At 43.1% G+C, this 144,179-nt stretch overlaps 1 protein-coding gene across 6 annotated transcripts; it reads right to left on the reverse strand.

Annotated features, from left to right (window-relative positions):
* Nucleotides 1-10,053: 10,053 nt before the first annotated feature.
* LOC133933093 (RNA-binding Raly-like protein) lies at nt 10,054-84,379 on the reverse strand. 6 transcript variants are annotated; one of them, XR_009912019.1, is made up of 10 exons: nt 83,171-84,377; nt 51,349-51,622; nt 21,355-21,430; nt 20,357-20,404; nt 19,048-19,229; nt 15,179-15,295; nt 13,804-13,973; nt 12,338-12,421; nt 12,201-12,239; nt 10,054-10,972 (listed from the first exon to the last, which is right to left on the reverse strand). XR_009912019.1 is itself a non-coding variant. In XM_062380052.1 (9 exons), exons 2-8 carry the CDS (start codon nt 51,602-51,604, stop codon nt 12,207-12,209), a joined length of 879 nt encoding a protein of 292 aa, XP_062236036.1. In that variant the 5' UTR covers nt 51,605-51,622; nt 83,171-84,379; the 3' UTR covers nt 10,054-10,972; nt 12,201-12,206. The 6 variants fall into 6 exon arrangements, 5 of the variants coding, with proteins under 5 accessions (XP_062236036.1, XP_062236037.1, XP_062236035.1 ...); XM_062380052.1 differs by lacking the exon at nt 12,338-12,421 and having other exon boundaries at nt 15,179-15,292; nt 83,171-84,379; XM_062380053.1 differs by lacking the exon at nt 12,338-12,421 and having other exon boundaries at nt 13,842-13,973.
* Between the last annotated feature and the right edge of the window lie 59,800 nt (nt 84,380-144,179).

Raw genomic sequence — 144,179 nt, forward strand, 5'->3', positions numbered from 1 at the left:
GATAGATGGAGGGATGGATGCATGTCTCAAATCTTTTATTTTATTCATGATTCCAAAAATGTTGTGAGGATGGAAAGATCCTCCATGTAAAACCGGCCTCCACAGATTATTCAGAACTCTTTCAACAAGGCTCATTTAGCTGATGTACTTTTCAGTTGAAGTGATTTTTGAGGCTCCTTGACGAATGCGAGTCAAATCTCCCTTTTGTTTGCTGTTTCTCTCCAGTTAATTACTGAGGGGAACGTTTGGCTCTTCAGCTGCTAAACGCTCCATTGTGTTCATCTCCTGTTTGTGTGTCTGTTCTCTCTGGCGTAAGTCATGTGCCCATTTTTGCAGGGTTTTTTTCCGAAGACGACGGCTTCCTGCTGCGTGTGAGAACAAAGACGATGAAGAACATCGAGGGTGAATCAGAAACTTGTCATACAGCTTTTTCTTCACAACGACACGGACACAGGTTGGTGCTTAGAAACAGGCGTTTGTTGCTTGGGGACGTCTTTCCTCTGTGATTCCTCCTCGTCTCGGAGACGCCACGATCACGTTGTTATTCTCCACGAACACAACAGACACTAGTGACTTGGATAAACGTGGATGATTGACTGACGTGATTCCTCAGAAGTACGATTTTCAGCACGAGGAGCAAAACGTAATGAAACAGTGTAGAAAACTGTTAATTATGGTAAAACAGGCGAAAAAAATCTGACGCGTCAATTAAGAGTCAAAGCTCCAAAGATATAGATCCTGTGTGTTACACTGTAATAAGTACTGGCAACTTTTACTGCCATACTTTTTATCCGGACACATTCCCATCAAATTACAACCAAAACACACTCGTAGTTAGTCTACCCTGAGAAGAAAATGAAAACTAAACATATTTTCACTTTAATACATTATGCTCTGAACAACAATAGAATGTTCAGGTTTTAAGGTCTGTGGAGCATGAAACATGTGCCTCAGCCTCTAACACTCACAATTATAATGTCCAGAACCACAGTACCTCTCCTCCAGTGGAGATGATTCATTATTTAATAATTCTTCTGCGAATGTGCAACACTAAGAGGAAAAACACCCACTGATAAAAGCACAACAGGCTCTTTGCTGCCCTGAGATCCATCTGCAGTCGCCAGAGCCGCAGCATTTGTTTTTATCCATGACTCACACACAGACACACACACACACACTGTATTTCCACACAATGCTGTTCTTCACCAGGCCCTCTAATGAACTGTGTGAAAACCCATCTGTGTTCCATCTCCATTCTTTGCGATGCCATTAACGACCTCGCGGACACGTCTGTGATTTGCAACACGGCATTTTAACAGCACACGACACGTTGATAGGTAGAATCACAACACTGGATTAGGTACGAAGCTGAATCTCCTGTGATACCTTCATGAACGGGACATTTATGAGGCAATTCCCTCATTACGAAACATTTTGAAAAATCTTATCATTAGTCCTTAAATCAGAAATGTAGTAAAGATGGTTTTATTCATTAGCAGAAAGAAAAACTGCCTCAAGGGTTGTTATATCATCAGAATATGCAGGAGCGAGTGTGTGATGATATATTTTGTGTCTTAAAGCATTAACAGGGAGGTATTTGCAGTTTTTTAAACTCTATCTGGATTGTGTGGCTTGTGCAGCAACTTAGAGAAACAGAATTCCAAAGAAAACTAGAATCAGTGGAGCACATACCGCCGCCAAGGGACCATAAGTCAAATAAACTCTGAATCCCCACCTTCCTCCTCAGGAAACCAAACTCTGCTGAAAACACAAATTTGTTATTTCCAGCTGGATCAGGTGAAGTGATACAGTTTAGCCTTATCTTTAATAAAAAAGACAATGTATTGCAACACTGCAAAAAACAAGAGATTTGAATTCTCCTGCTCAGAGCAGCAGAAGTGTGGTTCAAATTAACTTTAAACATTTGTTGGATAAAGGATGATTGATTCAAGTTTAAAACTATTCAATGAAGCGTGTGCACACTGTATTTTAGGAGTAATAACAGTATTTCAAATTCATAAAAAACCTTAAAACGCACCAGTGGAAAGAGGAAAAACAGAAAAAGCCTCACGTGTCTCCTTCAAAACAAACCAGTGTTCCAGTCGGTCTCATGTCGTCCGCCTCCTCCTCAGCAGCTCGCTCCTCATCCCGTCCTCCACATTACCCTGAGCAGCTGTTTGGCGAAATCTAATTATGCGTGGGGATAAAATCTAGATTCAGCTGCCGCCCTCGGTGTAAGTTATGATTTATTGGTACTGCGGAACATTAATACTGTCGTCGAGATTAAACCTCGTCCGACTCAATTTGAGCTTGGCTCCGGTCCTGACTTCTTTATTATCCTTCTATCGGTTCCCAGGGGAGCATCACCTTGTGTCGGGGCCACGCCCTCTGTCAGTCTTTGGGGTTTGTACATTAGGGCCTCCCTTGTTATGTGTAACCTTTCGAAAGGTTGCACCATTTCGTTTGACATTTCAGAAACAGCCCATTTGCTTCGGCAGGCGACGTCTTTGTTCGACCTGCTGCAGAACACGGAGCAAGAGAAACACAGAGTTCTTCAGAGCTCCACCATTCGTTGAAACCACTTTGATTTGGAACCTGCGAGGGGTCACGCACATGTTGGTTAACCCCGGCACCTTTTGGGATTTATTTTTAATGGCGTTGTGTTGCGTTAATCCATGAAAAGAAAATCACGTTTAAAGAGGGAGATGAGATTTGAAGTTATTATCGTTTATTAAATACACACATGAGCCCATTCCATTTCATGCGTCTGTATCTGGATGATTAATAAAATACCAACCACGTTTCTGGATGAGATTAGATTTCTGCTCATTAGCATTAATAAGGATTTCATATTTGTGAATTGTAATGCTGGAGGAGTCCTGTCACACCGTCTAACATTAAAACACAAAGAAATATGAGTGAAATCTTTCTGGAAAGTCTGTGATTCGAACCAGCGACGGCCACGAGGCACAGCTGAAAACTCTTTAAGAGGAAAAAAGCAATCAACCCGCCTGTTGTTCTCCCAGTAGGTCACAGTGGGGAGCTTCCCTTTCTTCTGCCCCCTCACACAATACCACAGCCTCAGTCCTTGCTCTGCCTCCGCCGCCGCTTCATCATCCCACTCTGCCAGTATTGATTGCATCAAGTCCCTCCAAATGGGTGAATAGAATAACCTTCCTCCCTGTATCCATTTCCTCTCCCGCTGATGGGCAGGAACACAGGGAGTGTGGGTATGAGGGCGAGCCTGAGACGCTGGATTCCTGCTCCACTGATCATGTGCATCGTCCGACAGCAACCTCAGACAATCATCCTCATCCCCTCTCCCATCAGCCTTGGTTTAGCCCGACTGGCCACAGCGCGCACAGAATCAATCAGTGGTGAGATGTGGTCGGGCGTCACGCCGGTGACCGATTCTGGCATGCAAGGCTCTCCCTTAATAGACAAAGGGACGAGGATCAATAGTCAATTTGGCCTCGGAATGAGGCTGGAATGGATCAAGGAAAATTCATTTTCATTTTCCCTTTTCTTAGCACAAAAAGTCGGGAAAATTGTGATGAGCATTCACGACCGGTTCACCACAGCCATGAATCCATCACCGGCCTGTGTACGGCTTCTGCTGGCAGCGGAGACCAGACTGTACAATCACTGGGTCTGTGAGTTCTGCACTTTTGAAAATGCGCAGAGTGAAATATGTGATGAGAAAAATGGCATCGGGTTCAAACAGAACGCAGATCTATTCGTTTTCTCTTCTCTGAACAGTCAATAAGAACATTCACTGAAAAACTGAACCTTAGTTCCCTTTCAAGGTTTTAGTTCTTTACCTGAGTTTGTTCGATACCTTCACCGACAACAAATTCTTCTTGAACAGAATTTTGAATTCAGTATTTTAACCTCAACAACTTCACATCCCTTTTAGTCTGTGTACAAATACCCAGTATTCTGAAGCCTGGAGTCATCCCTCCCTCTACTAGCACCATGTTCCCTCTCACGTTGTTCTAATGTCACGGTGTAAATGATAATTACGACAGCCAGGGACTCAAATGACAATAATGTGCATCTGTGCATGAATGGACCGCGGCCTCTCCAGAGTGTAATTGGCGGTGAAGAGGATTCAGTCACCAAACCTGAAGGATTGGTTTTCTACACATTTACCGCTCGTTATGATTATGTGACAGTTCTCGGCACTGTGCTCTCATTTCCCCATTCAGATGCATAACAACGTATTTCCATTAGGAGCGCCATCGCCTTCGTTGGGAGCTATCAGGCTGGTGATACAGTGTGTCGGGGGGGGTCGTGCAGCAGAACCCTTGCTGCTTCGAATGGGATCATTCAAAAACTCCCCCCCCCCCCTTTATCTCCCCCTGTCTGTCTCCCCCCTCACTGACTCCCTGACGCGTGGAAACCTCAGAAACACGGAGTCACGACGAAGCCTGAATGTGATGGAGAACTTCTCCTGTGGGTTTATTGATTCAGAGCAGTTAGTGCAGAACTGAAGGGATAAGTCTGCACTCACAGATTCCTCCTGTTTCCTTCAGTCACATCCTCCTCCTCTGTACAGGCTGATACCTTCAGTCCTGTTTCTGCTTCAGGTTGCTTTACATCCTAATAATTCCACTAAGTGATTGACTGCTGTAACAGAATCTATACTTGGATTCTGTTTTGTTAAAGCCGCAGTAATCTGTGTTGTGTGATGTTATCACGATTAGACACAATGGGGATCTCTACGTAAAATCTTTTGTTTTATAATCACTATTTAAACGACACACTTGCCAGATAACACACAAGAGTTAGTACTCAAAGTAGCTAGAACAACATCGGGATTATAAAAGTTGTTTTTCTCCATGCTGCAAATTAGATTCAATCGAGAAAACCAAGCACTTTATTTTGTTTGATAACAGCCAACAGTTTTCATTCAGTGTGGCTCAGTGTTGCCAGATGGGAAATGTTGAGGTATCGAACCAGAAGCTTAAAGTTATGGAACAGGACCAGATTAGGGATGGGACGCTCGATACTGACATTTCAAAGCTCTGTCGAGTTTCTGAAGTGATTTAGTTACAGAAACAATCCTTTTCAAGGCAGGGCTCTTATTTTGAAGCATGAGACAGATTGAACAACATACAGAGGGAAAAACTCATATAACAAGAACTCTTAGTAAACTACATAAACCAGATTTTAAATAATCCATATATCTACAAACCTAAATAAACCTAATATTCTATGTCCTTTTTTAAACCTCTGCTCTCTTCCAGTTTCTGCATAAGCAACAACAAACTTTCAGCTTTTTTTCTGTGATTTCCAGTTGTGACATTTCCTCTTTGCTGAGGCTGCAAATCCAAACGTCTCACACACACACACACACACACACACACACACACACACACACACACACACACACACACACACACGCACACACACACACACACACACCTGGCGGTCGTCCTCGTCTGACGGAGATCTAACGGGCTCAACCTTTGTGATTCAACCCACTCTCCGGCCCAACTCCCAAATACATCAGCGCCACGCGTTTTCAGCCTTAAATTACCCAGTGATGGATGTGATGACACCATTCGGGACGTTCGAATCCTCTCTCTATCCTTTCTCCACCGTTACGAGCTAAAGTCTGATGTTGGCCCCATCGCACCTGATGACACCGAGGCTCCTCATCCTTCACCGCCCCCGTAAACTCTGCTTTATTTCATTAGGGCGCCTGCAGGGAGGAGAATCAGGATGCTGGGATTATTGGCAACATGTGCAAATTTGAATTTGTGTTTCTTTTTTTCAAATCAAACCTCTAAAATATGCTCCTCATGCACCCCTGAGCTAATATAATATAAATGTTAATTAAGGTCTGTGCGGCGAGCGCTGGGAATGAATATGTGTGATAAAGCACAGGATCTTCCTCTCATTCAGCAACTTGAAGAGGAAAACAAAATGATATTTTTCTTTATATACATTTTGTATTTATGGAAATAACTGAGAAAATATACACAGTCAATATTTTAGTTATTCTCTTTGCCACTGGCGCATGAGGTGGCCGCTGCTGAGATGATTTAAAGATGCAAATCTCTGCACAAACAAACAGTGACATTGAAACTGAGCTGATCATTTAGTCCCCGACTGGAGGAGTTAGAATCAGTGAATTCAAACTGTCAGCCGAGTTGATGTGAGCCAAACAGGGTGAGGATAAATATGTTTAAATTAAAGATATATGCACATTCCCAGCGTTTCCAAATCAATGCAGCGTCCGGCAGCAGCAGCACAGCGCTGATAATTTAATCTGTTTTCATAGCCACAGCTGTGAAAGTCAAATAGTTCCATATTGCAGAAGCTCGACGGCTCCGGAGGAATTAAAAACACATGCGGTCACTCTGATTCCGCGGCCGAGCGTCATCGCCCATTTTTATTTCCCTGTAGAAGTTTCAGTGGTTTCTGTGGAAGTGAGAAAACTCCGGTGCATTAAGCAGCGGTGAGAAAGTTTCCTTGTACGTAGGTTAAACGGGAACAGCTGTGCACCGTCGTGCCCGCCGCCGGTGGTAGGGGGGTGGGGGTGGGGACTTGATACAGCGGGTTAATTGGGTGTAGCGGTGACGCTGGCCCTCATTAACCTCACTGCGTTACCTTGCACCGTGGATAAATGGCGGGCTTCGAATGTGCCATCTGTTGCTGCCCACCTTCCTTTGCCGAGTCGCTAACTGAGAGTGACACGACGAAGCCTTTCAAGGACGTTAATGTTGTCGTCTAACAAGGAAGTAATAAAACACGAGACCGCCCTGAAGAGCTCGGGCTGCCTGAAGCGAAGCCAAATACCCTTTTATTAGCATTGATTAGCTTTAATGTCAGGAGCTGATGCTTTAAGCTTCCCCGGCGTTGGATATTAAGCTGACACGCATTGAGCTTCGGACAATTTCATGAACTGATCCAGAGGGATGGAACACAAATGTCCAAGTTGCTCCACAGAGCTTTTCCTGTCAGGCCCCTGGTAAAGAGTCAGAGTGAGGCCGAGTGTCTGGAGAACCCAACGTGAGCGAGTGGGCGTGGGAACGTCATGTTGTTCCACCCCTCGCCTGAATGTCCCGGACAATTTTTCTTTTGTTGTTAACGAGTCTGACCCGGGGAATCTCCTGTTTCTTCTTCATATGTGAAAAACAAACTCCAGAATACATCCGTAACTAATTCATATGTCTGAAATCGTCTTTATTTGCTTTTATTCCTCTTCATTCTCACTTTTTTAACGAGTTGGCTGTCAGGAAAAGATCGGGAGAACGTCTGGAGCAACTGGTTCGGACGTTTGTGTTCTCTCATGCAGACCCTCCGGATAACTCCAGGAACATGTCCGGAGTTCAGTGCAGGTCTGGTGCCTCCTTTTTATCATAAAGTTAGAATAATCTAATAAACTTGATGGTCGTTAGGCATTTGTAAAAAAAAAAAAGAGGCTTCCAGCGATATTCACTTGCCGTCACTGTGACTGGAGCCACGAGTGAAAAACAAGGTGACGAGCGGATGTTGTGGTTTCCAGTTTTCTGCTGACTGACGTTAATTTGACGTGTTTTCAAACACCGCTCGGCACAACTTGTTGAAGTGTCAGTGTGGTGACAAGCACGGCATAGTCAACTTTATATCTCAGGATTAAGTGAGCCGCCTGCATCGAGGGGAGATGGGAATGAAAGGAGAGAATGGATTTTTTAAGTGGCACGTCCTTAATGATGACAAACCATCTGAAAGTAATTATCAAGTCTTATTTACAATAAAGTCTGAGCGGGTTCCTTCGTCCTCCAATTCATGTTTATTTGTAAAATAAAGTGTTGAAACATATTATATGACACAAACATCTCAGTGACTCATAAGAACACAAATAAGTTTCTACGACGTTGACTTTTTCTAGCCTCACAACAGTTTGGGAATATACCGTTATTTTATCTTTTTTTATACATGAACTGAAAATACAAAGTTACGGTAAACATGCCTCTTGATAAAAATATCTTTACAAAAAAAATGTACATTTCTATACAACAGTTGTCAGTTACATGTCAAGTCCCACGAATTCGCTTCAAACCCACAAGAATTCCAACAAACTGTCAGTATATCATTTCAGCTCTGTTTTTAAAACCTCTCTTTTTAGTGTATCGGTGTTTGGAATCAACACGAGGATTATTTACACACGGAGAACTAAACGTGAGCCAGAGAAAAATTACAACAATTAAAAGCAATGGTGTTTTTTTTAATACATATTTTTGCAAAAATGTTTGACACATCACTGCACAGTTCATCAAATAACTACCAGCAAATAAACATAAACATGAAGCAGAGCCATTTCCCTTAGTCGTGTTTCCTGGTGAAAAAAAAGTGCTGAATAGGGATCATCATTCACCAGACACTTATTGTGAAAGAGGAGTTATATCAATTTTGTGGTATGGAGGGGGGGGGGGGGGGGGGGGGGGGGGGGCAGCGCAGCTGTGTGTTGACTTTGTGAGTTTATGAAATTGTGCAACGTCACTTTTCCTTCAGAATGTAAGGATTTGAAACATTTTCTTATCAACCCTCCCCGGTGATATGGTTTCTATTTTCACCGCTTTCGTGCAAATAATACAACTCACAATGGATTGAATGAGGTTTTGTTTCAGGTGTTAAAAAGACATTACCACAAAACCACCATAACAGTTTTCAGGGGAGCCATTTTCTACGACTCAAGGTTAAATACTAAATGTCCACAGAGGAAATGTGCAGATTGTCCAGATGAACCGTCTCGATGAGAAGCCGTTAAACATGTCAAATGCCAGTTTTCAAACACAACACGTGAGATTTATTTAACTTGGCTGCAGCGTCGTGGTCATAAGTCTCAGGGGCAGACGCTTAAAACCCTGTGGAGGTAAATCCACAGCGCTCTGCTCGACTAGAGGGCACTCGGTGTGTCGGGAGGGAAAGGTTTTCGTTCTGCTATCGACAGTCAGAGTGAAATTACTCCACTTTCCTTCAGGAGCTCGCTGAGGAGGAGGAGGAGGAGGAGGAGGAGGAGGAGAAGGAGGAGGGGGGGGGGGGTGCGGCTCGTTTACAGGTGTCTTACTGCTCCATAGAATCTATGAGGCTACTAAACAGATTCCCATGAACTAACTCATCGGGAGGATGTGGTGGGTGAGGACAGAACCAGTAAGAGATGGGACGGGAGGAAAGTTATCGCCACTAGCTGTTTATCCTCCAATAACAGTGGTAAATAGAAACGTACACAAATATACAGTTTCTTCAGCTGAATTTCTTAAAGGAAACAAGGAAGTTTGTATCTGGAGCAATACACAATATTTGTTTTTATCATTTATAGCCTGTTCCCAAAAGATTCCTCTAAGTCACATCAGCAACGATATTATTAATTGGGAATTTGCATGTGTAAGCTCGTCTAAATGCCCAGAAAATACACAACAAATAAAACATGAAATCTTAAGTTATTTAAGTGTTTTAAAAAATGCAAATGTTGTAGTCCAATTAAGAAAGAGACACAAGGTTGAAACTGCACCTGAGAGAACAACTGAGCAACAGCCAACAACTTTTGTTCATTTAAATCCTCTAGAACTCAAGTGCAACGTGTTTAACAGCGTCCGGAAAGCTTTTACATTAATGAGGTTTTTAACATGAAGTTGGCTCAAGTACAGTAAAACATCATCCGACTGCTAACGGCCACATCTTAGTGTGGGGGGGAAAGGGGGGGGGGGGATGGAGCAAACATGATGTGAATAATTAACAGTAGAAAACGCTGGCGCCCAATCACCAGTGACATAATTCAATTTGCAGCTATTTACTTATAATCATGTTAATTGTAATTGCTCAGCTGCAGCTCAAGCCGCTCATGAAATCTTTATATGTTAGCAGCTGCACGTGGCAGCGAGCGCTTCTGCCAAATATGAGCTGGCAGATATCGAACCATTGATGTTGGTAAACAGTAAATCCTCCGGCGCCAGTGGCCAGTTCAGCTACATCTGCTCACGGTTTGCACTCGACCATAATATTGACTTTTACGGACATCTTGTGTTTTGTATCGTCTCATTTCAACGCACATTACAGCTTTTTGAAACAGTGGGAATCATGAACGCATATTTTCAGTAAACAAGGTCAAAGCGTCACGTGGTCCAGCATTATCTAAAACCTTACCTCGCTCCCTCACCTACATGAGACAGAATCAATACCGGAGAAGGAGGGATGAGGAGTATGAGGAGGATGAGGAGGATGAGGAGTATGAGGAGTATGAGGAGGAAGATCCATGTTGGGATGCACAGGCTGAGCAGCGCGATGCTCCGTGGCAGGAGGCCTGTGCCAGGGCTGGCGTTCTACCACAGGAGGCCCTGTCTGCTTTTGAAAACTTGGCAGGAGTCGGAGTATATGATGGAGCGGCCCCGCAGGGCATTTGTGTGATAAATGGATAAAGCAGGAAAAGTCATGCTCACAACTATTGAGATAAAATCCGAACTAAAGCTTTTAGTTTGTCTGAACATCACATCGCTGCCTCACGTTGTTCTCTTTGTTATTTATTCATCCGATTTCTGAGCTAGAACAGAAAATCCTTGGTAACAAAGTAAAATTACATCGCAAACACATTTAAGAAAAGCAACAACGTCAACGTCTCCCTCTTGCAACACAAGTCAATAAGTAAGTCCCTTTTATTTCCTTCAGTTGTTTTATTTTTTTTCAGGAACATGATTATCGCATCATATTTGCAGCCTCTTGCAATGAAATGGGAGTTGCACAGAATATCCAGGAGGGTCGACTTCGGGGCCGACGCATTAAAATGGATCTTGAATACATTTTCTACAGAGAGCAGATCACACTCGGTTTGTGCTGCACAGTCGTGGCATCTTAAATGTGATCCGAACTTCTCTCGAACACACAACTCACAGTCCAGAATGGGTGTCTTGATTCCTTCAGAGATCCTTTTCCAGTCTCTTAGAAGGTGGTGATGAAATTCTAATATCGCGTCCGCGTCCTCACCCTGGAGTGACAAAAACAGAAAGCGGACTTAGACACACATCAGGCTCGTGTCTCCTCCTCAAACATGGTGTCTGTTTATCAAGCTGGAAATCTGATGCGGAGTAAGTTGAGTTTTAAGAGCTTGTCCGTTCTGAATAGGCCCCGGAAACATCCAGGGAAGGTCAGATATTCGATGGAAGAGGGAGCCGCCTGCCTCTCTAATCCTTCTGGACATGAGGTTCAGCTCAATGTGAGTTTCTGCCCTAGGTTCGGCCTCCGGGCAAAACATTGATGTATTCAACACAACCCCCGAGGGAGATTTTCACATTTTTAAATCTATGTGCCGCAGAGGTTTAGCGAATCTGCTGAGAGCTTTGCAAGAGGCAGACGTGTGGGGATGGGAAATAGATGTGCAGCCTGTAGAGGAGAGTAAACCACCTGACGCCTGGATGGATGGACAGGTGATGGACAACCTTTGGTATTTACTGTGAACAATTGAACTAGAATTCCAACTATAAGAAACTTTACAGCAGTTTTATCAACAGATGTCAAAGGAAAATAATACAAATTATATTTCTGGATGATAGAAAATTTGTCAGATGGGAAATGTTGATGTATCGTACCAGAAGCTTAACATTATCATATTTTTATTATCGTATTGGATTACTTTATATTACATTTCTGCCAATAGATCCCTTTCACCTAAATCTCGCCCCCTCGACCTTTAAATTATTAACTTTAATTAAATTAAACGAACAGCTCCCTGAAAAGATGATGAAAGCTAAAATGTAAAAAAAAAACATCTAAATAACTCGATTAATGGTCTGAACCGAGTTTCTCTTTGCTCATCCAGCTGCAGCAGAAATCCACCGTCTCCAACTCATAACCACAGTCAAGCCCCCCCGCTATGTAAAGCCAGCCAGCGGTGAGCTAACTGATGATGTGGCTGCATCATTACCCTGAGAGGCAGGGAACTTTCTACCTCGGGCCTTCACACCCCCCCCTGTCTACACAATTCAATTAGATGAAGGTTGTTTATGGGCAGCTCTGGCCCATTGAAACACCATTAATGTTTCCTCTGTCGAATCCGGCATTAGCTGCCCTTCACTGGAGCTGGTCTTCCAAATGTCATGGAGCTCGTGACTGAGCAGATGATTAAGGGATGTTTAGAGAAGAGAGAGCCTCCAGGACCTTGTGCTGCAGGACAACCTCTCAGATTACCTAACAGACGCTTGAATCAAAGCTCTTACCTGATCTCAGTTGTCAATATCCGATACGTGGTTTTCTATCTGAAAGAGAACAGAAGAGAGGATTTGACATGACCTCGCAGGTTCTCGTTCATCTTCTCTAAAAGGTCACACGCTTCGGCAACAGCAGCCGCACTAACCTGTGGAACAGGGTTGGTTGTACATTATCACGGTCGATGATCAATGTGACCTTCAGGAAACAATTAAGTCCATCCACCCTGTCTCTGAAAAATAATCTCTGCTGTGAGCGAGGACACAGAGCTTTCATCCAGGACAGCTAACCCATCCATACTGGGTAACGACCAATAAATATAACATGACAGAAGGAGGCCTGGTCAGAAACATGGCCACAGCTGGAACACAGGTTGAGAGTTGGAAAATAAAGCAACTTGACTCCCTGTATAAGTTGGTGTTGAGGATTTCTAAAACTCAAGATCCATATAACAGTTATTAGTGTGAAAAATACTTAAATTTGAACATTTATATGTATATGATAATCCTCATCTACATCTTATTGTTTTATAATATAAAAGCACAAAACAGAAAATGCTGCCAAAATGGTCCCAGTCCTTTTTTAAATCCAATCACATTTTCTCGCCCATTTCACAGCTGAAAACTACAATAATACACCATTTTGTGTCTGATGTCTCAAAGTAACACAAAGCACTGAGTCTCATTTTATCATTCAGCGTCTATTTTGTATGAATAACAAAATGCTTTCAAGCCCGTCTGAGCAGCCATCAGTGTGTTAGTCTGACGCTGCAGAAATAAATGTAAATATAGAAAGATGAACACAATATCTGTGAACTACTGACATTCTTTACTTTCTGAGATATGCACATTCTCTACAGTTTACTAAATGTGATGACGTCCCAATGACGTCTTTGCTTTCTGCTGCAGAAAGAATGAGTGCTTGTAGTTTTTATATAGATGGATGGAGACAATCTCATGCAAACAACAATCTTCCACAGCCAGTATCTATCTTGAATCAGCAAATCTGTGTGTTGTCCAAAAATATTAATTCTAAAAATCGAGTTTGTTGGCTGACGGAACATTTTCTCTTTTAAATAATTATAAAGTTAAAACCTGTGACACTTCATGTCATTTTAAGAATCTTAGACAGTTTGTCAAGCAAAATAAACAAATTACTTATTATTTGAGAAAGAGAAATAAAAATAAAAACCTCCTCTTCCCCGTTCTACAGGCACCATTTCACGGTCAGCTCCACAGCTGTCCATGCAGCTCTCGTCTAAAACCCCTGTACTATGTGTCTTAAGCCCTTGGCTTTAATTCCAGCCCGTGAGTGTGTACGTGTGCGAGCCCTGTGACTGTGTGTGTGTACGTGTGCGAGCCCCGTGACTGTGTGTGGGCTCGTGAAGAGCCATGTTTCCGCCGTCTGAGCCGGGGTCGTCAGGGAGAAACTGTCAGTCCGGGCGCCCTCGCCATTCACTTATGTGAAGCCCTGCTCTCTCAGATCTGTGGCCATGAATAATTCTGGAAAATTAACTTTCAGAGAGCAAAGCCTCTCTGCCCACTGGAGAGCTCCCCAAAGTGCCTCTCTCTCTCTCTCCCTCCCTGTCAGCGCCCCGTCAGCCCTTTCTCTTACCAGATGGTGGCTGCCCTCCTCGTCGTAGTCGTCCTCACCTCCATCGGTCATCTCTCCCGCCTCCACGTCCAGCTCCCCGTCCCCGGCCTCCTCCCCGGAGTTCTCCGCCGCCTCCGACACCGACTCCTCGTGCAGGGAGTCGCAGTTGTCCTCGTACTTTCTCTGAGACTCTTTGAGGGAGACACAGAGAGTGAAGTCAGCGTGACACAGAGATCAGTATCGGTTTTTCTTCCTATAGAAGCTGCAGAGTTGAATCGGCTGCTGTTTTCAGACACATAAAGGATTCTCCTGCTGCTGCTTACACTCAACTGGACACCATCAGTTTGACCTCAACAACAGAAAATCGACTTTCTAGATATTTCCTGATACAGTTTTCAGCCGTCGTTCTTACAAACACGCAGATTCTGATATTTCACTGAAGCTTTAGGAGCGTGAACACAACCAGGAGCCTCTCTTTATCACGTTCCCTTCAACCTGATTAGCTACATGATTAAATGAAGCCGGCGTAGACACTGGCTGAAGCACGTTTTAATATTTCTGGACTTCCACCCAGTGTTAAATCGAGTGGATCAAACATCACTAAGAGGAAACTACTCAGGTGTGATCACACAGATAAAGTGAAGCACGTGTTCATCCCGTGCAACTCAGACTGATGTGACCAGTGGAGCGAAACAGCAAATGGACCAGCTGAACATTAGCTGTGTATATATTCAATATTACAGTAGGGGATTTGAAGGGGGGGGGGGGGGGGGGGGGGTTGGCGAAGGGTGTGTACCTTTTATTGAATACATCTATAGTTGTGTGAATATATGATCAATCATGGTGTCTGCCGCCTTTCTTTGAATGAATCTTCTTCTTTATTGAACCATTTGAAAGAAAATATATTTTCTCAAGCCTTCACATGTCAACTGGAGTTTTCACCTTCTCTTTTATCTGCTCTTGAATTTATTCTCACTTCTAACAAACCCCACAGAAGTTTGCACGAAGACTGTGATTTTTCTGTTTTTGTTATTTTTGTTGCTTTTGGAGTCACAGAAGAAAATGTTTTTAATAAACAGTGCAAACATGCATTTGGATAATTTACAACACACACTCTTTTTTTTACACAATTTCCTCGTGACCTTCACAGTGAGCTGCAGTCGGAGCCCGTCCTGTGGTGCAGGGCGTCTATAAAGACCTCTGCTATAAACTGAGTCAGCATGGTGTTGACGCCTGCTCCCTGATATGATGGAGAGCTCTGCTGCTCTTATCTCTCACAATGTCACAAAGACTTATAGCCGGCGTTGAGATCTTAATTTCCCTCCCTCAGTGGTCGCCGTGCTTTCCCCCCTTTATTTCTCTTTCCTCCCCCTCCTGCCGTGATCCTGCTCCTCACCACACTCGGCTCTCTGCTGCTTCTCAATCTTCTCCAGACGTCCGAGTAAGGAGTCGATCTTCATCTTAATCTGAGTCAGCTCCCGCTTGATGGTCTGAAGCTGGTCCGTCTTCACTGCTGAGGCCCGAGAAAAAAGAAACAGAAACACAACGTCTTCATTCATAGCTTGGTTAGTTTTTCATTTAGCTCTAATGATGCCGCCTCACGCGGTTGATTACCGACTGCACGCTGTCTTCTGTTAATACGCTTGGTTTTTAATTTTGGATATCAAATCATCTCTCTTTCCTCTGGGAACAACATCTCAGTCCGGCCAACTGCAAAGTCACCGAGCTGAAACTGTGGACCCGCTGTTTTCAATTTGAGGATTAGTACCAGGCTTACGCCCACCACCCGGCACCGCGCAGCTCATGTTCTGCACAATGGTGCCAATATCCTTCAGTTGGCACGAGAAGCCAAAACTGAGAGAGAGAAAGTAATATGATATTATTACATAGACACTTAGCTCTTACTGTTCCCCGTAGGAGGGAACTGCAGCAGAAACTGGGGCAGTGCTCGAGTCTCACACAGCGTAGATTCATCCAGTGATAGTAAGTTCCTCTGTATCTTATCAGTGAATAACAGGAAATACAGGAATATAAAATGTGCTTTCCAGATTTAAATCAACATTACTTAGGTTTAATATCTTTCCAAACAGTTTTGTATGGATAGTTTAGACTTTCGGACCAATAGGAGGAAGACACAACGGGTAGGTTATGACAAAAGGACGTACAAATGTCTGTAGAAGCTGAACAGACTGAAGAGCAGATCAATAGCAGCTCATGCACTTTTTTGAACCTCAGCTTTGTTTTGTGTTTTCTCTGAAATCTAAATAACCTGCAGCAGGAATTCTCGATTTCATTTTAAACTGTTTTCTTATTATTAAAAGCGGTTTAGTTTCAGGCTAATTTTGATGAATTTAAATGAACTCACTCCACTGTGTTGCTTTCACACTTTATTTTGTGGCTGATCATTGCCTCACTAACAGAACCACATGAGGAACACGGGGCACAACTTGCCCTCCCACAGCTTCTGTTTACCGCCTCATGAATTATTGCTTTTCCCTCTTCCCGCTTCGCTTTGGTCTCCGTGTTCACTCCACAATGCACGTCTGAGTTTTTTTGGGGGGGAAAATGAAGAAAAACCAAATCATGTCAGAGTTTCCCTTTGATCCTCGATATGTCCCATGCAAAGAACATCTGCTGGAAATTTCAAAAAGGAAGCCGCCGTTAATTCAATCAGGCCGAATCTCACGGTTTGCTGAGAGGATGCTTTTCCTCAGCAGCTTGAGCCGAGCAGATTAAAGAATCCGGACCCTGAAGTAATAAAATAATCTTATTCCTTAACCCTCGGAAGCTGAGATGTGTCTTTTTAAAGCAGAGGGGTGGAAAAAGAGACAGCAAGAGTTGAGACGGGAACATAAAATTCTCTTTGACACCTATCAGGCTCCGTCAGGGCCGGCGAGCAGGTGGATGAGCGCTCGGTAAACAAACCCACGACTTCATGTAAAGTTGCAGCCAGAAGAACCAGCTGCAGGAGACACACACGGAAATCAAAACGTCATATCAGCATGCAGCTCTTTAACTAAAGTGTCTCTGTGTACATCTACACCCACACAACATCACAATGCGGAGCCCCCCCCCCCCCCCCCCCCACACACACACGCCCACATGTCTGTGCACTGCTATGTTCGAGCTAAAGTGATGCATAAAACATAAACATCTCCACTCTGAGCAGATGTCAGTGCATGAGAGGAACGTGTGACGTATTAGTCTGCACTTAACTGGATTTCCCAACAGGACGTTTTTTAATCTTTCAGTAGAATTCAGGCTGACAAAGAACCCGAGTGCTGCTTAGGTAGGATTCAAGGTGGTGCAGTTACTTCTTTGAAAAGCAGCAGGATTTTAGAGAGAGGGCCACACGGAGGGCGATACCCATGCAGAGCGTGCGTGTGGAAAATCCAAAGTACTCGTCTCATGTTTTTCTCGTGAAGCAGCCGTCAAGCCCTGAAGCTCCAGAGACGCACAAAATGCACCTTTGTGCTGCGGCAACAAGGAGAAAACAGAGGATAAACACCGGTATCTCCACCTGTCTCCATCTCCTCCTCGGGATCACCTGCGTCCGTGCGCACGGGGAACTTCCACACACGCTCGTGTACACACTTGATTCCTTATTCCAACGCTATCTCAGCTCGCGGTGGGCAGCTTACTAGTTGCCGTTTGAAGATAAGAAAGTGTGGAACAGTTTTTTAATTTATTGGCGCCTCCAGGCCTTTTCCCCCCTTTGTGCTATCAGTCTCGTAAGCTCAGAGAGAAAAGAGAACACGTCCTAATCCGAACGGCATGTCATCAACACGGCATCGAGGGACGACTCGGGTTAAAGGAAACGGGCAAGAAGGAAAAAAACGACATTGTTATTTAATCAGCATTAGGGAAGATTTAGGGAATGAGAAACGGATCTAATTTAAGGGAACTGGTGATGAACTGCAGAAATGTTTATCTGGGGGATACTGAGGGTGGATCTCCTGAATCACTGGTCTATGAAGATTAAACTGGACAAAGAGTTAGTGAGGCTGATGTAACTCAGACCCGAAATAGATGATGACGAGCTCCCAGCTCGGAGGTATTAACAGTATGTTCGGGAGAAATCTTATCACGGAATGAATGGAAACTGGATTATTTTACCATTTTAATGTTTATCTTATATTTGTGTTTGATATCACGTCATATGAATCTAAGATTTAGTGTATGGGACTTATGTTAAGACTAAATCTGTTTAAATCCAAGCTTAATATAAATAAACTGTAAATTGCTTGACTTTGAATTCCTATATAAACCATGTTAAGATAGACGTTGTGGTCCCGGAAATGAGTGTCAATCATTGTAAATTCCTCTGAGATTGTGTGTGTATGTATGTGTGTGTGTTTGGATTCTCAGTGCAGCCGTTGAGTTTATTAAAAACTATTAAGTGAAATTTATCTTTCTTCAACAGAAACAATAGCTCAAAGTCAACCTCATCCTCATGATCCATCCGTCTGACAGCAGATTCTTTATTTCCCCTCGAGTGAGATGTGACTCATACACGAGTCCTCCACCCTGCCCACACTGACCCACCCTGTTGGACAAGCTAACCGTATTCTCCCTTCCAATCTATCTGGGACTGCCGGCGGTGATTTTTCATGGTCCTGGCAGAAGCAAATGAGTCTCCCGACGTACGGCAGCGTGGCTCAGACACACGACAGAGGATTCGGTGACTCTGTCCAAAAAAGAGGAACGAGATGGACTGATTTCCCCCTTCGCTAAAATCCTAAATGCGAGCGGGTTCTCCTGACAGACCTTACCAAGCTGCTGGCGCTGATAACACCGGCCGAGACGGGCAGCAATGAACAAACACTGTCACCAATTACACGGGCGGCTACGAGGGGAGAGGCTGACCAGGGCTCCACATAGATGCCCCCAATCCCACGTTAATTACATTTAGGACGTTATAAAACATCTCCAGCTAATCAGACGACCGAATGAGATCCAGACGGATCCCCGAGCTGTTTGCTGAGGGAGCGCTGCTGTGAACGCTCAGATTGTATTTGTGTTTGTTGTTTTTTCTCTCCCTCTACATCTCAGCACGGTTTGTTCAGAGCGGCTGGATTGAATAAAAAAGCTTTTCTCTAAGGCGTAAGTAGCACAGCTGAATCCCGTCGCCGCCTCCTCCTCCTCTCCGAGCCTCTCCGCCCTCACTCTTTTGAAAGGGACTGAATGCATATTGGTGAAATTGGACTGCGTCACAAAATAAGTGAATAACCAAAAAATCATAGAAGGATCTTATATTGTACGTACGTTTGAGCCCGGAGGAGGAGGAGGATGTGGGAGGTCTGGAGGATGAAGAGGAGGAGGTGGAGGATGTTTTGAGGGGGAAGGAGGTCTTCCCGCGGCGGGACGATTGAGCGAGCACCCTGGAGCGTTTGAGGGGGATCACGGCTCTGGGTGGGGGCGCCACTCTGCCATGGTAGTCGAAAAGCCTGGAGAAATAAAAACACCGATGATATTACACTACTCACACAGTTTTTATAAGTTACTGTATCCAATAACACGGCATATAGCATTTGGAAAACCAAAGTTTATCTATTTATTTCACCTCATGCGCTGCATTGCAACGTTCATATCTATATGGATTTCTTTTGGATTCTTTGTCTCAGCCCATATAAAACAATAGGTAGACGTTCACCTGCACAATAATCCCCTCACACATCCTCTCAAAGTGAAGAGGATAAAGAGAAGAAGGCGCTGAATGTCAGATGAAGGCGTCAGCATCGACTGTGACAGTGGACGTCAGTCACGGCTCTCAACAAGTCTGACAATTAGAAAAATGCCTCTGCAGATAATCACTCTTATCGCCCGAAGATAAACGAGGGAGACAACAGACAGCGTTCTCTGTATCGGCGTGTTGTCTCGTGCGTTCAGCCATTTTGACAATCGGACTATTTAAAGGTGCCTCTGAGGTAAATTGAATCTGACAAGGGGGACTTTTAATGAGGAAGAGTCACAATCTGAAGAGAAACTGACCATTAAGTAAAGCCCTCCATCCAAATAGGTGCTGTCCAGTTTCAGCTTAGAATCATAACAAGGCATAGGAGCCATATCAGGCTTTGGATTTCTAAACATCGAAAGAGTTTAACCTTTAAAACCCTAACAACTCTGCAACAGAAGTATAAGGAATTGATCAAACCCTATATTTATCTGTTTGTCCAACTGGTACCACAATATTAAACAATCTTCCTGAGTGGATTAGTACTAAGGACATCACAGGCTTTTCTGTATGTAAAGGTGGACAATATGGCGGCTCCCCAAAAGTGGAGGCATATCATCTTGATCACCCCCTGGTGGCTGGCTGCAGTATAAACCCTGTCTCCTTCATGTTAGTGGATGGGACATGGACCACATCAAGTCAAATTTATTTTCCAAATATGTAATTTTAGCTATATTCTGCATGTATTGCTCTCCACACACACTGTTTACCTGCAGGCAACCAAAGCCTGCTCACACGTGATTGGTCAAACTAGAAATAGAAACCACAGGAACCTTCTGGCCCCAAAATAGTTCCCTTGTTCGGTCCCAGACTTGTTGCCATGATGTGAATGGTACGTACCTGTTGTAGAAATCATCCCTGTAGTACTCGTAGTCAAACTCATAGCCACTGTAAGAGAGAGAGAGATAGAGAGAGAGGAAGGTGAGGCAGAGATAAGAAAGGTTGTATAAAGAGGAGCCATTTTGGATCTTTCAGGGGATCAAGCTCAAGCTGCTCTAGATCAATTGGACACCCTGTGGTTTTAGCCTAAAGCTCACGGCAGGTGCAGCAGCGAGCCTGAGTCAGGCAAAGACCACAGATCAACAAAGAAGGAGTAAAGTTTCAGAGGTGGAAAACTACAGTCGGGGGGGAAACGAACTCCGACCCCGGAGAGGAAAATCAATGTTCGGCACACGCTCAGGATGGTAGGTCATTTAGAATTCAGAGGGAGGAATAAAACTGTCGAGAAGAGGAGGAGAGAGAAGAAGGAGCTGTTTTGAAATGTTGCTACTCTCACAGGAATTTGAATTAGTATTAATGCATCAGTTTTGCCAATTTGGAGAAGTGTGGTGTTGGTTTTTTGCTTCTGCTCTTCCTGCTTCATAATTACCATATTACATCCTGGCTGTTTTCAGCTGCAGCTATAACATGCAAATTAGGCTTTATGATAACATACTGCACAAAAAAATTAATTAGTAGAAAAACCTTGACTCAGAGGGAAACAACAATAATTAACAGTAAATAGTAAATTGGTGAGCATATAAACTTTTCCAGTGGACAAACTATTAGTGAAGAGGAAAGTGTCACATTGGGCTTTGATGCTTTCATCTGTGGGCGATCAGGAGATGTGCCCGGGCCGAAGGAATCAGGGTGAAGCTTAATGACGCTTGTAACAAGGACCTCTCCACTGAGCTCCACAGGCCTGTGACCCACGATCTCCAGTCAAGGCTGTGGAAGATGTGGAGCGCAGTAAAAATCTCTAAATATTACTCCACGTGTACGTCAGCGGCTGCCGCAGGAGGACAGAGGGCGGAGGACGGGAGCTGTGAGGAGGAAGTGGTGAGTGGGACGGGTCTCACCTGTACACGGCTGAGAGCGGCCGCTTATTGCCGGGCTTGGGCCGGTAGGGCTTGGGCTCGCCTGCCATGTTTATGTCTGCAAGAGAACAAACACACACACACACACACACACACACACACACACACACAAACACACACACAGTCAGATAAATCACTCCTGAGTCATTCTTTAACACCCCCCCCCCACATTAAGCGTTTATGAGCAGTATATAAACCATTAATTAATGAGATAAAACCTAATATATAATTGTGCGATCATATAGTTATACTGCTGATGACTGATTTATCTGCCAGTTAGTAAACATTGGCCGATGAGAGTGATATATTGGTATCTGTGTTTTCCTACGTGATATTATTATCCAGTTGTGATAAATTTGAAAGATATTCATTAGCTATTTAGTTGCTTAATGTATTATTACACATACTTAATCAAATTTCTATATTCTAAAAGAATGAACCTCCAAGTCATTGTGATGTCTGAACATTCATCAACAGTTAATGAATCTTTCACAACCGACTTTATGGGTATTTTCATCTACTACACTGTAGTAGAAGAAAATATCTATAAAGTCTGAACCTGTAGTAACTACAGGTTCAGTTATACAATAGTTTACAGTAGTTACAGATCCGCTCATATGTTCCAAAGTGTTCTGATTAATTATTCAGAGAAACACTGCTAATTAATGCTAAATAGGGAGTTCAATTAAAGCACAATAATTTGTTTCCCGTTCATAAACATTCTCTACTGAACAGGCCGTATTCCAGACTGAGGCTTTCCACACTGCAGTGCAACCTGCAATAATTCAAAACCCAGGAACTGTGTCAATGGAAGCCAACCACCTTGAGAAACCCTCACGCAGAGCTAGTACTAGTGATGCTACTCCACACAGCTCAGAGCGACGCTTGAACAGAAGGCGGCATAAAAGTACCACTTCATAATAAACGGGCGTAAAACAGCTCCTGAAGCGCTGAGCTATTTCCACCTTTTCATTGCGACACTTAAATATGCAGCACACAAAGCTGCAGCACTGGAGGACATGCTCGCTAATGTCGAGGTGCAACGCGAGAGCCAATTTTCGGAGGCACAACTGGAGACCTCGCTACGCCGTGCACTGGGAAGATTACAAAATTGAATTCTCGTCGCGTAGCAGGAGAGAATCCTTGAGCACGTAAGAGCAAATAAAGGAAAACTCAGACAAAAGCCGGGCTTCAGGAAGGCTTTGATTTATAGGCAGCAGCTCGTTCTTTGTGTTTAAAACTAGATGAAATCTGGCGCACAGTTGTGTGATTGAGCAATGCAGAATCTTTCCGTTCGCTATCTCTGCACTGCCAAGGGTGCTGCAAGGTCCTTGTGGTTCACGGTCTGAGTGCCGACTGGGAGACGAGCCAGTGGGTCAGAAGAAGCTCCAGAAACTTGATGATGCACACGTGAGGCTACGTTGACTTCAAGGAAAGGAAAGCGCCAGAGAACTTCATCTGAGGGTCGGAGCTAAAAGTAGCATCCCTACTATACCCTCCGCCGAACCTCCACTCCTCCAAAACGACTGTATGGATTACTAATAAACTGGGTGGAAAGATATGGTGTGATTCAGGGAAGAACCCATTACACTTTATTGCAGATCCACAAAAGTCAGTGAATTGAAATATATTGACTAAATGTATGTGCTGTCCCTTTTTATTAAAAAATAAAACATTAGTTGACCCTGAGGGAAAAGATTTTCTTTTCAAAATCAGCTGAAGTAGTAGACAATATTTTCCAAAAATATGTATAAATTAATTTGAAAGAACTGCGTATTGGGACCAATCATTTTCTTCAAAAAAAATTATTTTCTTTTATACCAAACAACCTTTTGAAAGCATCTTCACATTGTTTAGAAGTGAAGGCCCCGGAAAAGGTCATTTCATAACCAACCGGAGAGAGTGTGAGAACAAATACATCCATCAACACGATGCCCTTGAAAGAATAAACCCAAACCTCCGCAGTGTTGTGGACTCACTCTGAATAAGAGCCTCAGAGGTACATAGATCACCTTAAAGGGACTTTCTCTTTTGCATGGAGCCATATTTTAACTATCATTTCATCCCTTCCAGCGATACACATATGCTTAACTAATTCATGCATCCTCCCGGCACCTCCAGCACCAAACAAGCGAAGCGCCCCAATCCCCCGGAGTGGAATCGCACCAGGGTGAAAATAAGCTGCTGGCAAACTCCTGTCTCCTTCTCCCTGAGGCTGCTCTTATGAGAAATAGGATTAAACCCTGGTCTGTTTGTACACCAGCTACTTAGACATGCTAAAACACAGACTTTTTATGCACAGCTGCATGACCAAGCGATCAGTGTCTGCACACATGACGGAGCATGTTGGGATTTAACGTGACGCTCATTAACCCGAAGGTTAACAGAGAGGCAGGAGGGTCGTGCCTTTAATTAGCCGACAGAAACCAAGAAAACATATAACTGATAACAAAAAGCTCAAGACTGTTTAAAAACTTCAGATGAATCTTGATGAGCCGCAGAGTTATTTAAGAAATCTTTCCAAGTTCACCTCTTTGTTGGTGTAAAACCCTTTTTTCTAGAGAATGTCATGAGCAGCTGACTCAAATAATTGCATTTTCTCTGTAAAATTTCAAGAAAATGTCCAGATTTTGGAAGATATCTGAAATGAAATCCTCTGAAATGTAGAGGCTCTATTAAGCCATGTCTTTATTGGCATTTAGGACTGATTGAGGCTGCAGACATGAGTACGGTTCAGGAGTTGAGCAATTCTGTAGCAGAAATGATTAATCAACAATCTTATCTACAGAGAATTAATCTATCAATGGCCTTGGTATGCAGACATGTCATCCATGGCAGAGCAATGAGGCTGGAAAGCAATTGTCTGTCCAGTGTTCGTTGGCTGCAGAGGCCTCATCGCAACATCCACCATCTAGGAGGAGCGAGGAATCGACGGACGAACCCTGCACCGGACCATCAAAGAAACATCACACAATGCACAACACTGCAGCCACTGGATCTGGATCGGGAGGAAAAGACCCCAAACTGGTGAAGTGAAGGACACACACCCAGGTCCGGGCAGCCTGCGGTGGGTCTGCATTGCGGCAGGTAGTCTTAAAAGGATGAAACACTTCATGATACTGAAGTTTACAACTGATGAAACCTCCCTAACAGCCGCTGATAGATCCACAAAGTGCGTGAAGGCCTCGGAGCGAGCTACACAGCTAACTGCCTTATCAAGTATTTGCCTTTGAGAAAATTGCGACCATCTGCTGCCGGTTTATTGGAGGTTCCCAGCATCAGGGGAAGCAGCGTTTACACACCAGCGTGTTTTACTAACCTCACATTTGTTTAGAGGCAACTAGAGCTTTACAACTGTTTAGCTTAAATCTCTCATTTAGGTTTTGGCAGAACACTTTGTGTCTCCTCAGCAGTAAAACCACGCGTACTGGGTCTGCAGTGTTTTATTCACATGTGACTCAGTTGTTCTTGTGTTTTTTTCTAAAAGCTTTGCTTCGTGCCATCGTTTGTTTTTCAGCTTGTTCGGTCTGAAGCTGGGTCAGACAGGAACGGAGGTGGAGCTCTCCGTGGTGCTGAACTTACTAATGGTTGCTGTGCACAGCAAATACAATAAAAAAAGGTTTCCATGTTGCTGCTGCATGAACGTTCACGTGACGCAATATCAAATTTACAGCCATGAAAGTTATTTTTAGACGTTTATGAGCTCCTTTTCTCTTTTCTCACAGAGATAGAGGGCGTCTTGTCTTTCTGTCAGAAACAAGGACCGACCAGGAGTGGATAAATATTTGAGGTGCCTTTGTTATTGGCTGAGGAGAAACACGTCGTGCGAGAGGTAAATTGGAGTGAAAGCACAGAGGCATAGAGTGTAGGCAATCACCGAAGACAAACCTGAGCTCTTCTGTCAAAAGACATTGGTCTGTGACTCCCTGGAGGCGCCTGCCCATGTGTTTTATTGGTCTCATCTGTTACCTTCCATCTGCGTCTCCCTCTGACTTCTCCTCCTCGTGCTTCCTGTTCTCCCCTTAGCCTCACCCTATCCCTCAACGTCTCTTTCTCCATTCCCCTTCACTCTCCCTCCCTCCGCGCCCGCACAAGACGATATCTAATCCCACATCACCATCCCTCACTCTCCCTCACATCCCATTTTTATTCCCGTGTCCCTGTGCTCGCTGGGGAAGCTCATTACGAGACATTTCAGTGCTGAGCGTCACCTGTGGGGCCTTTTCTATGTGACACCTGTGCCGCCAGTGAATGCTCCGTAAGACGTATTCCTCCCCTCTTTTCATTAGCGAGGGATGAATAACAGCACCAGAGACGGAAGGCTCTGGTGCTTGAGGCTGTGGATTGAGGCTGTGGATAACTCAGGGCTGTACACTGAGCCATATGGCTTCATATTGCAGGGGAATCACTGGGATGAGAAAACACGCCGGTGGAGAGACTCAGGAATGTAAAGGGAGTGTTGTGAGAACGCAGAGACGATCCTGGAAGGAATGTGAATGAGCTTCTGTGGGGAGCACGAAAAACTGCTGAAGCCACAACAAATCAGACTCTAATCCGTCGAGCCACTTTTACTGAATTCTTATAGGGGCGTTAAGAAGAAAAGGAATTTTCACAAAGCTGAAATATAGCCCCTCATTGTGAAAATATTTTTTTAGAAAGATGGAGATGTACTGTGTAACCACGTTATGTATATAAAGATGGACGACATGCCAGGTGATAAACCCTGCCTCCTCCATGTTAGCACATGGGGCATGGACCAAACTAAAAATGAAAGAACACATCAAATAAATGATGGTTTCTGTACGTTCTGATATTTCTGATCACAAGGATACCACACAATTTTGTGGAATGATGATGGAAATGTGAGGAGAAAGTCTATAAATAATAAAAATTTGGTGCGGATCCGAACAAAGAGTGATCCAGGATATATTTTGTTATGTCTTTCTTTAACATTGTGTGTTTAAATTTGTACTGAATTCCTAGAGAATAATTCATGGATCTCGATGAAAAAAGGACTGATACCTATGATTAAGTGCTAATTGGTGTATCTTGATTTGAATAAAGGGGACTGTTGGTCCTTGTAGGGGGTTGGTGCTCTACTGAGTCGGTTCTAGTTCGTTATTTGTTGCTATAAAAGTCAAACAGATCGGGCGAGTGCATCATCGTGGTGTTAACATCTGTGGCTTCACTCACTTCTGCACAGACTCTGGATCTTATTGACGTCAAAGGCACAAAATGGCGGCACCCGTAATAAGGATATTTTGGCTTGTCCATCTTTATTTACTCTCCCTTTCACACAGACGTCGATCAGGCTATATGACCATCTCCACCCCCCCATGCAACACTTGAACATGTTGCGTCAATGCTTCTTCTTTACCTCCACTCTACCTCTCTCTCAGACGGAGGAGTGAAAACCATCTAATAGCCCGAGGCTCCACAGGATAACAATCAGGCATGGCTAGCACAGGTCACCACTAGGTCAGGGAGAGGGAGAGAGGGATAGATTGTGTCTTGGTGAGCCAAAGAGCCTCTTTGTATTAGTGTGGGCAGAGAGTTGGAAGATGGACAGACGGGCAGATTCTTTCAAATCTATTTCTCCTGCAAGACGCTGTTCTTATCAGACATAACTCTGCTGAAATAATAATCCGATCCCTCAGCTTTCGCCGGCTCATATGCGGACGGGCTTTTCTTTAAAAATGTGGTGAGGAAGATTATTGACTGGATATGAGGCGAGTCACGTCCATCGCTGTAGTCAATCATAAGAACAAACGATTCCACCGCTTTACTAACTGAAAAACAGGCTGAACACCATTTACATCTCCAGCAGAAACCAGGAGCCACCAGTGACTCATGCCCTCATTCTGAGTTGCACCAGCTGCACGGCTGAGAACACAGCGAAAGCCGTAATCTGCATGTCAGACGAACTTGCTAGTACCATGTCAAATTTCACCCGGCAACAGAAAAACACAGCTCAGCTGGTTCAGTAGGTTTTCACTGCTGCAGATTCATCACCCGCTGTGTTGAAGCAAACACGCAGTAATAGACAAAAAAACAATCTCCATCATCGTTCAGTTCCCTCCACATGCAGAGAGTCAGGTTTTGGTTTGAGATCACATGGGATTTAAAATATAGATCCAGTCCCTCTATAGCCAACGTTTGATACCTTCTGTATATGAAAATGGATAAAGTCTTATTAAAACAAATGAGGAACAACTGGAAATATCCCGGTACCTTCAACTGACGGCCTTGACATTGACTGTGAGTATCATTATTTTATCTCGAGGGCCCACGTGTTTCTTTGCTGACAACATGAAAAATAGAGAATCTTTGTGATTCAGCAATGTCAAAGGAATAAAATCTGTGATATTTCATTTATAGGGCGGTCTCTCTAACCGCGAACATCCCGCCTCCATCAAAGAACAAAAAGTCCTTTCTCCTCCTCATTACATAAAAAGCTGCGGCGCCTCCTTCTGAGTTATATCTCAGATGAGCAGCCCGGCGACGAGGTGATTGACTGCAATAAACCTCCTTTCAGACGTATCAGCAAAGACCTTCAAAGAATGAGAAATGTGTTCCTTTCTTTTCCAATAAACAAGAGGAAAATTCAGCCCGGACCAGAGCTGATGGCTCTGCAACACATTAGTTACTTTTTCTCTGTCATTTCATTCTCCTCTCCTCGCAAACGCCAACAGTCTATTTGACGAGATAAACATTAAAGGCAAAGACGGGAGAGAAAGGGAGAGAATGAGGGAAGCTAGACGCCGAGGGAGCTGCCGATCATCTCCTCGCGGAACGAGAAACTCTGCCGCCAATCTCCCCAACGTCTTAATTAATTGAGCAAAGTAACTAATCATGCAAATTGTTCCTCAGCAGGAGCGATGCGAGCAACGAGGCGAGGGAAGCGTGGAGGAGCTGAAGCAGGCAGGTGATGGACGTGCAGGAGGGACCGGTACCGATGTGGGGGAATTCGTCTTCCCTCTCCGGCTCCAGCGCGGTTGCTTTTGATGTGAGCTCCTCGATGAATTGTGAATCCGGTCCAGTCTTCGAGGACGGCAGAAGGTCTGAGCGGAAGGAATTTGCCACATCTAATTCCAGACGCCGTAGATCATGTCCTGCAGACGAGGCCCCGGCTGGCACGGGGATCATGAAACGCCAGGTACACGTTTCATCTCTGGCCGATAAGGGACGTATCTCAGGTGTCGACTGACAACTTAATTGACAGGTTTCCATGAAACCTCAGTGTGAATTAGAATCAAATGTGTCATCCCAGCAGATCCTGACAGGTTTTCATTTTCACTGAGTCCTTCCGGCTTCGTGCAGAATCAGACGTCAACTTTCTCTGCCAGACATGAGCTTTGTTCATAACTTTTCTGTGCATGAGAAGCTTTAAATCAAAGATCACACGACGCAGCAAGCAGCTTGTTTATGAACAGCTCTCGACAACAGGAGTCACAGGAGGCCGCCGCAGTGGCCCGCTGTCGTCTAATTACACAGAAGAAAAGAGTGGCGTGGAGACGTGGGGCGACAATCTGCATATCAAAGCTTTGGTTCCAGGAAACTGTGAAGACCGAACATCACACGGGGAGATTCAGGAGAACCACGAATCAAAGTTCAAGGTGAGGTGGGGCTCTACATTTTCCGTTTGGTTATAAGATTTAAGCTGACACGTAAAAGTATCTATGAGGAATTTATGCTTTTGTTTTTTTCGCATATGATCATGAAATAAATGTATTTTAGTTTTGAACTGCTGGAATAACAATCTGAAGAAGTTTTCTTGGGCTCTGGGCAAGTAAACAATATTCAATTCAATAAATATCTTCATATAAAACGTGAAACTTCACAACTTCCAAAGTAACACACGCCTCACACTTCTGCACAACTGGAACCACAACTGTTCACAGCCAACATTTGCAAAGCAGTCGCCATTTGTCTGTTTTCTTCGTTGTAGAGTTTCCAGAGTTTCTTCTTCCTCGACTGCTCAGTGATGACCAAAGCCTCTAAACTCACATCCTCCTTCGATCCTTCTCCTCTCTAATCCCAGTCCAGATTCTTACGTGACTACAACAGATCATTACAGAACTGGAGCGTCCCTCTCTCTGCAAACACTCGAGCGTGACTCTCAGTCTGCTGCACGGCCTCAGCCCCTCTCTCTGCGGCTCCACCGTTCAAACTCCGAAAGGGGATCAGCTCATAATCCCCGGCCCCTTCAGGCACCGGCACAACAGATAAAGGCGCCGCATCGGTTTGAGATCCCATTTCTCTGTGTGACCTGTGAGAGCCAGTGAGCCGTCTCCCCCACGAGTCAACAATGACACACTTCAAAAAGCAGACGATTTGGACGGCCGGTCGGATGAACATGAAGCGGCGAGGGGGCTTAGCGGCGAGGGAGCCAGGCAGGACATCAAACACCCGTATTTAGAGAAAAAAGTCTCCTGTGAGAAACATTGATGATCGACAATAATCAGGACATCGCCTTCCACTCTCCTCAATTCAACTTTCCACAAACAGGCCCTTTGTTGTCTCTCTGACTTGCTCCATCATCCATCTGCTTTAAATGTCCCGCTTGGACATTTATATTTCATTTAAAAAATGGAACAAAGAGAATCGCTGATTGAGAGACGTCTGACAGGCACGTCGGCTGCCGGCCTACATGCCCACGTCACTCATCCCTGCATGAGAGAGCGAAGCTGGAGAGTTCTTCAATTATTCCACCAAGCTTGAATTGACAATTGACAGATGCAAATTTTCTCCGTTCCTCGGGATGGTGCAGTCTTATCTGTCGGCTGGGCACATTAGATCCAATATTAATACGCAGCATTCACCAAAGCCGGTTGCTCTAAATATTCTGCTTCGTCGAGATAAGAACAATAAAATCTGCTGCTCGGCTATAACCCCCCCCCCCCCAATCACACACACACACTCACACACTTCCACGATAAGCTTATCACACACACAGGACTGTGGATAATAAGGTGTCATCTACTTGTGAGTTTTTTGTCCGTGCGTCAGCGATCGTACGTGTGCTGATGTCACTGTGTGTGTGCGTTTGTTTGTTTCAGTGTGTGTGTGTGTGTGTGTGTGTGTGTGTATGTGTGCGCACATCACTGAATGCTTGTCTCTATGTCACACTGATTGGCCGGAGTCCAGGCAGCCTCCGCTTCACTGAATCCGAGCTGAGCTGCCGGTTAGAGACGAGGAGACCGGGGGGGGGGGGGGGGGACATCTCTTGACAACTCTGTCTCATAATTTCATCATGGATATAGAGGACTCTCATTAGGTCCCTTCTGATAGATGAAATTCCGGGACAGAGGGGACTGTGATGCGGTCGCTTGTCCAGGCCACAAAAAGAAGAAATGTGTCAAAGGCAGAGCTGGTGAATTTTCTTTTTTTTTTATTGTAGCGACGAAACTAAAGAACCTGAATTATCTTCTGGAATCGCTTATGGTTTATTCAAGAGAGGCAGAGCAGTTCCGCCAAGGAGTGTGCTGCACGTGATTTGTTTTCCTCCTCATCAACATGCAAACTGAGATTTTTGGGGCAAAATGGAGCCAAACACACACACACACACACACCTACACAAATGTAAAAACACGTACACACACACACAATTCCTCAGACTCTCACATACGCCCTTGACACATGGCTTCAGATTCACGGAGGACATCTGACAGACGATATAACAGCCTGCCTCTCGTGCTCCCCCACCTCCTTCCCCATTCCCTCACCAGCCCATCATCATCATCAACACACACACGCACACACACACACACACACACACACTACATCTGCAGCACAGCGAGACACATTTCCCTGATTTTTCACAGCAGTAATTTGCTACAGTACTGGAGGTGACCAAGACGAGACTCGGTGGATTAATAAAAAAAAGCTGCACAGACGACTCTGGACTGAGTTTTTTGGTTTGATCAATTTTCATTAGCAGCCTTACAAAGTGAAAACCACTCAGCCGGCCCCTCCGCAGGGACGAACACACACGACACAAACATGCACACAGAGCACATCCCCGTGGTGCAGAGGGCTGGAACCAACATTTGATCTCCACAGATTCCTGAGCTGCAAGATCTTAAATATTCATGGACCTGAACCCAAATACTCTGCTGGTGCTCGCAGACGCTCAAGAATTAAGGCTGAGAGCTTTCCTTCTCCTAATGAAATTAATTGCAGTCGCTCACGGACACAGGGTTCACCTTGATAAAGAACAAAGTGAAAAGATAAATCTGCCAGTGGGTCTAACTGCACAGCGTCGTGTTTATGAAGAACCTGTTTTACAACGAGAAGAGGGATTTCTCCTTTCTAGGTAAAACACAATCACAAATAATGAAAGCTTTTACTTTTTGTATCGCATCAATGCAGCAACCAGTGCAACTTTCAAAATAAGAGATTCTTGTGCCAAGAAATAAATAATGAATCACTGTAGACCTACTCATCCCAGGAGTTGCACCCATACACACCTCTTCACGGTCAATCACACACACAACATTGCTGAATCCGCACAAAAAGTGGAACAGGAACTGAAGGGAGTAAAAGACCAAAAGCGACCAAATGCTGGATTCATCCTCCAACAGCCTTTCTGGAAGCCGCCAGCGTTTGACGAAGCCGGGCCCGACACCAAACAAGATTCTAGCTCTGCAGAAAGGTTTGACGAATCCAGATCAGCTGCTTTGAAGACACTTAACTGAGCTTTCCTCTTCAAAAAAGTGTCAGGGCTGTCATTTCTTTTTGGAAATTAAAAAAATGAATTCAATAGCTTGGGGGAAAACTTCATATTCAAACGATAATGATCTGCTTCGAATTCAAAACAGTCGCAAGACCGTCTGTTGTTCTCCCCATAATCCAGCAGAGGGCAACTCATTATCTGAGTGGACAATCACAACACCGAAGCATCTGAGAAGCGCCGTCTGAAAGTGTTTTGGATTCTTCGAAGGCAACCTGATTAACAAAGATAAAGATGTTTGTCGTCTTTGTACCAGGCAGCTGCCTTTTTGTACAAAAAGAGATACGTCCATCTGAAGCCATGCATCTTTTACTTTGGCATCGTTGGCAACAATACAGCCACTAGAGGGCAGCGCAAACATGTCGAAGATGGAGGAGGTTTTGATCGTCGAGTAAAGTCTATAGAAAGAGGCAAAAGCAGAGGTTCGGTATCTCTCCTCGAAAAAGTTCTGCCATTGTTGAAATTTCTTCCTCGTACCCTGTTGTCATTTAGCTTGAACAGAAGGCTACACTGCCCCCTCAGGATTTCCGGTAGTACAGCTCCGTTATGTCTGTTTTGTAATCTTTCAGAAGACGTTAACAAATAAGGACAAAAAGACCGGAATCAAAGATGACCTGTGGCTTTAATTTAGATTTCCTGTTCTCTATAAAGACCCAGTTTGTAATGAGACATCTCAGCACCATCCCCTCTCAGTCTCAGTCTCTATGGGTCTACAGCTGCCAGACAGACAACAGAACAATCTCTTTAACAAGCTCCACATCTTCAGCCTATGCACACATTCACTGTCTCCCTCGCTCTTTGCCGAAGGACTTCCTGGATGCCTCCTCCTGCTCTGTCTCTTGACACTGCCTCCTCCTGTGCTGAGCCCCCTGCTGTGCACAAGCTGCGTATCCACACAGTTAAGATGCAGCTCGCAGGCGTACAGTGCAGACGACAGGAAGGAGAAAAACGCTGTGGGCGGAGCCTGGGAGCACCTGCGGAATATTGAGCAGGTCAGCCTAATTAGCCACCCACTGATTTTACATATCTGTTAAGATATATCTTATATTTCAGATTTCTTAATCAGCTCTTCTTTTTATTCACGTTCACTGCACCATGCATTTCTTACCAGTTGGTATTAGATTGGGCTGCTATTCACCATCCACATCAACTGTTATAAGGTTGCAAGTAATGATTTATGTATATTTATATGACCAGATTCATCTGCTGATCCCTTTTCTGGATTAAAATCATTATTTGGGGTCAGAGAACATCTGACATTAGTCAAACAATCGTAATTATTTACAGTAACTCAGAGCAAAAAAGACTGTAAAACAACATGTTTTATCTGACCCACATTCCCCAAGTCAAATCTTCCATTCCCTGGAAATTCATCATGATCAACAAGCTTGAAGTAGGTGATTCTTGCAGAAACAAATAAATAAAGAATTATTTAAATATGAAAACCGTCGCCTCATTGATTAATCAATCAGCTGATCGATGCATCCTCTCAAATTCATGCATGAGTTTAAATTCCCCATAGCCCATCAGCACAAGAGAAAACTACAGAAATCTATGTTAATCCATGTGAGTGCGTGAGGAGCAGCAGCAGAACCAGTCTCATAGGAAACAGTGTCTTGCAGAACATCTAGAGTTGAATCTACATTTCTAAGGTCATGAATTATAACTGCGATACTTTGAAAACAGAGAGAAGACAGTTTCCATTGTTAACAGCGGAACTTCTGCAGAATGAACACAGGTTATAAAACAAGAGAAAACCGAGCGAGGAGGAATCTTGTGAAACAACAGATTAGGATCCAGCAGGTGACCTGACTTCATATGAGTCAGCGGAGTTTAGCGTTGAAAGATAAAGAATAAAGACTAAACAAGTGATGCTGCAGGTTTAACTTCGCATATTAGATTTTTTTGTGTGCAGATTTATTCAATCGAGCACGAATCAAATCTCAAATATTTGCAACTTGCATTTCCTGCGGAGCGACGGGAGCCCGGAGAACAATGTCCCCGTTGACTCCTACAGGCAGCGATAATAAAAAGAACTTACAGCGACGGTTGCGACGCTTCCCCTTGTACATGGTCATCATGTACGGGTCCAGCTTTGCGCTCGGTCAGATCCTGGATGAGAAGCCGGAGGGAGAGAGAGAGTCGGAGTCGGACTGAGATCCTGAGAGATGCGAGACTTTGGGACTGGAAACAAGAATCAGCTCCTCAGACTGATTCTGCTGCTGGAGAGGATCGTACCATGATCTCACACCGGAGGGGGGTGGGGGGGCAGAGCATCTCATTCTCACAGGGATCAGCGCACTGACAGTCACAGACTCAAACATATATTTAAGGAAAAGATAAATGTGGGTCTACGAGACAATGACGAGTCTGTGATGATTGATTCTCTTCATCTGCTCTTAATTTAGATCCAGATATTTTTATTATAACCAGTTGATACATTTTTGGGGCCGATTTTACGTTTATAAATCGAAAAAAGCAAGAAGCCAAATTGATCTGAGCTGATTAACTGCAGCAAATAAGATGATATGATTTCCATTATGGCTCAATGTTTGTTTTACATAAGCTTTAAATGTACAAATTATACCGTTTGTTCTTATCTGTTTAAATAAGTATATACATTTCATATTATCCCTCAGATCCTATCTCACTATAGTACAATGAAGACATATCACATTTGTCAATAGGTCAGATATTTTAAGCAACACATGTCAAACTCATGGTGGCGCTAGAGGACAAAGTTATGGGATCTCCCACATCACTGGGACTCATCCTCTGACCACAGCGTAAAACAAGTTGTCACTTTGTCCTCAAAGTGTTTACAGCTAATTACTATTCTTCAAATGTATCCCGCCGGTCCACCGGGGGACGAGTTCATTCCCGGTACACAGCATGCACCTTAGATTTCCTGTCAATTCAACCTTTAGAAAAAAAGGTCAAATCCCTGAAATCCAGCTCCATCTCTGACCTCCAGCACGACACTGGTCCTGTTAATGGTTACACACGTGTGCAGCAGCTTCTGGCTGTGTGAAGAACCAGCAGGTGCTCCCTCTGCACTGTAACATAGATTATTATCTTACTCTACTTTGGCACATGAACAATATTCTCCTCCATCCACAACCTCTGGGAGCTCTTCAGTGAAGGTTCTTCTCATCTCGCTGGCAGAAGGGGATTGTGTTGCTAAGGAGACCGGGATGGGGAAGCACCACGGATGCTGGTTCTGTGCAATTCATCCCACTACATTACGTTATTATTGTGTGGGGGGAATGATAGTTATTATCTTTTGGGGGAAACAAACAACTCTGAAAGCCGACTGGATGGAGAGGAGCCGGATTTCAATCAATATTTCCGTCCTCTGAAACCACCGGTGCTCTCTCACGCTCCACGATGACAAATGTTCTTCTACAGGTTTTTCACTTTCAAACTCAGAGACGATGGAATTTCCTCAGAGAGGATTTGGACTGAAAACAATTAAAGTAAATCGATGCAGCGGATTCGGTCAAACAATGGGCTGTAGGTCAAAGTCATTCATTGTAAAAAGGATGAAAATATTTCCCTCACATATTTAAATTTGTATTTTTATGGACGAGGAAAAGATCTAAACAATGATTATCCACCAGCCAAGAGGAAACTCTGTAGAACAGCATAGCAGAGACATCTACTGACCAGGATGCATTAATACAACAACAGGGTCTAGAATGGAATATTGTCAAAATGGCATAAAATGGGATTTGATCATAATAAAAAAACGTTTTCTAACGTCCAAATAAGAAATTAAAGACACATTTACTAAAAATACAATTTCCATCAGTTTTCTATTGAATATCTAAAAACCAGAGCTCTCTGAACCAGAACTTGAATTATGATGGTTTTCTCTTATCATTCAAGTTGTGGCAAACTCTAAAAACTCACAGTTGAACAGATGAACCTATTGGATGTAGTAGAAACATCTGTCAGCTACAGAGCCAGATGTTTCCCTCATTTGTGTGAATAAACTGTTTATGAATATGTTGCCATGAGAATATAATGTCAGTATTGTAATCACAGCTTGTTTCTGTTGTATTGGTACTAATCTTGGTTCCAAGTTTAGTTTAGTTTATTTCACATATAAAACATACAACACCATGTCAACAGGTTAAGAGAACACTTGTATCAGTATCACAGTAGAGAAGACACAGATAGAAGCATGTGTGCCATGTTTACAGTGAGGAGAAGGAGCATAAGGAGGGAGATTGATGTGAAACAACTTGCATGTTAACATTTAAAGAAAGAGCAGATTACACAGTGGGTTTCTAGAAAAGTCTCTCAAACATTAAGCTCATCATTAGCAGCTTCAGAGAGGACACACATGCATCAGCATCATCCACAGAGCTCCACACTCTCTCACTCTCTCCGCCCGCTAACAAACGATCCTCATTTAGAGCTGCGATGGAGAGATGGGGACGCAGCCGACGCCTGGGGGGGGATTTTCTACATGATGGATATAAATCGGCTCCAGCTATCAGATCTCATTGGCCTGTGACTCACAGCCTCTCGGAGCTCATTAGACAGCCACTGCTTCTGGCACAGAGTGATTGAGAACGTATCCTGTGTGTCAACTGCTGCAGCTGCTTAGCAGCCTGTGACAGAAAACTGTGTGTCTTTGCTAATATTATGCTCACAAAGACCAAAACACCCATTTTCTGGATTCGGTCTAATTTAAGAAGAAGGTGTCGAGCATAAATGTAAAAAAACATTTTTTTAGTAAATTCTACACATTTTCACCTCAGTACCCGGTCAACAGTGTGTTTATAAGCATTCCGAGATGTATTCCAGGCCTGCACATGTAAATTAGACAAGAATACTGAAAGAAGCTCTGTGCACAAAACGACTTTGTACCGGGAAGAAAAAACTGCTTGGAATTTCAAGAAAACTGACATCATGAGTTTCAACACACTTTCTGTCCCATGCATGTTTTTTAACTTCACACTAGTGTTGATCAAATGGTTAAAACCTGCAGGAACCAACAGTTTGGCCAACAGGAGCTGAAAGTGCTGGTGACTGCAAACCAGAAAACCTGGGAAGACAAATGGCACCCTCTAGTGGAGAGCAAGCAGCACGACAGCTTCTTTCAACAGAGATTTAAAGAAACAAATGTTTCCGGTTCACTGGTTTGGTTTGTGGATTTTCTTTATGAGCTGAACATTGAAGATACATACAGTAAAGATATAATACAGACAGTTTATATAGCTGCTACAAAGATGGAAAATATGAAACTTGCTCTAATTTTGATTTACAATTTAGGTTCAAAGTATTTCCACATCTGCCTTTAAACATCTTGTCAGATGCAAAGACATAAGACCATTGCTTTAATGTTCTAACTGGTTGCAGATTAACTCGATGCAGGGTAAACATGCAAACTCAATTATCAGAGGCAACCAGCAGAAAACTCAATAATTTCTTGCTTTGATAAATAGATTCAATAAATCCAGATATTTATATATATATATATAAACTGTGTGTGATGATTTCAACGCCTCGCTGGTTCCCTTTGAGGCAGAAGGAATCAAATGTTTAGAAAGAAATTAAATTGTTGGAGTAAAACAGAAAATAAATTCTGCTTTTGAACTCAACAAATACACAAATGAGAAAAACATGATCTATTTTACGTTGATGGATTATTTTCTAAAGCTCAGACTCGTCCTTTAATTTGCCCTCATGTAATCAGAAAGATGAATCTGTTCATCCACCGCACGACTTCCATCCACCCTCTCAAGTAAAACCTCATTTGTTTCTCTTATTTAGTTTCAATCCTCACGATCATCCCTCCTCTCCCTCCTCCCCCTCCGCTCCTGTTTTCCTCATTCCTCCCTCGTTTTTCTGTCTCTTCTTCTCTTCCCCGCTCCCTCTCTCCATCTGTCAGGGTCAGCCGAGTGCAAAGAATCACATTAAGAAGTATTCAAATGTTGAGCTACTGGCAATTGCTATTCATACAGGCATTAAAAGCTGCCAAGTCTGATTCAGCTCAGACGACATCAGTGCCACGCTCGTTCACCCAGTCGCCAGAGATAATGTGAGCCACACTAAAACAATAACGACTCCTGGATGTAATGGAGCCACAATGACAGAGGCATTGGACGATGAATGGGTTGTACCAAAGGGGGTAAAACAAAGAAGAATAAATAAGTTATAAGTCAACTCATGTCTGATTATAACCACTGTAACAATGTTAACATTATAAATCTGTTTCCGATGTTTTATGGTTTTCTAACAACAGGGAGGAAATTCGCCTTTTTTTTCCACCACATATTTTGACTCATATACATGTCGACAAATGTTTTTATATTTATAAACCTAGGCACATTATGTTTGTTTATATTTATGGATTAGATAAAGAGCAGAACAAAAGGCTTCTCCCTGATGTGTGAAGAAAAAAACACAGGGTCACAACATTTAAGAGCAAAAATCCACCAAGGCCAAACAGTCCCATTCAAAATTAAAGAAGCTGCACCACTCATCAACCAAGTTCTGTGGAAATCTGTTCAGTAGTTTTAGGTTTAATCTTGTTTAAGCAAGACAGGGGCAAAAACATAACTTGGCCTCTTGGCTGAGTTAATAATGACAACTGCAGTGATCCTAAGGTATTTACATTAACTTCCATTCATTGTTTACAGCCAAATCAATCTTATCCCTGAACTTAACCACATTAACTTCTCTAACCTTAACCAGGTCCTCAGAAGTGACCGTTTGCATCGTTAGGGCTGCTGGTCCTGATAAAGTCACTGTTTATACTGGAAAAAGTTCCCTTAAGATGGTATACAAATTAGTATTCACACACACACACACACACACACACACACACACACACACACACACACACACACACACACTACAAGTAATACTCCTCTCCTACAATCTGCTGTAGAAATACTGCAATTATTGATATTGCACAAAATAAAAAAGTAAAGTAATGAAGATATTTCTAAAGCTTTAATTGGATTTCCTTTGGCTCTGTGAAACTGCCGATGTCATCACAGGAGTGGACGTGCATTAGTAAATGAAGCTGTGAGTCTAAATCTCTTGAACAGATCAGAATGAACATGTTGGCAGCTTCGCCTCTAGCACCTCAACATGATTTGTGTCAAGTCCAATAGCTTTTACACCAGGACTCCTCTGCGGCTTTCAGAGAGTGACACATGATCCTATTAAGACAGTGCAGAGCCGCCATGTTCCTCCGAGCAGCTGACGAGAAGAAAGTAAGAAATTAATCACTCGGTGAGTTGGTTCTTTATGAAGAAAAGCTGAGAGCCTTCACAGTGTTTGGAGTGTGCATAAATACATGTGACATGATAGGCTCTGAATGCACTGAGCTTCAGCGGAGGTAATGACTGCTGCCTGCCACAGTGTGGTGCTCAGTGACCACGGTGTCAGGAGCTGCCTCTGTGATTCAGAGACACATGATTCTGTGAACTCACTCACACACGAGGCCGACACACGTCTCCAGACCCATCCTCTCCAAACCGAATCAACGCTCCATGAACCCCCCCCCCCCCCCCCAACCCCTTTTGTTATAACAAGTGCTCGTCTCGGGCTGCGGCTCACATTTCACTTGACAGGACGGCTCCTGGCGGCTCGGGGTAATGAAGGAGGCCCATCTCGGCCTGTTAGATGAGCTGCATAAATACAGACACAGCTCATTAATAATTCTGTCACACAGGTAGGCTGCGGAGGAAACTGACACACTTAACCACTCCAGTCTCAGAACTCAGCAGATACACAGGCACCGGGGTATGGTCACGTTCTGCAGCCGGGAAACTGAACAGCTTAGAACCAGGTAGTGATCAGAGTCCTGCTGTGATGTAGTATCTCTGAATAATTGGTCAGAACCTTCCCAGTGTAACGATTTAGAATCTTCCCAGTATAACAATTTAGAATCATCCCAGTATAACGAGGTAGAATCTCCCCAGTATAACCAGTTAGAATCTTCCCAGTATAACAAGTTAGAATCTTCCCAGTATAACAAGCTAGAATCTTCCCAGTATAACGAGTTAGAACCTTCCCAGTGTAACAACTTAGAATCTTCCCAGTATAACAAGTTAGAATCTTCCCAGTACAACGAGCTAGAATCTTCCCAGTATAACGAGTTCGAACCTTCCCAGTATAACAAGCTAGAATCTTCCCAGTATAACGAGCTAGAATCTTCCCAGTATAATGAGTTAGAACCTTCCCAGTATAATGAGCTAGAATATTCCCAGTATAATGAGTTAAATTCCCATTATAATGAGTGAGAATCTTCCCAGTATAACGAGTTGGAATCTCATTATTTTGACTACATTTATTTTTCTTTCAATAGCAGAAATGTGCTTCCTTAATTCATCCATCAATTATGTAGTTAATTCAAATTCTTGTCATCCTGTGTGTGTGTGTTTGTGTTTGTGTTTGTGTGTTTGTGTGTGTGTGTGTGTGTGTGTGTTTTGTGCTAAATCTTCTGGCAGGACTTGCCAACTGCTCCTGTTTTCATGTAATGAAACGTCTGCAGCTCCAGTTTACATCTTCATCCTGCAGCACCGAGGCCACAGGCCAATAAGAAAGTGTGAACCAGCCAGGAGGAGGAGTCAAGGTCAGGAACGCACCTCCCACCACCTGCTGTCTATTGACGACAACCCTCTGCCTGCGTGTATAAAGCTAATGTTTGTGTCTTTGTGTTCCTGCGAGGCACGGAGCAGACAGCTGTGCGTTACGACTCCTCTCCCTCAACAGCTGCAGTCGCCGCCCGCCCCCCCCCCGCTGTCCTTTTATCGTCTTGGCTCTAAAAAGACGAATACTTATCCAAAGTGAGTTTCACCGAGCGAGCAGGCAGTTCAGCGTCTCACCCCAATCTACACTGAATATGCAAAATATCCAGGACACTTTTCTTTTCTTTTTTTGTATGAAGAGGTCTGTTCAGGTAGAGGTCATTATCACTTTATGATTCCCCTTAATTAAATCTATAGCCGACACAAAGGGGGAGAAACTGATAAAGGAGATGAAGCTGAGTTTGAGAAAAGACTTTTAAAGCTTTGAGATAAGTGAGAATGAACCAAAAAAAAAAAGGCTGTAAAAATATGAGACCAATGCACCAGACGCTTTGCCACCGCGGCTGCAGGATAATCCCTCCAGCTGCCCCCCCCCCTCCTCAGAATAGCTCAGGTTTGAGGTCTGAGAGGCCAAGTGGCCAGTTCTGTCATGCACCACCGCTCTGAGCAGCGCCACGAGTACCTGGAGGTGGTTATGGCCTCGCTGTAAACTGCGTCTGGATGGTGTCAGAGAGGTTTCTCCTATAATGCAGAGTGTTGGCTGCAATAAACTTGAGGTAGTTAACCGCCATCATGCTTGGCGCGACCTTTACCGGACAGTGGGCCCCGAGGCAGGGCGCCGTCGTCCCCGTTTCAGACACTGACGACTTGATGCGATGATTCACGGGCCCACAGCTCTGCAAGCGTAATTGGGCGAGGAGGCCTCGTGAGCAGGAGGACGAGGGAACGAGGAGGCGACCTGGCGTGAGGGCAGAGCGAGGAGACGGAGGGAGAGCAAATGCAAAGTCAAATACGGAAATGTGAGAGGAAGAGCGAGCGCATGAGAGAGCGAGACATGGCTGCAGGCGAGGTTAGGGGCTGTTTTTTAACGTTATCTTGTTTATACTGTCCATCTCCATTCAGGGGGTGAACTCCCCAGCCAGTCTGCCACTGTGATTTTTAATTTGAGCACTAAGCGGGGGGGAGTCAGAGGGGGTAACGCTGCTGAGCCCTGTGAGCACCGGTCTGCAGGAACCCTCCGGGGTCGCAGTAATTATCACCTCATGTGTAATCGCGAGTCACGAGCCATTACTCGCACAATACGTCACCTTTTATCGCCTGGATTTCTCCTGTTGTCGCTCCGCCCGAGGTGCACAATGCACATCGACAATTATAACGTGAATTAAGAGGCAGACATGACTGACTGGATCAATTATTGTGTCAAAGGGTAGATTTTCCTTTCCAGGGGTGTGTGTGTGTGTGGAGTCTGTCATGGAGGTTTGTGTTTGAGCTGATGCTCGGTGTTCAAAGGTCACATCACGGTGACCTATTGTCATGTGCGCCTGCCACAAACACACAGTTGTCATGTTGGAGTATTATCTCCCAGCATGCACAGGTGGAGCATCTGAAAGACGACTAATCCGACACAAAAGGCTCATGACACCTCATACACATCACTGAGACACATGTGATGTATGGGCAGGAGCGTTGCAGCAGAGAGGGCAAAGCAGGCAGGTGTCAGGGGCCCTGAGATGAGATGGGGGGGGGGGGCCCTCCAAGAATGCACATTTCTGATTGAGAAACCTTTGCACCAGCGTGTGCTAATGATGAACCTGGACTCGTAAACATGTGTCTGTGATTATGCGCAGAGAGAAATGATCTGTTCTCCTTCACTGGTCCGAAGCCACTTCCCCTCGCCGCCCGCGTCTCTGGTCCCTGGCGGGGGGGGGGGGGGGGGGGGGGGTGTAATGTTAATGAACGCATCTTGGCCAGGATGCTTGTTAGGCTTCCAGCTAATCCTGTTTCCTCACTGTCCCCAGTGCTCGACTCGGACTGTGCTCCATCCGTTTATTCACTGGCTGCTGTGGACCAGTAGGAAAGGACAGACGCTTCAGGGAGCCTCAGTCGGCGAGAAATAAATAAATGTGGCTGTAGACACTGGCTCAAAAGGAAGTTTTTGCCACAAGATGGCAGCATTCGGACTTTGGATATTATGGCTTCACTTTTGCACAACAGGAGGATGTGCAGACGCTGCGTCCATAGTGGTTAAAACATCAAGTTTGAAGCAATAGAAAAATCTCAATAACATGTTTACATTTGTGGAAAAGGGAATATGTGGTGATTATGAAGCGGATATTGGAGTTTTCATTTCGGGGGGGCGTGTTGCTTGTTGCTGAGGAAGCAGCTTTCTTCATTTTGCTGAAGGGCACTTTGACACACTGGCTGTTGCACGAGGATCAAAAATACAGCCTGTCATATACAGCGAGCACGACGCCCTGAATCATGCATGAGTGTGATATTTTACCACAGAATATATTATGTATTTTATTTACCGGCCTGTCGCTCTGTGGAAAATTAAACTAAAGTGTCTTATTTTTTCCACTTGACACACATATCATTTTACCTGCAGTAAACTATATAGAACCATAATCTTACAACACATACACCATCTGACTTTGACGTATGAACATATGCATCCCCCCCACACACACACACACACAGAGCTTTCCGGAGTGCTGAGCTCTGACTCTGATTCCCTGCCTTCTGAACCCAGGTTGCTAATCAGAGAATTAGCTGCAGGTCCCTCTGCCAAAATCCACACAGTAATCCATCTCACTTTGTCCACACTGTGGCTCATGCCCCGCTGAAGCATTTGTCAGTATGTATGAGAGGATGAGGGAGACAGAGGAGGGGACAGACGGGGGAGAGATCCTGGCAGCCTTCCTGGTGTCCCTGTGGCTTTATTAAAGCCTATTAAGTGCACAATGACAATCTTAACATTTCTTCAGTGTTGTTTCAACAAAAGAAACATGTTCTTATATCCTGAATACATTACAGCTCAGATAAATCCTTGACTTGGCCACGTCTCTTGTTATTGTGAGGCCGAGAGTCTGCGTGCTGCCCTGCACATCGGGTTGTCGAGCGCCGGGTCGGGCCAACTGTGCATTCAGCGTCCGGCCCAGTCTCTCAGAGTGTGACTAATGAGGGAGGAGACGGACAACCAGGCTGCACTTTAATCACCCACAAGGACGAGAAGAAGAGATACGGGAGGGAAGAAAGAGGCTAACACACAAAATAAGATCATATAGTGTGTGAATTGCAATATGTGTGAGGTGGCTCGGCTCGTTTTAAAATCCTTTGGTAAATGAAACTCAAATCTAAATATTTTAAGGTTTCCTGTCTGCACAGAAAACCCACATACATGCACATACCCAGGATGCGCTGAAAGACAGGGGGGGGGGGGGCCTTATGGGGTTTTCTTTGACAAGGTTCAAACCAGGGTACGAGGGGGGGGCGGGGATGGGAGTGAATCTGCCCCATCTAGCTGCAAAACACATAAGACCTCTCACTTGTGACGGCTCGTGCCTCTGAACCTTTCTCTCTCGCTCTCTCTCGCTCCCTCTCTCTCTCTCTCTCTCTCTCTCTCTCTCTCTTTCTCTCTCCCTCTCTCTCTCTCTCTCTCTCGTTCCTGAGCTGTGCAGTTATTGTAGACATTGTTGGAATTATCTATGCAAACTTCAAAGTGAGAGCGCGCCTGTGAATACTAATGGCGAGCGATGGAGAGAATTAGAGCGGCCCAGGTGGAGAAGATGCAGGAGGATTTGGATTGGATTGACATGAAAGAAAGAAAGAAAAAAGAACCCCCCCTCTGGTGTTCATTTGTAATGTTAAGCCTGTGATAGTCAGTGTATTCAAGGAGTTACCTGTGCTCTGTGATGGGGCTGCGGCAACTGACTTGTTGCATTTTCTTTGACAAGCTCATCTTTGTATGGTGGTGACATATTCTCTTTTTTACCGGGTTGCCTTATAACATCTCTACACTCAGTTCGCCATATGTTGGTTGATGGTGCAAAATGGCGACTAGAGAAAATAGAGAAATACCTTTTGATTCTAATTTCAGCCACTTTCTTTTTATTTCTTGAACATAGGGGGAATGTCGAAACATAGATGTTCTGGTTTCTCTGAAGGTTTGCCTACAGGGTGGCTTGGCTTAGAGAAAGAGGGAGAGGGGTTCGGACATCTGGAGGGAGCTCGGAGGGGATCCACTGCTGGTGGATGTTATTAGGAAGCCTTCTGGAGGGCTTCCATTGAAGGATTTCCAGGCGAGCCCAAGTGACAGGAGTCCCAGAACCCTCTGGAGGGACTGTATTACCTATCTGGCCTGGGAACACTAGGAACTAGGAAGTGTTGATATGGAGGGAGATGACAGGAATACCCTGAGTAGTCTGTTGCCAAGAAAATGAATGGCTCCTCATAGAAATAAGTGCTGCCCATAGATGCACTGTATGAATGTGTGTGTGGATGTAATGTAATGTCAAGCTTTGAGTGGTCATCATTTTACATCAAATGCATCAAGGAATAAAGCCTTTATTTATCCAGCAGGTGCATCAAGAGCAACACAATACACTGTTATCCCTGCACTCTCTCTTTCCACCTGCTCAGTCTTCTCCCTCGTCCCGGCTTCTCTGTCCTGTGCTGCTTGCTATGCATCATGTTGGCCCCAAAATGACGATTGATTGCTGTGCCACTGCCTTTGTAATCCGCTTAGGATGGATTTAGCATCTAAATCACTTTATTATTTATGTGCCTAACTCTTGCCAATGCCATTTGGAGGCGGTATGATTGGTGATCCATCACACATTATCCTTCAGTGTGGTCATTAATATTGTAATGGGATGGACTTTCACCATGAAACTTCCAGGTGGATGGGAATGCAGATCTCTTCAGGGAGATTCATGTTTCTCAAAGCAGGAGTCAACAGAAGGAGGATTATCAGGTGTTGTTGTTTCGAGGCTGACTCTCCAGAGATGCTGTTATTTTCCTCTCTCTGCCATTAACCTCCCTCCGCCGTCCTCGTTCTCCCCTCGCCGCTCCCAGGTAGCACAGAACCTTCCATCTTCATACACGGCCTCTCATAGAAAAATACTGGCTGCTGTGCTTTCATTGTCCTTTTTCCATCAGGGCTTCAATCACCACCTGCCAATCACATGCATCTGCTGCCTCCGGGCAGACACACACAAGCACACAGCGACACATCAGGATATAGAAACAAGCACCTTTTACAGATGAGAAAAATAAGAGATGATTTCTAATCTCATCGCATAAAGGGCCCGAGTGATGTGCACCGCAAAGTATCTGGTGCAGAGATGTGAACGGAGTCTTCTACAATCATAGCTCTTCCTTTAATAAACTCTGAAAACTTTCAAAACATCAGTGTTATATACAGTCACTGCACTGCACAGATTTGGAGACTCAGCACTAACGTGAACCGGAGGCCCGGGGCCCGCTGGGACAGCTCAGGGCAAAAAGAATCTGTCACTCTTTGTCTCCATGGCAGCCCGCAGAAGAGAGGGGGCCACAGAGATACAGCAGATAGATCTCAGCGGGCGAGGAAGGAAACCGCTCGGATGCATTTTAGTTTCATGGATGCCAGCAATCATCGTGTCACTGTGTCATGAGGAATTCCCCTCAGTACGCTCATAGCCAGAGGGGAGGGAAGAAATGGCAACACATGTGAGACGCAGACATTTTAGGAACTTAACAAGAACTATTCCGCTCCAGTGCAGCTGACTTCAGACGGCACCGACATTTGCAATGTTATTGTGATTGTAGCAATATTAAAAGTTTTTATGTCCTAATTACAATGAGCAATGCATGGTTATTTTAAGCAAAGTATGTACAATAAGTGTTTTAGCACGATGGACATGCAGAGAGAACCAAGGAAAGATTCATCATGTGCACTAAACAAGACTTAATATTAAACATCCATGCTCATGTGAGGTGTGAAAATGTCTACAATCTTGAATGTGTTCTCCTGAACTCCTATTCATGTTTAATGGGGAATGGAGCTTCCATTTTTCTCCGAGCGGCTAGGGGAGGAAGGTGCTGCCAGCTGTGTTATTATAGAATTTTTGCAGTCGTTCATCAGCCGTGTTTCATCCACACACAAACCCACACACCCACACACATACACAACACAGTCTCATCTTCTGTGGTGGCGGCAGGCTATGACCTCCGACCCCTGCGTGTCATTGAGTGCACAGATTAGTCATCACCAGTGCGTCTGAGCTGCTGAATTGGATCTGTGCAGTCGCTGAGTGATGTGATTATTCCACTGACCTCTTTCCAAGTGACCACTGGCAGCAGTAAAGCAAACCTCGGCCTCCACGACATGTTGTGCTTCTCTTTGTGTGGGCAGAGGATGATCTCAGCAAACAGACACATGGATTGGTGGAACATACATGAATGCAATCCCCTGCAGCACCGCAGCAATGCTAGCTTACAAATGTGATGTGGAAATGAAATTCAGGTGCAATCAGCCTGCAGGTAATAGCACTTTAATGAAACGTTTTGGAAAACAGAAACACAGATCAACACAGAGAGGTCATTCCTCAATTCCAAATCATTATGAGGCTGATTCATTTCTCTGCCGTGTTAATATAAAAAGCATCAGCTACTGAGAATGAGATTGAGGGTGTCCATAATTGTCAATTAAAGATGTATTGAAATGAGAACGGGGAGTAATGAAAATACTTTCAATTATATTTGCTTTCTCTGCCAAAATCCAGCTCCCACACGTGAAGAGAGTGAAACAATCTGTGTGGAGAAGTAACAGATAAATCACCAAGTCTCTTATTGTGGATATGACAGAGTGCTCAGTGGTAATTTCAGCTCTGACTGATGATGGACCAGGTTGAGACTATGTTAATAAATGATGATGTTTTTCTGCAGATTCGCTGATTAGCATATTCATAATGCCAAATATCAGACTAATAAAATTCCTGAAGCACAGAAAGCCATTAGCCAGCGTTAATCAGGCAGACTCGATCGATACTTTTCTTCTTTTTATGAAGAAATGGTAAAATAAGGATTGGCCCCTGAAACACCTTCAGTGTTTTGTGATATAACATATATTGGAAGCTAGTCTGACACGCCCCCTAACAAAGCCAGAGCCGAGGCTGACTTTACCAACATTACCTAGCGCTGGAATTGGTTGATCAATCTAGGACTAGCTGGCCAAAAGCTGATAAGAGGGGCTGCATCAATGGACAATAGGAGAAAGGTGAGCATGTAAACCTTTTACAGTAATGTCGCAAATAAAATATGAACCACAATCTGAACATGATCTGTCTCCTTTAAGATTCTGCATTGTTTCAATTATCAAATTCGAGGAAGACAATCAGTTTCCCTTGATGTTTTCCTTCCACTGCTTCACGCATTCACAACATGACACAAAGGTGGATTTGATCCACTCATCGGAGTCTTGTTTATGTAACTAAACTTGCAGCCAGCATTCATCTATTATAAATAAAGCTGTGGCTAAGCTGCTGCTTAGTAAGCAATGATCTGCAGGAAACATGTTTCCAGAACATCATTGCTTACTAAGTAGCATTGTGATAGTAGGGAAAATGGCATCAGAACTAAGTGAAAGTGACAGAAGTCACATTGCTATTCTAAGCACAGAGGAGCTCTCTCAGCATCAAATCATGACTAGACTTAAGGTTCCTACAGGGGCAGCGCATGGAACTCTAAAACGCTTTGCAGAAACTGGATCAGTTGCATCCGAAGCACGATCAGGCAGAACAAAAACAACCACACCTTCAGAAGATCAACAGTGGAGCTCAGGTCCCTGAGAGATAGAAGAGCTACTTCATCAGTGAAACACGATTCCCTTGATATTTGCTAAATACAGAATGCAAAACTCCAAAATGTGCAAATGTACAATCAAAAGAAGGTTGTGTTGTGAAGGTCTCAGAGAACGAGGAGCAGTCTCTGCAGTGCAGGAGCGGTGTTTGAGATTTATGGCAGGAACAGAAGAGTGCATGGAAGGAGGCGAACAGGAGAGAGAAGGAGACCGCAGTGTATTAAACTGACAGTGAGACATGACGCTGGGAATATTCATGTCTTCTGGTGTTTTGCTTCTGTAGAGTCGGACACCTGCACCAAATTATCTAGAACCTGATGAGAGGAGAAGTACCACTCGATTCTTTAGAGACAAGCTGTTACTTTAAATCCAAATCCGCAGATGAGTCGTTACTGTCGATTGAATCATGTAAGAGTGAAAACATATTCTAATATTTTATTTATAGACTAAGATAATACTACAAGCTTAGGTGTGCTATCAATGCTAACAACAGACTGGGGTTGTGTTTTCTCTGGCTTCTCTCTATCTGTTGTTTAAAAATGAAAGCCCTCTGCAGCTTTGTGTTGTTTTGATTCATGACATAACGTTGGCAGTAATTGTTTTGCAGTGGCGACCTGCTGTATATCGGAGATCACTCCCCAATGTGTGATGCTTTCAGAGCTATGAATTAAAGTCACAGGCCAAACTGGCGATTATTCACTTGTCTGCTTTAACTGTGTAACGTCACCCGGTGATATTTGCACACTTCACTCCCCGGCTGACGTTCTGGGATGAAACACTAAACCAATTTTCTTCCTTCACCCCAGTGTCCATCTACAGTTTATGTTCCACATGGAGTTTATGTTCCATGTTATTACAATCACTACGATCCCTCCTGTGCTGAGTTGATTTATCCATGTGGATAGTCGAGAGGTCAGAGCCTCGATGCCAAATATCAGCTTCGTAAACATTCTACATTTACATAATAAATTCTATGGTGCAGCGTTTGGCCCACGTTCCCTTATTGAAACACTTGACCTCCTACAGCATCCCCCCTGAGTTCCCATCGACAGGAAACTGATGTCAGTTCCAATTCCTGCAGGGAAAACTTGGTGTATCCTTGAGGGGAGTGACAGGGTCAAAGCTTAGATGCAAAATTAAATACAGGTCAATAATAATTGACTTCCATGTTCCCTGGTTGGAACACCAAACATCTCCTGCAGCGTCCCTCCAGTGTCCACCTCTGCGCTCTGATTATGTTCCGTCTGGGTCGAGTTATCATCACTGCCCATGTTCTGCTCTGCTGAGCTTGATTTATCCTTGAGAGTGATGAGGTCAGAGCTTCGATGCCAAATATCAACCCAGTAAATAATTCCACGTTCACACAATAATCCAAACAGCATATGTTACCTTCAGGCTCCCCTTATGCTCAATGTAAATTACATACACGGGAAAAGGACAGAGCCTTTTTGCCGTAGTCTGTGTTAATTTTTACATCCTCTGAAAACTGACCACTACGGATACAACTGACAGGGGATTGGACAGTAGTCAAATCTGAGTCGGAGGCCAACTAGAGGACTGTGCGAGATCGCTCTGCACTGCCCTCTACTGGATATTGCTTCAGAACCATGCCAACATGAAGAGCACATGTATGTGGGCAGAAATAACTTTATCTTTGTACATAGAGGCAGCTTTAATTGAGCCTCTAAGGGAAATGTTATCGTCTTTATTCAAAAATCAATATGCTGCAGAAACGCTCACATATGATCTCTGGATGAAACTCCACAGCAATTGCAGTCCACTTCCCACCTATAGGCCCATTAAGCACAGTGTCTGTATGTTTGCATAGGGAGGGAGCTATAATGGCCACTCATTAATCCCAGCTCTGCAGAGCTTGCCGTATCCAAATATAAACTCTGCACACACTTTCAATTTACATAATGAATCCATTCCAGTTTCTCACTGCACTTCCTTCAAACACTGCCCTCTGTGATGGACTCATAATCATATTTAAACGTCGCTATCGTCCTGACACTGTGATATTTGTGGTCTTAACATTAAGTCATGATCATTTGAAAATAAGCAGTACAGGAGCATACTCTGAAATCCAACCCTGGGATTTAGAAATATGGTTTATTAAGCCCAGGACAATGGCCTTCACAGAAAGAGCTCATTCATTCAGACTCGAAAAGATGCTTTTGATTTTTATAAATTTCCTCATATTGTGTAGAAAGGCGCCTTATGAATAAAATCTTTCATCCTCACAAATATCTTGCCTCCCGGCCATGAGCACAACAAAAAGGCTTATAGGCTAAAAGACATTTCACAGTCAACATCCACAAAAACAACCTATTACAAAGTGCATGCACACAGCTAGGATCAATGCTTGCAGTGTAATTGGTAGCTGCAACAAGTGCAACCTGACATATTCTGCTGTGCTTTGAGTTATGTCTCACAAGGACTTTGACACACTTTCTGCAAGTTGCTGCCTGGTAAGTGGTGACATCAAACTGTGCTTACATTCAGCGGTGGATCAGTTTACAGATTCAACTGGGATCCCCCCCCCCCCCCCCCTCCCCAACCAAACAGCACGACAACAAACACAGACACTTCAGCATTTAGGAACCAAGGGATGTTCAAAAACTAAAAAGTCTGAGAGATGCCCAAGGCCTTTCTGAGTTCCCAGGAGAGACAATCCAGCCCTCTAGCAAAGAGCAGGCTTAAATGAAACTGTCTGTATTTCAAGGGGAAGGTTTTGTGAAGTGCAATGTACAGTATCAAGCTCTGTATGAGTTCCTTATGGCATTTGCATTGAGAAACAACACACAACTTTTCCCACAAAAACACGAGAAAAAGATGAGACTCACCAAGAGGCTGCCCAGCGATGACGCGGGTGTTTTCTCCGGCCACCGCCGCCCGAGCGTTCCTCTCGTTCACGTACTGCACAAAGGCGTAACCCTTGTGCACGGAGCAACCCACTATCTTGCCGTACTTGGCGAAGATGACCTCTATGTCGGTCTTCTTGACAATGGCTGTGTTGAGGTTGCCAATAAAGACTCTGGCGTTGAGGGAGCGCGGGTCATTCTTGTTGGTCACGTTGCTCGTCTGGATTTTACCAGTCATTCTCCTCCAGTTGCCCTCCTGGGACACACACATGGGGGGGGAGAGGGCTTTAGAGGTTATGGACAGGCCAACTCCAGAAAAAGCTGCTCCTGAAGAAAAACACTGCAGAACCTCAAAGTGTTAATCAAATCTGTACATGAGATCATGAAATAACAGGAAATGGTATTTTATCAGTGGCTTTAGATGATACATGCTCCTAGCCTCCTAGCAGGCTAACCAACCACCACATTTCAAGTCGTAATATCCGACTTCCGAGATGCCTGGAACGTAGCATTAGGGTTTTAGATGTGTTGTGTGTCTCTGATGAACATATTTAAAATCACAAGTCTGCCGAAACAGCTTTGAATCAACCATTTAATTGCCATCTAACAAAATCTCTTTAACTGAGCTAGTTAGCTCGTTAGCTAGCCAATTAGCTAGTGTGTACAGGAAGTAACAATTGTTACGATAAGACTTTTAGCTCAGTAGTTTGTGTGAGCTTGAGTGGCAATAATGGCAAAGTGATTTTGGAATAACTTATTGCTTTATGTCATTACAATGCAAAGACAACTACCCGTAATTCATCAGCAGGGTTTCATAAACTACCAACTTGGGTTTCCTAATTCAGAGTTAGTGCAGCAGTGTTGTGATTTCAGAGGCTGTGTGACCCTCTTCAGGTTTATAGCAGCTAGAAGTTAGTTAGCCTGCTTTCAGTTGATAAAGACAAATGGTCACAGTTAGTTAAAATGTGATATTAAAATTAATTGTCACCAACACATTTCAGAAGGGCATTTTGATGATTAAAATGAATTCAGACGTTACTCTTGAATTGATAAAATATAATTTCATATCAATGCTTTCATTGGTTCATTAGACTTGATTATCATGAGCCTAACCCTCAATTTCCTGGAACACAATATTACAATAAATGTTGCTTTATCTGAGTATTTTCACAGGACCACATGATTGAGTTGCTCCCACTGTTTAAGTGCGCGGGGGAATTAGAAGGTGCAACAATATGTGAACAGTTTTCTCTGCCTTGTCAAAAACCCAATTCAGTGAAAGCTTCACCACCTCAATGCCCATATTGTTGCGTCCCAGCTGCTTTGTGTGTCACAGCATGTGCAGGTAATTACTGACAGTTTTATTCAGACTCCTTGTTCTGTCAGTGCGTATTAGAGAGTTTGAGATTTTCCAGGGAATCTGTGCTGTTATTTCTCAGTAACTTGTGCGTTCGTTTTCTTGACAGCTGATTGGCTGCACTCAGGGAATTAATCTACCCCAGGAAAGGATGCACTGTTAAACAACTCAAACTCCATATGTAATTACAGTTCTCTCAAATCAGATGGATGGATTGATACCACACGTTTCTCATTGCTTCTCCCATTGATTTTCTTGTTAATGAAAGCGCATGATTTCATTTTTTATACCTGTAGAAAGTTTTCATTAGCGTTTGGACTCTAGAATGGATTATTCTTACTGAATTAAATACTCTGATACATTGTGAAGGAAACACTGAATATTCAATATTTGCCTCCTCTGAGTCCCTGTCCCTGACACAAGGTGATAACAACTGCTTTGAGACGTGGAACCTGAATAATGAATCCAATCCTCAGTAAATAGGATTAGTAACCAAGGTAACACAGATGTTGTTGGATTAGTGCATACACACACACACATGCACACACACACACATTTTCTCACTGGAAGTCTTATTTTTTCTCTCGCTTCCACGACTTCATTTCTCATCGCGAAGAGGCAGGTGTCACCGTGTGGCCTCGGTATCGTCATAATTACATGATGCAGTTCTACTGTGGAGTGGTTTACGATAGTGGGCTTGTTCGGCTAATTAAATCGAGGTATGAGATTACGTCTAAAACGCAGCGAGGAGGTGTAACTCACAAACCGAGCGACGGCTACATTTCCTCGTCGTGAGGTCACTCGTTCTGTATCTACAGGAGATGAAGGAGGACGCTGACCAGTCATCCAGAAACTCAACAGCAGACGTTTGATTTACGGGGCAGAGCTTCCCTGTCAGGTGACCATCGTACCTGAGACTGGGATCATGGGAGACATTCGGCTGCTCACTCATGGATAAACACGAATTATTCCGCTCGACAGCATCTGTTTTTAGCATTACATCACCTGAAGTCTGATGCTATTCACTTTGCTGTTATTATTCAACACCCACTGGAGGTGGTGGGTGATTCAGGACTCTTGTGGGCCCTTTGTTTACAGTGCCCGGTGCATCAGCATGTGTTTTTACTGCATGTGGGTGTGGGTGTGTGGGAATGACCTGCTGATCTCAATCTCTCAAGTGACCTTGACATTTATCAGCACCAGACAGTGAACATTAATGTGGCACAGGCACACACACACACACACACACATACAAACATATTCTAACTGAAATGAGCTCCACAATTACCACCTAATAGCGATTTAAACCCACAATCTGACACCCCCCCATATCGATGTGCACGGACAGGTCAACGAGAACATGACAAATCAGCGGAGGAGTGTTGGATCACCTCTCTTGTCAGATAAATCGGGGACGTGTAATGGCCACGGGGTCTTTAACGCACTTTACTGATATATTTCATCTTGTCTTCAGGGTTATTTTCTTTAGAGCAGGGCTCTAATTTATTCAATCAGTGGCATTCCTGCTGACCTTGCCTTTTAGTTTATTTACAACCTCCATTAAGCCTCACATCCCATGAGGCGATAGCGTCGTGAGGAGAAACATGGGAGAACACCGCTGCAGCTGATAGGAGCCAGTGGGGCAATTTGCAAAATAATTGTTGGGGGGACTTGACATTTGTTATCAAAAGCAAAGAGAAAGCGCTTCATCCCAGAGATGCAGGGACGATCACAACGTCTACATTACTCTGTCAGGTTTCTTTATGTGAGTTATGTGAGTGAAGAACAGTAGAAGTCTTCATTTTCCCTTTCATGCCAGTGTGGTGGTATCAGAAGAAGTGTCTCCATTTTTTAAATGGAACACTTTCCATTACATGAAATCCTGGCATGTCTTTTCCTCCTAATGCGGCACGAGAAAGCATTCGGACCTCAAGCGATATTAAAGAAATGTGGATGAGTTCAGCAGAACAAGCACCAAGGTCATGTTGTTATCAGTGCTGCTGTGTCGGGAGTGTGGCAAAGTGAGAAAAGGAGGAGGTTCACTCTGGATATTACCGAGTTCTCCCCTCGCTCTGTAAAGCACTGTGCCTTCTGCAGACAGCCTCTTAAAAGGTTGTTGTTTGGGTCTGGCCATCTGCCTGATTTATAGACATCTCTCGCGAAGGGAGGGAACTCATTGAATTGATTCCTTTCGTAATTTCCCACCACTGTACATTTCTCTCCGCCGTGCCTCAGCCACTCGGCTCTGATTGTTGCAGAGGCAGCTTGACAGGCTGAGGAAAGGCTGGAGGTGCTGCTCACTCAGACAGAACAGAAAGAGGGAGCCCGATACACCTTTTCCTCCGGTGTTGCTGCCATGTACTGCAGAGGTGGAATAATTGCTTCTTGGATTCCCTCCATTTATATCGTGTCTGAAGATGTGTCTCTCTGCCTGTGAAAGCGACGGCAACAACTGAGGACACGAACACACACACACACAAAAAATTCCCCTCTGTTGGTAAATCAATGTTTCTATTTGCATTGTCGGCTGCGGAGAATTACTGTGGAGCAGCCGGCCGTGAATTTGTGCATGACCAGAGACTGAAGCTCTTCTGTCCCTGAGGGACAAACTGCCGTCACAGAGAAATGTATCTGCTTTACAAATTAAACTGTTGCATGGATTTATATGAATATCAAAAGCAGACTGACATATAATTAGGTAAAGATGTGCACAGACCACTTATACCTTCCTCTTGCCAAGGCTACAATACATAAAGTAATTTCAGTGGATTATTAAAAGGAATTATTTCTGCTAAACAACATTTGCATTGAACCAATGCAGTGCCTTTTATTGTAATGTGTGAAAAGATGTTTAATTACACTTTAATTGCTCTGAACTCTTACCTTCACAGCAAGATTAACTGAATCTGATCAAAATGTGTGTTTGCAGCATGACTCAGTTATTTATCTTTAGTTACAACGCTGGTGTGACGGGTCTGTGATGTCGAGTATGTGACGTGGTCTTGTTTCATCCTCTGACTGTCTTCAGGAAGTGTCTCAGAGATGGGCAATTGTGTCTGCCTGGTATTTATTGACCTGCCATTTTGGTAATTGTTCTCAGATGTGCTACTCCCACAGGTCCATGGTAAATGCACTGTGATCCTCTGGTGCCACCGGTTATGACTCTCTTGTTGTGATGTGATATAAAAGATGCAAGAATCTGTACATGATGTTATATTAAAAAACTAATTTGACCAAATGATCAGACTTCCTGTCTGGCTCAAGCTACTCTGTGCCATTTGACACAGCTTCTGTCGAAAACACACTTAGAGTTCACCTTGGGTAGAACAGGTTTGTGATGCAGCAGCCCACTCAGTACCAGTGAGGCATGTTGTTGAGGCCCTGCGGTCATGCACATTTAGAAGTTTGCATCATTTATATACAAAAAGAAAAATACAAACCCTTACAATCAAATTTAATGGCATTTTACTCTTGTAACCTATAATAATTCTGTACATTTTAATATTTGCAAAGCTAATCATATTCCAGAGCTTAATTCCAAGCTTAATTTATTGCCTTTTCCCCATGTTAGAAAAGCCTCAAGGAACTCTGGGATATTCACAGAAGCTCAATTTCGAGAGGAGGCCACTAGAGGAACGTCAAATAAATCTGTGCCAATGGAGTGTTTGCATTGATTGAAAGAGAACTGCACGTCTCCTTAAACTGTCTTCACCTACACATCTCGTGATACTTTATTCCTTCAGCAGCTACATTCAAAAACACATACTGCCTAAACCTCTGTGTATTTTTTATTGTAGAGAATGCTTTTCTACTTGGGTGGCTACCACGTTTATGCTCCTGGGACAAAGTCTATACCCTGTGTACCTCATACATCTTCCCTGACTTCGGCCTCTCTCTGCAGGACCGTTTCCTCTTACCTGCAGAAAACCTCATTCCACTCCAAATAGTGGCTCTTTGCTCTGCAGCAGCTCCAACCATTTTATTCCTGCCCGACTCTGTCCTCAGAAAATGCATTGACTATTTAAAAGCCTGAAGCAATTAGCTAAAATGCAAATCAGGCCATTTCTCTATTGGCCCTTCATTCACCTGCAGTGAGGAAACTGGTAATGTGCAGTCGCTGGGAGAATATCCGACATGCAATGATATACGAGTAGAATTTGTTATTGCCCGAGAGTGAGAGGGGGGAGGGGGGGGGGGTATTTCTGATGGACAGGTGAACACTTGGACTGTAATGACAAGATTACATTTCTTTATAGGCTAGAATGCAGCTTCACAAAGTTTAAACTGATCTGGTCAAACACGGCGAGCTGTCGAGTGCAGAATGGATCAATCCCTGTCTGCTCTTAATCCAATTAGATTTTTTGCACCGCGGTGTTTTATGATGTTAAACCCACTCTGCACGATTGTTTTGAAAAGCTTCCTCTCCGGCGCAGATCACGGCTCCGCAGGACGTTTAAAAGCTTTCTCTCCACGGCGCTGGGAGACGTTCCCGTCCTCTCCAAACGTGGAGGCGGACAAATTGCATCTGTTTCTGAATTACCGAACGCAATCAGGGTGTTTATGAGCACATCAGGCAAATCTCCTTTTCAGGAAAAAATCGACACAAGGCAGAGGTGGAGACATGATGAAATATAAAATATGTTTTATGTACTAAGCAGATGTTTTAGAAGCAAAGTATTTTTCCTGAGACGTAATGAAGAGTAAGTCAAGGCTCACAAATCACTCCACTGGGAATTAACTAAATTGACATTAAACTGGTCATCACTGCACATTTCAATGATACATATATTAACTCACTAGTTAAACTTTTATGCTGATTGGATTTAATTTAACATTTAGTTTCAAACTCAAAGGAAGATATTGGGCGTTCTGCTGTACTCACACGATGAGCTGCAGGTTGGACTAGTCCCTGTGACTGATACAACATTAAGTTCATCAACCCACTTATGTGATACACAGATTTTAGATGCAGTTGTTTAGGTTCAGTCTTACCTGTCAATCATGAGGTTTGATCCCATTTTTAAAAACATCAAATAACATAAACAACTATCTTAATTTAAAGAATACATACTTGGGGGAGAAATAACACTGTAACCATTGACCTTTAGGTTTGGTCCATGTTACACCTGCTTTACATGGAGGACACAGGGTTTAAGTCCTATACAACAGCCAGCCACTAGGGGGCGATCCAGATGATTTGATTTCAGTTTTCAGGACCTATATACATGTCAGATGTCTAATAATGAATCTCTTTAAAGTCTATGTTGGTTGCTAAATGCTCCACAATATTTTCAAGCTTGTCACTAACTTTCTCTGTTTTCTGTTTCGTGCCAAGCAGGTAACATACAAAGCGTTAAATAAGGTTTTTGCCGGAGACAATGATCAGGAATACTTTCTGTACGTTCAATCACACAATCTCCCAAAATTCATAAAGAGAAACTAGGTCAAAAGGAGACGAAATGTCTTAACTGACACCAAAATGTTTATATATGCTAAGGAAATTTAAAGGTATGCTGGGATATGGTGGGTCTTATGAATTTGGCCGTTGACCGTTCTGCTCTCCCCATTAAATCTGGATGTGTCATCATTAGTGAGCTGAAGCTGGGACAAAATTTTAATGGGGCCAAATTAGCATTGGTTAACATTTACTCTGCAGGAGAAGTAAAACAAAGCTCCAACTCTTTATAAGGAGCATTACTGGCACTGTAAAAAGGTGGATGACTGTAATGGAAACACAATCTGCAGCCTGAACGTAGCCAAACAGCACAGTGTTTTGTCAGAGGAGTGGACATTTCATTTAATCTTGCTCCGGCTCCGCGCAATTAATAGTTTGCAGAGGGGTATGTCTTATTTATGGGCGCCGCCGTGAGCCACACTGTGCTCAGTAGCCTGCATTGTAAACGGATGACAGGCAATTTTTGGGCTTCAAAGGCTTGGCAACAGCTCAGTGGAATATAAACGACCTTAAAATTCCCAGGTTTTCGTTTATGGAATTACTATGCAGAAAATTAAGAGTATTATCCGTACAATGTGATCAAAATAAGCTATTTTCTCCAATTGTATGCACTTTGCTCTTGTTGTGGGATATGCATGTGAATGCTGCTCGTGAGTTTCAGTTTCAGGAGGGTGGAGGAGCGACCTCTGGCTCGGCACAGAGGGGCAGGTCGGCCATCTGTAGCCTTGAAATGACCTGTGTGTCAGCAGAGGCCTCGTCCGGCAGCAGTTGCCTTTGCCTGTAGCAGCGTCTGGCACTGAGTCTGTTCTATGGAAACACACTTGTCCGTCAGCCTCTTCGGTTTTGTGTACACGGGTCCCTGCAGGTGGTGCAGCCGGACGCTGTGACTTGGAAGCACGCGGAGGCAAAGTCCTGCTCTCCGTCTGCTGCGCGGTGCAGCCACCTGACACCATACGTTCACACTGCGAGCAACACAATCAGCGGAAATGCATTGATTTCATATTGAGGTAAGCAGCCAGGGAAACTCAGCCTACACACACGCAGGAGCTGGCCAAGAAAATGTTGGCCATTGCTCAGCTGTTTGCGGCCATCAGGCTTCAATGGCCCGGATTTCCTGCTTCGCTGTTTCCAATGTCAGTTTCATTTTTATACATAATCATTTCGCCTGCCAAGTGCAAAATGGATGAGATGTTTATTCTGGTGATTCATCGCCGCCCACGTGACCGGAATAACCATTTCCGAACAACTGGAATTTCACTCACTTCGCACGGCTCACAAAACCACTTATTGGTCGAAAAGGTCGAACATAAAGCAACACTAGGTAGTTTTTATGCCTTAAAATCATTTTGATGGTTCACAAACTTAAAATAGGGAGAAGGAACGGTCTGTCAAGGCACCATGTAACTCTGGTTTACCGAGCTGGGAGATTAGAACTTGCTTCACGCCATATGTCTCACACCAACAACCAGAGCTAGCAGCTAGCTATAAGAGACCACTATAGCAATCTATATCTGGATTTGTCCACTCGCAAGTTTATCATTGGACTCCAGGTAAACCCATTACGATCGAGGCTAAGCTAACAATGTGATATGATTTGGTTTTCATCATCCTGCGTCATCGCTAACTGCCTGAGGTAGTTGCTTGCTGTGTTCGCTTGTTTGCTTGTGTACTAGTGAATTGATTTCAGGTAATGTGCAGACAGTTACTTCCAGACCGCGTCAGTTGAAATGTCTCTTTGACTTTTGAGGTGTCTCCTTTCTTCTCCTCCTTGTGTACAGCTGTGTGCACGGCAAGAAAAAGACTAATATGTAAATGTGACTTAATAAAAAACAGAAAAGCATCATCGTCGTAATCATTCCTGAAGAAAGAGATGATTATCAGTGAAAACAGCGTTGACAGGTGTGTGTTTGCAGGGACCTGTAGGACGTGTACATCAGTTTGAAACAAACCTCAGACGGACTTTGATGTTACCAATCTCCATCATGTTGTGTTTATGCCTGTGACATGCTCCCTCCTCTCAGTGCCTGGCTAAATGTTCAAAGGTAGCTACCGTAACTTTGTCTAATGCATCGACAAGGTAAAAAATAAAAAAACTGCTCCACAAACTTCAAAGAGCCCGCAACAATTCTAAAGCTTCTTTGTGGTTCGGTGACTAATCTTCAAAGACATGCTGAGGATTGAACTGATAGCGTCGCGGTGAACACCGGGCACAAACATCCTTGTCAGCGCCATTGAGGTGTGAGGTGTAGAGACGGGGAGAGGAGATAAAACGAAAAGCTAATTGAGACAAGGCCGTCCCTCAGCTGTGTGAAATAGAAACTCTGGCTGGAGACTCTCGGTAATTACATCTGAACCAATCAGATCACATGAATACTGATGGTGAAACCGGACGTTAAGGTAAATTAAGATAAAGATCAGAGGTGTGGATCCAGGATGTTCATCCCTGTCCTCTCTGCTCCTTCACTTACACTCATCTGGGAATTATCTGGAGACTTGAATGTTCCCCGTTAAGAAATATACAGTTATTTACCTGATGACTTTCTAAAGTTTCTCTTTTTACATTGTTCCCCAATAGCTGACATTGGATATAAGTTGATATAAAGTTGGACGACATGACAGCCCCCCCCCCCCAAAAAAAAACAACAATGACACCACAACATCTGTATCGCCCCTAATAAGTCCAAGTACAAATTTTTCAAAGACGGTTTCTAGAATTGTGGCTTATTCATCATCAGATTGATTTTGTTCAAGTGTTCATTCTTTCATTAAGTTTGGGTTTTATTAGCTATTTGATGGATATAAAAATGGAGTGATAGATCATGATCGTCAGCTCACACTCACTTGTGATTGGTCGAGTGCATGTGTTGGGAGCTCGATAACAAGGCGCCATCCCCAAACAGCTACTGCTCATACAAGTAAAAGAACTAAAATAGTAACTTAGCTGATAAGTGAGGAACCGTCTTAAGAGGAATCTTCAGCCCTTGTGTTCAGGCAGCAAGAGACAGTAAATCACGGCTTCTTCCCTTTGCTTGTCCGCACCAGTGAGGATTGTGTCAAACAGCAGAACACAGGTAGACAGAGATGATAAACATGACCCACTTTGCAGAAACACACAAGCAGCAAATGTTCAGGAGTTTTAGCGCAGCATTCATGTGCATCTTTGTACAGTTACGGAAAGATTTTCATATCTGAGACGGACCAATGCACGATCCTCACTTCCTACCTTTACTTTTATGGATCTATGAAACATACTGGTATGTGTAAGAGCAAATATAGAGATTGAATCTTCAGCAGCTTTGTGTAATTCTCTGGCTGCATGTTTTGTCTCCATTAAAAAACTGTCTACCACCCTCTCCCGACTGTAAATAGACACCTCATCCCGCCCCCTCATTTCATTTCCTTTAATTGCACAGCGTCTCTAGTACAACAGTAAAGCACAATTAAAGCAGTCTCAATATTTGCTGACAGCCGTGTGCTTTAAGGAGTTCAGGATGAAGAGGAGGAGCGGAGGCAATAAGATGAGCTCGATGAAGGGCTGATGCCTCTTTTACGCTTTTTTTATTATCTCTTACAATTGGGGCCATACAATTGCAGCAGGTAGTAATTGCTGCTAATTATAACCAAATCTCTCTCTCTCTCTCTCTCTCTCTTTCTCTCTCTCTCTCCAGCCAGTAATTGCATGGTACCGCTCCAGATTTTAAAAGCTAGTCGAAGCCCGAGCAAAACCTCAAGGGCCTCCCTGGGCAATGGAGCCCTCGGCGTACTTCATGAAGTGTAGCACTTCATTCTTTCTTCTTCTTCTTCCTCCTCTTCTTGCCGTGGCATATTTCCATTTATCAGGTCTACACTGTGAGAGCTGCAGACTTCAGTAGAATAGATCAGAGTTTGTCAAAGGGGTTTGTCAAATAGCAGCAGGCGAATTTGCACGCTCAAATGTGGACGCACTCATAAAATACACAAACAGGAGGACATGTTCAGCGGCGGACGTGCACACACATACACACACACACACAGATGGATGAACACAAGCAGAAAACACACACACACGCTTGTGCACAGACACAAAGGCAATGGAGAACCTCACTTGGCGGACCCGTCACAACCCTTCAAGTATAAGTTTTGACAGTTTGACAGCGCACGCTTTTTTGGTGTAGCAGTAGAGGATTATGGAGTGTGTCTGCTGCCGTCCACTCTTCTTCTCCTCTCAGAGACACGAAGCGCACGCACTGTACAGCTTGATGCAAACGACTGCGCGAGCGGGAGGAACTACTCTTGCATGAGACAAAACAAACAACGTACAAAAATAGACACACGAAAAAATACCGTCTCCGTGGCAGAGTTTCCATCCAGCGTCGTTATATGCTTTTAAAAAAACAAGACTGCAGTCACAAAAATAAGGCTCAGAAGTTACTGAAAAATAGTTTTAAATATCATACCTGGGAATCTGTTTGTGTCTAAGCAAAAGCTTGTCTGGTTTACAGAGACATGGAGCTCATACCTCCACTAAGGACCAGCAGCCTCTTTGAATTCTGCACCAAATCCATCAAGTTTGTTTGGACGTAGCTCTAAACTCACGAGCAGACATGTAAACTGGGGATTCTGTCCTAAATCCACAATATCTCTGCTACACACTGGTGGCAGTTCCAGGTTGGTAAAGGCCTAGTTAATGCTGTAATGCCAATGCATGTTGGGTTCGGGTCAGGTCGCCACTGTTCAGCAGCTGAAAAAATCCTGTCCTCCAATTTAAACCAGAATTTAAATCCACAATATAGAGATGTTTATTCGAATCTGCACCAAATGCACACAGACGTAAATATCAGTCCAACAAATCTGACTTTTTCTTATCAACCTCCAGGAATCATTCCCTGGGAGATCAATGTAAATGTCAGAGAAACTATGTGTCTGTGAAAGAAAGTGGAAACAAAATCCTGGATCCTGAAAATTCTTTCTCGACCCATGTCCTATCCGCGGACAGCTGTGGCACAAAGGGTAGAGAGGAGTGTCCTTCAACCAGGGAGTTGGTGGTTCAATCCCTGGGTTCCTCCAGACTGCATTTTAAAGTGTCCTCCAAGATACTGAACCCAGATTGCCCCTGATGGTGAAAGCAAAGTGCTGCAAATAGAAGCACTTTATGAATGTGTGTGGGAATGCTCCTATAATAGTCGATCAAATTGGAAATGAATACGAAACATTGTCCACATCTTTCCATCATTTTTTGTGGAAATCTAGTCGGTAGTTTTTTCTGCTCCGCTGCTGAAAAACAAACCAACAAACGGACGAAGAGAAAACACAACTCCTCCCGGCAGATAATAACTAAATATAAAAAAAGGATTCCAGGCACTTGTACTGACAGAAACCCTTCATTTCCTCTTAGCGCCACACTGTGTGACATGTTCGCCTCAGAGTGCTGTGCAGACGGCTGACCACATAATGACATACTTGCTGTGGATGAATGCTCACATCCTCCAAAGAGCAGAACACGAAAAATCAGTTCTTCTGAGGGGAGCGTCGCTTTGAGGGGTGGAACGCCATCTGTGTGACGACTGCTCCTCATTCCCCCCCCCCCCCCCCCCGATTGAAATGCACTGTCATGTCTCACATTCTAAATAAAGAAGACTTGAAATGAGAATAGGGGGAAGTGAACGACAAAAATTGTTTTTGCTCGCCGGTGGGGAAACGGCGACACGTGAAATCTGAAATCCTCGTGGATTAGAGGCTCTGTATCTGTCAAGCACTAAAATAACTGGAGGTGAAGTGAACCGCTAAACCTTCTGATCCTCCTCCCGCCTTCTTCATCTCCCTCTCGAGCCCTTATCGCATCATCCATTTCCTCACTTGTTTGTGGCTGTGAGTGACACCTCGCACTCAGCCTCATACAATATCAGTCAGATTGCATTATTAAAGCAGATCGAGCGCCGGAGGAACGGTCACGTGAGCAAAGCGCCACCGCGGCGGAGGCAGAGTGCGGGAGAGGTCACGAGATGATCAGAGAGCGGCAAGGACACAGATGACAGACGGGGACGCTTCACCACACCAACCACCGGGGAGCTTAAAATACATTGATAAACAGCTTCTTCACGGACGAGTGAATCCTGTTAATTTGTGGCGCTGCTGGAGTAATAACAAGTAGAACACAATAATAAGCTCCGCTCGTGGATCCTCTCCCTGGTGTCGAACAATCTTGTAATCGCCGCAAAATAAATCACCTAAAAATCTAATTCCCGCTCATCACGTTATTAGCCTGCTCGCGAGGGTTATGGATTGGCTTTAATGAAAGTATCAGTGCTGTCACAGGAGAACTCCCTGCTTTGCCTTGCAGAGTTGAAGAGGATTAAGGCCGGGTTGCCTTCATAGCTATAACCCGATAATGTGTATGACAGAGCTGCAGGCGGCTCAGTGTTTACTGCCTCACATCTCAGATCTGAGGAGCTCGGAGCAGCGGCGCAGACGGGCCCGAGGTTTTTCTCTCAATCACCTCTGCTCCCTCTCACACTCAATCATCACTGATAGCCTCTATATTAAACAGTGACTCAACGTACAGCAGCTCGGCTAACTCGCTAACGCACGGCTATTAAAAGAGCTTGTTTACTGATGAGAGTGTTACCAATGTTAGATGACGTGTAAATAGTAAAACCTGGTTGTTCAATTATTTACATTTTACGATGTTGGATGAATGTATTATATTTTTATCTAGATCTGGGATTTAAAGCAACATTAAGCAACTTTCACTAAGAAACAGCGCCCTCTACAGCCCAGTCTTCATGTCTCAGTGATTGACGGGTTTTCATGTCAAGAAAAAACACTTGGATCCCTTGGACAACGGATATTACCCATGATCCTCGGCTTCATGAACCCGGAGAGTTGCTGTTGTAACAAATCCACCAAACTCTGATTAGAATTCTTCATATTTTAAAAGTTTCCTGCTGAATATTGGAGATAAACTCTGTTTTTAAATAACTTCTAAGTCTTTTTTAAACTGATCTACGGTTCAGCTTCACTCTTCAACTCACTCGACCTGATTCTGAGACTCTCAGAGGAGATCCAACCCACTCACCAAAGTTACATAGAAAGAGAAAACATTCTCCTTATTCACTCAGACTAATATCCAAGCTGCTATTTTAAGGTCAAAATTAGATTTAACATCTTGCTCAAAAAGCAAGATGTTATTATCTTTTGAAGCAGCCAATTTGAACTTGTTGGCAAATGGTTACCTACATTAGAAATCATTTTAGAGTCATTCTGTCATCCAAGAAATTTAAGTAGAATATTTATCCCTTATGATATTTTCACGAAAAGATGAGCTACATAAAGTTGAGGCTCATAAAATCGAAACAAGGCGGTCAAGGGCTGAAGTGTCGCTGAAGGGAAAAGTCACATGTGTCAAATGATAATATTGTTTGTTTTACATAAGTTCTTTTGAGCAGAAGTTTTATGACAGAAGAATTGATGCAGCAATCATTTCATTGCTGATTTGGGGTCTGTGGTTATTTAAAAAGTCAGAGACAGAATCAGAAACTGCAGCAGAGAGACGTTTTCCATCTCTTTTCCTTCCTGTGACAACTGAGTGACGCTCAATAATGGATGTTAAAAAGAAGCAGGGACGCGGAGCTGCACTTTGTTGAATCCCGATTCGTGCCAGATGGATACACCGTGCAACAACTGTGACTTTGTCAGCGCTGACTGTAAGTAAATCTGATTCCAGCTTACCTCAGACACCGGCAGCGCTCTTTGTCAAGACAACAGGAGAAACGGAAAAGAACATGACTGGTACTTTGGGAAAAACGCTTTAGTGTGGTCAAAACCTTGAAGGTGAATAGCGACTGTCTCAAAAACAGTGTGTATATATATGTTATATATGAAGCTTTTTGACATTGTTGCCAGGTCTGCTTGCATCTTAATATATGAGAATAAATTCTAAATAAAACTGTGGATTTTCAGTCGTCTTCAGTTTTAAGTTATAAAAAGATTTAAGTATTTCAGCTGAATCCAGTCGGCACAGGTGCGTCTGGGCAATGAAGATCTTAACGAAAGAGATGACTTGCTCAGCTCCATTATTCACTATGCAGATGACATGTAATGACTTTCTCCTCCCGCTAACGACACGCCCGGGAGCCTATTGATGAAAGTGTATTTGGGCGTAATAGACAGGAGGTGAAGGGGGATATGATGGAAAATTATTCGAATGAACTTGAATCTCACTTTCTGCAGCGCATGAATAAGAAGAACAAGGCAAACCTGCCAGGATGCTTCACCTCATGCACAACTCTCACACTATTCACACTTCGGAGGCAAAGCTTTAGTATATAAATATATTTGAGCCTCTGCACCAGTTTAGCAGGAAGCAGGGTGTCGTTTTCACTGGGTCTGTGTGTGTGTGTGTTTGTACAAAATAACTCGATAACGCCTGGAAGGATTTTCACCAAACTTGCTGTGAATATCACTTGGGAGTGTATCTCCACATGATTCCTTTTCGGAAGTTGATCGGTCAAAGGTTTCTTGACCTAAAGAATCCAAAACTTCAACATTTTCTTCAGGCCTTGTTTGTGTCTGATGCTGAACCATGACCCTGTAAGAAAGTTGCATGTGAAGCTCCCCCCTCCTTCTCTTCCCTCTCTTCCCTCGTGTCTCCTTCTCTTTCTCATTCTCTCAACACAGAAATCATCTTGGAGGCTCACTGATATGTTGTTGTTCAATCTTTTTTGTACATTTAATTGCTTTTCCCAGTGGATGGAGTAAAGCACGCAAGAAAGAAACAAGCCAGAGGGTTCTTTAATTTAGACGATCAAGTCAATGATCCTGTTATTTATCTCACACTCCTCTGTATCTATCTCAGAGGAGGTCGTGACCTCCGACCTGGTGCATGACGATGCGTTGGAGGGCCCGCTCGCTTTCAGCACCTCCTCCACGTGATGTCACTTCTCCGGGGCACGTCGGGCACTCTACAGGCCGCCAGGCGAGCTCGAAACATGCCAACGTATTGATTTTGTGGCAGTTGTTAGAGTTGTAAGCTGCAGATTATTGTTGCAGCAACACATTCAGCCTCGAGGAGGACACGCAGTGCACCGTGGGGCAGCGTCAGGTCGTTGTGTTGTTTCTCCTGCACTAGTGTTATCGTGTTCACTCTCTTGTCGTTTTAAATGAGTCCGGATTGATTTGCAAACTGTCAAACCTCAGCTTGAGTTAAGTTGCCGTATGCAGTTTGTTGTTGTGCATGTTGTATTGTTTCCTGGTTTATTTGGAAACTCTCAACAACTCATTAACTAACTCCTAAGTCACTATATAGAGACCTCTGTATGGAGAACTTTATAGTGAGTTCATCAGAAAAGGAAAAAGAATGCTTTCTACACTCATTTGAATTATGTGAGACAACTATAAGGTCGGCAGGTGGAAAATCCCACAGTCAAGATCAAAAGATTATTTTACACTTAGTGTTAATATTTCAAAACATGTTAAATGATCACATTTAAATGTAGAATTAAACTAGTTTTTCTCAGTTTGTGCTGAGATTTCTTTTAGACTGATAGTTGAGTACTGAACTTTGAATAGCTTCACATTGAGCCTGTCCCTGGGTCCTGTACTTTTGACAATTGTAATACATACATACCAGACTCCTCTTTTATTCTGGTAATCAGAAAAATTCAACCAATTAGGGGCATTAATTAGGGAGGAGTGATTTCAGCCTTCTGATAATTTATAATTTTGTATTCTCCTGACTTTGGATCCTATCCTTTCTCTTTTCTCCTTTTGTTGAATCTGCATGTGTCTTTGTTTTAAGCTCTTTCTTTAGTCTCATTACGTAAGGTTTAAATTGTGCTGTAATCCAATCGTGAGCTGCTGGATTCTGCATGTGTGGGTTATCCGAGGACGTGGAGGTTCCCTGTGAGCAGATTTTAGCCGACACGTGTTCATCTTTAAATCAATAAATCACTACGGGCAGATGAAGAGGTTCATCTACATTCCTGGAGAACATGCTGCCCTGTGTATGACTAGAAAGAGGCCGAATGGACTGGGTCACTGGTGGACTCATGAACATGCTTAATATTCATGCCATTCTCACACATGTAGGAGCTCATGGATGTGTGAGTTAGGCTGTGTGTAAGTGACCTGATATTTGTAATGCATCTTAAAGAGCGAAAACACAATTTACCGTGAATACCTCAACAGAGAGCTGATCTCACTTTTTCATAGGAACCAAACATTTTAGAATAATCCATGTTTTAAAAAAAGATATAATTTGAGATATTGTGTTATTACATAGAATTTTTTTACGTGTTATTATAAATATATGCATAGATGTAATCAGTAACGTGAAAATCATGGTTCAAATGTGACTTATTTGCAGCAAAACCATAATGGACACCATCCAGAAAGTAATTTTAAATTTTAATCTCCAGTAAATACTGAAAATCAACCTGTGTTTTAATTTCCACATTCAAACCACAAACCACAACATTGACTCGAATTTATGAAGATAATCGACTAAGTCATTGAGACTATTTAAGATAACACTGATTACACATGAAGCATATGGATGTCTTTGCCCTGAAGAGTCATCACCATACTACACCCCCCCCCCCCACCCCCCCATCCCACATGTCTCTGCTAATTTGGCTCTAAACCGTGTTTTCTTAACAAGTGCTATTTTGGAGCTTCTGTGTTTTGACGGCTTTTTAATGGTTTGCATTAAAATCCCTTCTTCACGGGGGGAAGGGGGGGGGGGCTGTGAAGAAATATCTCCATAGAACTGTACAATGCATCAGAGGAGGGAGAGAATCTTAATATTCATCTGAAGTTACCCGCTAATGTCCTGCGGTGGGGTATGTTCATCAAATCCCAACTGTTTCTGCAGATGCTACACACTCTGTATCCCTCTGCCCGTAATCAATATGAGTGCTGGAGTGCGCTGCTTGGTGCTGCTGGGTCATGTTTACTATGCAGTGGATATAGCAGGCGCAGATCTTTACTTGCTGGCGTAGAGAATTCTCTTTGAACAACACAGAGGAAGCAGAAACTGATGCTGCTGCTGCTGCTGCAGCCGTTCTGCAGCTCGGCACTGTCCCGTGTTCACATCCGATATGTATGGAGATGTTTTGGGAAGATGTGATAATGCCGTGGAAGCACAGATGCAGGGTACGATAGAAATGATGCTGCATCCCTTTCCAATGGGTTTTAACGGTTGCAATATAGATTAAAGAACAATTTTGATATTTTTTATAAAATACTCGTTTCATCTAATGCAATGGTTTGAGATCAAAATGGTGCTTTCAGTTCCTTCTAATTTATTCTTTAATGTGACATCTCCTTTCACTTTCCTTCTCCTGCTTCAGACGTTCACTGGAGTTCTGTGGAAGCCTCTGAAATCACTGTAGTTACTGTGCACTTATATGGTGGAGAATCACTGTAATTGTGTTCCTTATATTTCCTGGATGCTATAGGAAGCTGAGATCTCTGAGCTCAGCGTGATGGTAGAGATATAACTGTGGCATTTTTTTATGGCGTTTTGGTCAGAGGAAGAGTTTACACAGAACGATGTGATGATGTGGCATGGAATAAAATAAATAAAGTGACAATAACATTCAAATGACTTCTACAAATATGGATTTTATTTGGTTATAACAGGCGGCAATTACAAATTATTAAACGCGTGCTTGAAAAAAAGTTAGTTTATAAACCAGTGCAACCGTATCGAGCTTTAAGAGAAAACTAACTTTTCTCCGTGTAACAAAGACAGAAACACCTGCAGGAAGTTAACAACACGGTGGCAACTCAGGGCAAAAGGCCACACACCAGAAGAAGTCATTAATATTGTGTGGAACCCGTGGCAGCCTCACCTCTCGCTTATTTCGTGGTCATTTTCCGCCTCAGCACAGTTAAAGTCTCCCAGTCTCTCTAAAGCCATGTTCGGAGCTCATGAAATATTTATGCAGCAAACAACAGTGTAATTATCCTCAAACAAAACGAGTACACAATGGCTGCAATCAAGCCACTTCTGTCTCTGCGTCAGTCAACCGGGGAAAGGTTAAGTTCTCCTCCCACTCCACTCAGTGCCGCTGACCTTTGCGGGGGTGATGTCTCAAACCCAGAAAAGAAAAAGTTTCCAAAGGCTCCAAATTTCCTGGGCACTTATTAAATCACTCAAACTAAAATCAGCCGCGGGGGCGTCTAAAAATAAACAGTCTCCTTTATAATGTGTGTGTGTGTGTCTGTGTGTGTGTGTGTGTGTGTGTGTGTGTGTGAATCCGGCACAAAGAGGCAGCCCTCAGCGGCTCCGTCTGAAAAAAAGCGCTGCCTGGATGAGACGATGACACATCCCAACACATTACTGTGACACTGGCGAAGATCCAAGCAGGAGACGCGACTTGAAAGCAAAACACGGCCACGCAGAGCCGTCCTCAGAACTTACACGGGAGTTTTGCTGTTGCTTCTAATGTGCTGATTTGCCTCATGAGACTCGGCACAGCTGGAGAAGGTTTTTGAATTTCCACCTCACGTCAGGACTCGGTTCGCTGGAGAAACAAGGTGTCGGTCTCTCCTGAGGTCTGTGAGATGAGCGGAGGACGAGCAGAGGAGCTGGTTCACAGGTTGAGTTACAGAGAAGAAGCGATCATGTTTGGTTTTTTAGACATTTATTTTTCCCTCCACGGTCGAGTTCAAAGTCAAGACTATAAGAGATAAAACTTTATAATCAGTGTAACATGAATCGAGTTGTATATTCTGAAACGTCCTGCACCTTGTGCCCCTGAACCAGCCTTATGTCTGTTTACTGTTCCCCCCGGAGATTATTATATCTTCATGAGTGTGAGTGGGTGTGTGTGTGTGTGTGTGTGTGAGTGTGTGCGTGGGGGGGGGGGGGTCTGCTGGTACGTCCTCGGTTGCTATGGCAACTGCTATCGGGGGAGCGGGCCAGCTGGACCCTGTCGATGTCTCCGCAGCTATCTGCCGTTTGTTAAGGCCTAATTGTACGTCTTTAAAAGCCTGAAGCTAATTAAAGACTAAAGATGGATAATTACTTCACATTTGCTCCTAAACTATTTTCTGCAAAGAATTAGAAATGTAAACTTCTCTGAGTGGGACGTCTTTTTAATAATGTTCTTACTGACATGCAGTATGGTTGGTAGATCCCGGTGGACGGTGACATCAGGAAATTGGGATCATGAGAAGATTGAGAAGTACCAATGGCAGCTGGAACAGATGTGGGAGGTGAAATGCAATGTGATCCCCATGGTAGTGGGAGCATTGGGAGGCTCCATCAGATCTCAGGGACTACATCTGAGGCCTCTGCCCAGTACTATGGGAACAACCCTCCGACACTGGGGCCGCTGGTGGAGGAGCCCGGCCTGAGAAAGACTCACCTCCCCATGTCTCATGTGTGGGGGAGGAGTGTCAGGGGGAAATTTACATTATATAATCTTTCTTTCTTATTTTGTTTTTGAAGTATGCGTGGGGCGTTTCCTTCTCCACACTGTTGTGCCCACACTGCGTCTCATTATCACAACAGCAGTAAATAACAAGACCGGTTAATGCACCGGCTGAAGCACCGCAGCTGTTCGGTGGTTACTGCTCGGACGCGTGGATGTTTAACGCACATCCCTGTGCTCGAATGTGCGTAGATGAGTCAAGACAGACTGTAGAGGCACGACAGACTCCCACCGATCCGGGCAATTTGTGAAACGCAGCGGCGTCACCTTCACAGTTCATCCCCTGCTGCTGAGGCCTGTCGCTGTGCCGAGCTTTAATGGCGTCTCCGGCCACTTCCAACCTCTCCCAACACCTCCTGCAGCACCTCCCCTTGCCTCTTTGTGCCACTGGATCTGTGTGTCAGAATCAAAGCGAGGCCACAAAAGAAAGAGGGAGTCAGCCCGGATGAGACGGCTGAGCCCAGGGAGCGAGAGGGAGAGACGCGCTGTGTGCAGTTAGTTGTGTAGTTGTGTAGAAAGGAGTTTAACTGGTTGCTGCTTTGCCCGTCTGCAGACACAGCTGGTGACGCTGTGATACAACAGACAAAAGGAAAAAAACTAAAGTAAAGTGAGGAGTAAAGCCTGGAGGCAACAATACAACATTTCTCCGAGAGCTAACTTAGTTTTTTCTGCTGTAAACATTTGTATTGAAACAACTTGATTAATTACTTCAGCTCAGCACAAGCAGCTCCCATATGTTCCTGTTTAGCTTCCTCTGATGGATTCATCGTATCCACGGCAGTGAAACACTCTGGATTTAATCTGTCATCGGCGATAAAGTGATTATTTAGTCCTCCTTGAATAGAAGATAGAATAAGCTCAGCTCTGGGTTTTTATTGCTCAGGGTATAGAGGGGGTCCTACCACCGAGGAAATATATAAAGACAAAAAGACAGAAAAGACGAGGCGGCGGAATGTAATTAATGAAGCAAAGGACCAAACGTCTCTGAAGGCTTCTGCTGGGATCTGTGAGGACGGAGCGATGGGGGGGACCAAACACCATGTTGCTTACTTTAGCGTTACATACTATATACTATAACATGTATGTATATATGCTTAGTCCCCCATATTTAGCACTATTAAGTAGTATATAAACATTTAAAGTTGTATGTAAGTAGTAACAATAATGTACATGTGTTTATTCATATATATGTTAAGGCTTTTGAAAACCCTGAACCTCCACGAAGGCCATTTTATGATGTATCTCCATATTGCATGTGTTGAATATCATGATTCCATCTGGATCCGAGCTAAATGTCATCTTTGCATAGATATTACTACTTTACATATGCCTAATTGTTTCCCCCAGAAAGATTAGTACATTATCTCCTGGTATGAACATGCTGAAAAACAGGATCCGCTCTAAACTGTTAAGGTTTCTTCTTTCTGTTAAGCCCAAACCCTCCAGGAATCTTCAGGGAAATCAGTATTTTTGAGTAATTTTGCAGACAGTCGATGATAAGTTGTGTTGTGATGACATATTTGTTGCCTTTAAGCTGCTCAGAATTGCATTATTTGGCTCTTTAGCATTAAAAGCTGAAGTATTTTCATTTCAATTTCAATTTTCAAAGTCTAAAATCCTATAACCAGCTCCGACAATCTGATTTTTTTCATCCAGAATAAACTTCAGTAATCTTTTTTCTGTCTATCCTTTTCTCATGTCAATCCTGTTTATTGTCTCGCTTCAGAATTTGCTCAAACTTTCATCACAATGAATAAAATAAAGTAAAATAAAGGTTATGTGTTCTCAGGCTTCTGCTCCTGTGTGTTTGGTAGGAGGCAAAGTGACTGACCCTGTGCAACTCTGCAGCCCGGAGTTCTGTTCTTGAGATTCCTGGAAAATATTTACGCACTGCAGCTCAACACACAGGCCCACACACACACACACACACACCCCTACACACAAAACACACACACACACTCATAAAGTGTGATGCATACTGGCAGCTGAAGGTTCAGTTTTACGATGAATTCTCCCCCGTCCTGCTCCTCGTGGTTTGGGGACCTTTGTTGCATCTTCACACATTTTTCTCCTCCTGTTAGTTTCCTTCTCTCAATGAAACTTTAATTGGAAACTGAAATTGCTTTTCCGATTGTTTGAACTTGCAGCGACTGACCTAATTAGTTGAATGATTACGCTCGGAGATCCCTGCCTAACTGATGTGACTAATTTGAATGAATATTTCAAACCCATGTCTGCAATTAATGCCGTTTACATATGTAATGCGTTTGCCTGATCCTTTAATTATGTTTATGTTCCCCGATGCTGCCCCTGACAGGTGTCTTTAAGAGGACAGCAGGAAGTCAGGCAGATGTCCTGGTGCGTCCACGTCATGTGAACGATGCAGGGACTCGAGCTGCAGGACAGAGCCTCACGTGGCTCCAGCATCTACGTCTGACAGAAACATTCACTGACATCCGCCGACTCGTCAGAATCTGACAGAAATGGATTTTCTATGCGGTTACTTCCCCTGTCGCAAAGAAAATAAAAACAAATCTTCTATTTATCTGCCCATAACTGTTTAGGACTGTTGTTATCAAAGATAAGACAAATACCTAAAAAGCTCATGTGACGTTTATTTTGGCTTTTTGACTCATCTCAAATTCCAACATGAAACCAGCTGCTCCACTTGATGTTTTTCTGTACAGTTCACTTGGTTCATAGGATTTTCACTGGAAAACCTCTGAGCTGAACTGAAGTGCTGAGTTGGATCTGGAGCGAGCGGAACAAAGCAGAACAGGAAGTGTTTCGTTTTCGACTCGGAGCAATGTCGATAACGTGCTTATGAGAAAAAGAAGGTGAGACCTGAATGATCTCCGGTTCAGATTTGCTCTTCAACTTGCTGGACCTGATTGTGACAGTTGAAGGTGTGACTCTGAGTGGAAGGGAATGAAAGAGGAAACATTCTCCATATTCACTGAAGTCACTGAGCCATCAAACTCAAGATGCTGTTTAAAGGTAAAGAAGTTGCATAGCGTTGCTTTAACCTCAAGGGGAATAAATAATTAAATCAACAGTCTTGATGTTTACAGGAGCTTCATTAGAACCTAAAGCTTTTTTGTTTGATTCTTCAATAAAAAAGTCAGAATCCAGATTCGTGTCTGTGCTCGGTGACGACGCTCATGATGTGTATTGGAGGAGATGGATGGAAACAGAAATAAAGGCTTTGACAGCCGCCGTTATCCACGAGAACAAACGACAACGAGCTCTTTGATTTCCTCTGATGTCAAAACCTGAAGGGAAAAGGAAAAATCAATATGAGGAACGAAGCCTTATTTACACGCTGCCACCTGATAGACCGTGGCTCTGTGCAAGATGTCAACAAGCTATTAATGTTTCAGGAGGCGACTGCTTTTTGAGGCTAAGTGGGGAATTAAATGATGGAGCTTCTATTTTTACCCACGAGCACGCTGGTGAGTACCAGCACCTTTTAGCGAGACAGATGTTTTTGTCTTCTTTTTTTCCCAAACTCACATTTCGCTCAGAGGGTCTGTGTAGCCTGAGTGTAACCAGTCGGACTTTTAATCTCAATCCGGCACGAATGCAATCCTGCACACGCACACAACCGGGATTATTTCATCTCGGCTGCTCTCGCTTTCCATCACACGAGCCGAGCGATGCTGTAGAGCGTAGTAGAAGAAGTTCCGTGTGTTACTTTAACCTGGTGGAGTCTCACAGAATGAAACAACCGCATTTCGAAAAATAAAAAAAGAGCCTCAAGTCCGTCCATATGCTGCAGTCAGTTAAGGATTCCCTGTCAGGCTCAATCAGGGTTCGAGTGTGCAGTGGAAAACATTCTCTCCATAAACCTACAGCCCCCCCCCCCCCCCCCCCCCGCTCCCCGAGTGAAGCGTTTGTTGAGGAGAAACATAAAAGGTTTGCTCGGCGAATTGTTCTCGCCCTCGGGGGTACACAGACTCAATCGCTAGCCGGCTAGCTAGCCCTCTCTACTCGAGTGCACCTGTGCTTTCCTTCGTGACAGACACGGAAAATTGAGGTCGTGATCCTCGTGAGTGTGTGAGTCAAGATGCCTCCGCGTTGAAATATCTCACTTTTCTCTCAGCGTCGGGTCACATCTCTTGAAATATCCATTCAGGCTGCAATATATATATAAACACACATGCACACACACACACACACACACACACACACACACACACACACACACCTTGTCTTCTTTACTGAGTACACACATTCACACTGTATTCTCTTCCTGTGAATCTGCAGCCCCCCCCCCTTTTTTTTAAACTTTTAAAAAAGTGGATGCAACTGAGCTCAAATTGAAGTTCCAGGGCATGCTTATTGATAAGAGATTTGATTTCTTGTATTTTAGTATTAGCGGTTTTTAATATCAGTTTTTCGTTGCGTTTTATAAAAAAATTAATCAGCAAAAACATCTTCTATCCGTTTTAAATTAAATTAATACCAGGATAAGGGGGGAAAAGGGATTTGAATTCTTTCCAGAGCCACTTTAATTTCCCTTTATTAAATCTAAGCAGCAGCAAGTCTTTAATGTAAGTACACCGGGTTCATCAGAATAAAGCACTTTAAAAACATCCTAATGCAATTTGGAGCCGACCGAATCCTGTAAGTGAACGAGGTTTGTTGTCGGGTGGAATCCTGCAAACAAAGAGAAGCTGGAACTTCACTTGTGTCCTGAAGAGCAGCTGCAGGAAGTGCACGTCCAATGTGAACATTATGTGCTGGGCCCCTCAAGTGCACATAGAAGCAAGTGGCCTCGAATGACAGAGACTCAATGTACAAATGATACAGTCGGTAAATACATCTATGTCCTTGTCATGTTATATCTCTCAAATCATTGTGCGTCTCCACTGTAGTCTCTGCTTCTTCCACTCGTCAGTTTCTGTCTCTTTGCATCTGTCTGTCTTCTTCCTCTTCGTCTATCGCAACTGATGTCAAGGTGCATTACCTCCATCCACTGTGTGTTCCACTGTCCTACTTCCTCCTCTTCATCCCTATTCAGCACTGAACCTCTTACTACCCTTGATGTTCGATAGCTTCTCCTTCGTCTTCGTTTCTGTGTAGTGGCGGATGGCAACCCACTGTGTTTGTTGTGTCCTTTCTATCGAACAAAATTCAGCCTCTGTATCTCTCTCCTGTCTCTGTATTGTCATTTTGCATCTTTCTATATGCACATGTTTCTCTCCCTGCTCTCTCTCCTCTGCTCGGACCAGTGGGTGGCAACCAACACAAAGGGGCATCCTCCTCTTCCTCCTCTTCTTCAAACCTCCTCGTCTTATTTTTGTCTCTATATCTCTTTAACAAACATTTACACACACTTAAAACTGCGTCTTCCAGGAGGCCAGAACAATATCTAGGTTATCGATTCTCCTGTAAATGTGTCTGTCCCCATACAGTAGAGTTTCTCTGTCTGTGGAGACGGTGGATGTGTCGGTGTCCCAGCATCCACACTGGTCCCGAGCAGGTGATAGACAGCAGGACGACAGTGAGAACAGCTGATCCCTGCAGATCCCGCCAGGAGCTGACCCAGATGAGGACGCTCCACTGTAATCGGCGTCCCTGAGGTAATGTAGGCGGGACATTATCCGCCTCGCTGCTTCTCTGCAGCATCTGGAGGCGTCGGCCACCTGCTCTGGAAAACCTCACGCTGCTCCTTGGCCTCTGTTCTCTGGGTTTGTTCCTGGACCCTGTGACCTTCACACAGCCTCTCAGAACAGGGTCACACATCTTCCTGAGAATCACAGACTCAAGTCTCTGTTTGTCTGTTGGTAAGTTAAAGGTTTGTCCATGAGGAGACACAGACCCAGTCACACTCAGAGGGCCCTGCACTAACCGCCCGTCCGGAATTATCAAGCAGCAAATGAAATGATCTCCCCAATTAGATGTTTCCCATGCCCGCTGTTCACACACCTATTATCGTCATACCCTGGTCACTTCTAAATTTCCAGTCGTGCTCACTTTGCATTTTAATGTTGAATTAAATTCGTCCCGTAGGTCACTTTCTGGCAATAATCTCCATTCAAGAACAATCAGAATCTTAAACTCGACAAACTGACCTGTGAGACCTGCTCTGTTATTTTCATGTTTTCTCTTCGGTATCAATTATGTTTTAACGATCCGTTTAGTATTTTATAGTCTTTGTTTGTTGATGCTCTGCTTCGTGCTTTACTGCTTGGTTTTGTTTGTTTATGTCTCAGAGAGAGGAGGATGACTTTTTCACCCTGATGTACGTGAGGGAAGGAAATTATGTTCTTTTCTGAATCCTTGATCATCTGCCTTTTAAAATGGTTTCACTCAGATTTCTGCTACGTTATTTCTGTCTGTACGTTCATTTTGTTCATTACACCTTCGCCCTATTTAAGCTGACTCTGCAGGTGTCGGTATCACTTCCGTTCCACTGATCCCCTCCACTACCCAGCATGCACCTGTAGCCTCCAACAGACATTAATAATCCCCATACTCTTATAAGAGCATTGACGCCAAACTTCTGCTGCTGTAGTAAACATGTCCGACAGGAGTTGTGAGACTGAAATGAGCCTCGGTTCTGAACGATTAGCACAATGAGGACGACAGAAGTTAACTTTAAATTCTGCTTCACAAATGATTCTGTTGCTGCCGAGGATCAGGCGACTGTGGTGATGTTTTATTCTCACAAGTCAGGAAGGAAAGACAAACTTCACAAATCGCTCTGCCAAGGTCAAAAACTCTGAAATTGTGATTTGTCTCTTTCATCCTCCGGCTGCCGCTCTCTGTCATTGTTATGAATCATTGTGTGAGCTTGTATAACGTTCATAATGTTTCAGCCACATTGTTGCTTCCTGCCAAAACATATCACCCACATTTCCATAACTCTACATTTAAATATAAATGTATACGCAGAGACATTCCATTATTTTCTAAGGGGACACAGGAAAACCAGCAGTCGTCTTGAATGCTTCCATTTTCCTGCCTGAGGGTAACAACTTTGACGATGACTCTCTGCAGACGGATGAGAAACACTATTAATGTGCCCAAAAGTTTGATGAAACAAGCTTCTCACACTGAGACTCATTATTTTTCTACAAATTACAGTTTGATAAGAGGACGTCGGGTGCAGGGAGGTGAGGCCGCTGCAGAGAACTCCACAGAAAACAACAGATCTATTCACCGGGAGCCACTGAGATGAATCTGTGTGTCATCATAACAACAGATTCTGAATTATTTGATCTCATGACGAATCTGTGCAGCGTCCCTGATGTAAACACATTTGTCTAATTGTAGAGATGAAGTTGCACTTTTTAGAGACTACGCTATTTTAAACAGCACACTTATGATGCAGCTACATGCAAAACTGAAAAAGCTTCAGCTGGCAGATATTAATGATGCATTCAGAATTCTGCTCAGGCTTCCAAGATGGACAAGTGTGATTCACGTGTGTGACAAATGTCTCGACCTTTCATGCTCCGCTGAGGAATCTTATGCACAATTTAATGTTTCCATAACCTCCTGAGACCCAGAGCTTTCGTTTATTATGCATTTTTTTATTTCCTCTAGCTGTTTGGGATGAGTACCTGTTGAGAATGAAAAATAAGCATCGTCTGAGAACAGGAAGTAGTTTATGAAGAAGAAATTATGTCTGTTTGATGAACTGGGGCTGAAACCGGTTTTCTGGATCAATACTTGCATAAATTAGACTTTCCTCCTTTGAGAAACAGTTCTATTTAATCAGTGTAAAAGTCACATGTGGGAACATCTCTGATGTATCTTCCTCAGCAGGTTTACATTCCTCCTTATCAGCGTTAACCTTATTTCCTCGAGAAGAGGAAACAGTAATTCCTCTGTGAGTTTGTTTGCTCCTGAAGGAGAAACTGAAGCAATTTCCTGCCCTAATTGATCCTTTGTTTAGGCTCCACTGATAAAGCACTGAGTTTCTCCTTTACACAAACACAAGCAAACACACCAACTCTCAATCTCTGACTTGTGTTCTATATTTACTCAAAGGTCAAATAGACGGAAATTAGTTTCCTCTACCAGAAAGTCACAGATTTAGAACTTCTCTCTGCCGTCATTAGCTTTTTGTCCCGTCAAAAAAGAATGATGCAGTCAAGACCAAATGTTAATGAAACGTAACCGAAGCCAGAGTTGGTGTGAAAGTCTAATAATACGCCGAGGTCTCAGCGTGTCAGTGCAGAAGGCTGATGCACTATAACTCAAACACTCCCATAATAGACAGAAAGTCATTTAGCCCGACTCTACACTTCAGATACGGGTTTAATTGCCCAGAATATGACGTGTTAGATCCACTAACTTGTCAAATGAGCAGCTCAGAAAGGGAAAGTAAAGTACTTAACACTTTTCAGGAGAATGAGACAAGGTAGAAGCTGTTTTATCTGTTACAGGGAGTTGTGGGGGGGGAGGGGGGGCTACTTATTTATAATTGGCTTTAAATGTGTTTTACATGTTTACAAATGAACCCAGAGGTACTGCTTCTTTAATAAATTAGAATGTGTATTTTCATGAATAAATACTTCAACAACACTCTGTAATCCAACAAATTGTACACACACACACACACACACACATACACACACATATTGTGCAAGATTAAATTACTCCAAAGCAAGAATTCAACATTTCACTGTTATTTTGCACGATTATTTGTTCTTATCTTGTTTTATATGCACTATTCTTATGTCACTATTGTATATTTATTTTGAATTTCCAACATTTTGACTGAGGTGTGAAGCTGCACAGGGACATTACACATCACCTTGAAGTTGGGGTTTGGTCTATTCATGCTTCCTCTTAATATTTCCCATTCTGACCTAACATGTTTGACTAAAGCTGGACTGAGAGAAAACCTTTCTAACACAAGCCTCAGTGCGTCATTGCACGTATCTGTGGGTTAACACATGTCCTTGATATGTGATGAACACAACATCCCAGAGTGAAGACACATCACGTGTATGAAAGATGCAAAACACAGCATATTAATTATGTTTCCATTTCTCCAGCTCAGTCAGGCTGAAGCTGTTGTTGCTGAGGAGCGGATGAACCGAATGTAAACACAGTTGCACACACATTCAGAAGTGCACACATGCAGATGCACACACCCGATTATTTAGCACATGCATTAGCGTGTACAACTTGTTCTGGTGTGATGTTTTATTCATGGTGGCGGAGGTAAAGCCACACGTGAGCTATTGTGTGTCTCCTGTGCGGGTCTGGCTCGGCCCAGATAACAGGGAACCTGCCTGGAGGGGAGACACAACACCGCAGGACGTAATAGAAGCTATCATGATGCTCAGCAGGAGACGTGTCCACGAGCTGGAGCTGTGGCAGAGACACCTCTTAACCCGGGGGTGTGAAGACACGTCGCTGTGTTGTGATGGAGCGACTCGAGGATCGAAAAGCAAGATGTGGAATGTTTGATTAAAATGTGTGATTACGATTTACACGGATTCAAAAAAAAGGAGCTATTGTAAAAGGCTCAGTTTGATTGAAGGAGGCAGATGTTTGTGATTCGTTCTGCAGAAGTGAAACAAAAAAGAGGAAGTAGATGGAATCACTCCGAGGCCTTTAGCATGAAAGTCATGTCCATGTTAGCAGATTGGACCAAACTAAACATTTTCTTAAATATGTTTTCTGACATTCTAGGTGTAGTTCTTATCACAGTTCTGCTAAATTTGGTTATAATCTATTATAATCTATATAATTTTATGCTATGACACATAATGATTGACAGCTGATTCTGACATGTGATTTGTCAAGCACAGATATCTGTGGGACCTCAGTGCTTCGGCTCCGTCCCTCAAGATGTCAGAGTTTGTAATTCAGAATATTTCAGGTTCATCAGTCGATATGAAAGAAGTGGACACGTGATGTTTATATACATTCTATGAGTTTTATTTTGAAAAGCCAAACTGATCTAAATCATTTGGGGCAATAACAATATAATTTCCCTCAATAGCAATATGAGAAAAGTTCAACCAATTTCAACCCTAATTGGTTTAAATGTTCTATCATCCTTCACTCAGGAGAGAAAACAAGTCTCTAATCTTCAGAGATAATACCCTGTCATTTATCAATTTAATTATCGATATTGATATTGGTATTTTGGGGAATTATCGCTCAGCCATAAAATCTAATCAGGCACAAAAAGTGAGAAAACCCTGAGTATTTGCTTGACAACCAAACTCTCAGGTCCCATCCCTCTTCAGACTCACACCAGTGCTTTGCTTCGTCTCCATGCGACCGCAGATAAACCCCCGACTCTAAAGAGGCACTTTCCACGCATTGTTTCTAAATTGTCTTCCAACTTAAGAAACCATTCAAACCTCCAGTGTGGCTCCTCGTCTATACGTCTGCTTTACGGCCTGCGTGCATCTCACAGGAGACGGGAGAATCGATGCCTGGCAACAGCTTCTCGAGACATGATAAGGACTCATCACCTCAATTGTGCTAATTAGTTTCCCTTCAGTTAAAAAGGTACGTTTGTAGTTCTATTCCATCTCGGTGCATAAAAAACTGCTCTGATTCTGATCTTCCACAGCAGCTTGTTTAATGACACCGGGACTTTACAGCCTGTGCTGAGACCTAATGGTCCGGTCTCCAATACTTTATAGGCCGGAAGTATTACACTGACAAAAAGCTGTGTTCTGTTAAACAGGATACATATGGATCAGAATGAGGGGAATAAAGCCAATATTAATCTTGATGAAGCTCAAGAATGATATAGAAACATATGGATTTCTGAATGGTTTGACTATGGACTCAGCAGCGTGGCAGTGATTCGTAAACAGAAACGACACACAGCACCTTTAGAGCCTATAAGACACAGAACAGGAAAACTACTGTGAAGGGTTTCAAGCTTTGACTGCATGATCTCTATTTCACCATGTTTGCATATCCTGCACCAATAATCTGAAGTTAAACCTGCTTCGCGGAGGATTAATACCCTCCTAAGACCTCTTCGAGTCCCGTCAGTAGCTCGATAATCATGTCCTGCAGCATCCGATTGAACTGATCTGTGAGTATTTATGGAAGCAATGAGGAGGGCACTTAAGTTTAGGGGGAAACTTTGCACACGCGTGACACAAACTGTGGTTATCATCCTGATTGTTTCCACCCACCGTGCTACTGCAGCTTAGAGAAACACTTCACTGCAGCAGCAATATAAATAGTTATTCCTGCCTGTGCACGTCGATATATGGATGGAGCCCTGGATACTTTATCTGTAGGAGTCATTAAAGTCGTTAGAGTGCATCCTTCCGAGGGAACCTGAATGCAGCTGCTTACATTCATTCCTCAGCTGCTCAGATTGTTGAACTCAACACACAAAGGGAACATTGTGAGCAAACGACCTGTGTGGGATTTTCCAACCCTTGTTCTTGATCGATAATTAGATTTAGGGATTGTTTTTTTCCGCACAGATCGATCACATGATCAGGTGATAAAGGAATCCTACATTCAGGCAGCCTCACAAAATAACACGTCAGCCACAGGTGCATATTTCTGTCACCTTAGTCTTTATTGTCAAATACAGAAACGTGTCACTTTATCACTCAAGCCTACCTGCAAAAGGGAAAATGTCTGTTCATCCTCGTGGACACATAAAAACAAAAACCTATGAACTCCCACAAGAATCAAAACTCCCCTCGTCCACCCAGCATCATAGTCATAAAAAAAACGACCACATCCAAAAATACTTGACACTGCCACCAGCAAAAGTATAAGGAGGAAAAAAATAAAGAGAAGCACAAAAACAAACCTGTGAGCTTGGCTGCAAGAAAAGTATCAGGTTAAAACGTTTTTTAAAAAGGACCGGATTCTCCCACAGAGAAAAGTAAAATGAAGGGTTTGACCGGGGAGATGCACCGACACATCAAAATCTCACAAAATCACAAAACTGGAAGGCAACGAACAACACTGCAAAATGCAAACCAAAGCATAGCAACAGCAGAAGTCGACAGAAACAAAAAAATAGATATATATAAAGAAAAAAATCAAAGAGAAAAAATAAAAATGTTTCAAAACCCACCAATAAATGTTGAAAAATCTCAATACTGACAAAACCTGCTTGGTTTCGACCCTCGAAACAAAACTGCAAGCGAGTAAAAGCCTCGTGAAGACCGATCAAGCCCCCGTGCACCCTCCTGGCACCGGATCAGAATAACATGCTAAAAACTTGAGAATCAAAAACCGCTGAAAACCACCATGTCACTGCTCAAATTCAAACACCAGCAAAAGGAGGAAAAACAAAAAAAAACGGGGAGGGCAATTAAAAAGACAAAAAAATGCTTACAAAAAAAAAGCCATTGGAAAGGTACTCACCGAGCGGGGAGTAAAATGTGGCGATAAAAATGTGATATGGCTCAAAAGAGAGAATGGCGGAGCGAGGCTCAGACGCTGTGGCTGTTTCTCTAGGTCTCTGGCTCCGGTTGTGTCATGTGACTGATTGAGCCGCGGCTTCCAGCAATAAGAGGCCGGTGAGCAGCAGCTGATGCGCGGGTGAGTTCTCTCCTCACGGCTCGGCTCGCTCCACAAGTCAATAAGAGGTAGTTCCTGCTCGTCCCGCGGTTCTGACTGAGCTGCCTCGTTCTGTTCGGGGGCTTCTGTCCTGTTTTCTTTTTTTTTCTGTTTTAAAGATGCAGAGCTCAGTCGGTGTCAGCGTCACAAGAGCGTCCACACATCCTGCTTCCCCGTTCCACTCCGTTCACTGGAGGAATGAGGAGGTCCGATGCACACGCGCGTGTCTGTGCTTAGAGGAGGAACCAGGGGATGGAAGAGGAGGAGAGATAAGGAGGAACCAGGGGATGGAAGAGGAGGAGAGAGCAGGAGTAACCAGGGGAATGGAAGAGGAGGAGAGAGCAGGAGGAACCAGGGGAATGGAAGAGGAGGAGAGAGCAGGAGGAACCAGGGGATGGAAGAGGAGGAGAGAACAGGAGGAACCAGGAGATGGAAGAGGAGGAGAGAGCAGGAGGAACCAGGGGATGGAAGAGGAGGAGAGAACAGGATGAACCAGGGGATGGGAGAGGAGGAGAGAGCAGGATGAACCAGGGAATGGAAGAGGAGGAGAAAACAGGAGGAACCAGGGGATGGAAGAGGAGAAGAGAACAGGAGGAGCTGGTCAATATCTGCTCTGTGAGAAAAAAAACAAAAATAAAACATCATCCTCCAGAGGAACAGGAGGAACTGTCCATCCTTAAAGATGAAGGGAGCTCTGTCCATGGTGCTGAAAACAATAACATTACCACTGTTATATACTGTATGATAAGGATCTGTCCATGGTGCTGAAAACAATAACATTACCACTATTATATACTGTATGATAAGGATCTGTCCATGTTGCTGAAAACAATAACATTATTACTATCATATATGATGAGGAACTGTCCATGGTGCTGAAAAAAAAATCATTAGTGCTTAAAAAGAATAAGGTTCTGCCCATGGTGCTGAAAATAATAACGTTTGTAAATAAAGGGATAGTTCACTGAAACACTGTAGATGAACTAATAATCTACTAACCAATATGCAGATGGGGGGGGGGGGGGGGGGGGGGGGGGGGGGTGTAGCAAGTGTCAGCCCAGACAATCAAACTCGACGCGAAACGATGTAATTTACACCATATTTTAGCTTAAATGTTGGCTACCGGAACTAGCGATGCTACCACGCACAGTGTGCACACTGTGGTTGCTGTCATGTCGTCCATCTTAATTTACAGTCTTTGGCGTCAGTGCTTGTTCATGGACCTCAAACTGCAAGAATCCACAAAACGATTTACAACAAACAACCAAATAACAGGGTGAATGTGGCTGTCAGTGTGCTCACGTTTCCTTTAACACACTTCCTGATGACTCCTGTATTTAAACCTGATTCTTTTTATTTATTTGTGCTAATTTAATGTCTCAGGTCCAGAATCTGAAGAGTTTTCTTTACGTTCCTGTAAAAAAAACATCTCTAGATCTCTGTCTCTCATTCGTTAAATTAACACACCTGAGAAATGTGGGTTATTGCTGATTGTGCCAGACAGGAAAGTAATAATGTGTTATTGATGCATTAACGTCTGACTGCAGTTGTCAGACACAATTCAGAGCAAGTTCAAGTAGCACACAGCGCTGGAGACAACTGTCACCATTCATTCATCATAACTGTGGTTGGTGCACTGTTTCCACCTTAAGCACTGTTTAATTTAATTTACTTTCCAGATCACATCCAAGCCTCTGGGAGGCGCAACGTAAAACGCTTTACAGTCTCTGAAGAATACACTGGGTGTCCAATAACAGTGATCAAACTTTGCCTGGAGCTAAATCGAGCAGCTTTATCACTGATTGTGTTTACCTCTTCGTTCACTTAGCCATCAGCGCCTGTTAAGCTGCTCTGGCAACAAATTGCAACGCACTGTTTTCTTTTCTCCTCTTTTTCTTTTTGTTATTTACCTCATTCGGTGTGATATATGTCAACAGTGTCGTCACACATTGCTCTCTGTGCCCGTAAACCTAACCTGACAGTCAGCGTGTTGTCTTGCCGGACATGTCAGAGCCTAATTATCGATGCCTGGGGGTGTTCGTGACCTAACTCTCTGTCAATGAGCTGATTCCGGTTGCTGCAGAGCCCTGACTTCAGAATCGAATTGTAAACAGATACAGAGATTCCAACACGTGGGCAGAGCAAAACATGGCAAAGAAAATGACGCAATTAAACCATAGCGGGCGTTAATCCACGTAATCCAACCCCACACTCTTTAATAAACAATAACACGCATGATAACAAAGTAATTCGCCTTCAAAATCGTCTTTTAACTTTCAACGCACGCTGCAACAGGTGAATAAATAATTTATGTCTCACTCCACATGTGGCTGTAAACAAGGGAGATGATTCAAGCTTCACATGCTCCTTGGAAGGTCGAGAGTGCTGAGTCGTCAGATTCTACTCTAAAATTACCTCAATGTATTTTCTGTTGCTAGTTTCACAAATTAAATAAAATATGAAGTCAAGCCCCATTGCCTGGTATGATATCCCCATCGGCTCGGCATAGCGGAGGGACCACAAATCGCCTTTGGCCGTAAAGAGCCAATCAGAGGCAGAGCTCAAAACATGTCGGCTCTGGGGCCTTTCTACACATCCACACGTTTCCTCTTGAGATGCATTGATCGATATTTTGCTGGTACATTATTTATCAGCTGTGTGCAACAAAAATACTGATTCTTATTGTGATTGATATGAGAAAGACGGCTTCATCTTGTGATCGCAGATGGACGAGCATGACCTCTATCAGGGAGACGTGTCAAGACCTCCTCTGTGGAGGGATGTGATCGTTTCAAAAAGAATGTTCCACAAAATATATCTTCATCTTTCTGCTTTTTGTGCGATATCTTGTGGTCATCACCCCACACAGCTGAGACCCACTTCATTTTTTGCAGCAGTAAAGGACAGGACCCTCTGGCAACACACACACACACACACACACACAAACACACACACACAGACACACACACACCTTTATAAGTATGGAATGAATTACTTTCAGTTATTATAGCAATGGCAGGATTTGTATTCTTTAATTAATATTTGTCAAGGAGTCTGCAGAAGTCATGCAGGATATTTTAATCAAAAATAAATGGAGTGTGCTCACGTAAGGGGATTTAATGCTCATTACAATAAATGGGTTACATTTACAAAATCTAGAGCTTGAGGTGCAAGGATTATATCTAATAAGTCAAAATACAAATTATACTCGAGAAGCCTTTTTTTTCCAATTGCCTGTGTTTGCTAATATCACCAGTGGGGTGTGGGTTTAGTAAAGTCATTGCAGGAAAGGCTTTTTTCAGCTTTATGCATAATTTAAATATTGGAAATGTGCGTGTGTGTGTGTGTCTGGCTGTGTGTGTGACTTTGTGAGATTCTGTGTGTTGGCTGGCTTGGTTAGAAAAATGTCCCTCAATGCATTTCCAGGGTTCAGACTCAACTGAATGGATGTCCCATGTGATTTTGTGGCACCTTCATTTTCATTCCTCCCTTTGTCCCTGTCTGTGGCTGCACTCCATCCGAGCCGACTGACACACAGAGGGCTACTGGGACCTCGGGCTGGTTCACTGACGGCAGCATCACTCACCCTGTTAATAATCGTCATGTCGGAGGATCAGCTGCTGCTAAATATTTAAGTTGTTATGAATGTTGAATTTTAAAGTCAGTCAGTCGGATACATGGATGGTTCTTCAAGGAATCTTAACGATATAATCCTTAAATTACTGTTCCACTAATTTAGAGTTTTATTACATTGACATATATAGTTTAAAATCACTGCAGCAGAACCAGAAAAAAACATCTTGATTGTATTCTTATATATGAGAAGATACACGAGCCTATTTTACCAAAGATGCAACTCAACATCAAGTTGGAGATTTGGATGTTTTAGCAGATATTGGTAGGAAAGGACCATTTATTCTTTTGGCATTTTTATCTTAAACCCTGATTTAAATGACAGTTTTAATAGACCTCCGGTTTTCAGAAAGCTGCTTCACTTCGCTCGGTTTTGTTCCTGGAAACACTGAGTGAACCTGTAGAAATCCAGTTCAGCACAAAGCACAACGAGGCCTCTGATGAACCAGTCAAGTCTCTTTTCAGATCTAAAACACAATGAGTTCTTGCTCAGCAATAGAATATTTAATGGGATTGTGATTAGTATTCCGATACTACAAAGGACTTTGTCCACCAGCAGAGGAAGTGCAGCAAAGTGAAATTTGTGTCATTATTCTTCATGGGACGGCATGTTCCACTATCTGTTCTCTTCTGTCTAACCTTCAGCTCTGGCTTATGAGATTCACTGCACATAACCTCATGATAAAAGCATCTCATTATACCAGGATGTTCACATTATAACAAGATACCGAGGCTTTAATTATTTATTTAGTGTGTTGCTGCGCTGCAGAATGTTTCCATTCACGTGTGGCTGTTAGGGTGCGATGCCATGGCTTCTGCATCGTAATGAAGCAGATGTTAGAGCCAGAACAAAAAAGATAAACTGTCTTCGTGACTTTCATTGGTGCGTCAGGAAATACTTTCATCAAAGTCACAAAGTGAGATCGATGTATCAGCGTTTTGAGATCCGCAACGTAAGCTCCGGATACATGATCCGAAATCGCTTCCTTAAGTCAGGTAAACACAGTGAAGCTCTTTATGTGGAACTTGGAAGCGAACATGTGTATTTTCACTTTAAGGGTCGTATTAGATTGTGAAAGTGCCAGATCATCTCTATGTGACATTCAGGAGGTCACTCCTCATCCTACACTTTTTTAAATTATCCAGTGATCGTATGATGTGAACTTTGGTCCAAAATAAGATGAGTTAAAGTGTTAATGTTTTATTATATCTTGTTTTCATTCTTTTGTCACCTGTAACATTTATTTTAACCACTGCTACAAGCATAAAGTTAACGTAGGTAAATAAGTTAAAATAATTAAAAAATACAGACAACAGATTGATATTGAAATTAAATGGATAGAAAATGATTATTGCAAAGATGAAAAAGATACATTTCTATATAAGACATATTTGTTTTGTTAAAAACTTAAATCACCTTCAGTCACCTTCAGAATAAAGTAATTTCAAATGTCTTTGCTTTAGCTTCTCTCCACTGATCTGACACGTGAAATTCTGTTTACGGATTCTGGGGAGATGCTGTTAATGTGAATCCCTTGTTCACACAATGACAACTATTATATACACAGGTAATAACTGCATGTAAACAAACATGAAGCAGAAAACTATTTAGACCATAAATAGACAGATTTCACACGTCAAATTGAATTTACTTGGGACCTACGAATGCATATTTAAAAATGAAACGTATAAAGTCTCTGAAACGAGTTCGATACAGTTTGGAAAAATGTCGTCAAGTGATCTCCCACGAGAAGTTTGGATCCTGACGGATGAAAGTTTAGAAATGTGAAAGTCTGGGGGTGTGAAGTTAGAAGTTAGTGATCTTACCAGACCTCTTTGATCCGCTCCTCATCTGCTGAAAGATACATTAGCTGATACGAGCGGGAGACACCTACCAGAAGCTTTCTGTGGTTGAGTTGCATTGTGGGTAAAAGGACAAATTAGGAAGAATCACAGGACGATATTTTCCTTTTGCAAGAAATTGTTGAAGACGTCATTTATTTAAGTTTGATTTCAAGGTGACAGTTTAAGTGATGGAGGCACAGAAACTCCAAACCCACTTTCATATTCCTTTTTAAGAGCCTGGATGTTTTCACCTGTGCTCCTGCAGACTTCTCGTGGTTGTGTGTTTGCTTGCTGGAGTTGAATCGTCAAAGTCGTCGTTGTCAAAATAACCATCAACATTCGCTGTAATTCTCATGCAAACCCAGCTGCTCTCTTCACTGTTGTCTGCCTGCGAAATGAGACCCAATTACAGATGCTCTATATTCACCCGCACTGTTTCTTTCCCTTCCCTCAGAGTAATACTCGATTTGATGTCTTGTCAGGAGACGTAAACAGAGGTGTGTTGACAGGACAAAGGTTCAGACTCACAAATAGCCGAGCAGACAGACATTTTAAAAATTTTGCCAATTTACCCACGTTGCACTGCGGTGCCGTCTCACAGAGCGTTTAAGATTAAAGAGAAAGACGGAAAAAATATGGTTGAATTCTTTGAGCTCAGTCGGTGACAAGCAACCGGGAAAACGTCTTTAGAGGAAGGAAGAGAGGGAGTGTGAGGCCGTCTCTTCACCTCGTTAACAGCAGTCGGATGTGATAATTATAAACTCTTGCGGGGACAGTTCCGGTTCAGTGTCACAGCCACGGTCTCCCACAGGGACTGGCGCGGGACGACCTTTTCACTGGGAGGCATCCGGACTCTCCCGGCCACGACACAGCCGGGAGCCCGGTGGAGCCGAGCCCGGTTGATTGTCCTGCGCTGCTCATTCAAATGAATTAACGCAGAGTACATGACAGTTAATTTGTTTGCGCTGATCATTACTGTACGACCGTGAGCCGCGGCCGGTCCCTGTGGCTTTGTGCACGTTAGGGCGTGTGGGACAGGTAGGACACGGGACTGATCTGGATTCCTAATGGTGGATCTATTAAAACTAGTTTGTTCAACCACAGGAGCATGAAATTGGTCCAACTGTGGCTGCTGGGACTTAATTGCATGTGACTAAAAATATCAGTTTACTGTTATTTAATTAAAAGTCACTTCAGCTGTTGGTTTCTGTTTCGTTGTTTTCCCTCATTTGCCCCAAATAATGTTGTCATATATTGACATAAATCTGAAAGGCCCCAAAAAGCTGTTCTCTTGAACTTGGATTTATTTTGGTAGCAAAGGGTCAAAGGTCAAGGTCACTGTGGCCTCACTAAGTATGTTTATGTAGGTCACAGTTTGAGACTGGCTGTGTGTGAGCATTTTTAAAAGCAGGCCAGTAACAGAGGGATGAAGACGAAGATAATGTGAAAAACATATATAAAAACACAAATTTCATGTTTTTCTCTATTCAAGTCTGAATCTGTTTTTTTCTTCTTGAATCGTCTGTGCACATTCAGGGATGAAACGTAAGAAGTTCAGGTCACTGTGGTGTGAATCACAATCGTCTAAATTTAGAAACAAAACTGATTCATTAGACTGTTTGCTTTTAATTTCATAGCTGAGCGGAGCCACAGCAAAAGGCAGTTGTGTTTTTCTGAACTCCTCTCTGAGTCTCACCTCCTGCCCGGTGTCTGGATGCTCAGCCTCACGTAACCGAGCTGATTCCTGCGTTCGTCCTTATATCTAAAGTTTAACTCTCCATTGAACGTTGTTGTTTGATATTTAACTGCTGTTGATTTTGAATTTATCGATCAAATTCCCTGTGATCAGTACGATCAGAATGTTTGTACAACACATTTTGTATTGAACATTATCCTTTAATGCTACAATATAACAATGGATTTATCTTGTGTTCTTTTCCACGTTGAATATGATTCATATGACGCAGATGGTTAATAATTTAATTGTATTGATGTTGTGTTTGTCAGGTTGTTGAGACAAAGCAGGAAAAGGAATAGAACAACAACCAAGCTTCACAGCTGAGAATCACAATGAGATCTTTCCCACTAAGTCAAGGTGAAATATAAGGTGCAGTTAATCAATTATGCAACATGGCGTCTGAATAACCCGATTTCTGGAGGTCAACATTGAGAGGTGGGTCGAGTATCGGCAAACACCTTGTCAGTATATTGAGTGGAAACTCTCAAGTCTTATCGTTATCTGCTTTTCTTATATCTACATTCTTTCCTTCACCACTGACCCCTCATTCAGATAAACAGGTGTAAAAGAGGAGAAAGTCCATGTTTGTCTGTGTGAAGGCAGATTCCCAAGACCCTGCAGTGTCTCAGCCAAACTGGGGCTTTTTGATTTGGAGGTACAGGTGCTTCTGGAGCTTCCAGTGGTCCTGGCACAAACCACAGACGTCCTTCTTAATCAGATTCTGCAGAATATGATAGTAGAAGGAAAAAAAGGCTTCCCAGTGGCCGGCAGCGCTTTGGCCGCCGTTCGGTTCTTCCAGACGCCAGAAGCAACTCCATGGGTTCTTGCCCGATATTGTTTCTTCCTATTTAACCTCTTAGTGGTAGTGAATGGCTTTTCCTGGTGCCTTTGGCGTGGGGTGCTTGCAGCCGCTTCCAGTCTGAGCTGTGAGCCACGAGCCTCCTGGCGTTTAAAAGGCAGAGCCCATTGTCCTGCAGGTTTGCTGCACGCACACTTGTAGGATCGTTGTGAACTGACATGTTTTGAATGGTACAAGCTGTAGACAGCCAAGATACAACTCTGTGATTTCTCAGCTTGTGTGAAGAGAGAGATGTTCAGTTGTGATCCAGACATGCGCTGAACTCTGACTTCCATCTCCCTGAGAGGATCCAGAGGGGTTGTATGAGAGAACGCATATGTCGAAGTTTGTTGTGAACTTTTCCTGCAACTAGTAAGATTTTCCAGATAATCTCAAGGTTCTCAGAGAAGATTTCTGAAATCCTCTTCGTCTTTCTAAAGATAGATGGCTGCACATGATCTGAGTTTTGTTTTAAAAGCGCCACAATGAAGCAGCAGAAGTTGACTGTGGCTGTTTTCTGCTCTTTTCTCCGTGTTAAACAGCCGCTTGTGACGAGAACACTGCACTTGCTCATCAGGGATTTGTCCATGAACATTAATCACGCTTCCCAACTCCTCGCTCACACAAGAGGCTGAGGCCGAATCTATTCAGAGCTCTTCTAGATTAATCCATAAGACACTTGGAAGGACTTTGATTCTTCACATATGAGTTTAATCTGAGGAGTGAAAGCAGATGAACAAACATTTAAAACATGAGAATGAACTGATTAAAGACAAGCTGAGGTGAAAAACACATAGAATCACTGATAGATTAGGTGTGTTCGTATATAATCAGCTCGTTTATACTGCAACATAACTTTTCCTGACAGTTCCATTTTCAAACTCTCCCCGTCCTCCTCTCCCTCCAACTTGACTCCACAACACGGAGATGGGACATTTCCTGAGACGAGATGTGACCTACATGTCAAGTCAAGTCAAAATAATTGGCATGTCCTCCCTCGACAGTTCCCAGTAGAAGGGCTCCTCAGTATCGTGAAGGGAAAAACATCCAGAAAGTAAGACGAGGGGGATTTGTTCCCGATGACGTTCCCACTTGCTGCGATTTTTTATTTCAACAATTAATATGCCACGAATGTTCATCTTATCAGCGTATGGATTATTAATACTGTCGACTCCGGTTGCATGTTCAACAATCTGTCATCACAGCAGTTGACCTTTCTCAACATAATTGAAACAGATTTCCTTCGACCTCTGTTCTTCCACAAGTCTTTGCTCCTGTGCTCGTTTGTATTCCTCGCTGCGTTGCCTCCTGGCGTACACATCACTGTTTGCCGTACCCCCCCGCTGTGCCTCAGTTGTTTGTCGTGCCACGATGAAAGGCACATGCTGAACTCTGTGTAAACCTGCCGTCGTTCCTGTTCTTTACTTTTTTTTTGTGTGTGTGTGGAAATGAGAGGCTCTTTAAAAAACCTCAACGGCTCATTAGCGGCTCTCTGGTAGGACAGTGGATTCACGAGAGGCGTCAGACAACAACGAGTCGTGATTCTGGAAATGCGGTAAAGCTTTGTTGTGAGTTCCCAACTCACAGTCGGTTATTTTAAGCGAAAGCAATTGTTTTGTTATTTTAGAGAATAAGAAGTGTGATGGTTGAACAGGGAAGAAAATGAAAAATGCATCATAGCCACAGACTTTCCTGATTGTGTCAAGTACGTTAAAATCTGCTCAAAGGAACTGGGTTTGAAATGTTAACATCATACTGCACAGGGGATGCAAACAGTTTAAACCTTGTACAAAAGGATGAAATCAGCAGATATGGGATCAGATTTTAAACTGTCAACATCATAAATGAGAAAAATTATAGATATTTACGACTTAAATGGGATAAAGCAGTAACCTGGAGTAGTCAAACTAATTTTGCATACTTGTTTAGAACAAATGCTGCTAAAAGCACGGATAGAAGTATTGTCTTCATATTATGAACACAACTCTGCAAACTAACAATACAACTTTCAAGCTACCCCCCCCCCCCCCCACACACACACCCCGCTCCATCCAGTTTTGTTTTCCTATTTTGTGCTTAACCTCAAATTCATGCTTCTACGTTGAAGCTAAGTCGTAGTTCTGCACGTAGCTCACATACGGAGCCGAGCGTTCATAGTTCACGTGTTCTTCTCTGACGAAATGTTCTCAAAAGCGAATCGAAATAACGAAGGTGGATTAAAAACAAAAAAGTAGTTTTAGCCTATTTTCTTTTCATCTGAGCTCATTACAAATATATGAGGCAACGTCTGCTTCTTGGTTTCAGTGCAAACTGTTCAAAAGAGTCTCTCCGGGGGAATGAGGCTCAACTGTCATGATTGGATTCGCCTTCATGTTCCTCAACATGAAAGCTGATGATCGTTGGCGGCTGGCGAGGACATGTAACAGCTTGCGTCTCAATATTCCAGCAGTTGTTTTAAATCATCATCAGGAGAGTTTGGGATTTTCTCTCTCAACCTACAGATCTCGTTCAAAACTTAAAACTTTAATTCAATCTCAGTGGAAATTAACCCTCAAATCATATAGATAGAGAACGTGATGAATTTCCACGTCTCGGATGTTTTTCCTGAGTTATTATGAATCCCAAGTCTTTCCAAAATTAAGAGCCTGTCTTGACTTTTGTTTGACATTCGTTCATCGCACCCCCTCAGGTGACGAGTGTGTCATAACATTAGGTGATAGCTCTGCATTTCCATCCGCGTGTAATTACCTTTTAATTAACTGTCTCTCCAAACGCCTCCCGAGAAACAAAACACAGATATTAAACCGGTGCCAAGAAACAACACATTAGAGGGGTTGATTTTTTATTAATGCAGCATTTAATTTATTCAGAGAATGTTCTCACGTTCCCCTAAAACTGTGCTGGTGACGCAGGTTAGAGCCGGAGTCTCTGCAGAAGTGATCGTGGAAGAGAGGTCCCACCCACATACAAGCTCAACCAATCACAAGCCACTCCAAGCTGTCAATCATGACTTTCAGAATTCTTTCCATATCAAATGTGATGTTTATAATGCAGATGGTAAAACCCTTTTCAATATTTCATCATACCCACGACTTGTAACACGTAGTAAATAAAGTGCTATATTTGAATTAGAATGCTTACTTTATTGTTGTCGGCCTTATATTTTATATAAATGTATATTTTAATTTTAGAAATATTATGACTACATAATCTACCATTAAATATCAGTTCCCTCAAGAGGACTTTCTTTATAAAGACCCGTTAATAACTCATGTAAATGTTGCAAAACAGCCTCTGAATGCTAAAGAAAAAAAAACATCCCTGACCGACACATCATCAGAGTTTCATGGTGTTCAGTCCTGTGATGTTTACGTAATCCTGCTAACTGATAAATAAAAACAGACAAAACTTCACCACCTTGGTTATAAGTTGCTCGTCTTTTGAAAAAATCCTCCAATTACTGTGCATTTCAGCCAACTTTTGATGTTTGGAGAATCAATGAAAGTAGGTTAAACAATAAACCCGAGCACAATATCTCAATAACCGTCAAGCAACATTATCTCCGAGGCCGGATTCACCGGAGGCGGTGAAAACTTGAAAAGGAAACTTTCTCAAGGACAAAGTGGAAACACTTTGCCGCGAGTGAGTCGATGCAACGTGGCTCACAGCCTGACTCGATGAAAAGATGTGTAATTAATTCATCTTTTCTCCATTGCGCTGCCTGTCATACATCCCTGTGGCACGCTGCGCCTTTATTATTTTGCCATTAATGACAACTCACTATCAATCACAAAGAGTTTCTCAACTCCGAGCTGCTTGATTATGGACTGCTCATCATCCCCTCCTCAACAATGAGTAATGGCCCGGGATCAGCATGAGGAGTCCGTGACAAATGAAGGTTAACAAATGAGGACTCTGAAGTATCTCGTCCCAAAGCGATTACTAACACGTGGGTGACTCGTGAGGGGGGGGGGGGGGGGGGGGTGGGGGGGGTGGCCGCCGTGAGACGTTGATGTGGTCAACATGGGAAAAAAACAAGATTTCCAGAGACTCAATGGTGCTGTCATCTGCCTGAGGTTCCAGAGATTATCATCAAAGTTGCAGAGATTCAGGCTAAAGGAAGATGGAGCGGGTGGAGGAGGCGAGTTAATGCAGAGATTCCTCTACAAAGGCCTGGCCGGGCCGAGAGGAAGCTCCGATAAGGCGTCTGAATGTATGAGTCTTTGCCAGGACTTGCAGTGTGGTGAAAATTGAAACATAACAGACAAGGAAAGATAAGAGCTGGGAAATAATCACGCCTTTCATTCTTGCGGCGGCGACATGATAGAGGCATCAATCTCACCACTGCAGCTATTACGACATAAAACACCACACAAGGCGAATTACAGCGTGACGTCTTTAGTCCGTTTATGAGACGCAGAATATGGAATTAATCAGATTACGGAGGGAAGAGCAGAGCAGAGTGTTGGAGCGTTTGTGAGACAAGCTGCGGTGCTTTTCTGATCCAATGTTTGTGTTTTCAACTAACTGGAAATTCCTGTTGATGGTGACGACCAGTTGCACCAGTTTGAGAGAAACTTGAAAAACGACAGTTGTGACAGTCGTGTGATTGAAGTGTGTCAGAGGACGCGTGAGGCTTCTGCAGCTGTAGTCATAAATCATATAGACTCTTATGACTGCAGGATTATTCTGTCATTTTCATACATTCTATTATTAGACCAGAGGTTATCTAGAAGTGAGTCCTATCATCTAGAAGTAATGTGCGTTGTATCATTATTAATTCAAGATCTAAAATGATAAAAAACATATTCTTACTCAAATGTATATATATTATATCATATGCACTTTGTTCAGTGTAAGTCAATAATTAATGAATTCTACTCATATTAGCATTTTCTTTATAAATATTTAACTTGCTTCTCATTATTGTAAAACCTGTTTGTGTTGAATTACAAACCTAATGCTAAATAGATTTTCGGGGGGAAAACGTTACGCCACCGAGAACCATGCTTTCAAAACATCCACAGATTAATCACGTTCAGCAAATCTCCACCATGTTCTCTGCCCCGGGTATATGGAGATGAGGCCGCGGTGAACAAACAACATGTAGCGTGTTGAGGCTCAATCCAACTGGTGGAGATTAGTCAAAGATTTAAGAGCCTCTATTCTGTTTGTTCAGCTGCAGACAAGGACACAATGGAACCGGGGTGGAGCAATACAGTATGAGAACAACATAAAACATATATAGAAATATGCAAATGTACAGATAGAAGAAAGGCTATAAGAGGAAATATGGACATAAAGTGTGTGATATTCAGCACAGAAGAAAACTTGCAGCACTTGAGTGTTTGAACGATTGCGTGACGGAGAGCGCCCTGTGTGTGTGTCTGTGTGTGTGTGTCTGTGTGTGGCTCAGTTAAGAGAAACACTGGGTTCATGTTTGAATTCAGAATTGACTTGAAGCACGACACACACTCTGAACGCCGCAGCCTCTAATGAAGCTCATTTTACATCCACCTCCACTTCTCCCTGCTCCTCTTCTTCTTGGATGAATTTTTTATGATTTTTTTTTATCACTCTTTTCATCTTTTTGACTTAACATCTTTTGAACAATTTCTCTGATTTCTATAATTATTCATGGAGGTTGATTCAAAGAAATCTGTCATATTTAGGGAACCGATATCTAATGCAGATTTATTGAAATGTGGTTTTACAGAGTGGTTGGTTCTTTAAACGTGGAACTACGTGATTGGCAGGTGAGATATAATGATGTGGCCTCGACTAAGACGTTCACCACGTCTGAATGAATCCTGTGAGGTTTTGTTTAACAGCCATCGCCAGAAGGACTAATAGTTTTATATGATAACAAATCGTTTTTTAATCACAACCCTCCTCTGTTCAGCTGACTCAGCATTGACATTCTGAAAATCCCTCAAACTTGTGCTTTGTTAAATTTGTTTTTATTTGTTTTCTTACACAGGATATTCCCTCAGCCTGGAGGAAGCAGCGGGTGTGTGAGCGTTACAACGTCTGAGGGTTGTGCATCCCCTGCCCGGCTGAGGTGTCCCCTGTCATTTGAGGTTCTTTCTCCAGATAAATGACTGCACTCTTTGCTCCGGTGGCAGCAGAAGAAAAATGTCTGCCAGTATGATGATACTGAGTCGAGTGAGAGCAGGGGCAGGAACTGTGAAGTATCAGTCTGGCTTCCGCCACGGAGCTGGTGACTCAGCACAGGGCGGCACTGGATTTCAATAAATCAAAAAGCTAACTGGACTCGCGGGGTGGCCATGGCTGAGTGGTTCTCATTACAGCTGGGTAAGTCAACAACCAGCGGAGTGACAGGCTAGACGAGAGCCAGGGTAGAATCCACACACATTCAAGCTTGTAAGCAACTTTACTGCAGATTCTTTACTTTACCTTTTTTCCCACAATGCATCAACACTCCCCTTTGATTCGTCGCTGCGGTTAAACCTTTGGATTTACTGTCTGGAGCCGCTTTGATCTTCTTTCTTCATAAAGGCAGCGGGAGCTTCAGCCAAAAGAGACTCACAAAAAAAGTGCACTTTAATCATTGGAAGTATTTCTGCTGAAATGTACAAGATTAGATTAACTCCTCAGTAAAAGCCACAATGTACAAATACAAGCTGAGCATTAACAATATAAATTAGCTGCATATGTATTGTCTAGACAAAGGTTGTTTAACTTGAGGATAGAATAACTTTATATCTTACAACAAAAATGTAATTGATAAAAGGTGAGAATGAGGATGATAAAGAAAGAGCAACACTTCTGTAGATTGTGGAAAATCTGAGGGAAATTAAGAGTTTGTGAAAATTAAAATGACAAATCTGCTTCGAATCGGAGAGAGCATTTTGAATATTCAAAGATGATCTCCTGTCTGTTCAATGAGCTGTTCATCGTATCTGTTGGCCAATTATGACGCCATTAGAGCAGGAACACTTAATTTGCAACCTAAATATCATAACCCGTGAAAATACAGTGAAAGAGACTAATTCGTTACATGATTGAATCATGTGACTTGTTGCCTATATACATGAAATGTGAATTATACTCTGTTGTAGAAGCACTTTGAGGAACAAATGAAAAGAGTTATCAGTGAACACTTTGCATTGAACATCCTCGTTCTGCTGAGAAGAAACACATTGCCAGAGGCACAATGCTCCCTTCCTCTGGTGCAGTGGTTAGCGCTGTGTCTTCTCAGCAGTGAGGACTCAACCTCTGGTCTGTGCATGTGAAGGTTTCCTCCAGGTTTCCTCCCACACTCCAAGAACATGCAGGTCGGGTTAATTGGTGAATCTAAATTCTCTGTAGGTGCCAACAAATGCTTGAATGATTGTTTGTCTCTATATCCCTGCAGTCTTTGGCCTGAATTTCCCTTTTTTTCTCCCAGTAATGGCCATAACTGGGACAGGCTCCTGTTGAAAGTGGTGCCGGTTCCCCAGTGAGTGTCAACTGCTCTCAAAGTCTCCTTGAGCAAAACACTAAACTCTTAATTGCTCTGCTGCTCGGAGCTTCCAGGCCGACTCTCCACTCTCAGCTCTCCAGTGACTTGCATGTGAGCTATAGTATCATACACACTTCAGGGATGTATGTGGAGAAAATGCAATATAGCTGCGTTTAATATGGTACCATATATTCCAAAATACCTGAGGTGAAATCTTATTAAACTGGGTGGACAGAACTTAACAGCTATGATTATAACTGGGACATAATGGTTACATAACCAGCCGCTGTCTTGCTGCTCTGCAAAGACGAAATCAGCTTCTCTCGTTTAGTGAAATACATAAAGAAGCCGCTGATGTTTTTTAGAGGAAGCAAACACAATTACAAGCTCTACTTACACAAGAAAACATAATTAACAGGCACAAAGTCTGGCAGTGCACCTGTTAACGTCCTAAAAAGCTCCTCCTGCCTGAGGAGGAAATCTGCTGCTGATCTGCGTCGTCTATAAAGATGCATCTCGCTCTCTTGTCTCAGTTTTGAGTAAAATTTTCAGCTCCACTGAATCCTGCCCTCGGTGCTCACACGCCAGCAATCCTATGTGTCTGTGTGCACGTATGTGGAGCTGCTTGCATGTGTGCGTGCACGTGTGCTGCAACACTTGAATATAATGAGCTTGTGAAATCTTCCGCGCTGCTCTGATGGCTGCATCCCGAGCCCGACCCCCCCGGGCTAAAAGGTCGCGTCGCTTCGGAGCCGAGGCGAGCACCAGCGCCTGGCAGCCTGCAGCCAAGTCATATATCAGCACAGCTTAGGCCTCAGCACTGCTCAGCACCGTGGCAGAGGCGCGGGCTGACACACTCTGCCCTGCCTGGGAATGCAGAGACAAATCACACTCATACAAAACGTGTTGGGTTTATCACAGAGCAGCATTCAGACGAGGGGAGGATGCACAGACTCGGCAAAGACAAATTATAACGTGACATTTCAATATGCTTCCAAAAATAGCTGCAATTACTTATCTGCTTTTGGATTAAATAGATGGTTTTATTGCTGGTTAGAGAGAGAGAGAGAGAGATCTCCTTTTCAAGATAATATGAAATAAAAAAAGCAAAGATCTGATATGTTAGTGTGAACATATTACCTCTACGATGGATATTTAGTTCCTCAGTGATGTGCATTATAACCCATATGTGGCTCATTACCATCCACTGGCCCCGGCTTGATGAAAGCTAAGCTGTGATTTTTAGAAGAAGCTGATATGAGAGGGGGGGATTAGCAGCAGAATTCAGACGGGGCTGAACAGATGTCATCTGCAGCATCAAAGTTCATCTCTATTTAGGATAATAATGAGGATTTTACTGCATCTGATAAATCTCATATGTTTCAACGATGCAAAGATTTTATCTTACAAAGAAATATCTGCCCTCCGACTGTAGCCCTCAATTTAAAAGTATTTAGCTTGTTGGACACTTTCTTAAGATCTATTTCTATAATTTCACAGAGCTTCATACGTTCGTTGATCAGAAGCGTTGCCCATAAATAGCACAAGTGATTCATTAAAGTTTGCAGCGTATTGCTGAGCAGTCGGATCTGTTGTTTCCGAATCCTCATGTCACCTCACGGAGAAGACTTGATGAGGAGAATCATTGAACAGTGTGATATATAATGCAACAAGAAAAGTTCTTCCAGACAAAGACCAAAGTCTCTGTAGTCTCCACGGTTCTGAATATGAAGAAGAGGTCTTGATTTCCAATATAAGTCGAGTTCTTTATGTATGGCTTGATAAATAGTGTGGCCAATTCATAACAGGAAACAGAAAAGGGAACAAAAGGAGGATATCAAAGACAGCAGCGGCTTCATTCTTGTAATAACCAGATGAGTCCTTTAAAAAATAAAATCGTTTGTCTTTTTGTAGTGCACCTGAACGATCCTTCCCTTTGACGGGGGGGGGGGGGGGGGAGCTCCAGCCATCGATCCAGGCAGTGATTGTGAGGTGGTGCTGGATCGGGTCCAACAATCACCCGCAATTACATTGATTGGATGAGTCTCCAATAGCTCGCTGTGGCTAAACAAAGAGGAAGCAGTTGGAGACCGGGGAGGACAGTGTGAGGTGATGAATGATTCACTGTGTATTCTGCACCTGTAATTTACTTTGACAAGCTGATGAGACTGCACGGCGTGCCACCTCGCATGCTAATACGCCTTGTGCACCACCGTGGGCCCGACCGCCCATTAGACACAGTCTCGGCACATTACACCGGGGAAGCTGGAAAGAAAGGAAACGGCGTGAGTAGAAGAGAGAGTCCCTGATGGAGACGGGAGCTGGCTTCACGCTGGGGTTTAATTAGACGTCAAGAACTTTGCACAACCTGGTATTATTAGTGCCTCTAATCCGGATAAAGACAAAAACCTTGAGACATCTCACATCTGGAGGAAAATGATCCCAGCGAGATAACTCCATGTTTGTGGCCTATCTTCCTTACACCTGCTCATCGCTCACAAATGTGCCAGCGTCCTCTCTCTCTCTCTCTCTCTCTCCGTCCAGAAACCATATCACCCTCCTCCAAGACCGATGAGGCCGTCCTCCCCTCGTTTTCTTTCATTCCGTTCCCACACCTGTGAATCTGTCCATCTGGAGCAGAGATGCGTGGTGATTCATGCCAGATGTGGAGGAGCAGCGTCCAGCTTCCTAACACGGTGTGAATTGCTTCATGTTCCACATCGAACAAAGTGGTTTAACATTTTACTCCCATTAGTGATTTTTATTGTTCATTATCAATTTGACGTATATATCATGTGTTTAGATGTATATGTTTTTCGAATAAAATGCTTTTGAATCCAAACACTAGTGGAGGCTTGTACTGAATTTAGAGAATTTCTACTTTGAAACATTAATTGGGATGCTAATTTTATATTAAATAAATTAAATGTATTTTACTGATGCTAATTTCCTTAGTTATATTATTAAATCAATTAAATGTATTTTACTGATCTAATGGGAAGTTCCAGCTCATTTTATTGTGTCGATGTTTCCTCACAGAACATGAAAAGAAAATCTGTTATATAAGCCTATAACAATTTGGTCCTCAGATCCAAACATGTTCACACATCACATCAACACATCTGAAGTCAGATAATCAGTCAGCAGTAAAACTGCAGAGGCCAGAATCAACCCCTCAGAGTCCTGTTTCTCACCCAGGCCCATTCTTTCTGTTGCTTTTACAGTAAACACAAGCAGCCGGGTGTTGTTGAAGTTGTTGATGATGAAGGAAGGACGCAGAGGACCAAATAATTTCAATGTAACAAAGTTTATAACAAGAAACCACAGGTCAGGACGAGCTCTAGAGACTCGGAGACATCACACAGCCAAATGGTGAAATCTGACTTGCAGGGGATGAAAGCACACATATATTGGGAGTTTGGTTCCACCCATGACTTCAGTTATAACGCATCCCACATGGCATTTCTGACTAGATAAGGGCACATTTTAGTGTCCGAACATGAGGGCACACGGGTCAAGAACATACCTTCTGAGCCCATCCGTCAACTGATAAGAGATGGATCCCTAGGTCAAAGGTCGTCCCCCAAAGGGTAAAGTAGATAAGAAAAACATCTGGTGAACTCTCTGAGAATGTCTTTGTGTTTTTAAGCATATATCCATATGTTTTACGACACTTTTCTCTGATTTGCACGCGCTCTCATTTATTTCTGTCTTTTTGTGGCTTTTCTCACACACGAGATTGGACGACTCAGTGTGGGAGCTGCGAGACGCACACACACACGGCGGCTTGGTCTTTGGATTACAAAGTGTAAAGTGAAAAGCTGTTTGTGTTTTGTTGTGGGAGCAACAGTTTCTGTCCCATCACATTCTTTGTGTCCACCTTCCAAGCAAAGCAGATAAAGATGGTGGCACCGGTTTCCGGAATGTTTTAGCTTCCTTTTTGTACAGTTGGAGGAAGTGGAGACGTGTCATCCATCTTTATGTTCTGCAAATTTATCAGAGTGGCAACAATTTGATGAGTTACATGCTATAGAAACATCACAGAGCATAAATCCATTAATCCTTTTTACATTGTGATTGCAGCACTTGTTTTTTAAATCACAAAAAAACCTTGATTTCAATGCAGGTAACAGCCGACACACTCGGCTCCAGTGACTCTTGCATGAGAGAGACTGTCTGTCAATGAAACTGCTTTCGTCCATGAGGAGAATCATGAGCTAAACTGTGCGTCTAACAGAATATTGTTACGCTCAGTGATGCAGAACTCCACAGGAGAAAAGTGGAGAATTCAACTCTCAGAGAGCCACTGTGCTGTTTGGCTGTAAAAAAATAAGATATGATATCAGACTGAGAAACAGTTCAATGGTACATTATGAGGAGGTCGGCCGTGTCCCTGGATACCAGATGATGCAGTCGGGAGAGAAGCTCGGTGGGTCCTTTATGAAGAGAGTAACACTCACTTACACTTACATTCAACATTAAATATGTGTTGTCTGGCCCGGCTGGTCTGTTGGGAATTCACTCACAGAGGAAGAAAAGGCCACTGATGGTGAAAATCTCCAAACGATTAAATCTGACGTGATGAGGCTGCGGCTGCTCGTCCAGAAATCGCCTGTTTCTCAGCGTACGACTAATTCAATTTAAAGTTGGCATGAACATCAAAGAGTTCGAAGGCATTTGATGACACAAACAATGTTTCATCACGTAACTTTTGTTGTAATAAATATAAATATCACAAAAAAAAGCCTGCATGGGGGATAATTAGCCTGCATGGAGCCACAGCACAAATATATAATGCATCAAACGTTTCTCTTTTAACAGGTTTACGCAAAACTAGTATGTGGTACGGTTCAGAGAAGATTGTGTCCTGAATTGGTTTACCACTTCTAACTCCAGATAATCTCCAGATAAACTCCAGATTTCTGTGTTGTTGTGAACACATCTGAGCGGAGAACCTCCTGCTGTCTTGTTCACGTGTGAAATTCAAACTCCAGATAAAGTCCAGACCCAATTCTGTGGACATCCTCCGGTGTTTAGGTCAGAAAACGAATATTCCTTTTGAGCAATTTGGTGTGGATCCAAATAAAATCTTTTTAATCTATTAAATAAAATTTCTTTGCAGAGTAGGTTGTTTTTTTGAGACTCTATAGTAACAAATAGAGCTAAAAAACTGTAAATAAAAAATATGTAGCTGAGATAACGTAATGGGCCCTCAGCTATAAGTATAAGTGCAAGTTTAGAAACCGACTAAGTTCTGGATCCTCTCTTAAAGCACCTGCCTGAGTTCTGCCTCCACCCGAGAACAAGCAAAGTTCACCTGAACTCCTGATTATCCTTCTCCTTTGTATTCTCCACACAAACACAGAAACACCAGCGGATAATACTTCTTTTTTTTCGAGGAACACCCAGGGAGGTGTTGTGAGAGACGACGTGTGAGAAAGCGCCAAATGGATTTTTTTTTGTACTGTCTCAGACCTGCGAAGCAACAGAAAGATTAATGAACCCAGTGGAGTTCATCCAGCGAGACAAACAGAACGAGACGAGGAAAACACTTAAGAGCTCCAGTATCGTAATTAAACGGGAGCAGAGAGATAACTGAGATTTCGGTTTGCAAGAGAACTTTGTGATTAATTACATTCATATTTGCTGTACATGAATTTGCGTTTGTATTTCAACTTACACGATTCTGTCCAGGGAGACCGAGGAACCTATTATACAATGAAACAAACACTTTTTGCCTGAAATGTAATTTTAAGGACCCTGCTGCGTTTTGATGTAAACAAACCAACCCATCTTCAAACTCAATAAAAACAGACTTTCTCCTGAGAAAATGACATAAAGCAAAATCATGAAATCTTGATATCCTTCAAACTTTATCCCACATTTGGCCTCATGCGACATTTTACCTCAGATGACTGGATTGGAGGAAACTAACCCTCATAGATTTCATGGTTACATGCTTAAATATGCCTTTTTTTTGTTGGTGTGAATTTGCTTAAAATTAAGGGAAAATGACAAGAAAGAGAAGTATTTAAAAAATCCAACCAGAATACAATGGGGTCTTTTTTGGCTCATTTACTTTAAACCATGGAAATCTATTCAGTAGTTTTTGTGTTAATCTTTCTGACAAACAAACCGAACAGACAAGGGGGTGAAAACATATTTTCCTTGGCAGATGAAACATAACTGAAGGTAAATTAGATTCAACACAAAACAGAAATTCTTCTTGTTTACTTCATACCAAGAAACAAACTGATTCAAATACCCTGCAGGGATTTCAGAGTTGTCACATCTCGCGTGGACACTATCATACATATTGTAATTTCTTGTTTTATTTTGTTATAGGGTCTTACCTTCATTCAATTCTGTTATCGTTCAGTTTCCCCACCCTTTCCTCTTCACCTGTTTCCAATCATCCAATCAGGGGTTCACTTCCTGTTTTGTAGTATTTGTATTTTCATATCCTGATTTTGGCACATAAACATACTTTTGTTGTTTTGATCAATGTCTGTTGGGATGTTTCAGTCCGTCCCCCTGGAGGAGAATAGAGGTGTTACCCCAGTGAGCAGGATTTATCCTCTGGGGACCATAATGTCTGTGGAGTGCATGGCCGTCCATCATGTTGAGACGGAGCCCTGACAGACGGACTGTCGTCATTGTCGTTAAAGTGGCCGGGACAAGAGAAACTATTGTGAAAGTGACTCTCGGCCATCGATGGAAATCAGCTGGAAGAGACTAGCTACTGCTGGAGAGACGTGATCCATCACTGGAAACCTTTTGTAGCTGCCACTCTGAATCCCTGTCGAGTGGAGGGCGGCGCCATTAGGGACAATGGATGAGATCTGAAAGATTTGACCAGTCGCCAGATTTGACCTGTTATTCAAAAAAATGAAACACAATAAATGAAGGATTTAGAAATAATCCCCTTAACGCACTCGGTTCTGTTCTATCATAAGAGCCTCGTTTTGCTACATGGGTGAATTACCGTTAATGAGTGTAATTCTGCAGCCCAGTCCTCTTGTTGAGTTCAATGAGAAAATCATCCCTGACTACAGAGCCCTATTATTACTGCAGAGTTAAGTGCATTTCAGATTTTTACCCTTGGACTGAACCAATAACCAAAGGTAACTGTTAAGGGAAGAGGTTAATTTCAACGCTCGCTACTGAAAAGTATATTTGTGATACCAGTGTATATCAGACCAGACTACAGTCTGCTAAGCATTCTCTAAATTTGTCACATCAGATACATGATTCTGTGATGATATTTTGGATTTTTAATTCAGGGGATGGTTTATTTTCACTTTGGGAAGTTGAGATGCGATGATCGCTGAGAATTTCATTTTAAATGTCAGCGCAGGTGACCTGTTGTTCCATGAGGACGGGTAGAAATGTCAGATTTAACTCTGCACTAAAAACATCTCCAGTGACTTGTAAGACAGTCTATGCAGACAAAAGAAAAACCATCACAATGGCAAACTATTTTAGCTTTCTGTCCCGGCAACAAACCTCTATTTTAATTTTCATGATTTCCCTAATTTAATACCCAGGCTATAAATATTCATCCCCGAAAATTAGTTAAAATGAATCCATGTGGGCATCTTGTCAAACGCAGTGGCACAACGGAAATCTAATATGAATAAGATTCAATGTGAATAAAGCAACAGAGAGGCCTCGGAGCAGTCTGCATAATCCAGTGGTCCCTGAAGCTGCCGTGGGTTGAATAAGGTAAAGATCAGTGCGGAGTTGTTAAATCAATTAGTCCGAGTCTTGTGCTAATAATTTGCAATATAACCAGATAACTTCCATCCCAGGGAGTGTTGCCTTTTCTCTTTGGCTCCGTCGTACCTTCAGATATCTGAGCGACTCAGGGAGGGATCGGGAGCGAAGGAGGACGACGTGTTATTGGTGCTGGAACATCAGGGCCAGTTTGTTCGGCCTGTCACAGTCTCAGCCACTTCTCTGTTATCTGCACCGAACACATGTCCACCCGTGCTATTACACACTGACTGCTAATGGAGCACAAGGCTGAGGTGGACCTCCGATTCTCTGCCGGCTCGCCCGGTGACTCTCTGACTCCGATGCAGTGCTTGGCTTCACGCACACACACACAGACACACACACATATGCAAACAAGTTGTCGAAAATTACACAGTTTCTATGAATTATAAATGTAACCTGGTTATTTATTTTTTTGACAAAGTGCCCTTATTCTAGTGCTGCAGAAAATAAAGATAACTTCCACAGACACAGACAGAGGATGCTTTGCTGGAGGCAAAATAGCTTTAATAGAAATGGTAATGTCCTCCCTCTATCTGATCAGGTTTGGTTTGAGATGCATTCTCTTGGTGGCAATTTGAGTTATAGCGATGTCCTATTTTCTTTCCCTCTCTGTCTTTTCTGGCTACCTCTACTAACAGACTGGGAGACGACTGTTTAGAGGACTGACAGAGAAGCAACTCAATAAATTTGATGTCGCTCTTTGATATTTCAGACCACATACGAGCGATAGGAGCACATTTATTTTCTCTAATCCTCTTCATGGAGCTCTGGGGCCGAAGCGGGTCTCAGGTATGTACTGGACAGAAGTCGTGGAAATGCCCAGGACCGGTTGTGAGAACATGACAGAGTTAAACAGGCACATCATTCCTCATAAATCCAGTCCGATCTCGTCCACGGCTCTAAAGCTCAAGAAGGTCACCGCAGCCAAAAACTAGAATGTAGAGCACATATTTTCATGTATAGGTCTTATATTTAAAAGTATTTCTAATACCAGCATCACATTCAACAAACTCTTAGATCTCAACACATAGAGGTCAATATTTTATCTTAATATACATAAATGATTTCCTGAGAAAAAGAAATATAAAAAAAAATAACTCCCCGATTTTAAACCGTTTTGCTCAATTCATCAAACTAAATTTTTGAAATATGAAGTTCACGTTCAACAGAATCATTGTCTGTCTCAGAGGCCACTGAGGCTCTAAAGGAACACATCAGGGAGGAAAGAGGAGATTCAGTGGATGACAGTGACCAATAAGCAGCTCTGGTATCAGACTGAACCCTGAGTCCATTTAATCTGGAGCTCTTCACTTTCTCTGCACCTCACAGAGCAACACAACAATGATTTACAGAAACCCGTTGCTTTCCAAAGCTGTCAGGTTCAGTCAAGGTGATTGTTGACAAAGATAAAGAATCCTGGATTCATTCGAGACGGTGAGAAGTAAGTGTCAAGAGCTGAGCTGAGAAAACAAGAACTGCTGTGGAAGGAAAATAAACAGAAATAAAGTAACGGGAATAGAGACCAGTACAATAAATATGTTCAACTGCTGTGACCTCTAATTATCGGCCTCCATCGGGGGAATGAGAGTGTGGGGGTCAGAGAAAGGCCTCGTCCTTCTGAAAAGTTAACACTCAGACTAAAATCAATGGTCAGTGCTGTTGGATGAAATCTCTCAACAACGAGCTATTAGTTACCTACAGATTATCTCCAGGCAAAACAACACGGCTCATGTAATATTTAATATGATCTGTGCTACAACGTTTTGGGAGCTAAAGATTCAAGCTTCAGGTTGTTTTGTTTTGCGCTCTTGGTTTTAACCCAGGCAGGCGGTCGAAGAACACGGCACCACTGTTGGTTTTTCAGAGAAGAAGAAGGAGCTTTTTTGGACATTTCACAGTTGTTTCTGGTTGGTCGCGGCAAATCACGTCTCAGGAACCAGTTTCAGAGTCGGTAATAAAATACTGAATATTTAAAATGATTTCGGCTGCATCAAAACTAATACGGTTTAGTTTTAAGACATGTTTTCTGTTGCTGCGTTTACACCATAGACTGAAAAACTAGTTAGAAAACATGGCCCCCTCGCTGCAGTAAATGTCAAAAGGCCTTGCGTCCTCCGCGTTAGCTGATGGGACACGGATTAAAATTAAAATAATGTTCAGCTAAATTGTCTTCAAGATTGTTTCTGTCACTTTAGGTAATTGTTTGCCTGCTTTTTTGTAACATTTAATATGAGGTGAAACATCATGATTGACAGTCAATCTGCTTCCTACTTGCATGCACACACATTTGAAGTGTACGGTTTCCTGTTTTGGTTCAGTTTCAGCACTTTCCTAAGTAGCTTAGGCGTTACCAGGTGTAAAAACCCATCGTACACTACCAGCTCGGCACTGTAAAGTTTTCCCGTCGTACAAAACAACATAACAACGACTCAACATCATAAAAACAGAATCAGTTAGCACCAAAGAAACAAGGGTACTATCTCTCCTGTCACGAAAAAAGGCTCAAAAGAACCCTTTGTTCTTCTCACCCATTTTACTGTCACTGTAAATACAACTTCATTGGAACAATACTAACATGTACCAGCGTCTCAGACAACTCTCCAGGGACAGATGAAGAATAATTACCGCTGTTATTCCTGAGTGAACCGTAAAGCGGCCGTTCAGGAATCCTCAAGTGGCCGAGCGGAGCCTTCCAGCTCTTAAATCTATTTGCATGATCTGCTTAAGACGTTCCAACCCGCGACATTCGGACACTCAAGTCGTCGCTAAGTGAAATTAATGCATTTCTGAAATGAATCAACTCTTTGTTAAAGGACAATGGAGAGAAAAGAATACAGCACTTGTACTCTTCACTTAATCAGGAACACATTGTAATAGTAACAAGGACACTGATGCCTAAAAACAAACGCAACTCAATGCATTTTCTGTGTATTAGAGATCAATCCCAGGTTTATTTATAGCTGCGGCAACAATGTCTTTCTCAGAGGCACGTTTCCATGAATAGAACGTTCTCATCACGCTGATTAGCGGGACGGATAATAAGGCTTTCAATGTGATGATAGAGCCAGACAGTTGTCCTGTTTGAATAAATTAATCACATCAAAGTTGTGTTCCCTGACGATGGGAGCGGCGCAGGCATCGGCGATAGATTCTTCTTCCTCCTCTGGGAAGGGAAGTGGCCATTAGTCGAGACAATGATTTGATCACTTCTGTCAATGACGAGCTCATCGCATCACCGGGCGCCGCGAGGAGCATTAGCCTCGATCCCATTCGCTTCCTCGGGTTCTTTTAACTTTACTTTGTAGGCCGAGAATAGCAGCTCTTGTGAAGATGCATTACGGGCTGATGTTTCCATCTGTTAGCTTCTGTCTCGGTGCTGTACCAGTTGGCTGTAGACCATTAAATCCACTGGAAAGGCCCGATGAGCACAGGCTTGTGTTTCATTTAAATCAAATCACCAACTGAGATGGATCAAAAACTGACAGCATCAAGCCCTCACAGCGTTGTTACTGGTTGCAGAAGCTGTAGTGAAATGAAATGATTTGATTTAGTTTTCTGCTATCATGTACATTTACAATAGATTCAAGTTCTAGGTCATGTGGGGAGAGGCGGTGGACTAGTGGCAGAAACTTGGACTATGGGCAGAGAAGGTCTCTGGTTCGTCTTTGGTTCGACTCCACGGAGAGACAACAAAAGACGAACCTGGATTGATCTGTCCAAAAATCCAAGAGTATTCTCCCTACCCTGTCTAGTGCCCCTGAGCAAGGCACCTTAGTCCCCCAACATCTGCTCCCCGAGCGCCGTACATGGTCGCTCACTGCTCTGTGTGTCCTGCACCAGATGCGTCAAAAGCAGAGGTTAAATTTCCCTACCTGCATGAGTGTGCCTTTGCATGTCTGTGCATGTGTTTGGGACTAATAAATGCTTCTTAATCTTAAACTTAATCTTAATGTTTAAAAACCAGGAAACTTTTTGCTTAGCATAAAGTCTAGCTTTTTGGTTTATTTACACTCACTTGGTATTTTAGTTGCCTTTGTTGTTCTTGCTCTATAACAACCAGGGGACAGCAAGTACATAAATGGCTTTTTGTTGTTGAAGTAGAAGACAGTTAGCTTAGCATAAAGACATATAATCTGTTTGTTTGTAGGTTTTGTTGCTTCATGCAGGTCAGCTTGTATTTGTGCTAAGCTAAACTAACACTTGTTTTGGTAGAACGACCTACCTTACCTTCAACTCCTACAAATGTCCACATAGATTCTCTTTCACTCTAAGCTAAGCTAGCTGTCGACTCACTGTCTCCTCATATTTAATGACTCATATCAAACCTCAATGACGAAAATGAGATAAGTGTTTTCCATTAAATTTCTCAGAGCCATTTCTCTTCAATAGCCTCTGCAGCTTTTAAAAGGTTTGATTTTTCCATCGAGACATATGTGAACAACATAACGACACATTAATGACCATGAATTACCTCGACTGTGAATCACCAACATGTACGTGAGCGTCATTCACTCGTCACGTCTCTGTTCACGATGCTGACGTTGACCTTTCTCATCAGGACACAGGCACAAAATGAAGGATAAAGAAAATGGTGTACCATTAACTGGAACCAGCTCCACGGGCTCCGAATCCATGGGGGAATATGCTTTTTATGAAAGAGCCTGAGATGATTTACTGTTCCCGTAAATGTGCTTTCAGTGATATTGCAGCGCTCAAAAGAATTTGGCCCAGCATATATTCCAAATGAATTGTCTATCAAAAACTCACTTAACCCCCGAGAGGGTTTGAACTGTGATAAAGGCCCATGATGGTGTTTGCAGGTGATGAGAGGTATCCATCAGTCACAGACGCTTCCACATGCTATTCTGGAAACTCATTGTCGTAAAAGTCTCTCTATGTTGAAAAAGGAATAGTTGTTCTTCACTGTTTCTAGAACATTTCTTATCTCATTTGTTTCAATCCTCTTCAATCCCTGAGAGCCGTCGGTAAATAAAGTTGTCACAAAAGAAAACCAATAGAAGCTGGTGTCTGTGGCCCCTCGCAGGACTTCAATTGAATTTAATTTCGTAGCTTTGTCAGGATTACCAACAACAGTATCTTATATCTAGATGTACTACAAGCATTGTCGCCTATCGGCCAGAAGGTTCCCTGTTTGAATCCCATCTTTCTGAGTGAAGTTTGCATGTTCTCCTAGTTTCTCTGGGTGCTCAGGTTTCCTCTGACCGTCCACAGACCTGCACAGTGGGATTATTGGTTTATAGGAGAATCTAAATCATCCATGGGTGTGAATGTGAGCATACGTGGTTAGTGGTGATCTCTTCTGGTTGTTCCTCATCTCTCTTCCAATGAGATGTGATGAATGTGATGGCTCCAGCTCCCCACACATAAAATGCAATAATTCTCATTTTAACCTTTCTTTCTTTATCCCTCTTTCTCTTGTAGTTATAAAATTGACAGCAACACAAAGTCAAGTCGGAGGGATGTAAAAAGGAGAGAATGTAATGACTAATGAAGTGTGCCATTAAATATAGTAGACAGATGAACTATTAGCACCTTTAGCCACTAAACTTTATCGTCTAATCCTCAAACTCCCTCCAGCTCTGTACCTTCAAAAGTTTATGAAGTGCAGTGAGGTGCAGCCTGACCCCGGCCGAGCCGAGGGGCAGTTTGCCATTAAAGAATGTGCTGTGCTCTCTTCCCCTCTCATCCCTCACCTGTCTCTCTCCTGCAGCCCGGTCAGAGATTATCACCGCATGCAAGGGGCAGCCCGAACATAAACCAGCGCAGCGGAGAACAATATTAACAGTCAGTCCAGCTTCTCTGGAAAGAACACTCTCCCCATCTTGTTCTCCTCCTCTTCCTCCCTCGCTCGGCTCCTGTCTGCAGCGCGACGTGGAGCCAGCCTCCCTCTGCAGGAGCCGCACATGGGCAGGAGGGAGCTCTGGGCGTACGGGGGGGGCTCTGTGTTTTCACCCCCTCAATGAGAACATGACTAAGAATAATAGCGCTCAGTGATGCGTCGCGGCTGTCTGCACTGTTGTGCACAACAACATTGATTAGATTGCTGCTCTGACTAATGGCCACTTCCCCTCCCTTAGAGGAGAAAGTGAATCTCTATCTGATAGTCAGTCTTCCGTGCAGGCCCGGCTCTTTCCACCACTTCTTTATCTACAGTGCATCCATCTTAGACTCGGAAAAGGAGAAATCATTAAAAGTTTATTTGATATTCTCCAATTTTTGCCAAAATATGAGCAAACACAGAGCAGAGACCAGGCTCTCGTACAGAAGTGAATCAGCATTAATGTTATATATATACAGCTGAGGAGTAAGTGTACCATACAGTGCAGTGTTTGCCCCCTCCTCACATGAGATCAGTATTGCTGGCAGACGGGGGGAGTCTCACTCTCCTTGCACCCAAACCTTGATTCTTCACTCCCCAGATTCTCTTTGCCTCGACGTGACCCTGAGCAGATTCCAACGGGCAACCTCCTCCGCTTCGAGTTAGCTCTCCGATTAGGATTCCGAACCCGACTCAAATGCCACAAGTGTTGAATTTTAACAGCCGGCGCAAACAAACCTTGAAAACGTAGAGTTGCAATCTGAGGAAAAAAAAGATGAGAGGGAGGAGACGTGCGATTGAGGTCTGCTACTTAACTCCAATTAAAATGATGAATACAGGCTGGTGGAAATATATATGCAAACGCTAACATGTCAGAGCTAATGCATTTTCCTGCTGAATCCTCACATGGGTGAGTTTGGAGTGTAGTGCATGTGTGAAAGCAGCTATACAGAGAGAAACAACCATTAACACTCACATTCACACCTTCAGGCAACTTGGAGTCTCCAACAAACCTGAGCTGTATGAGAATCTGGAGGAAACTGGGCACAACATCCTAACTCAACACTGAAAGGCCCTGGTCAGCCCGCAGGTTCAAACCCAAAGGGATTCTTGCAGGGAGGTGATGGTGCAACCCGCTGCACCACAGCAGAACGAGTTTAACACTGAAACCACCAAAGTCATTTGGATTCATCTGCAAGAGAATTACGCCGTTGTGAGAGTAGCAGCCTCTCTGATGTGCAAACATTCCTAATCGTCTGGAACAGTTTCGAAGCCATGTTCTGTCTGCGAGTCAACAACATTTGGTAATTACAAGGGGATGGGAATCCTAATTGCTACACACATTAAGCATACACAGTCAGGACACTTGGCCCCCGTGAGGCAGGAATCTTTCCCCGCTGACAGATCACTTCCTGTGTGTTGATTCTCCTCCGTAATCCCAGTCACCGTGGCTCACACGTACAAATAGGCATCGCAGTGTTTACACACACACACAACGAGTTTCTTCAAACACACATGACTCCTCACAGCACAGCAGATGGATGCTTCTTGATGATGTTTTCCTGCACGTGGCATCTATTGCACTTCTGTCCGTCCTGGGAGAGGGATCCCTCACATGTGGCTCTCTCTGAGGTTTCTACATATTTTTACCCTGTTAAAAGTTTTTTTTGTAGTTTTCCCTTACTCTTGCTGAGGGTTAAGGACAGAGGATGTCACACCCTGTTAAAGCCCTATGAGATGAATTGTAATTTGTGAATATGGGCTATACAAATGAAATTTGATTGATTGATTGATTCTCCTCGGCAGAGTGACGCCGTTTTACCAGAAAAAGACGTTGGCGTGATCCACGAGGTGTGATTGGGCCCTTCGATCAGAATGTGATCAAGTATACCGTCACGTCCTCTGATGTGTTTAAGGTAAGGTTTGGATTTGAAACACTCCCCCCCTCCCTCTGCCATTGTTGCTCATTGACGTCGTAAAGGACTCTAATTTTCAGTCCATAATGAATGAGTTGGCTGTTTGATGAGAGACATCTGTCTGAGTAACGCTGTGTTATCACCAGCAGCCTGTCACTGGGATGGACAGAGAATGAACCCGTGTTCTGTGTGTGTCTCTATTTGACCGCCATCTGCCACGGCCCCAGAATCACCGCCTATGTGTTTGTGTGTGTGTGTGTATGTGTACATACATTTCTGTGTAAATGTTTGGTGCCTCCATCTGATGTTTGCTCAGTTAATCAATAGCAGCGATGCTGTACTCGGATGACATATAGTCCAGACGCAGCCTGTATCTCCTCACCCTAATCAGATTAACAGTGAATACCATCTATGTGCACCCTGGTCTCCAGGCCAGGATTTACAGCTGGGAGACGCTGCCCACATCGGCCACACAACGAGAGCAACAACACTGTCTGTACAACGCTAATCTTTCTGGAGCTCCGACAAAAATAACACCAGATTTTGACGATAAGAAAGCAATTACAGGACCTTTTTTTATTTTGTAAATGTTCAAATTGTGTTTCATGCAAGTCAACAAAACACATGCGTTGCAGTTGCATCATATCTCAGGATCCCGACTCCAGGAATTCATAAATGAGCGGTGGAGATTATATTCAAACTGGCACCTGAATGCAAACATTAGCTGCAATCATGAAAAGCCATTTCTTCATGATTTCTATCAGCGGGAGCCAATTCTGCAGAGGGTCGAGGCAGCGGCATGCAGCGGGGGGGGGGGGGGTTCCACCGGGTGGAGAGAAAACGCTCTGCGCTCGTCAACATTTGGAATTGTTTCATATTTCTATTCCTGCCTCCTCAGCCATGTAATACCATTCTCTCATAATCAGTTGAGGATTTAATTTCACAGAAAGAATTCCAAACAAACGGATGCAGCAGCTATTCACCGTATTCATGTGTCTCCTTCTTGCTGAGAATCATTCTGCGAGGCCTCCCTGCTTCCGTTAATCCATTTAATTTACTGAACGGGTTCCTTTATTCCTTTTTCCTACCCTGTTTTCCTCGCGGTTATTTTCGGTGTATTTTCTCAAAAGGAAACAATCAAATCAATCAAAACGTCTGCCGGGGTCAACGTCTCCGCCCCCGTGTGATTTGTATCCATCGCCGTCTCCCTGATTGGTCGGGATCACCTCAAAGGCCTGTGGAGTGGAAACGGATCCTGTCGACCGGGGGGGACGAACGTAAACACTGGAGGTTGTTGAATCGAATAAAAAGCAGGAGACACACACAATCACCAAGTCATTACGATGCAGGTCATCACTGAAGGAGGTGGAAACACACACGCTCTGTTTTTCTTTTGTTAAGAGATCTCAGGAATCCCTTGACCCCGGCCTCTCCGGGAGAGATGTTTTTTTCAGATTTCGTTCTTAAGCGTTTTCTTTATCAGCTGTAAAATGGATTCATGGGCTTAATGCAACTCTGTGTGAATCACAACCTCATTAAGAACACGTGTGTCGATGTATGTAAATGAATAAAACTCATAACATAAATGTTCCCCGGTGAGGACACATTTTCTTTTTATGGCATTTACATATTCACTCCTGCAGCTGAATAAAAAACAGCCATGGAATCGAGTGAACTAGAGACATTCGCTCCAAAAGTGATCTGTTTCCACAGTAATTACAAATCAAGACTTTCACCCCCCTCGCTCTTCCTCCTTATTTATGGATTCTCTGGTAATTTTCATCAATTAGGGACATTTCTGCAGTTAATCATCATTATTCTCTTTGGGTATTTGGGTTGTTTTCTTCTCTCAAAGGTCGAGGAACTTGTGCGCGTTGATAAGAAATCATCGCGAAATCGCTCCTACACTGTGGGCTTGAATAGAAAACAGCTTTCAGGAGGATAAAGTAGCAAATGTGTTTGTGTCCTTGGGGTATTTTTTCTTTTTCGGTCGACTGCATTTTTGACCTCTCTGCATTAATGTCTGTGGTTCTGTGTGTGTGTGTCAGAGCTGATTCATACTAGTGTTTGGAAATATTTCAATGGTGTCTAACAAACACCCTGACGTGTTTACACTGACTCCATTTCAGGACTTCATTGAAATCTGGGGCATTTTTCAACCAAAGGAAGCTTAATAACAACCATTGAAACACCACCACACACAGAGAAAACTGTGTATTTAAGTTTCTTTTAAACATATAAGTAACAATTCTAAAACCAACTAGAACTGAGTTACATATTTTGCTGACCCGTGTACTCACATCATCCATGAATGTTCAAACCCAGAGAAATCAACAGTTTTATTCGTGGGTAAAGCATCGAATGACGAAGGACAAATCCACTGCTCCCATGATGCCACGCTTACATTTCCGAATACAATACATTCAATACAAGTTGAATAAAACAGGTGACATGGTGGAGAAAAAGATTTGTATGATATATAGTATCCAGTCATATCCATTCATACCCTTTTACACATGTGCATTGTGCTGTTTTGCACAAGCAGCATTGTGTTGCTAACCTTTTGTGGTGCTGGGCGCATTTTACTCAATGTGAGGGAAGCACATCATAATAACAGTGGATGCATCTTGGTATGTATCTTGGTGCATTGGTAATTTTAGATTTATAAATCGATTAATCAACAAAGAAGCATGAGAAAATAATCCATAAATCAACATGTGTGGTTTGGAAAAAGGCGTCTGTTGTCCCTGCTGGTCTTTAAATGTAGAAAACACAAACATGGCAAAGACACAATAATTGGATCTAGTACTATACGTCTATGTCAGTGTTTACCTGCATTTGCATGCAGAACAAACATGTCTTTTGACAATAAGCATCAACTGCACAACTGACACGCTCTGGCATCTCCCAGCCTTTTGTTCTCCGGCAGTAATCTAGGACTCGGCTGCACATTCATTCCACTTTCCTCTCTCATTAGCATATTTGATTATGCAATGTTATTCTCTTGACTCCACCAGGCGTCCTGAGAGCCTCTATTAATTTCCACCGACGAGGAAAAATGCGATCACAATTAAATGATAAATGGTTAAGTGTTGCATATGGAAATCATCGCCGGCCCGTTTTAGAAGGGACTCTTCTTTTCCTCCGTAATGAATAAGCGTGAATTAGCATGAAAGGTCACATGCACGCCGGGTCGAGGATTTGGCACTCCACATCGCATGGTGATTGCTGCTTTACATAAATCACGTAGTCCTCCAAACTGTGTTGAGACAAATCCGTGCTCTCCTCCAAATCGTTTCTTCTGTAAACAAACTTTTCCTCGCAAATTTGTGGATCTGTGCCCGAAGGATTTGTCCGTGCATCAGCCTCCTGACGTCTCATCCTAATGCTAATTATCCCCTTTTATAAAAGCTCATTGCTTCCATACTTGTTAACAAATTTGACTCATTTCATGCTTCACACAGTCGGGGATTTGTTAAAGGTAAAGAACCATTTGGATTAACTTTTTCTTCTGATGACATCAATCTCTTAAAGATCCTCCGGAGCTTTTCTTCAGGTGGCGGATGTGTGCTGGTGTCGAATAGAAAGGTTAATACCTTCCGATGAACCTGAGGCAGAGTAAAGGAGAAGATACGTCTCGACTCAGATGTTAATAAAAATCTATTAAAGAGACAATCTTCTGTTCGAAGAAACCTAAAAACGTTTCAAACCAACATTCAGACAATGAAATAATGATGAGAATTTAAAGCAGCACTATGTCATTTTTGCAACAGCGCCCCGTGTAGCCACATTATTTAAACCTAATTATTAATACTCTTCTCGAATTGGTAAATACTTTCATCTTAGCACGGCTGCACATTCAGTCACTCGTCCCTTCTGACTCACCTCGCTCTATTTTCCTCACTCACTCGTTCTCAACAACACAAACATTAACACAATAAAACATGATTCTGAAGCTGCTATTTAAGGTTAAAAAGAGTTGCATGTCAGAGGTCAAGTGTTTGAGGTTTAGGCTCGGCCTCTGTGACTACCACTCTTCAGAGCCCTACATATCTGTGGGATATTCAGAATTGACGGAATAATAAATCATTACACAGATCTCATCTGGTGACCAGCACAACACGGCTTTGGTCTTTTAGAAATGAAGAGATTTCAGTCGTGTGTCACGTAGCAGATTTATTTGTGTGCGTTTCAGCCGGAGCTTGCAGTAATCCCCCATTAGGCCACATTCTCTGATCTTCCATTACACATTGTATGGAACAGCCTGTTAGGAGGAAACACTCACCCCCCCACCCCCTCCTACCCCCCCACCCCCAGACAGCCCTTTGTGCTTTGAACGAGTCTTTGTGGAGAAAGAGCACAATGCAGAACTATCTCATGTGGTAAGAAATGTTCTCCATTGTTTCATCAATCAGCCGCACGCAATCTTTATTTCTCATTCAAGCCTTTTTTAGAAATGAGAGAAGCGCTGGAGGCAATCGCAAAAAGGAAAACATGATGCAAAGGTAAGAGCCCACAGGTGAAGCAGCAGCTGGGCTTTAAAGGAAGAAGCCGTAAAAAATCATGAGGTTAACAGAGCAGCTGCGGTCCCAGTGTTTCCAGACTTTAACCACGTCAGCTAGCGACACTCAGGGTCGAGGATCAACCCACCAGACCTGCAGACCTTGATTCTCTTCTATCTCGAAGACCCTGAGCATCAATTTAAGGAAAGTAGATGCTCTCAAAATGTCATTGCACCAAGTCTCCACCAACTCAAAGTAAAGTAACAACAGGAGGAAACTGGGTTGTGTAGCAACCGAGCACCTTATGGAGATAAAACTCCACAGGGGAAAGCAGTTGAAAGCAAATTGCAATTAAATTAGTTTTAACATTGACTCAAACCCCGGACTGCAAGCAGCTTCTTAAATGTCAGCAGCCCCACTAGCAAGCATGCATAGTGCTAGGTGTACGGTTATTAAATCTGTTGGAACTCGGCCTGGTGCATTAGCTCTGACATTTGCCCGATAGAATGTAGAGATACAGGAGGTGACTGTCTGGTCCATGTAAATCACATATAGAGACTTCATAGGAAATTATGATGAAGCGTTGAAACTGGAACATTCATAAGAATCTCCACTTCATTCACACAGTGCTGGAACACACCCTGATTTAAGAGGAAGACTTTATGTCAAAAACTATGAATATTATTACAGTTACTGAGCCAGTTGGGGGAGGGGGAAGGTGACATTATTTTTGGCTTGTGCCTGATGCCATAAAACACATCTGCACTGCATTCAATCAGGGCTGTAAGAAGACGTATTAATACAAGTATTTGAAGAAACTAATATCTCCTTTCAACCTCCTTTTATTTCGAGTTTTTCTATCGTAAAGTTTAAGATTAAACGTTTCTCTGTCATGAAATTAATAATCTTAGGAATCATTGACCTTTTTTTAAACAAATATTACTGAATATCTGCCTCAGAAATGTTTCACTCCCCTGCATGTGCCCCAAACAAAATCCATTATAACAAAAATGTAATAATAGAACAATAAGTCTCAGTCCGGTTGAAATAAATGTTTCTTTCTGCACCGCACGATGAGCTATAGCCGTCATAGCACCGAGCCAGCCCTCTGCCGTGTGTCTTTCCCTGTTGTCTCTCCCCATTTCACACTAACTGTCAGAATGAATAAATAAATGTCTCTTTCTATGGAATGCAGGGATGTTTTATGTCTTTCCTGGACCGTTGTAAATAATTGGGATGTACGGGGGGGGGGCGTACAGGGTTTGACACGCTACAGACGTCCACAGTTAAACCAGGAATGCTACAGTTGTATGCAGGCCTATGCATCTCAACCACAAGGTCACCTGATGCCTATATCTTTTCTTTTCTGATTGTGTTTTGTGTACCTGTTATTGTGAAAGAAAAAAAAAAACTATAATTGCTTTTTATCTCGCATAACATTTGGTCTCCTCCCGAGCCAGAGAATCCTGGAGGTAAGAGGAGGGGGGGGGGGGGGGGGTCTGCTCTGTTGATAATGTTTTCTCTGCCTATAGATGATGTGAAATGAATGGTGGCCTCCGATGAACCCAGTCATGGTCACAGGAAACAACCTGAGGGAGGACATGTTTGGGCCGCACAGTCAAAACATCTGGATCTGTGCAGTGTGCGTTTTTTTACTGGAACCTTCACTGAACCATCACATGCACCAGTAACATCAAACGGTTCTACAGGCTGAATTAATTCTGCAGCTGCCTCCAGGTAATTGTTGGGAGCTCCAGACAATTTAGAAAGTATCCCGAGCATCTCTCCTCTGCGGGAGGTTTGAGTTTGTGCAGAGCGGAGGAATACAACTCAAACGCCTCATTGATTTCTCAAAAACTTGTACAGCATTGTGAGAGCGACCCTCCATCTGGGGATCGGAACGCACTCGGCTTCATGTTCGAGTTGAAAGGAAGTTCACTGAGGCTGATCTGCAGGGAAAATACGAGCTCACAATCATTTTAATCAGAAATTACACATTTACTATCCACTTCAACTGGGAAAATGGAAATAAGAGCCTGTTTGGAAATGAGTTATTCAGGTTTATATAGGAAACTGGACTTGGAAGACGAGCCAGAGTCCGTACATCCTCTAAAGCTAATGCCCGATATATATCACTATATTAGAGAAGGTAAAGGAAAAACAAATCTTGGATCCACCTGTTTTTCCGGATCTGCTCCAAAAGTCTATGGCTTCTTCTTTCCTTGGCATGATGATGTGAAAATGCAGATCCTCATAGAAGCGTTCCATGTCTTCACTTCTTTTGCGTTTCTACACGAACAAACAACATTTGAAGGATTTGAAGGACTCAGAGCCTTCATCAATTTCTGATTCACTCTTCTCAAACACAGTATCAACTGCAGCAAGTGCTGAATTATTAACTAATATTGTGGTCATGTCTTGTTGAGGGATTTTGTGGCAGAATCTAATTTCCAGAGCTGTCCTTTTTTAGGTTATAATGTGTTTATGTGATGTATTTTAAAACAAGCCAGCACAGATTTGGCATCCGGAGCAGAACAGGGTAAATACTCACTGCCAAAGTTGTTGACCGAAAGTTGTACAGTATATTTTTTTCCTACAAGGCTCAATTATAAGTAAACTGAGCCGTGGTCAAAGGTTAAGAACTCAACAAGACGGTGCTGGCAGCTGTGTTGAGTATCAGTGTTCACTGGAGCTCACTAATTTCATCATTCTTCAATCTCCCAGCATGCACTGGATGATGGGAGGGAGCATTCGGAGCAGTCTGCCTGTCTGCGGAGGAAACTGGAGCACCGGGGCGACACGGAGAATATGTGAGAGCAGAGAGCATCTGGTCCTTCCTGATCCGAGGTGACAGTCCGAGCACTTAGTCGCTGCGATGCCCAAATAGATCGTGGTTACAGAGCGTGGTGTCCCCCTCTTCATCCTCAGAGGTGTTTGCTCGCAATTCTTTTAATATCTGCATTGGACTGCGGCATGAAGTCTTACTTTGGTGCCACTAACATGGAGGAGGTGGGGTTTACGATCTACAATGCGATCAGCCACCGGGGGGCGATGAGCTGACATGTCGTCCATCTTTATTTACAGGCTGCAGCAGTCATACATTATTTGAATTGAACTTTGGCTTCAAACCGTTGACAGAACAGAAACATGACCGTGTGTTTGCCTGGAGGTGTTTTGGTTTGTACGTACAGTGACAATGAAAAACCACGAGGTAGAGAAATCACCTCCACGCTGGAGACGGACTGGCACATATATTCTCTATGAGAAAACTTCGACTGGATAATTCTTCACACGGTCGGACCATCTTGAAAAAGTTGTAAAGCCGACGTTACAAAGCTCAGAAGTAATAATAAGGCGAAAAGAATAAGAGGCAGTGAGAACAGACTGCAGGCGAGCGGCGTCAGAATAAAAAGAAATGATGCAGAGGGAGAGAAGAAAGACTGTGATAAAAATAAGAATGGGAATAAAAGAAAGGGTTATTAAAGCAGTAGGCGATCCTGACAAGCACGAATCCCGCCTGATCACAAGGGCTGAGCTCAGATCAGATGCTGAAGTCAGCGCATTTGAAGCAGCAGAAGCCGCCATGGGAATACATTTCAGAACCGAGGGAGGACCGAGAAGAGAAAGAGGAAGAGGCGTATGGAGATGGAGAGAGAGCGAGAGAGGGGGGGGGGAAGAAATCTGAGAATTTTCATCTCCCGCCGCCAATGTGGGAAAGTAACGTGATGAATCTCATGGGTTAGTGAAGATGGAGAAAAGGAGCAAGATGGAGGAAGAGAAGAACCAAGAAGAACCTCGAGAAAAGACCCTCGAGCTGTGATGAGTCGGTTCAGTTTAATACAGACGATTTAAATATCACGTTTAATTTCCGCACACAAGTTGTTTTCTCTCACCGAGTTCACACTACAGAACTCTGTCTATGATTCAATCACGTCAAATCAAGAAAACTCCAAGAAGAGACATCGTGAATCCCCTCGACCACAGACTGACACATCGAGCTGGAGGTGGTGAACTGTCGAGTGGACACGAGAGTTATAAACAACAAAGCTTTTTCTGTCCGAACCCGACTGAAACCTGAGTCCTTAATTAGTGAACACTGTCTCTTTTAATATTTAAAAAATAAATATGTCAGTATGTTTGCAGGCGTTTGGACGTAAACCAAGGTTTTGACGGTTCCTCCTCATGAGATAGAACATCGATCGCTGCTTCAACTTTACTGACAACCCATCTGATGGTGTTGGAGATAATTCTGTCCAGACCGAAGTGACACTGCCAATAACGGAGCACGAGTAAAACACGGCATCGAACCAGTTGAGAAGGTTCAACGCTACAGATGAGCTTTTCCTCAAAAACTGAAAAAATAGGTGGAGTGTTGTTTCTCTTGAGCTGGCACATGTTTGTTTATTTAAATGTCCACCGGCTATTCTAATTTTCATACCGTGATTTGATCACAGTGCAGAGTGGAGATAACGAGAAGGGCGTCTTTCTGCATCTTTCAAGCGTCCTCGGGACCCGGAGTGGAAAAGGCTGTGAGGCTCCCGATGGTTTGTTCAGCATCACAACAGATTAAGTGTGTTGTGCTCGTCCCTCTGCTCACCTGCAGGAAGGAAATCTGACAAACTGGATTCCGCTGTCACGTCTATTTTGTATTTGTTATAGAAATCCTGCAAATGGCGAGCCCACAAAGGGATAATGTGGCCTCAGCCAGTTCAGCTACTGGTGCTGAGGTTTCAGCCTTTTGGTTCAAGCTACTTTGCTCATGCTACAGTGTGCCTCTCTATATTTAGCACATCTAAATCAATGCGTGATGATAGAGCCGTTTTCTGGCTGCAGACATTAGCGCAGCCATTAAACTTTCTCTGATGCAGCACTTTCCGTGTAAGTGGACAATTTTGCTGACTTTCCTGCTGCAGGTCGATGATAAATTGGATTCTAAGTAAACAGTGATGAAGCACCTTAATCAGTCGGTATTGGCAGTCATAAACCCGGTCTCTATATCCCCGTGATTCCTAATCAACAGCGACAAATATACTTAGGAGAACCGCCGTCAAACTAACCCCCCCCTCTCCTCCCAGCTCCCTGCTGCTATTCCCGGACTATATTTCCCAGTAATCCACTTATCAGCCAGGATCTCCACCCTCTTTCATAATAGTCGTTAGTAAGGATGACCTTTGATGCCACAGACAGCTTCACTGGGCTGTCTGATTTCTCCTGCGCGCGCCGGCAGGCTGGTAATCCTCCTCTCTTATCTCGGCTCCTTCTCTGATATCACTGCCTGGTTTTCTTCAGGCTGTGGCAGCTGTTAGTAATGAACTTGGCTTTTTTTTTGTGGGGGGAGGGGGGGGGGGCACGTTGACAGTCAAGAGTCGGGACTGATCGTGGAAACCATTGAGAAGGACACTTCGGGTTTTGATGATGCGCTGCAGCGTCGCTCAGGAGTTTGCATAAATTGTGTTAAACCTGTCCGAGAGGGGACCAGAATGCAATTGTGTTCACTTGTGTACCAACTGATATTGCAACACTCAAGCATTCATCATGTCGCAATGCTCCTAAGAAGAACATCAGCCCATTGCAGCAGAATGCAGCCTTTTGGGTAGTAATATTTGAAATGTACAAGAGTTTTATGTCCCTGAATTTCCCATCGGAGCAGAAAGTGTCAGCCTGAGAAGTGGAAGTCGCCTAAGTTGAGCAGATAGATGGTGGAGCTGCAGGCGGCTGCCGAGCATCAGCGCTCAGCTCGCTCTCCCGTCTTGTGCTCGCAGCCCTGGGCTACTCCAAAGAGAGGGAGAGCTACTATCGGTATTGTCACAGACTATAATGTCATTACAGGCTCGTAGCATTCAGAGAGGTACTTGGGAAAGACCCAAACGCACTTCCAGAAGGTGCACTTAAAATGAAACTATATGTCACAAAATTAAAACCAAGAAAGACAGAAAAGGTGATGTATTAATATTCCCATCATGGCCAGTCACAGTCGAGCAGCTCGCACCACTGGGCCGACGTTATACCCTCGTGCCCAGCGACAGTCGTCTGAACGGGCATTAGTCGCGGCTCATTAAGGACATGATAATCTGGGGAGGGGGGGGGGGGGGCAATGCAAATTCGGTGAGTTTGACATCATTGAAATGAAGACAAAAGAGATGAGTGTCTTCACAAAGAAGAAGTCCACACTCTGGTGACCGGGCAGCAAGGTGACAGCAGGGCACGAAGGTCAAAAGAAATAAATAAATCCCGACGCAGTGTTTTCGGGGCCGGAGCTGGTAATCAGCCGTCACAGCTGTTTGCTCCAGAGAAGACGCCGCGTGGCGCCAGCGACAAGCCGGCAACATATGTGGGAGCAATTTGTGCCCCATGTTTTAATTACTGTACAAATCAGGGATGTTTACATATTTAGCTTGGGAGCCGTGGAAGTATACGCCCGGCCCCCCCCCCCCCCCCCCCCCGCCCATGCTCACCTGCAGCAGATGGAGACGTGACATCTAAATCCTTCATGTGTTTTCTGTCGGGGGGGGAACGTTCTCCACTGGTCTGAGCGTAGAGCGGTGCAACCTTAAGCCGGGGCAAAGTAATTGAACTGAAACGATCCCCCCCAAAATAATCGGTGCTCAGCTCTCTGTCTAGCGAGTGAAACATTGCACGGTGTCTTTTATTTTCTTCTTCTCCTCATTGCTCCCCTTCTTGCCAATTGAAGCAATGCCAACCTGTAATTCTCTCCTCTCCTCCCGATCCAGCACACTGGCATCAAGTGAAACAAGTCCGTCCCTCCTGCCTCCAGAGGCAAGCTGCCAAACAGATCCATTAGCATGCCTCTGGAGGATCCAGGCCCCGGCAATAACGCTGCTCGTTCCCTGCAAGTCGGATGGGGAAGTGCAACAAGATGCACTGAGAGTCACTTAAGCAGCGTGATTCCACTGTAAGAGATGGGAACAAATGAGACACGGCCACATATGGATGAGACCATTGAGAAAGTTCCACTTAATACAGACTCACCAAACTACTTTTTTACACTCTACCCCTGAGAGGAAAACACATATAGAGGAAAAATATCTCCAGCCGCCTTTTCCAACATTTCAGGTAACTAGTCAGCTGAGAGATAGTCGAGCTTTGTGCTGCAACTCACTGATTTGGTCCAAGAAGGAATCGACAGCAGCGTTAAAGCAGATTGAGGCGAGATGAACGTCTGCAGGGGTCTGGAACCTACTCTGTCTGATAGGAGGGGAAGTTTGAGGGGAAGAGTTCAGAAAAAACATTATATCATGTACTGGAAATACTATGACTAACTGTAATATAAGGTACTTTTAGAAAGGGAAGTGCAAGATGAATAAATACTCCCAGGTGATTCTGTTAATACATTTAACCTGAGCCTCATTTTAAAGTGAGACGAATGGATTTGAAAGAAAAACAACACATTCTGCTCATGAGGGAATTATAGTTCATGTTGCTTATGTTAGCAACACACTAAAGATATATTCTTTAAATCTATTTTGATATAAGTTCATTTTGGCAAATGTTTGACAAAAACTATAGGTTGATTTTAAGCTATTTGGTAAATATGGAATAAAAGAGCCCAAAAAAAGTGATAAAAGCTAAATCTAGCTAAAGTTTGCTAACGTAAACTAATATTACCAAAAAAATGTGTTCTTAGTTTTACAATTTTATCCATATTTTCAAAAAATAAATGTTATGTTCTTATTGAGCATGGTCGTTTTTAAGTTATACCTTCAAAAATATTTGATCACAGTGCATTAAGTGCATCTCTGCTTATTTGAAGCATATATTGAACATCTTAATTTTCTGATTCATTTTCATAAAGAACGCTGGTCTCATTTGAGGAACAATATTTAGTCCATATTGAAGTGATGAGGTTAGACAGCGGTGATAATGTCAACCAGTCGCACCTGACAAACACGATCACTTTTAAATTTCACAGCAGAGTTAGCAGATAGTTTCTACTGCTAACACACAGATTGACATAATTATAACTTGTTGGTAAGAACAATTATAAAATAACAGATTCCAGCTTTTAGTTAATGTCACAAAAATGTCCCACGTCCTCCTCCACCTGCTCCTCTGTTCATAAACACTGAGAAAGTTCACCTGCGCCGAGATGCTGTGAAACCTGGCATTTCAGCATCCTGACTAAATGGAGGTGTTCCAGGATAATTCAGGTGTTTTTCTCTCTTTTTGTGAGTTCTGGTCATGATGGATGTGTGTGTGTTTTACTGGTTCCTAGCTTGTTCACTCTGCCAAACTCGAATCCAAGTAAGCATGCGTTCGGCTTAACAACGCCCACGCTGCACATGCTGATTCTACACAAAGGGAATCGAGCACAACAGAAGAGAACTGGAGAACTGGCCTGGGCTGAGAAACACCTCCAATACCGTCAACAACATCTTCTGCCTCCTGGTTGCTGGCATTCTTTCTGAAGGCCGACACACAAACCAAATCGGCAGCAGACACACACACCGCAGTTACACATCGTTGAAATAACTGATAACAAAATAACAGAGCTTCTTTAGGAACCTCACTTTTTGCTCTTTACTTGCCCCAAGAATATTTCTACCAAGCACTCTACTGTCTAGAGTAATTTTTGAGAACAAACTTTTGTCTGGTCCACGAAAACAGAATATTTTGAGTTTTATTTTTTTAGTAAACTGAACATTGACAGGATTATGGCACATCAATTGCGAAGAAGTTTTCTTTTCTTCTATTTCTTTGTCTCCTTGCACATTTTGCAAATGTTTAAAACCGTACAAAAGTCAATTTGAATAAGAATAACTTTTCAAATCCACCTTTCAAACCGGGGAGGGGGCGTGTTTGAGAGATTTCTTGGCAGGATATCACTTTAATCAGTGACACAAATGTGTCTCCTTCACACCGACTGAACACCTTTTCTATCAAATATGCAAATCACACAGTTGGATATTTCATTGTGTTGGCAATGGAGTCTTTTTTGTCGCCGGCTCCCCCTGAAGCGAACCTCACGAAGCAGAATGACACTTTGGCTGCTCTCTCATCTCCACACCTGCTTTTTTCACCAGTGGCAAACTATGTCCACTGGTGCGTTCACTTTTTGGTCATTTTGCATAGATTCAAATGAGACGTTTTCTTTGTGAGGAGAAAGCGAAGCCGTGATTGAAGGTGTAGGTGCGAGTCCCTCTGTGTCCTGCTGGGAATCTCATCAGTAACGACAGAAAAGCACATTAGGCTTTGTGCATCGCTGGCACTGTTATGTCAATGCGTGGTAACACGGCCGTGAGTGCAAATAAAAAAACACTCACGTTTTATTCAACACATTCATCCACAGGAACCTCGTGAGATGCTGTTTGAATTCTTTCCACTTGCAAGTTAAGCTCTATCATAGTGTTTGGGAAAAAAAACGAGATTTCAAGGTAGGAAACCATTATTCCTACAAAAATGCTGAGTGAGGATAATGAATGTTTTGTCTGAGAGTGTTTCGAAGTGGGCATGTGTGTAGCAGTGGCACACAAAGCCCACTGTGTAACCGCACATGAAGAACAGGCAGGAGAGAGAGAGATGTCTAATATTAGCATAGAAAGAGGCTTGACTCCCCGGTGACAGAAGGACAGATGAACCTCACTTCAGTCCTTGACGCCTTATTTAAATGTTGAAGAGGAACATCACCGAACATTAACTTTAAAGTATTTCTTTTGCTCCGGTCTGCTGCCGCGTCGCTCTGTCACTCGGCGTCGCAGCGTGAGACAAAAGAGTCTGTTTCAATCTGCGCTCGGCTGCACCACGAGTGCAGCTTGGTGGAGAGTGAATTTAAAAAGATGTGACTCTGACATCAAAACTGATTTTTCTCCAGTCTGTCTTTTGAACTGGAATTTTAACCAGAACTGGAGCGTAAAACAAGGAGGGGAAGACGAATCACACAGCGTATTTGTGTGATCGCTCTCACTCCCAGTCAAACAAATACACACAAGTGACAGGTCCTCAACTTCGGCCCAATTACATTCTAATGAATGAACAAATGTGAATAGAGAGGAAATGCACGCATCAAACTAAAATGTTGAGCCCTTAGATTTATTGTTTTCATTAACATGATTGCAGAAGGTTGGAAATACCATCGAGCTTCATTGAGATACAAGTTCTGAAGTACTTTTTTACTACAAGTGGCAAAAAACGTCAACATCCGTAGTTAATATTGCTCTGAAACTGTCCTGCATCACAACAGAGTAATTTGATTTCAAGGCACCTGAGCACATTACTGGAAACACACTCCATACAGCCTGAAACAGGGTTACCTCAGATGGAGGGGAAAGTAAGTCATCAACATTATGCCCCATTTTCTCTTTGCAAGGTTCCACACAGGTTCTGGCTCCACCCGCCGGTCCCTCAGTTTCTCTCCTGCCCACGTCAGAAAAGTTGAGAGTGGCAGAAGTGACTGAATTTCCACTCGTCTTGTGAATAATGCAGGCAGGATGTCGGTAACATGGGGAGGAGAAGCGTTTCTGCTGAGAACAGCAGGTGCCTTTCATCATCATGACACAAGAGGCAAGCGAGACTCAGCGGGGTGTTTGCTCAGCGCAAAGACAAATAAAGCACGTGGGCACGCATGTAGGGAGCGTGTGCATGCGTGTGCTTCTGAATCCGTGTGTTCGAGAGGAAGAGAGAGGGGAAGAGAATCGCTTCCTTGGGGAAATTAACTGCAGAGCGTGGTATCGAGTGCACTTCACTGATGGAAACAGAAGCCTTTTTCGAGCGCCCTGCCCGGCATTGGCATTTCAGTGCTGTTCAAATAAGCACAAAATAACTCCAGCAAAACAGAGAAACTTCAAAAACCAAGACTCGGGTGCTTTAACGCCTGCGAATAATAAGAAGCAGAAGCTCTCTCAGCAGATGCTGAATAGAAAATTGACTTTGTGTGTTTATTCAACTTTTATATCCACCCCCAAAAAAAAAAAACACAGATTCATCCCGAGTCAAATCATTCATGACCTTTATTAAACTGTATTCGTAATGTAGCAGTGAAACGAGATGGACCACTCACACTGGTACATGCTCGCTCGTCTCTGACTCTCCGAGGTCACAGCTCAGGAGTGAACGGAGCCATCGTCGGCCGCAGGAAGAGAAACACATGAATCTGAAACGCATTCCCCTTCAAGGCGCAACTTTAACTTTTAATCCCCCTTTAAAGTCCCTTTGAAATGCGTCAGCGAGAGGAGAAGGAGCGAGAAGATGAGACAACGCCGGCTTTCAACCAGCCCGTCCTCTGTGATGGTGCTCGCTGCAGATAGCTCCTCGGCTAATTACCCAAACTTCAGCTGCGATCTCCTTTTGAAGACGCCGCCTCGCAGGCACGATCGGGACGTGACCACGGGCGAAATCACTCTCACATTCATTTCATGTGCTCAGGACCGATGGGCGAAAAAGCTGCAGGAGATTCCAGCGATGATTTGTTATTTCTATGGTAATTTAGAGCTGAGGTTTTGGGATTGTTGTTCTTTGAAGTTGGATGTGAGGAGGGTCACGTCATCACACAATTCATCTAATCAGAAACTGCTCTGAGAAAACACTGAATGCAATTCAGCCAAGTGTCGCAAGAACACTTTCCACAGACGAAAAACAAGGTAATTCGTAAATATGGGTTATTATGACCAGCATGTATTCAAGTGCCCTCTAGTGGCCATGATAGTTATGGCCAGAGTAAAGGAAAATGAACGAGATCTCCTCATATGTAGCCTAATTCATTATATCTATCTATCTATCTATCTATCTATCTATCTATCTATCTATCTATCTATCTATCTATCTATCTATCTATCTATCTATCTATCCATCTATCATCTATCCATCTATCTATTTATCTAGCTATCCATCCATCCATCTATCTATCTATCTATCTATCTATCTATCTATCTATCTATCTATCTATCTATCTATCTATCTATCTATCTATCTATCTATCTATCCATCTATCTATCTATCTATCTATCTATCTATCTATCTATCTATCTATCTATCTATCTATCTATCTATCTATCTATCTATCTATCTATCTAACTATCTATCTATCTATCTATCTATCTATCTATCTATCTATCTATCTATCTATCTATCTATCTATCCATCCATCCATCCATCTATCTATCTATCTATCTGTCTATTTGTCTATCTATTGATTTAGTTAGCATTGTTGTGTTCATGATTAGCATGTTAATTGAAGTAGGAGCTAAGAAGTAAGATGAAAAACAAGAGACAACTCTTAACAAATTGCAAAATGAAGTTTAGACGATGAACATAAAAAGTTAGAAAGAAATCACGGTTCCTCGTGTGCACATGGACTCTTCCATTATTCCTGTTTTACCTCGTCACACTCAACCCGTACACAGGTCTACTTTTTATACAATCAAATATTGAAAAAGAAACTCTTCAATGATTGAATTTAATATTGATCGAGACAATATTTGACATCTTGTTGATAACGAGGCAGCTAAGTGAGCTCCGCCTCGGTCATCCGAGCTCCACATCATCACATCCCCCTGTGGAGTTAATGCTACGTCTATATTAATCTGCAGTAAATCAAATCAATGACTCTGCCCTCATATTAGCGCCGCCGCCTGTTACCATGGAAACATAAAGGCCAGTTGATATTGTGTGTGTGTGTGTGTGGGGGGGGGGGGGATGGTTGAGGTGTGGAGATGGAGAAACACACGGCTTGGGCAGGTTGAGAAGACAGAGGTTAGTGCCGCTCATGGATCACACGTCCTGTCGCCTGGAGAGCGTCTTGTTCGGGGGGGGGGGGGGGGGGGGGGGGCAGATATCACTCGTGTTCTCCCTGTACATCATCAACAGTCTGATCCCGCTCTACGCCCCTCTACGACACAGAGCCGCTGTCTTCTTTTTTCTAAGGTTTCAACGTCAAACAGCATCTTTGTCATAGACCACTCCACTGTGCACCCCCCCCCCCCCCCACCAAGACTGCGAGGAGTGCACACAGACAGAAACACACCTTTCCTTTTCTCACAGAATATTTGTTGAAGAATAGAACCGTGTAATATTGACAGATGTTTTTTTGAGATTTGATAGAAAACAAATATTGGATTGAAACACTTCCCCGAGGTTAGAGGACCTTTGTTGCCATGGTTACAATAATAAAAATTGCAATTTAGCTGTGAAGCAATTATGGTTGAAAATAAACCTTCGTTCTACTTCTGTCATCTGACGTCCTTTCTGCAAAACGATACGACAACAGATTAAAAAAGACATTTTTAAAAGAAATGAAATTGTCAGTAACAAAAAGTTCTACAAGAAAAGAAAAGTACTTTAACAGTTCGGGGGACAAAAGCAAATAGAGGAACGAAGTTTACCTCTTAAAAAATGAATTAGCCTGAAATCTACAGGGAGGCTGATTCCGAGTCTCTGTGCAGCAGCGAGGAGCCGAGAGTTCGGCTGAAGACGCTGATCTGTGACTGTGAGGAGGTCATCGACTAAATCTGTCTGTGAAAGGATTAAAACACAACACACGCACTTTAAAGGGAATTTTATAGATTTAAGGGGACAAGGTACTATCTGTGCTTTGAACCAACTGTAGATAAGTTTTATGTAGAAAATGTGAGACATTTTAGTTTTAAGGTAAAAGTGTTTCTCACTGGTCCTTCACAGAAATTATCTAGTTTTACTTGTTTCAATGGTCAAAAGCTAATTATGTACACTAAGAGTTCCAAATGATATTATATACAATTATCATCTATTTGATTTGGCACAGATACGTTTGTAAAATTTGAATCTGGGTTAATAAGTCTGACCTGGAAATTAAATGTGATTGCCGATACATCCCCCCCCCTGTTGTGCCTCCGCTTGTGCAGACCTCCACCAGGCTCTTTCATTTTGTGTTTGTTTGTGTTTTCAGATTAGAAAAAATGAAACATGAGTTAATTATTCATCTTTATTTGTATTATTCATCAGTGTTCAAATGCAAAAATGGCCCGAAGGCCTTTTTTACAGCCAGAGGCTCCGGCAACAGAATACCATTAAAATCCAGCTAATTTCCAACAAATACAAATAATTGTACTTAATGACCGTGTCTCATATAACCATACCCACACAGGTTTGTTAGAATTTAAGTTATATCCACAAAGAACAGACTTTGAGGCGACAGCAACTGATTCTAAAATAAATATTTCTCTTTGCCCCAAAGTTATTTTATTTGCCGTTGCATCAGCTGTGTCTGAGGAGAAAAAGCAGAAAGTGGCAAAGAAGCGTCGAAAAACACAAAGACAGAAAACTAAAAAAAAAAAAAGTCTTGTTGACGGCGTTTTTTCATAAAAGAATCAGATGTGTTGTTTGCAGCTTGTGATATTTCTACTGCCTGTGAACTGCAGAGCTGCAAACCTCAGGTCCTCTGAACAGCAACAATAAGGCTTTATTTCACAGTGAGGATACAGATCAGTGCAGATGCTTCAGTCCGAGGAGGCAGAACCATTGATCCTCTGCAGAGGAGCTTCTGTGGGACAGTGGACAGCTTATCTCCATGACACAGCAGAACTGTCTTGTGGTTATTTCGCTGACATGACATTCAAGATTCAGATCTATTAACAAATGTTGAAAAGGCTCTTTCTCACATCCTTCCACCAAAATAATGTTGTAATCCATACAGTAATTTCATCATAATCCTGGATTTGATTTATTATATTAAACCTGATTTGATTGGCTGGTGCCTGTACCTCTGCTTTAAAAGTTTGTGATCTTGCCTCCGACTGAAGCCCACGATTCTTTGGTGGGAATCTGTGTAGTGGTTCCAGTTTGTGAGTGGGTGAGAGGAGACACAGTGTGTTGTAAGGAAGCTAGCGTAGCAAGTGCATCGACTGATGATGTAAGTTCACAGTAACCTCGTCTTAAAGGAGGCCACACGTAAAGAGATGGACCACAGGCTGGAAAAATACTACTTCTTCACCTTTGGATTGTGTGTTGAAACAACTTTGGCCAGAAACAGAACAATGTGTCCTCATGTGAGGAGATTCATCTGCAGAGTTAGTAGAGTTAATATCTGGATTGACTATCAGCCTTTTAGGTAACGATCAGCAGTGGGTTTAATCCCATTACTTCACCTGAATATCAGATATTCACTGGTCTTGGTTTCCTGAGAGCAGACTCCTCCTGATGGCACAGCCTCAGAGTCAGGACAGAAATAAATGTAGATTTTGTCCTGGTCACGGAAGAGATGAGACTTGAGGAGATAAAGTAAGGGCCGAGGGAGTTTGTTAATCCAGTTGACAGTGTGTGGTTGTGTGGGCGGTGTGTGTGTGTGTGTGTGTGTGTGTGTGTGTGTGTGTGTGTGTGTGTGTGTGTGTGTGTGTGTGTGTGTGCAGTGTGGACTGGGAAAAGGGCTCAGACAGTGTTTTTCTGGGGGAATACTGACGTCTGCTCAGGTTCGTACTGAGAGGAAGATTCTTAGGTCTGGAGACTTTTTCAAAGTCCCTGTGACAGTCTCTTAACCTTAGACTTTCAAACTGTTCTCTAATCCACAGGAACCAGATTGGAAGTTCAAGGTGTTCAGAAGCACCAAACCCCAGGTCTGCTTCAACTGCTGACTTTACCTTATTCAAACCACGTCCTCAACATCTTGGAGAAAAAAAGGGCGAACTAGTTAAATGGAGAATGGAGGAAAACATGATGTAGAGCTGCACATTCCACATGTCAGACACAACACGTCAAATACACACAGTTATTGAAGGACATGTTAATCGATCAACACATCAAATCTGGATTTCCCACAAACCGCCGACCATTTTCACAATTTACCCAGAGAATAATTAACTAACAGATATCTTTGATAAAGAGATCACACATGTTCAGAGGACTGATGTGTGTGTGTGGGCATGAAGGACCCCGTCAAACTGCTCCCGTCTGGCCTCATGGGACAGTGGTTCATGTGGCCCAGCGCCAGGAGACATGCAGATCATGTGAGCGGGTTCAGTGCCTGTGATCATTATATAACATTCAGTCTTTGATGAAACCTTTTGCTGTACGTCCCCCCCCCCCCCCCCCCCCCCCCTTCAATAAGGGCACAAAGCAAATCAGATTTGAGGGAAATGAGGCTCATCCGCATGGACGCTTAGGTGACTCATAACATAAATTAGTTCAATGACCCAGCAGGAGTTTGGAGAGAAAATGCAGCTCGTCTGCATTATGTAAAGGATTCCCCCCCGAGGTCTTCTAGCTGACATGGAGGAAACCCAACGTGGACCCGGGACATGGGGTGTCCCTGCTGGCCTGGAAGTAGCTGTCCATCGAGGAGAAGACAACAGGCAGGACGCTTGGTTTCCTGATTCACACTGAAATCCTAATTAATGGAAGATTCGGATTAAAGATCAAATCACCCAACATCAAAGGTGTTAATGCACTTTTGTCAAAATTATTAACCTAAATTACTCAACACTGTCATAAAATAGAGATTCCCAGAGGATCCATAAATTATCTGTGTGTGTGTGGTGTGTGTGTGTGTGTGTGTGATGGCATTCATTAGTTCTGCAGGTGCAAAAAGAGCCCAGTGATTTAGTGCCCACTCCATGTTTTTATTACAATAAAAGCTTAAGAAGGACATTGTTTTCATCAGTTCAGCTGCTGCGATTTGACCCCCGGAGCATTAGAGTCCCAGTTCCAACACATTAAGTGTCAATCATGTGGGATCATCTGTTTGTTCGGACGGCAAAGAGAGAAAAATCAAAGGTATTCAGTAGAAAACGAGGAATAAATAACAGATGAGACTTTAGTCGTCTTTATTTTAAAAGATGTCCCCTGACAGTAATGAGCCATGAGCTTTTAATGAGTTACTCTCCACATAGGTATCAAACCTCAATAAATGACATGTCATAATTAGACACTTAATCAAACAGGTGAAAGTGTTTCTGTGAAATTGTAAATTATAAAGTGTAAAAGAAGAAGGTTTTTCCAGAAAAGGCAATTAAATCATCAGCTCCTGCAGGATTAATTATCATCTCATTAGACTGGGACTGTGTATGTAGTATGTTGCTGGAATGTTAAAGTTAATGTGCTGTAACACTTTGTGTCATTAATTCTGTAATTATACAGTTTATATAATACGTTCTGATAATGTAGGTTTAGCAGCCGTGACTTGCACCAAAGAACCAAAGTGATTGTTGGAGAATTCATCCGAAAGTCCAAGAACTCCTCAGTCAAGACTAAAGCTGCGTTGTAATATCCTTTATGATAAAGAAACTGATTGTTCACTGAAATCTTCCCATGTTGGCGTGAGTTGCTGCCCAACAATTGATGCCAACCACATTTTATGTTTTAGTAACTGTAAATATTAGGAGACTATACAACTGTCTTTGGAGCCTCTTGATGCTTTATTTAAAATGTACAAAATTCGAGATACAAATTCAAAAAAGACCTCATTCCACTGATGAATTATCAAACATAAAAACCTTAATGAATTTCAGCTTTTATCAGCGAGCAATAAAAAGAAAAAGCACCAGATTGCCCTTCGCTATAAAAAGCTCATTATTTCACTCTTTGTCTGTTACTTGTTTATTTGTTCTTTTAATCAAAGAAGCTTCTGCAGCTTATTGTTTCCAGTCTGTTGTGCTGGTTCCTACATCTGTTCATTTGTTGCTTGATTTCCAACATGAGAGGTTTTGTTTGCGTTCAGCAACGTAAAGTCCTGGAAGTGTGAGTTTTTAAAAGAAAAATATCCAATGACCTCTGGGGCTTGTTGTGGTGTGTGTGATCTTTTCTTACAGCTCCACTATAGTCCAGCATTTAATTAGGTTGTCTCTATTTGAAAACAGCATCTGAGCCCAATCTGGTGTTGAAGAATAAAAAACTGAAATCTATTTGAAGAGTTTTTACACAACCTCTCTTGACCTGATGAGTTATCTGAGGTCGAGAAGAAGTAGTCGAGAAAATATCAGATTCCATAATTTCCTTCTCCTAAACTCAGACTTTGTGTGTTTATATAATAACTTATGAAAGTTTCAGACCTTTTGCACATTTTGTTGTGTTGTTATGATGCTATTTTGTGTTTCTAACCCTAACCCTATTGTGAAGGCACACATTATATTTGACATGTTTCTCCACCTTGATTGAAATCCAATTAAATTTATTTGTAAATCCACACACCTGTCTATAAGAGTCTGGGTTTATTGTTAATGCGTTTGAATTTGCCTTTATTTACACAATAAATAAAATGGTCTATACAACCATACAATTATTATTTAGTTCAACTTGACATTTTACATCAACATATTTTACACAGAAATACACAAAAAAAATGAAATCCCAAATGGAAAATGTATGTTTTTGCTCATCTTTTTCAAAGTTGAAAATGTAAATGTATTTTGTAGATGTGAAAGATATTTCCTTTTGAACTATGCAACTATTAAAGAGTATGTTAAGTGAGAAGAGTTCTCATGTAACTCAATATAACATAGAAAAGGTCAAATGCTTTGTATTTTCATGGTGTGCGTTTCAAACTACACATTTGTATATAATCCTTATTTATGACTCTTTTGACATTATCTCGCTTCGACACCTTGATTGAGCTCCAACTGCAGTAGAGGGAATGGATTGGACATGATTTGTAGAGACACACACGCACACACAAACACACACATTCACACACACACACACACACATGCACACACACACACACACACAGATTTATACAGAGGGAGCTGCCTGCAGAGCTCAGTGCACTGATCTGGGGAAAGCTAAAAAAAAACATACTGCTGGGTTTAAGGTTCCCATGAGAAACTCGGCCTCGATAATTCTTAAATGGAAGAAGTTTGGAACAACCAGGACTCCTCCTGGAACCGGCCACCCGGCCAAACCGAGCACCGGGGAACAATTAAGGGCCGCGGTGAGAGAGGTGAACAAAAACCTGATGGTGACTCTGGCTCGGCTCCATTATGCAGTGCAGCTTGATGAGGGGAAAAATGAACTTAACGACTTCAGCATAAGGCCCAAAGTGTGAGAGAGTGAACGGGTCCGGATACATTCTGAATGCACCATCAGCTACTTAATGACATCCCAGTGTAGCCAGAATTAAAACCAGCCGGGCTCAGTCTGCCAGTCTGAAAACCAGTTTAAAGCAAAACACTACGAAGCTTTGAATGAGAGACAGCGCCCCCTACAGCCACACGTATTTGGATCTAACTTTAAAAAAGCTGGTATTTGGAGGTGAAGGGGTTTTCTATCCAACTAAAAACCAAAGATGAGGTCTGTAAAATTGTATTAGAGGAAAGAGTATCTCTCAGCTCTTGTCCATCTCCTGTCCTGATTTGCAACATCTTTCCAGAATCATTGTCTGTAAAGTCGAGGCTTCGATAGCAGACGTCACAGAACAAACTTGTTTCCTCACCGTCGCTGTCACTCTCCACATATTCATGTTTTCGACTGCTTGTTCTCTGGACTCTGACCCTGACAGCACTGTCAGCGTCATGCTACTCAAACTAATAAGGAACAAGCTCCGGTCGAGACTTGACTTTGAGTTCGCTCTGCAGTGTGATCTTGACGGGCGGCTCTGGTGTCTCACGGACACTCGCGAGCCGTCACAAAGGCCGTTTGACAGTCATTCGATTGGAAACTGATGTCAGCTCAATTGGAAGCGCAGACAGTTAGACACTCCCTCGTTTGCCCCTGGCTGCGTGTCCTCAGGACCGTCTGCTGCTTCCCCAGAGCAGAGTCGATTTCATGTGAAGGGGCCTTGGGAACTTAGTCAAACACTTTATTTATTTCAAGGGGAGGCGCTTCAGTTATAATGAGAGCAGAGGAAAACCAAACCTGGATTTGTTTCACTACTTCAACTCTTGACAAGCTGAGAGTTTAAGTGTAAACATGAAACCCTCTTTATCTTATCTCAACAAGGGACATTGTTAATGACTTTCCTACGTTTTCACCCCAGTTCGTTTGTCTGTCAGCTGAATTATGAATTTAAAAATGACTGAACAATTGAAGGATAGGACACGGGCCAAGAGAACACTTATAAAATGTTGGGGCGTATATCTCGGAAATATTTTTTCCTCACGAGAAAAAGGTTTCCCCAGGAAATAATTCATGGGCCTTGATTTAAAAAAAGAATCTGGCACATTATGGAGACTGATATTTATGAGTGGTTGCGATTTAGGGCAGCTTGAGTGAAGAGCAGGGAACCGTTGGGCTCAGAATGTCATTCCAGCTCCCGTAATTGGTCTGTCTCCAAAATGACTCAGAAAACCTCCATCACTGAAAATTGTCATGGTAATTCATCTCGAAGCTGTTGGGATGCTTCACCCAAAACCAGTCAAAACCCGTCAACCCCAGTTTTGTGAGACATGGAAAGTCAGAGGGTCATTAAAGTCAGTGTGCTTCATGGGTGTGACTCACATTTAAAGTATAATAAGGTTTAAATCAGTCAGGTCGCCATCATCTCTCTCTCTCGCTTCACCTCTTCTTCTCTTTTATTAGTAAACGGTCAGACGGAGGTGAAAACTCCCACTTGTCAGGACCAGCTGTTTGAGGTCGGAGGGTGCGGGGCGGTGATTTAACGTTGGGCGACATCACAACATCATAAAAAGGAGGTGAGCTGCAGTGCAGGTTTCCACTCGGCTTCCTGAACCAGTGGAGGAGAGGAGGCAGCAGAGATCACAGAGCAGAAGAGATTCAGAGAGGCTTCACCTGTGAAAGACGACAGAGGAGACGTGTGTTACAGAATACAGTTAACTTGTGAAGTGGAAATCCATTTTTAATAGAAGTTTTAATTGTTGACTTTAAGGTTTTGTTCTTGTTTAGACCTTTATTAATCTTTTGTTTTTATTCTGGTCACCAGAAAAGCTGAGGCTGAGGATTTCTGTAATTTTGTTGTTTTTGTCAATGATCACATACTGTGTGATACAACAACTAAATCAAAATATCCTCCTAATAACGTCCAGATACTTCAGACCTGAGTGAATAAACTTCCGTGGGGACAGCTGGTCATTTTATCGAGTGCACAGGGACATAAAAAGACGATCAATGCAGCATCTGGGGAATCTCAAGACGACTTAAAGTAAAGGACGCGTGTCTTTGTTATCTCCGTGGGACAGTGGCCCCTCCTCCCTGACACTGAATTTAATTCTTCCTGCTTCCGTCCTCCTCTGTCCCACTGACTGTGTCTTCTCTGAAGATCAAGACACATCCAGTCAGACATGTTGCATAATCTTAGTGCGGCTGAATGAATCACGATGAATCACTTCCATGTAATTATAGACTGTACAAGCAGTGAGTTTCTTTAATTTGTTCATGGATGGATTATTGATTGAGTTTACTGAGCTCGCGGGAACAGGGACCTAATGGTCACATATTATAACCTAACGACCACCGAGACACAAATAACAACCACAAGGAAATGCAAAACAACTGTAAAAAGACAAAAAATTACCACAAAGAAACACAAAATTATAACAAATTGAGGCAAAATAGCACAAAGTGTCAGAAAAAGCTACTTAACAACCACAAAGAGATGCTTAATAATCCCCAAAAGGCAACAAATGAATTCAAATAGACACAGAACAATCACAAAGAGACACAGTGACTATCAAAGAGGCAAAACAACAACAGACACACACACACACACACACACACACACAAGGCAGTGAAATAAAATGCTAAAATAGCCACAAAATGAGACGCAAAACCACCAGTGAGACATTTAAAAGAAGAGCAGAGGTAAAAAAAGACCAGAAACAGTCACACTGAGACGACAAAGAGAGACAAAGAACAACAGCAAGGACACAAAACAACCACACAAAGATGCAAAATGACCAGAAACACAATACTTGGACATAGGGATGGAAAAATTGTTGTTTATTTATGACACAGCTCCTCAAAGTGAGAACTCAGAACAACAGAGAGACTCGTAATTACCACAGAGAAACAAAGAGCGACGACAGAGACAGAAAACAAAGAGGCACAAGAGGACGGGAGTGTCCAGAACAAAACACAGAATCCAGTAATTTCAAGTAAGAATAAATCTCCCAGAAACTTTCTTCCACCTCCTCCATGAGAGACTCATCGTGGTGGATTCATTTCATCTTTCCAATATGCCGTTGACTCGCCGTCACTTTGACGAAGTGCCGCGGGACGCCTGACGAAGCCGAAGCCCTCACATGCACCTGAAAGCAGCAGGTGAAAGAAATGAGGAGATTCCGCCGGGTTCATTTCCCTGTTCGCTCTGATAATAGCCTTTTTTTGAACCTGTGAGCTGCTGCTCAGATAATCACGTCACCTCTGCTTTTTTTTTATTTATCTCACATCCATCAAATCCACGCAGAGCGATACCACGGCAGCAAAAAGAAAAAAATTCGTGAGTTTGGGGCGAATTCCCGACAATGAGGTTCTTCTGCTCCTGATGCAGAATCACTCACTGAGCTGTTTGGAGCCACGCTATCTGGAGGCTGAAGGGTTTCTTTAGAAAGGCCTGAAACGTGTGAACCTTAATAATGAAACTGCCCAGATGTTTTCTGACTCTTTGCTTCTCCCTGCACATCTGCCCCTCGTTCACTTGTAACCTCCCAGAGACCTGGGAACTGAACGTGCTCCACCTTTTGTTTCCATATTTTTTCTGTGTCCTTGAAAGCAAGTTGAATTCATTTCCTTCCTCGAAAAACTTTTCCTCAAAGCGGATGTTTCCAAAGTTTTAAAACCTAATGCATCTTTTAGTCCAAGGTGAAGAAGCTCAGGTGATAAAGGTCTGAAAGTGAAACCGAGGTCTGGACGCGTGTGTCACAGCTTCAGAGTTCAAATTCTCTGGGGGCCAAGTTCGAAAACATCTCAGCAGAAGCTCTCCGTCCCCTCTTCCTCCACCTCCTGAGAACTAAAGCTTCACCTCTCGTCCCCCATGTGACCTGTCGGCACTACATCCAACATGGACACTCGACTCAGAGAACTGTAAAATCCCTCATCTCCCCTGTCACATCAGCCCCGTGTAACTTTGATGGCGTCACATCGACCAGCCGTCTCCACCGGGCACCTCTAATGAATATTCTCGCAATTATCCTCACCTTTCTGCAACAGTCCTGCATTACACTCAAACACAGCAGTGGCTGCATTTGTAATCACTTGAGAAAGAAGTGAGTAGCATAATTTAAAAAGATATGATGCACCAACCCAGGATCTGCACGTCTCAGTGCTACTATCAGAATGTCAGTGGGATACAATCTGTGCCTTCATTTCACGCTGTTCTGATGTTCCTCACCTCAAACCACCTCACACCCGTGGTCTGACGGCAGCAATTGAATTTCTCGAGAGATGTTTTGATCCCATGTCCCCCCCGTCAGCTCAGCAAGCCAACGAGTTATGACTTAAAGCCATAAAAGAAGCTTCTCCCAGTGAACGGGACTCAAGGTCGTCCCCCTCCCTCTCCGTCCTGCCTCGGTCCTTCAGGTTGTTTTCACCTTTTCATCGATTCTCTTCTCGATGCAGAGTGTTTTACGAAGGTGAACTTTGTATGTCTTCTTTTGTTCCTGCTTTTGATTTGACTTTTCCTTCTGATTTCTATCGTCTTTTCTTCCCACATACCTAAGAATGGTCTCTCACTCCTCCTCTTCCTCTCATATTGTCCAGATAAGCCCTGATTGTCACTGCTGACTCCTCAACTCAAGGTTAATTTATCTTCCAGTTCTCTTCTGCTTTCTCCTCGAATACATGTCCAACTTGGACGACCAATGATCTCTGAAGCCTTGACAGAACAAACAAACTGACTGGCGACAGTGATTCATGCTCCCTCTCATTCACACTCAACCATTTATCCCGTCTTTTTCGCCCACACATTTCTTCCTGCCCTTTATTCTCTTCTACAAAATTTATATACAGCAACATTCAATGGATTTCATCTTCCAGCGCTGAGTTTCTGACCTGATCCACCTCTCCATTGTAAACAGACTAACTCACTGTTCTGTCCAGAAGCTTTCCTAACATCCAATGATCACTTCAATGGAAGAATATTAAAACCATCTTATCTGTGTCATTGAAGTCGGAGATGCTTCTCCAGACCTCCCTGCAGTAGGGTCAAGGCCCAGTCTGAGGTTCAGATCTGTTTGGGGTCTCAAATTAGTTGCTTTTCAAAAGACTCGAGCCCAAAACATCTTCTTGATAAAGTTTGTTCTGTCTTTTCTGATTGATTGAAAAGCTGTTTTACAATTCCACATTCTTCAGAAGCTACATTAGAAGACCGATTGCATCATAGTGTTGTGACTGACCTATATGGAAGGCTTATTTTTAAACATGGCCGAAACCTTTGCTTTACCTGAAATGAAACACAGCTGCTGTTACATGTTCAAGTTGTTAATTACCTCCACCATTTTCAGTGCATTGCTGCAGTAACACCACCAGCTGGGTATTTGTGGAATAGAGTGAGACGACTAGTGGGAATATGAAGACTGTTTGCATGAGTCCTTGTGTTTTGCATAATGATTGTTTACAAAAACAGTCACAGTACAAAGTACAGCTTTTAACTCTATTCTGTTTCTATGGTATTCTTCAACATTTGCATGCTG

Source organism: Platichthys flesus, chromosome 21, assembly GCF_949316205.1.
Source record: "Platichthys flesus chromosome 21, fPlaFle2.1, whole genome shotgun sequence".
NCBI classification, from domain to species: domain Eukaryota; kingdom Metazoa; phylum Chordata; class Actinopteri; order Pleuronectiformes; family Pleuronectidae; genus Platichthys; species Platichthys flesus.

Bases quoted from the DNA above. Each gene is read 5' to 3' on its own strand.
- LOC133933093 (XM_062380051.1), bottom strand. From the start codon at position 51,604: ATGACTGGTAAAATCCAGACGAGCAACGTGACCAACAAGAATGACCCG. The intron at 20,405-21,354 runs GTGAGACCCGTC...TCTCTCTTACAG, and splicing joins CCGCTCTCAGCCGTGTACAG to TGGCTATGAGTTTGACTACG. The intron at 15,296-19,047 runs GTACGTACAATA...CTCGGGCCTCAG, and splicing joins CTCCTCCTCCGGGCTCAAAC to CAGTGAAGACGGACCAGCTT.